General features: G+C 42.4%; 5 protein-coding genes and 1 long non-coding RNA gene across 6 annotated transcripts; all 6 read right to left on the bottom strand.

Moving 5' to 3' along the window:
* Positions 1–18,837: 18,837 nt before the first annotated feature.
* LOC126024109 (leucine-rich repeat-containing protein 37A3-like) lies at positions 18,838–56,156 on the bottom strand. The gene is made up of 12 exons (XM_049784563.1): positions 55,954–56,156; positions 51,871–51,942; positions 48,322–48,393; positions 43,094–43,165; positions 41,886–41,966; positions 31,373–31,444; positions 30,354–30,428; positions 27,135–27,253; positions 22,105–22,376; positions 20,623–21,849; positions 19,059–19,160; positions 18,838–18,906 (listed from the first exon to the last, which is right to left on the bottom strand). The coding sequence occupies exons 1-12, from the start codon at positions 56,154–56,156 to the stop codon at positions 18,838–18,840; spliced, it is 2,436 nt and encodes an 811-aa protein (XP_049640520.1).
* A 172-nt stretch (positions 56,157–56,328) lies between these two features.
* LOC126024108 (leucine-rich repeat-containing protein 37A2-like) lies at positions 56,329–59,664 on the bottom strand. The gene has a single exon (XM_049784562.1). It carries the CDS (start codon positions 59,662–59,664, stop codon positions 56,329–56,331), a length of 3,336 nt encoding a protein of 1,111 aa, XP_049640519.1.
* A 6,522-nt stretch (positions 59,665–66,186) lies between these two features.
* On the bottom strand, positions 66,187–73,305 carry LOC126024107 (lysozyme C-like). The gene is made up of 7 exons (XM_049784561.1): positions 73,297–73,305; positions 71,401–71,452; positions 70,349–70,471; positions 69,640–69,709; positions 68,039–68,244; positions 67,762–67,840; positions 66,187–66,256 (listed from the first exon to the last, which is right to left on the bottom strand). Exons 1-7 carry the CDS (start codon positions 73,303–73,305, stop codon positions 66,187–66,189), a joined length of 609 nt encoding a protein of 202 aa, XP_049640518.1.
* A 13,773-nt stretch (positions 73,306–87,078) lies between these two features.
* ZNF892 (zinc finger protein 892) lies at positions 87,079–88,272 on the bottom strand. The gene has a single exon (XM_049785091.1). The coding sequence runs from the start codon at positions 88,232–88,234 to the stop codon at positions 87,272–87,274; it is 963 nt and encodes a 320-aa protein (XP_049641048.1). The 5' UTR covers positions 88,235–88,272; the 3' UTR covers positions 87,079–87,271.
* A 50-nt stretch (positions 88,273–88,322) lies between these two features.
* On the bottom strand, positions 88,323–97,742 carry LOC126024704 (uncharacterized). The gene is made up of 2 exons (XR_007500886.1): positions 97,557–97,742; positions 88,323–88,491 (listed from the first exon to the last, which is right to left on the bottom strand). It is a non-coding gene; the product is annotated as an uncharacterized LOC126024704 (long non-coding RNA).
* A 5,186-nt stretch (positions 97,743–102,928) lies between these two features.
* Positions 102,929–109,673, bottom strand: ZNF2 (zinc finger protein 2). The gene is made up of 4 exons (XM_049785065.1): positions 109,622–109,673; positions 107,931–108,057; positions 104,524–104,634; positions 102,929–104,032 (listed from the first exon to the last, which is right to left on the bottom strand). Exons 1-4 carry the CDS (start codon positions 109,652–109,654, stop codon positions 103,032–103,034), a joined length of 1,272 nt encoding a protein of 423 aa, XP_049641022.1. The 5' UTR covers positions 109,655–109,673; the 3' UTR covers positions 102,929–103,031.
* Positions 109,674–140,463: the final 30,790 nt, after the last annotated feature.

The raw sequence follows: 140,463 nt of genomic DNA, 5'->3' as shown, positions 1-140,463 counted from the left end.
TTGAGACCCCTGCCCTACACTGATGGCTGGAGTCAGGCAGGGGAAGTCACTGCCCAAGGTACCAGGGCTGAGTCATGTCCCCACTGCCAGCGCCCAGAATGCCACCAGTCCAGCTGGGGGGGCAGCACTTCCCTTTCCCAGTTGGAAGCTAGGACTGAGGAGAGTGAGGAAGGAGGCAAGTGGGGTGGGGAGGGCTGGAGGCCCACGCAGAAGAGTGAGGTACACATTAAGCTCAGTCTCAGTGGGCAGGAAAGACTCATGGAGCATAAGGCTAGAAAGGGAGGGAGGAACAGGGTGGTCTAAAGGGCTCCTGGAGATAACAGAGGTAAACAGGACCTAGTGGCCACCTCCAAGTCAGGATGTGCAGAGGGAAGGCAGGTCTGCAGAATGCCAGGAAATCCCACCACGTCCTGTAGTAGGGGTGGTGTAGATGTGTAGATGGGGTGGGGTGGGGAATACCAGCTCCCACTCTGGTCACAGAGCATCAAGATAAGGGGGAGAGCCTCTCTGGTACCCAGACTGGAGACCTAATTCTTCAGCCACACCTGGAGAGCCTCCTTGCCAGCCCTGCCCTTGAACCCTGAAGTTGCCCTCAGGCAGCCACAGATGAGGTGCCAAAAGGCTCAGACCTCACTATTCCAATGACAGCCTGGGCCCCATGAGGGCTCATTGATTCACTAAGAATAAAAGAGTATTTCCTGGAGAGAGGAAGCGGGTTATCAGTTGGCACAGACTCATGGCTGGAAAAGCAAAGCAATCTCTTCTGAGAGGTCAGAGCAACATCGCTACAAAGTGTCAGGAGGGGCTGGAGAAATAGGACAGTGGGTAGGGTGTTGGTCTTGCAAGTGCTGGACCTGAGTTCAAACCCTGACATTTCTTTTATTTATTTATTTTTGGGGGGTGGGCCACACCCAGCGGTGCTCAGGGGTTACTCCTGGCTATCTGCTCAGAAATAGCTCCTGGCAGGCACGGGGGACCATATGGGACACCGGGATTCGAACCAACCACCTTAGGTCCTGGATCGGCTGCTTGCAAGGCAAACACCGCTGTGCTATCTCTCTGGGCCCTCTTTTTTTTTTTTTTAAGTTTTTTTTTTTTTTGGGAGGGGGGGGCCACACCCGGTGATGCACCCGGGTTACTTCTGGCTATGTGCTCAGAAATAAATAGCTCCTGGCTTAGGGATCATATGGGATGCCGACCGGGGGATCGAACAGCGGTTTGTCCTGGGTCAGCCGCGTGCAAGGCAAATGCCCTACCACTGTTCTATCACTCTGGCCCCCAATCCCTGACATTTCATATGATCCTCAAAACAGTGCTAGGAATACTTTCTGAATGCAGAGCTAGGAGCAGTCCCTGAGCATTCCTGGGTGTGACTTAAAAAACTCATAAATATATAAAAGTGCCAAAGTGTCAGGAACGTTAGGGAACATAATCACAGAGTAATCGGTAAAACAGTACCACAGCAATCCCCCAGACAGGTCTGAGACTTTGGGTTAGAGCAGGATCAAGAGGAGACAAATAACCATCACCACAAAGTGTCAGGAAGTTCAGAGTGATAGTATAGTCAGCAGATACTTGCCTTGCATGTAGCCCATCCAGATTTGATCCCTGGCACCCAATAGGGTCTCCTGAGCCTCGATAGGAGCACAGAGCCAGGTTAAGACCTGAGTGCCACTACTAGGAGTGGCCCCCAAAAGCAACAAACAAACAAACAAACAAACAAAAGAAGAACCAAATAAGCAAGTTGTAGCTTTTAGGAAACTGGCTGAAGAAAAAAAAGAGAAACCATGGGTAAGATCTCCACATGTCAATGGGAAAGTTTAGCAGAAAAACACCCCACATATCCTTTCAGAAACCCAAGTCATGCTGTTGACCTCTCCCCTGGGTACTGAATCACCCCTGTACAGTGCTCCATGTTGCACTGAATTTGTTCTCAAAACTCAATGTTCACAACAACTCAGAGAAAGAACAATGGTCACCCACTTTCACAAAGGAGAAAACTGAGGTTCAGCAGAAATGGGCTTAGAGAAGACACAGCCCTCTGGTCTCCTCATCCCAAGTTCTAAGGTGTTTTTCCCTAGCACCCTGTCATAGGTCTTTCACTCAAAGCATTTCCAGCAGCTAATTACTTAGACCAGTGGTGGGCAACCTTTTTTTTTTTCAACTGAGCCAAATCTCGCCAAAAGCACGATTTAAATTTATTTTGAGAGCCACACAGGGCGTGCACACTGACAGAGGCTAGGAGCAGAGTCCTGACTCCTGGAGTGGCTGCCCGGCATAAAGAAGAGCTGCATTAAAAAGTGGAAAGAAAAAAAAAGTGGAAAGAGCCAATGGCTAGTGAGCCACGGCTTGCCGACCACTGACTTAGACCCTCTGGAGTCATGCAGAAACTATTGGGTTAAGAAAGACCTAAATTCGGGGCCGGAGAGATAGCACAGGGGTGTTTGCCTTGCAAGCAGCCGATCCAGGACCTAAGGTGGTTGGTTCGAATCCCGATGTCCCATATGGTCCCCCGTGCCTGCCAGGAGCTATTTCTGAGCAGATAGCCAGGAGTAACCCCTGAGCACCGCCGGGTGTGCCCCCCTCCCCCCAAAAAAGAAAGACCTAAATTCACTAAGAAACGACACTGCTGAACAACCAATAGTTCCTGCTCTCTTGGCATGGGGCCTTTCCACATTCCCATACACAGCTTTAGAAAGGAGCTGTCCTGGGTTTTGTGTTGCTTTGTTTTTTGTTTTTTGTTTTTTTCTTTACATTCTACTGCCTCGCCTTCTCTACACAATTCCAATTTCACTTGTCCAATTTCTGTTTGCACTTCTCTCAGAGATCCAAGAAGAACAAAAAGAGAAGAATGACTTAGAAGAGACTTACACTGAAAGAAGAAAAGCATGAGCTGGCTTTCTGCTTTCAAAACACTTTATCTGGGCATAAACAGCAACCTGTGCTCCTCAGAGACTTCTCATCCATCCCAGCCGGCTGGCTCTCTGGGGCCTGAACCCGGCCTTGTGCCTGGCAGTGAGGAACAGCCTGACGTCTCAGCCATGCAGCTGGGGAGCCACCTGATGAATCATGTTCTTCAGCTGGGAAATCGTGACAATGTGTTCTGTTGGAAAAAGCATGACAAGGTTATCTTCTGATTCAAAAGGGCAGCTGACTTTGCAGCCACACATGTTAAATGAGTAAATAGCACCTCCTTGCACCTGTGCCCAGCTGGATTTCTGGACAGAGACTTTCAAGGGGCAGAACTGGTAGTGTATGTGTAGTGAAATGGGCTTTTGAAGCAACTGACTACCAAGTGGAGGGAGAGAAACTTCCACCATATGATTCTCATACCAAGAACAGGGGTGGGAGGTGAGGACAGGGAAGCAGGGGGACATCAGATAAACACATTGTTTTCTTCCTCTTTCCTTCCATCCAGTCAAGAATCAGCCCCTTTCCCCTCACATTCTTCTCTCATGTTCTTTAGGACTCTGAATGAAAACAGGCACTTCATCCACAACTGTATTTCCAGGGCCCAGAACGTGTGTGTGGATGGAACACCCTGGAACCCAGAAAGTGTTTGCTGAATTAAATGATGAAAAAAAAGAAGCGATGCAATAATAAGGCCATAGCTCACAGAACAGAAGTTCGATCCACGGCATAGCATAAAACACATAAACAGAGACATGGGGCAGGCATCTCTGTGTCACAGAAGAAGGGAGTAAACACAATTCAACAGAAAAGCCTATGTATCTATCCTTCCACTAAACTCGGCTGCCAGCAGGTGAAAACCATTCCGCTTTCTGGCACCTTATGGAGGGAGATTCTGGAGGCAGGCAGACATTCTGTTTCCAAAGGAATGAGACTCTAAGTGACATGCAAACACTGGGTCCTCTTTGGGGTCCTTTTTAATTGCTGTCAAATCACCAACTCTGCTACCCAGTCAAGAGAATTTGGAGAGCATGTATGCCCACTAAGCGTGGGGCCTGGACCTCAGGAATATCTCTGAATCAGCTACTCTGAGGTCACAGTTCCTTGGGCTCAGGGTCAAAAGAGTCAGAACTCAATGATCTAGCACATGTGAAAAGAGGAAATGAGGGGCCGGAGAGGTAGCACAGCAATAGGGCATTTGCCTTGCATGCAGCTGATCCCAGACAGACGGTGGTTCGAATCCCGGCATCCCATATGGTCCCAAGCCTGCCAGGAGCGATTTCTGAGTGCAGAGTTTGGAGTAACCCCTGAGTGCCACCCCCCAAAGATGAAATTAATTCAACAGCTTCAATGCCAAGCCTGATCTTAATATCCCCTGATCCTCCTTCTCCTAACAACATGGGCCAAGACTAACCTGATTTACGTGTGGTGCTGGGGCTGATTTGCAAAGAGCTCCAACTGAGGGGCCGGAGAGATAGCATGGAGGTAAGGCGTTTGCCTTTCATGCAGGAGGTCATCGGTTCGAATCCCGGTGTCCCATATGGTCCCCCCCACCCCACCCCACCCCCGTGCCTGCCAGGAGCATTTTCTGAGCCTGGAGCCAGGAATAACCCCTGAGCACTGCCGGGTATGACCCAAAACACACACACACACACACACACACACACACACACACACAAGCAAGCTCCAACTGGGGGAAGCATGGGGTGAGAAGCCTCAACAGCCAGTGTCCTGTGGCCACACTGTGGCACTCCCTGCTTCCCCAGGCCACCATGGCAGCCAGAGGGAAGCACTGGTTCCCACAGCTGCAGCCTGAGTGAAGAGATGAAGGGCCAGCATTCACCTTCCAGGGACTTGGCCAATTCTCACCATGCAGGCGTTGGGCCAGCACATGGAATTCAATAACACAGACAGACAAGACAGGCAATCCCCATGACAGGCCCAGGGGAGCACATTAAGAACCTTTTTTTGTTGGGAAGGGGCACACCCGGCATCGCTCAGGGGTTACTCCTGACTCTCTGCTCAAAAATCGCTCCTGGCAAGCATAGGCGACCATTTGAGATGCCAGAATTCAAACCACCGTTGATCCTGGGTCGGCTGCTTGCAAGGCAAACGTCCTACCGCTGTGCTATCTCTCTGGCCCCCACACTGAAAACTTTTGACCGACCAAATGGAGGGATTCCCCACTTTCCCATTACCTGATCACTAGCTAGGAGTCCTTTTCAGGCCAGCACAGCGCTTCCCCTGACAGCCAGGTTGTGAGCAAGCGCCTATATTTGGCCTTGTGGGGGGCAGCGAGAGAGAGTTGGCAGAGGGACACGTTGCATGTTCTAAACGGGGACTGGGTCAAGGGGCAAACGGGTGGAAATCTAAGCCCCCAGTGTGCCAGGTAGGAATTGGGAGCAGAGGTGCTCCAAGGCCGGAGGGAGGCCTTGTTGGGTTGGTTAGGAAATGAGGGGCAGCAGGGTCTGGAAACGGAGTGTGCAGGGACATGGGAACCCAGGGAAGGAAGCTCATGCTGGCTTTGGCTGCAAGCAGTTGGAAACTGGGATGGGGTCTTGCAAGGAAGGGGCTGGCCTGGGGGGTGCAATGCAGGGGGCCAGGGGGGGTGATTGAGAACTGAACCCGAGAGGCGGAAACCAGCTCCGGGGGCCCCAAGAGTGCGAGGGGCACTGGGATCGCCACCGGGGGTGCGGGAGGGGTCTCTCGGGATCCAAGGCGAGGCGCGCGGAGGTAGAGGTTGGAAGACGCGCGAGGCACCGACCAGCAGTGACAGCGGGGCTGAGCTGGGCGGCGTGACCAGGACTTTGAGGGTCGCTCCGGGCTGCAACAGCTCCTCTCCCGGGTTCGGACCGGCCGCGACTGCGACCTCTCTGCTCCTGACAACAGGAAGTTTCACCCGCCGCGCCGCGCTGACGTCATCGCGTCGCTCTCGTCGGGTCACGCCCCCGGATTAGCAGCCAATCACAGCGCTCAGAGGGAGATTCGGGGCGGGGCCGACGCGCCGGCCTTCACGTCAACAAGTTTCCAGACCAGAGACTGCAAGGCAAGACCAGCTAGCAGCTTCTTAGGGCAGCGTCAGTCTAGGGCAGTGCTTCTCAAATAGTGGGCGCGTTTGACCTTGGCAAACACTGTCATAACAAGCTAAGCCCCGTGTTTATGTCTCTCTATGTCTCTGGAGCTGAGAGTTGCTGCGTCCTGCTTCCAACCCCGCTTCGAAAAGCCATGCATTGCAAAACGTGCTCATTGGAGCCATTCATCCAGACATCACCTCTGATTAAAAAACCAGCTCAAATTATTTGATATATTTTTGTTTAGCAGGTTAAAGTTGTTTTTTTTTTTAAATAAAGATACTATTTACAGTCGCGCGGGGACGCGAAAAATGTTTCCTTCTTCCTAGGGGGACATGACAGAAAATAATTGAGAAGCCCTGGACTGTGCCTTGGCTTCAGTGAACGAAGCTGGCCCATTTCTAAGGTGGGTTTCCTAACGCCACCCCTCTTTGCCTCCCTTCGGCGTGAAGGGACAGAGCTCAAACCCAAATTGGACCTTCTTGCCCAGGGTCTGTCTGGGGAAACTTTTTTCTCTCTCACTATTTCTTTTTTTTTTTTTTTTTTTGGTTTTTGGGTCACACCCGTTTGACGCTCAGGGGTTACTCCTGGCTATGCGCTCAGAAATCGCCCCTGGCTTGGGGGGACCATATGGGACGCCCGGGGATCGAACCGCTGTCCGTCCTACGCTAGCGCTTGCAAGGCAGACACCTTACCTCTAGCGCCACCTTTCCGGCCCCTCTCTCACTATTTCTTATACCTCCAGAAGTTCTGTAGACCACCATTTTCTTTTTTGGCATTTCCATCCCCAAGGGTCAAAAATCATTCAGAAAATAACATTTGCACCCTCTAGTCACTGCAGCACTCTTTACAATAGCAAAAAGATGGAACCGATCCAAATGTCCAAGAATAGATGACGAGATAAAGAAACTTGATTTTTTTAAATTTTGGATCCACTCTCAGAGGGTTTTGAGCTCAGAAACTTACTCCTGGCAGCAAATGATTGCAGCAAATCCAACTGGAGTCTTGCATGCAAAGCAAAAGTCCTACCCACTCTGCTATCACTCTGGCCCCAATAAACTATTTTTAAAGGCCCAAATACACAATGGACTATTATTTGGCTGTAAGAATTGATGGCATAATGAAATTTGCTTTTATTTATGGAGAGTATGATGCTAAATGAAGTTAAGGAGAGAGACAGATATGGAGTGATCTCCCTCATATGTGGGATGTAAAGAAACATAGTAAGGAAATAATGTCGAAAGGCAACAGAATCTGAGAACTGATCTTCATTGGGAGTTTACCAGGGTGAAGAAATAAAGGAAGACACTGGAGGATGCAGTGTTGGAAAGTTTTGTTTTGTTTTGTTCTTCTGTTTTTTTAGTGTTGGAAAGTTTTATGCATGAAATTCTACAATTAACAGTATTGTAAGTCCTAGCTCCTAAATTAAACTTTGAAAGGGAAGAAAGGAAGGAGAAAGTGTGAGGGTGAAAGATTTATGCTGACTGGTAAACAGTTGTGTTAGGCAAAGCTAGGATTAGAGTTATATTAAGCTAGGGTAGATGAGAATGAAAGTTTGATAAGGGTGAATTAGGTTTAGTGTAATTGGTAAGATTAATCCAAGGCTGGCTATGGCACGTGACTCAAATAATAATAAAACTTTAGATTCTCTGTCTGGATTGGGAGATTAGGGATGAAATATTTAATGCTTATTGGAAATTGGGATGAAAGATTTAATGCTTGTTGAAAATCTAAACCCCCTGTGTGCCAGGTTAGAATTGGGATTTGTCAGGGGCCGGGTAGGTGGCGCTGGAGCTAAGGTGTCTGCCTTGCAAGCGCTAGCCAAGGAAGGACCGCGGTTCGATCCCCCGGCGTCCCATATGGTCCCCCCAAGCCAGGGGCGATTTCTGAGCACATAGCCAGGAGTAACCCCTGAGCGTCAAACGGGTGTGGCCCAAAAAAAAAAAAAAAAAAAAGAATTGGGATTTGTCTTGTGTAAATTCCTTTTTCAGAACCATGGGCACCATTGTTAACCTCTGGTACAGTGAAGGAAATGGTAGAAGTGGACTGAGAGATAGTTCAGTTAAGGTATTTGTTTTGCAAGTAGCCAGCTTGGTTAAGTTTCATTTTGTACCCTAAGTCCCTTCTGAAGTGATCCCTTTGCATAGAACCAGAAGTTAGTACTGAGTAGTCTGGTGTGCCGAACAAACAGAATGCAGGTTTGAGCAGGGGGCCTATATTTAGCCAGGGTATAAAGGATGGTTCAGTGGTAGAACACTTTAATTGCATATGTGAGGCCCTGTGTTTGTTCACTGGCACCACCAAAAGAAAAAAATTTACAAGTTTGGGACCCAGAGATGTTTTGGGGTAAGTGTCTGCTTTACGAGCAGGAGGCCTTCATTCAATCCCTGGCACAGGAGAGTGAGATCCCACGTAAAAAAAAAAAAGTGGAAGTGGAGAGGAATAAAGACTTGAAAAGTCCAACTTGGAGGTCTAACTTGGAGGTCCAAGGTCATACAGAAAATATATGGTAGGAACTGGATTCTTAGCCAGCCCTTTCTGTTCTAATTGAAGAGTCAATAAAGTTCAGTGACTGAGCAACTGGGTTTTGAAGCAAGAGAAGGCACAGGACTAAATCAGCTCTCTTCATACCATTAACAGCTTTCTGAAAAAAGTATGAAGCCCATGGGGGAGAGCTCAAAGGGATGAGAACATGCTTTGCTGTAGGAGGCCTGGTTCCCAATCCCTGGCACTTTATGGACCCCTAAGCACCACCAGTGACCCCCAAGCAGAGCTGAGTAGCCCTTGAGTAGCAATGAGTGAACCCCCACAAACCAACCAATTGGTTGTTTGGGGACTATAACAATTGTGGCTGTAAACATTGCTTCCCACAGAATCTAATAATGTGAACTGAGCACCTCTCTCCCTCACATCCCCTTGGTGGCTTCATCTTTTCTCCTTCACCCCCCACTCAATAGCCTTAGCAGGTATTCCTATTCTCGAGTGCTCCAGGGCAGCTGTAAGTGGGCCAGTCCCTGTGAGTTTCTCTAGGCTACTGTGCAGTGGATTCGAGTTACATCCTGGACCTGTCACACAATGGTCATCCCCCAACTTCCTGCTCACTGCTTCCTTAGTGTCACTTCCCAGCTCCCTTCTCTTCTTACCTTTTAGTCTGCAGCGTGACTTCAGTGATCTGTATAACCTGGGGTGACTCCTGAGCAAAAGCCAGGAATAGACTCCAACCACTACCAGGTGTGCCCCTCTCCCCAAAGAACATGGCATAGAAACCTCCCAGTTCCCTTCTCTGAAAACAATAACCCACCCCAGGGTCTCATGTCTGGCAATATTCCCAGGCATGTCTCACAGAAATCTCATGTCTTTTTTTTTTTTTGCCAACAGTAATGTGTGGCTACTCATCTGTTGCAAGGTGACTAGTGAGCCCAGGGTGTGATTTGGCAGTTTTTTGAGCTACCATCTCCACTTGCAACAACTCATTCTCCTATTTCCCATTTTTTTGAAAGATCTGCTTGAGTCTGAGATCTGCTTGAGTTTGAAACTGAATCACCCCTTTAACGGACTGGGGAAAACAAATGGTCCTCCTAAAACCTATATACCCTGCGTGCCACAGGCCTGCACTCCCATGGGGATGGACCATGCAGCTTTCTAGATGATGCATGTTAGCTCCCTTAAGGTTCCTACTCAAGAACAAAGACTACTGGGAAAGGCAGATTCTCAAGTAGAACATCTAGGCCCAATGGGCTTGTGCCAGGGTAAGAGGGGCCAACAAGATGCTGGCATTGGTGGGAAGCAATAGGGCTCTGGTGGCCAATTTCACTGTTCCTAAGCTCGTCTTCAACTCCATGCAGATCCCTCCATGTGCCGTTTTAACAACTTTCCTCTTAGACTATCTCTAATCATGAGTGTCATTTTCATTTCAGATGATAAATCAGTGGCAGATATTAGACAGCTGTTTGTAAGTGAACTCGACCGAAAACCTTTCTTTAGGAAGTGACTAAATGAGCAGTGGATATAGTATTTGAAGCTACAAGGCCTTGGTAGAGAGTCCAAATCCAAATGGCATTGCTCCTTTGTAGCTTATGGGTCAAATATACAGTATTGTCTGTTGACCTTTAGGTCAGTCTCATTCTAAAGGAATCTTCTGGGGAGAAGAAACTGTCCATCTGATAAAGAAATAATCTTTTGTGTCATCCATGAGGGGTACTAACCTCCAGAGAGGAGGAGACATGATTCTATGGGGAATAGGTAGGAGGGTTTTGGGACACACATGGTGGTGCTCAGTTATTCTCATTTCTGTGCTCAGAGATTACTCCAGGCAGGCTTGGGAGGCCTATGATGTTCAGAGGATTAAATAGGGGTAAGGCCACATGCAGGGCAAGTGGTCCCCTCTTCACTATCTCTCCAACTCAGTTCTGAATCTCCTGCCTTCTCAGGGTCAGAACCTGAAAGAGTCTGTGGCTAATCTTCCTTTTCTTCCCAAGAGTGGAACTTACCAGGCAGCTTCCAAGCCAAGACTTATTCATGTCCCTGAAGAAAGAACTTTGGTCTTGCTCCCCCCAAAGCAAGACCTGTACCTGCATTCCTGATGGGGCTCAAGCTGGGGAAGGGGACACTTTTTCATCTCTTGGCTTTAGGCAAGGCCACAAGTGTGGCATTGACCTCTGGTATGAGATAGATGCGAGTCTGCCACCTCTGTCCCTTGACTGGAGAGAGACCCACTGTGTTTCTGCCTCTCTCTGAAATTTCTCTTGGGTCACCTCCTCTTCAACCTGGGCCCATGAGGATATGAGACACACATAAGTAAGGAATAATTCAGGTTCACTAGCTATCAGAAGCCAAACCAATGGGGGTAGAATAGTCACCCAGTTTGGGGATGTTATTACATAGCTTATTGAATAAGAGCCAAATCCATGTGCCCTCACATTTTTGGTTATAAACTCAGTTGCTGAAAGACCCAGAAGCACTAGAGTTAAATAAGATGACTTGGGGCTGGGGTGATAGTACAGCCCATGCTCCTTGCACCTCATTCCTCAGAGGCTCTGTGCTGTTACCCCAAGGTTCACATCACTTTTTATCTCTTATTAAAGAGTCAGCACTGATTTGTGTTCATTTAGGTAGGTGAATGGATCTTGCTCATTTATCATTTTTTTTTTTTTTTTTGGTTTTTGGGTCACACCTGGCACTGCTCAGGGGTCACTCCTGGCTCTACGCTCAGAAATTGCCCCTGGCAGGAATGGGAGACCAAATGGAATGCCAGGATTCGAACCAATGACCTTCTGCATGAAAGGCAAACGCTATCTTTCTGGCCCTTAATTAATCATTTCTTTTCCTTGCTTCCACTATATAATTCCCTTGCTTCTATTTAGAACTTTTTTCTCAATGTCTACTGGCTTACAAATGTTCAAGGTGTGATCATCTTTGGATGATGTATGAAGGTTATTAGATACTCTACTACAAGAGTGGAGGTATGTGCTGCTCTGCAAATTACACTTCCTTTGCTGCTGGATCTAACTACAACCCTGGGACTATCTCAGTGGGGAAGGAAGAGGAGGGTACGGTGCAGGGTTGAGCCAGATGGGACCAGGGGAGCCTTGGACAATGGAGAAAGGCTTCGTCAATGTTTTCTGAAGTACATGTCTGAGGAAAGACACTTGGACAATTATTAATCACATATTTTGGGGGTTTGGGGGCTAGTTCTCACACCTGGTAATAATCAGGAGATATTCTTTGTATTTAGGAGTGACTCTTGGTTTGGCTCGGGGACAATATGTGATGTTGGGGATCAGTAGGCGTCAGTAGTCTGCAAGGTATATGCACAACGTTAATTATTTTGTTTAGTTAAAACAAAAAAGGTAAACTTTCTGCTGTTTTCTTTTTTTTTTTTTTTTTTTTTTTCGGTTTTTGGGTCACACCCGGCAGTGCTCAGGGGTTACTCCTGGCTGTCTGCTCAGAAATAACTCCTGGCAGGCACGGGGGACCACATGAGGCACCGGAATTCGAACCAACCACCTTTGGTCCTGGATCGGTTGCTTGCAATGCAAATTCCACTGTGCTATCTCTCCGGGCCCTCTGCTGTTTTCTAAGGAAAGAAAACCTCATACTGAGCTAGGGCACACATTTGTGAGCAAGTTTGAGAGCTTGGGAAAAAGATAAGCCCTAGCATCAATGATGGAGGTGGCTCTAATGCAGATGTTCTGGCAATTTCAAGATCCCAACAGAGTGCCCAGAATTAGGGGCAAGAGTTCAGTATGTTGTGATGCACTATGGCACTTGGTGAGCCCCTGGAGAGAGCACCAGGTTGGTTGATTGTGAGTCGGTTTAGTAACCAATACCCCTCGAGGCTGATAGTTTTTCTGGCTCCCCAGGACTAAATGTACTGAGGAAATGGGGGAGAAGATCCCATCCATTCTTGGCTTCGAGAAGGAGTTCAGCCCAGTCCTGCTTTTCCTGCTGTTGGCCCTTTAAGAATGTTGACCTCAGCCAGAATGATAGCACAGCAGTAAAGTGTTTGCCTTGCATGCTGCCAACCTGGGACAGATCCGGGTTTGATCCCCAACATCCCATATGACACTCCAAGCCTGCCAGGGGCAATTTCTGAGTGCACAGCCAGGAGTAACCCCTGAGTGCCACTGAATATGGCCCAAAGAATGTTGACCTCTTTTTAGGTTGTTTTTTGTTTTTGTTTTTTAATTTGTGGGCCACACCCAGTGGTGCTCAGGAACCATATGATGCAAGGCAAATGCCCTCACCGCTGTGTTATTGCTCCAGACCCCTCTTTTTTTATTTTGGTGGGGGGGGGGCACACCCAGTGACACTCAGGGGTTACTCCTGGCTATGTGCCCAAAAATAGCTCCTGGCTTGGGGGACCATATGGGATGCCAGGGGATCGAACTGCAGTTTGTCCTAGGCTAGCACCAGCAAGGGCAGACACCTTACCACTCCACACCACAAATCTGACCCTAGGCCCCTTTTTTTAGTTTTAAATCCCCACCCCATTGTTAGAATTATTCATGTAACACATTTACATATTAAAAATTAGCTCTTTATAGGAATTGCTGAGAAGCTTTTCAGAAAATACAAAGTTTAGGTGGTGGTAAGCACTGTTGCTTCACTCAGTGGCCGATTTAGTTTTCTTGGGCCCAGCGGGCACTGGTCTTGCCTTGGGCACTGGTGATGCCTTTGGCTTTGGTGATGCCTTCGGCGTTGGTGATGCCTTCCCCTTTGGTGTTGGTGATGCCTTTGGTGTTGGTGCTGCCTTCGGTGCTGGTGCTGCCTTCGGCGTTTGTGCTGCCTGGGACGAAGGTGATGACTGCGGTGTTGGTGCTGTCTGGGCCGAAGGTGATGACTGGGCTGAAGGTGATGACTGGGCCGAAGGTGCTGATTGGGCTGAAGGTGCTGATTGGGCCGAAGATACTGCCTGGGCTGAAGGTGCTGCCTGGGGCATTGGTGGTGCCGGGGGCACTGATGCTGCCTGGGGCTCACGTACTGTTTCCTTTTTCTGTTTTGCCTTCTTTCCTTGGGCCCCTTTCTCAGGAGCTCCCTTGGTCCCCTTTGTTGTCCCACTTTCACTGAGTGTCCTAGAACAAGAACAACAAAGCCATGGCTTTCACTCTTGAAAGGGACAGTTTCACAGTTCACCATCTCCTGACTTCAGCAGAGAATTAGACAGACTGTCCCCATCATTTACCCTGTGCTCTTGCGGTAAATTTCATCCTCATCAGAAGAATCTTTGTCGTGGAGCTTCTGTGCCATGTTTTTCTTGTGTGTGGCATTAAGAGGCGTGTACATATCCCTTAGCCACAGGGGCCTTCGCCAGAAAAGGCCCTCCTAGAAAATGGGAAGGGAGCTCATGACTCTGTACCCCCTGCCAGCTCTCTCCTGCCTCTGGGTACCATCCTTCTTCCCATAATTACCTGACTCTCGCTTTCAGGTGAACTTTTCCTATGCAGCAGGAATCCAAAGAAGGACCTTGAAGGAAAACACAGACATTCATCTTTCTTGATTTACCCCACTTCCCATGATGGAGGTCTCCGGTCTTACTAGGACAACTAAATAGGTACCTTGGTTCATAGCTATGATGAGTAAAACTACCAAAGAACTGAGATCTTAAGATCCCATGCATGCTTTTAGGGAATCATCAAGACCATCCAAAGTGACCCCAAAATCTCCTGGGAAACCTTTAACATGTAGCTTGGCTTGGAGAACAAGCAGAATATTGAGCTCTACTCGTCTTCCAGGCCCTTGACAACTGCCCTTGTGCAATGAACGAACTGCACATAGAGCTAAAGTATAAAGTATGAGCTAAAGACTGTCCAGAAGTCTTTCCATAGGTACTATCTGGACTTAGTCCCTCAGGCATCCTTTGCTGGGGGCTGGAGGTGGTGGTGGGGAGGGGAGGTAATTCTATCTTTCTAGCTACTTTATCCCAGATGCTGAATTGGAGTAAATGTCTGTGTGCAATTAGTCAAGTTGCTAGCCTTTACCCTACAATAACCACCCATGAACATTAGCATCAAGACCAGGAGCAACACCAAGGCGTGAGGAGAGACCATCCCCATGCACCTGCTTTACATCCCCGTAACCTGATTTACAGACAGTAAGTGTGCACAGATCATGAGTGCCAAGTGGAGGTAAGAAATGCAGTTCTCAGCTTATGCACTTAGGTAATCAATCAATGGAGAGGTGCCCGGAGGTAGGGACTGGACTATCCTCTTTCCCACTCTCCAGCAGATGTGTCTCTGGGCAAGGTATCTTCCATTTTTTTCTCCATTCCTTGTTATAAAAGGAAGAGACTGAGGCTTCGGATGTAGCTCAGTGGTACTTGCCTTGTAAGTGTGAGGCCCTGACTTCAATTCCCAGCACCATTCTGACCACCAAGGCTGGAGTAGCCCTTGAGTTACTGGAAAGATAGTTCAAAGGGCCAGAGCATATGCCTTGCAGGCATGAGGCTCCACTTCTGATCCTCTGCACCAGATGTCCTCCCTAAGCATGTCTGGGCTGGCTTAGGGAACTGCCACCCCACATGGTGGGCTGAGCAGTGCTACATTTCTGGGCCCTGGGACTCTAACATTGAACTGTAAGGCCTATATCACAGGGCTAAAGTCATGGGTAGATGTCCACTGTAATGGAAAGACTGATAGACTAATATTTACCACGATCTTCCATCTTTACCGTCCTCTGGTCTATGAGTATAAATCTGTTAAAAAATATCATAGTGTATTATGATCACGAGTATCATCATAGTGACCAATTTCTCTACAACCTTATTAATTTCATTTTCCCATATCCACCCAATGAGAGAACTTTTAGAGAATAGGAATTCTCTCCTGTTCAGTTAGTTCTTTGATTGTACCATAGCACATAATTTAGAATCTTGCATATTTTGAAATACAACGTAGTGACTGTCTTCGTGAACATTAATAATTTCAAATAAAAAACTATGAGGTAGAAAAATAAAAGTATCTAAGAGAACCTAAAAAGCAACATTGGTTTATGTCAAGAATACAAGTCTGGAGACTTGAGTGACTTTACAACAGAGAGCGTAATTTCCTTGTATGCAGCCCACTTGGGTTCAATACCCGGCACCCCACATGGTCCCTCAAACCCCACTAAAAGTGATACCTGAGTACAGAATCAGGAGTCAGCCCTGTGCACTGCTGTGCAAATAAAATAAAATATAAAGTAACAGGGGTCCTCAAACTTTTTAAACAGGGGGCCAGTTCACTGTCCTTCAGACTGCTGGAGGGCCAGATTATACAAAAATTATGAACAAATTTCTATGCACACTGCATATATCTTATTTAGAAGTGAAGAAACAAAATGGAAATAAATACAATATGTGGCCCATGGGCCGTAGTTTGAGGACCATTGATATGATATCTTAGTCACTGCCACTGTTCACTTCTATTGAGTCCTAATCAATGTAATGAGAAAAGTCAAGTCTTACAAGAGATAAAACATGGTTATACTTGGGATGACCCCCCTCCCCCCAAAACAAAAAGCAATAAATGTTCTTTATATTAAATGCTAATTCCTGGGGTTAGAAAGATAGTACAGGGGCCAGTGAGGTGGCGCTAGAGGTAAGGTGTCTGCCTTGCAAGCGCTAGCCAAGGAAGGACCGCGGTTCAATCCCCCGGCCTCCCATATGGTCCCCCCAAGCCAGGGGTGATATCTGAGCACTTAGCCAGGAGTGACCCCTGAGCATCAAACGGGTGTGGCCCCAAAAACAAAACAAAAAGGAAAAAAAGAAAGATAGTACAGTGGGTAAGGCTCTTGCCTGGCATGTGGTTCAATCTTTGGCATCCATATGGTTCTGTGATCCACCTGTAGTGATCCTTGAACATAAAGCCAGGGATAAATTGTTGTTGTTGTTTTGGGGGGGAGGGTCACACCTGGCTGCGCTCAGGGGTTACTCCTGGCTCTACACTCAGAATCACTCCTGACAGTCTCGGGGGACCAAATGGGGTGCCAGGATTCGAACCACCGTCCTTCTGCATGCAAGGCAAATGCCTTACCTCCAAGCTATCTCTCCAGCACTAGACAAGGGTGGCCCCCAAAACATAAATAAATAAATAGATAAATAAATAAATATATCAACTCTTTAGCTGACTTTGAATGAATTTCAATGCCTCCCCACCTTTTTTTTTGGTTTTGGGGCCACACCCAGTAATACTCAGGTGTTACTCCTATGTGCTCATAAATCGCTCCCGAGTTGGAGAACCATATGGAACAACGGGGGATCGAACTGCAGTTCATCAGCATACAAGGCAAATGCCCTACCTCTGTGCCACCACTCTGGCCCCTGAATTTCAATGCTTTGAACATTTCTGACATTTTTTTCTCCAAAAAGGATAAAATGAGGGGCTGGAGAGATAACATGGAGGTAGGGCATTTGCCATGCATGCAGAAGGACGGTGGTTTAAATCCCGGCATCCCATATGGTCCCTGAGCCTGTCTGGAGTGATTTCTGAGCTAGAACCAGGAGTAACCCCTGAGCACCGCCAGGTGTGAGCCAAAAACCAAAAAAAAAAAAAAAAAAAGGATAAAATGAAATAGTGGGATATGGAGTTGACTTCCATCTTCAAAAGAGGGATGAGGCCATGCATGAGACATGGGTTCAGTACCAGGCACTCTAAAACAACTAAAAAGGATGATAATAATCCTTAGAGGATTGTGAGGATAAAATCAGACAACACATAAAATCTTTGCCCTGTGCTTGGCATCAGTCAGTGCTGTGTTTGTGTTTGCTAGTGGTATCATAGATAGTTGCTCAAATCTAGCAAAGGCTTAGGCCTGTGAAAGGTTCACAAAATTCCCCTCTCTCTCTTTTTCTCTCTCTTTCCCTCTCTCCTTCTCTCCACTACTGCTTCTAATTTATTCTAATTATGTGTTGGTTGTTGTTTTTCCTGCCAGGGATTGAACCCAGGGCCTCACACATGAAAGACAAATGCAATATCACTAAACTATATACCTAACCCCAGAAATCACTTTTTGGTATTGTCTTTTGATCTGGTGGTTAGTGTTTGGGGAATGACTCTTGGAGTGGTGCTCTGGGACTATGAAGTAAGTGCTATAGCTAGAACCTGGCGCTCTTGCAAGCATAGTGAGTTGAGTGTTCAGTCTTTTTTGTTTTTTTGGGTTTTTTTTTTGAGGTCACACCCGGTGGTGCTCAGGGGTTATTCCTGGATCTGCACTCAGAAGTCGCTCCTGGTAGGCACAGGGGACCAAATGGGATGCTGGGATTCAAACCACCATCTGCTGCATGCAAGGCAAATGCCCTACCACTGTGCTATCTCCTCCATTAGTTTCAATCTTTTAATCATCTCTCTGGGCAATGATATGCAAATGATATCTTTCTGAAATCACTTTTTTAGAGTTAGTGCTGCTGCCTGCTGGGAAAAGGAACAGGTATCTAATTGAATAGAAGACAAATCGAGCAAGCTTAAGCTCCTTGAGCAGACTACTATTTTACAGATGTTTTAGCACAACCAATGCGGGCATTTAGTGTAGTGCTAGTATGTTTGATTTGGGACCACACCCAGCAGTACAAGGAACTACTCTTGGCTTGCTACTGAGAAGTAGCTCTAGGTAATTCTGGGGGAGCAGGAAGGACTGAGGACTTAATTCCTGCCTCCTTCACACAGAGCTTGGTACTATTCCTTGGGGTTTGCTTCCCAATCCCATCTGGAGTATTGCATCTACTGAGACAGTGTCTAAAAGACTAGAAAAGAGAGTATCAGGGAAGTGCATTGGATCAACAATATAACATCTTTATCTTTAGAGGTTCCATGGGGTGGAAATTACATATATTTGATTATTCTAGTCAATGAGGAAAACAATCAGTAGCAGAATGGCAATGAGTGTTGAATATATCAAATCACATTCAAAATACTTTTGAATTATGAAAAAAATGTCTATTATTGGGACCAGTCAGAGTGAGCACTCAAGGTAAGAGTACATGCTTTACGTACAAGAGGGCAGCTCTGCCACAGCAGGGTCCCCTGAGAACCACCAGAAGCGACAATCTCTCTCCTCCAGCACGAGTTGGGAGTAGCCCCTGAACATCACAATGTGTGGGCCCAAACACATAACACACAAGTCTGATGCTATTTCAACTTCAAACCTCTTTTTGTTGTTGTTTTTGTTTGTTTTAATGGGTCATATCCAGTGATGCTCAGGGCTTACTCCTGTGCTATGCTCAAGAATCACTCCTGGCAGGGTCCCAGGAACCATGTGGGATGCCAGGGAATTGAACTTGGGTCGTCATGAGCAAGGCAAGTACCCTACACGCTGTACTAGTGCTCCAACCCCATGGTCTGGTCTTCTTAATCTTAACTTCTCAAAAAAGTCTAAAGGCTTGTTATTTGGGTTCCAATTCCACAGAGATCTCCTGAGAGTGGGGTGTTTGTGACAGTTCTTCAGATAATCTCTGAATATGAAAAGCACACATATCTTAGTATTCACAGTGAAAAGGAAAATCAAGTGTCAGTAGAAGGAAGAGGGCTTTCATTTCTATTTGTAGCCCGTGATTATAGTATAAAGACAGATTATATCCTGGAAATCTAAATGAATTGGTCTTACCTCAATGAGACAGAAAATGATAATCAATATCATGACTACTACAGCTACAGATATTGCCAAGATTAATTTGTTATAGCCATATCCTGGAACTTCTTTTGTGAACTAAAAAAAAAAAAAAAGAAATTACTTTTAAGACAAAAAGATAAACGTTGGGGCTGGGCGGTGGCGCTGGAGGTAAGGTGCCTGCCTTGCCTGCGCTAGCCTAGGACGGACCGCGGTTCGATCCCCCGGCGTCCCATATGGTCCCCCAAGAAGCCAGGAGCAACTTCTGAGCGCATAGCCAGGAGTAACCCCTGAGCATCAAATGGGTGTGGCCCAAAAACCAAAAAAAAAAAAGAAAAAAAAAAAAAAGATAAACGTTGACAATTTTTTTTTTTTGGTTTTTGTGCCACACCCATTTGATGCTCAGGGGTTACTCCTGGCTATGCGTTCAGAAGTCACTCCTGGCTTGGGGGACCATATGAGATGCCAGGGGATCGAAACACAGTCCGCCCTAGGCTAGCGCTCGCAAGGCAGACACCTTACCTCTAGCGCCACCGCGCCGGCCCCGACGTTGACTATTTTTAAGCCTAAAGAGTGGCTAACTGTTCTTACAGAAGTCTAAAACCCCATTCTCTCAAGTGAGTGGTATACAGGGTTTTGTTCTATATAGTTTAGGTGTATATAGCCATACCCATTGGTGCTCAGGAGCTACTCCTAGCTCAGTGCTTGGAGCTCTCCTGTTGAACAATCTCCATGGTCCCTATATGTTCTAAAGAACACAACTAGGTAAAGGTTGCCTTGCACAGGTCTGATCCAGGTTCAACTCCTGGCATCTCATATGGTCCCCTAAGCCTGCCAAGAGTTATTTCTGAGTGCAAATCCAGGAGTTCCCTGAGTGCTGCTGGGTGTGGCTCAAAAGAAAAAAAAAAAAGAACGGGCCCGGAGAGATAGCACAGCGGCGTTTGCCTTGCAAGCAGCTGATCCAGGACCAAAGGTGGTTGGTTTGAATCCCGGTGTCCCATATGGTCTCCCGTGCCTGCCAGGAGTTATTTCTGAGCAGACAGCCAGGAGTAACCCCTGAACACCACCAGGTGTGGCCCAAAAACCAAAACCAAAAAAAAAAAAAAAAAAAAAAAAAAGAACACACTAAATGTTATAATCTTGTAGTTAACCTTTTCTTCTACAGTTAATTGACCTAGTATATGAGATCCTCTTCTTATCTGTCCTAAAATAGCAATACCCTGGGATAGTCAAGTTGGGTGGCCAAGGAGAGAGAGAGGGGGGGGAGAGAGAGAAAGATAGAGTTGTTAAGAGGGAGAAGAGGAGGAGGGAGGAGAAAGAGGAGAGAGGGGAGAGGGGAAAGAGAAAAGGGGAGAGAAAGAGGAGAGAGGAAAAGGGAAGAGAGATGAGAGGGAGAGAGAGAGAGAGAGAGAGAGAGAGAGAGAGAGAGAGAGAGAGAGAGAGAGAGAGAGAGAAGAGAGAGAGAGAGGGGACAAGAGCCTCTGGTCTTTCTGCTTGTGTCTCATGGCACAACCCAAAAGCCTTGAGTGAAGGCTGGTCAGTGGTGGGGAGGCGTCCTCACCTCGCTTAACTTGGTCTTTTTCTGCTCGCTCTGGGCCTCCGTACTCTCATTGATATAGTTCTCCGTCTTCCATTGGTCTGTATCCCATTCTGCCTTGGAGACCTTCACTTCTTGCTGCTCACTCAGAAGCTTCATCAGGAGACCGGTTCTGGAGATGAGCTTGGCACAGGCCAGCTGCACCTGGCTGTCAGAGCAGTCCATTTTCAGGGTTCGGATGACATGAGCAATCAGTCTCCTTACATCGTTGTTGGGGATGAGGGTCCGCAGCTGTTGGTTGAGCTGAATTTCAAGTTGATCACCGGGGTTTGGTTTTGGTGTAGTAGAGTCTGAGAAACTGGGGGTGATTTCCGTAATCACATTCTGGTACTCCCACAGCGTGTCACTGGATTGTTTGATGCTCAGCATGACATTCGTGGTTCTAGTGCCCTTCTCCTGACTAGTGCTGGAGTTACTGATGGTTTTGTGTGGCGAAGTAACATGCCCGGTATTAGCCCCACTTTGAGCATGACTGTTTTCTACACTCGTGTTATCCATTGACGATTCTGGAAGGTTAAACGAATCCAGGAGAGGAGTGTCCCGATCTCCCTCGGCCTGCAAAGCCTCTTGTAAAGGGGAATTTATGAGGCTCCTCACCTCGGAGAAGAGAGGCCTCTTGGCCTGCATCTGCGCTGGCTCTTTTCTTGATTTCAAATTCATTCTGGCTTTGGGCATTCTTTGGATCAGGCGAGAGTAGGGTTTATGGAAGCGAAAGTGTTTCCCAAAGTGTGATGAGGGATTGGGAAAATTCATGTTCTGAATTTGAGCATTTGCGTCATTTAAAATGGAGAGAGTGTAGCGTAACTTTTTGGACTTGTTTTTCACCACAGGTGGGGCTTTTGCAGAAATGGTGGCTGGAGCACTGCCCAGGGAGTATTGTTTCCGGAAATTGGGCACTGCTTCCCTGCGCTCTTGTACGAATGAAGGTTCCACATGGAAGGAGTTTTCCACTAACTTCCCGGGCCACCTTCCTACCAGATGGAGCTGTTTCAATTCTTTTGGGGCCGGCTGTCTGAGACTTCTTTTTGGGACAATGCTCTCCATAATTGGCTGGGCATTCTCTTTCCTCTGGCGGCTGTGAATACCCCCTCTTCTGAAGTAACTTTTCTGTATGTCCTTTAGGCCCTTGAGAATCTGATTCCCTCTCAATAGTTGCCTCTCTCCTGGGGGAGCCTTTGCTAAGCTTTTTCCCTGTGGATGGGCAATTTCTAATTTCTTTGGAAAGATCTGGCGTTTAAATTTGGACCCTAAAGTCTGTATAAGCATGGCAGTTTTTTCCTTTTTGATAGTGTTGATTGTTTCTTGAATTTTTGCATCTAACAAGTTTTCCAGAAAATGGAGTTTCCTCAACTTATTACTATATGTTGAATTTTTGGCTCCAGGTTGTAGCACTCCCTGAGTCTCTTTAGCTTGTGAATGGTCTAGAGAATTTGCTCCATTTTGCACATTTGAAAAAAGAAGTTTAATGAAGGGTAACAGTGTTGATTCGACATCTTCTAGATTCCCATCCAAGAAATAAGGCAATATGTAGTTTAGTGCGCTAATTACGTCGCTCTCATCACTGAAGTCCAGCTGATCATTCATGAAAACGGACAGACTATTTCTGTCTGTTGAGGCCTTCTCTGGTTCAATGGTAAGCTCAGTGCTGGTATTCTTCTTTCGAGCCTGTAAGACCTTCATGAATTCCCCTTCTGTGTTACTTATAGATGCTTCCTCATCTGTCAAAAAAAGAATAGCTTGCTTTTGATTATGAAAGGTAATTGGGGATAAATTTTACCAACAATAGACATAAATTCCAGTCAAGTAATTAGTAATCAGGGAGCAAGGGATACACCCAAATTTACACCAATGGTTGGCAACAACAAAAGGAAAAGAGAATATCATTGCTATTTACTCAGAATAGGGCATAGTACAGTGAATATACTTGGGAATATTCCACTGGGGGAGTAGAGGGCAGAGTGATAGCACAGTAAGTACTTGTCTTGCACTTGTATTCAATTCCTGTCACTCCATATGGACCCTGAGCCTCACAATGAGTGAACTTGGGACAAAGAGCCAGGAGTTAAGCCCTACCCCTGAGCACTGCTGAATGTGTCCCCAAACAAACGAAGAATAATAATCCGATTGTTCCACTGACTCCATTAGACAAATTGTCCAGTATTCAAGACAAATAATTGCTGCTGGGAATGGAGCAATAGCACAGCAGGTAGGGCATTTGCCTTACACACACATGGTCAACTCGGGGTTGGATCCCTGGCATTCTATATGGTCCCCCAACCTGTCAGGAGCAATTTCTGAGTGAACAGCCAGGAGTAACCCCTCAGCACCACCAGATGTGGCCCCAAAACCCAAACCAAACCAAACCAAAAATAAATATTCACTGCTCAGTAGACTTTCTACAGATCAACTATAGCTTCTTATGTTTACATACCTTTATCCTGCCCTGCCCATGTGCAAAGAGAGGGCTTTTCCTCTTCACCTCTTCAGTGTGCTGATAGTCTAGCTACCATGATTGATGACCAAGAAAATTCCATTGGCTACCTGATCCTCATCTAAACATGCCCTTTCCCAACTATACATTGATTCCTTTGTTTATTAGTCCCTTACTCTCATGTTAAGCCTGGGCAGAGATCTGACTATAGGCTACGAAATTTGCCAGAGTATATGGCAATGTGCAGTGTTCAGTAAACTTAAGAAATAATATTTGAGGTTGTAAAATCAGAGAAAACAACTTCCTAGATTTTGACTTTGCCTTCCTTTAGTTTCTTCTATCCCCAACTCTCTTTGGGGAACCATACAAAGTTTTGATCACATGAAGTTCATTGTGCAGCTGGGTTTCGTTTGCGGAATAGAGTGCTTTTGGTGATGGTGAAGCCTAGAGGGGGCAGTAAGGCAAGAGAGGAAGGAAGCAAGGGCTTGCAGAGAGCTCTAGCTAGACTGGGGAGTTTTGAAAGATACAGGTAACTAGGCACCCGGAACACTCCTAGTTTTGCTAGTCCTCATCTACAAAAGACATTATTATTATTATTATTATTATTATTATTATTATTATTTTTATTTTCAGCTCACACCTGGCAGCACTCAGGGGTTATTCCTGGCTTTTACTCAGAAACCACTCCTGGCAGGTTTGGGAACCATATGGGATGACAGGAATTGAAACTGGGTCTGTCCCGAGTTGGCTGCATGCAAGGCAAATGCCCTACCACTGTGCTATATCTCTGGCCCAAATTTTATTCTTAATTTATATGATTCATTTCGTTTTGTTATTCTTTTAAAAAATCTATTATAATTTAAGTAACATGGTTACCAATGTTAATGCTACTGGTTTTCATAGACTTCACCTGCACCACTGATGAAGTACCCAAGAACCACCACAACAACGGACCTTCTAGTTTAACTCATTCTTCACTCTCAATGCATCCCCAGATCTTATGTTAATCTTATGAATGGAGATTCATAAATTACTGTTATGCCCACCTCTGAGAGGGAATAAGAGAACTGTTCAAAGTTACTTTTAAGGGGCCAGAGTGATAGCACAGTGAGCAGGGAGTTTGCCTTTCAATCAGCCAACCCAGGTTCAATCCCCAGCATCCCATATGGTCCCCTGAGCCTAATAGAAGTGATTTCTGAGCACAGAGCCAGAAATAACTTCTGAGTACCACAGGGTCTGGCCCCAAAACAAAACAACAAAAAGGTTAATTTTTAAAAATCAGCAACACTATTTATATGTAAGAAGTAAAATGATCTGATCTGCCTAGATCACTGAAAGAAAATCATGTTTATAATATTCTGGCCTGAAAACATTTTTCTGTGGCTGTGTGTGTGTACATGTATGTATCTGTGTACATTCATGTGCCAGCCATACCCAGCAGAGCTCAAGAGGTACTCCCAACAGTGCTTGGGGAAACACATTTTGCAGGTGCTTAAACCTATTCATGTGCTCCAACCTATTCATCTATCTCCCTAGCCCCTGAAGTTAGTGTCAGTCCAGTTAGTGTCAATAAAATTCTATAAAAAATATTTGCAAGCACTTGAGTGCTTTGGAGATGGAAGAGTTAAGATTTACATGGTGCACTGCCAAGAAATGTTATAATATACTAAAATCTGGGAACTTGAGGGACAAAGTAATTGTACATGGGTTCTGTTTTATTTTTCTTAATGTTCTTTGGCTGAAAGTTCAAAATTAAGGTATCAGCAAGGGGATTTCTTCTGAGAATTCTGTTTATGGGTGATTGTCCTTCCACTGTAACTGTACCTTGTGCTCTTTCTTTGCATCTTTGCTCTCATAATTAAACACACACACACACACACACACACACACACACACACACACACACACACACACAAAATGAGCCATATTCCACTTTGCCCAATACTAAGCTCCTCTCTGGCTGGGGAGTTTCTTTTTCTTTTACTTTCCAATAAATGTCTCTACTTTCTAAAAAAAAAAAAAGAAAGAAAGAAAAAAAGATTTACATGGAGTGCAAGGAGTAAGGTGTCTGCCTTGCCTGAGCTAGCCTAGGATGAATAGCAGTTTAATCCCCCGGTATCCCATTTGGTCCCCCAAGCCAGGAGCTATTTTGAGCGCGTAGCCAGAGTAACTCCTGAGTGTCACCTGGTGTGGCCCAGAAACCATAAAAAAAAAAAAAAAAAAAAAAGATTTATAACATGCTCAGAGTTTGGTGCAATCTCAGAACGAAAGAGCCCTGCTTAGAGAACCAGACAATCTCAGAGTCTAAACTAAACTTTCATAAACTAACATGACTTAGACTTTCCTATAAAATCACAAAAACAAACAACCAAACATAAAGGTACTTGAGATCTATTGCAAAGAATCTTTTTTTTTTTTTTTTTTTTTTTTTTTGGTTTTTGGGTCACACCCAGCAACGCTCAGGGGTTACTTCTGGCTCCATGCTCAGAAATCACACCTGGCAGGCTCAGGGGACCATATGGGATGCTGGGATTCGAACCAATGATCTTCTGCATGAAAGGCAAATGTTGCCTTAACTCCATGCTATCTCTCCGGCCCCCAAAGAAAATTTATTGGAAAGGGACCTTGAGATCTATTGCATAGAAACTTAGTTTACAAACTGTATTTGATGATTAGGTTCTCATTTGGGAGCCCAGCCACTTTCCCAGAATGTCATATACATTTGTGACCAAAAATGCTAGCTCACTTCCTACCTTCTATTCCTTTCTCTATCCCCCTCTTTTTTTTTTAATTGGTTTTGTTTGTTCTTGGGTCATACCTGGCAGTGCCAGGTTTACTTCTGACTCTGTACTAACTCAGGGGTTAGTCCTGGAGGTGCTTGAAGGACCAAATGGGATGCCAGGACTCACAATTGCCCTACCCACATTATCTTGTTCCTTTTGACTATGCAGATCATACATATGTTATTAAAGCACCTTATTTTCCAGTGTATAAGATGACTCCCTACTTTTCCTGTTAAAATAGAGTTTGGGCTATATTTACTGTATAAGACTACCACTCTTATAACACACACCAAATGGAAATTTAAAAATATAAGATCTGGGCCTGGAGAGATAGCACAGCGGCGTTTGCCTTGCAAGCAGCCGATCCAGGACCAAAGGTGGTTGGTTCGAATCCCAGTGTCCCATATGGTCCCCCATGCTTGCCAGGAGCTATTTCTGAGCAGACAGCCAGGAGTAACCCCTGAGCAACGCTGGGTGTGTGTCCCCCCCAAAAAAAAGATCTGATTTCAATATAGAGTGTCAACAATCATTTTACATTTGTCATTTGTAGTGAGTGACTGTGATTTTTTAATTATGATTGAGGGCAGGGAGAGGGGAATCCTCCAAGAGAAGCTGGCTGGGGTGCAGTGATTAATAGGACAGCTAGAAGAAGACAAGCACCTCCTCTGTGTCCCATAAAAGCTGAACAGAGGACTGAGCACCGGAAAGACACATACCAGCGATGACACCCAGAGGCTGGAGGGCATGAAGCGCTCAGTAACTCAGCTCCTCTGTGTGCCCTGAAAGATGAATCAGTACAAGCAGAGGACTGAGTGATGACACCTGGCAGCTAGATGAGATGCAGCAGGAAGAGGGGGGGAATCACTCACCTCTGAAGTTGGAGTAAGTTTCAGCGTGCCGTATACTGGCATATAAGGCAACCCCGACTTTTAAATAGTTTTTCATGGGTTAAAAAGTCACCTTATACGCCGGAAAATATGGTAATAATGTGACTGAGAATCTGACTTTTACCAAGGGAAATAGTTCTCAGAAATATAGAGAGTTCAATAAAATAAAATTTTAGAAAAATGAAACCCAACTATGAAGGACTTTGCAAATCACATTGGTTTCAATAAAATAAAAATTAAAAAAGAAATACACAGAGTTGAACTCTGCATAAAAATATAATGCAATGATATAATTAGTTTACAAATGGACTGTCAATAATCAACATAAAAATTGAACATAAAACACAAAAATTTTAGCAGGCAATTCACACTCACCACAGTGTGTGGTATTGGTCAGACATGCATTGTCACAGTGTAGCTTGACTGTCTTACAGACAACTTCAATATTATTTTTAAACTGGCAGAGGCAACAGGCTAGATGGTTAGGTAGGATCCTGTAAATGAAAACATGAAAAATTAAATTCAAAGGAAAGGGGTTACTGTGTATAGGTAGAAGAGGCAGCCAATGGAGGCAAGAGCGATAGAACAGCAGGTAGGATGTTTGCCTTGCATGTAGCCAACCCGGGTTTAATTCCTGGCATCCATGTGGTCTCCTGAACACTGTCAAGAATAATTCCTGAGTACAGAGCCAGGAGTAACTTCAGAGCACTCCAATGTGGCCTTCCCCCACCAAAAAATGTTCTTGAGGAACATGGTTGTGGAACTGCTGGGCTCTTTGGTGCTGGGAATCTAAATAGGTTCCAATGCAAGCAAGGCATATATACCTTAACCTCTGTACCATCACTTCAGCCCCCACCCAAAATTTTGTTTTGTTTCTGGGCCACATCCAGTGTGTAGGACTTTTTCTGGGTTCTGCATTCAAGGATCACTTGGTAGGGATTGGAAGACCATATGAGGGCCAGGGTCAGTTGCATGCAGGGCAAGCACCCTACTCACTATACTATCTCTTCAGCTCCAGAAGATGATGAAAATATAAGTTACAATCTGAGAAAATCTGAAATATTTTATAAAGTAAAAAATCACTTAGAGTATTCTTTGTAGAAAGGGAGTTCGGGCAATAGCCAGAGGTGCTGTATACTAATTCCTGGCTCAATGATCAGAGGTCACTCCAAGTAGAGCTGAAAGGATCTTGCAGTATGGGGGTTTGAACCTGAGGCTTCCATATGCAAATTATGCACTTAGTCCTTTGGGTTATCTCCCTGGACTCTCAAAAGCATTTTTAAAACTCAGTAAATATAAAAACTCATAAAAATACATCATTAATATATCTAATTAGGATTAGATTTAAGGAGACAGGAAAGATAGTACAGCAAGTAGATCACTTTTACATAGTCAACCCAGGTTTGATCCCTGAGCCCACAGCCAGGAGTAAACCCTGAGAACCATCAGGTATGGCCCAAAAACAAACCAAGTAAAAAGAATTGGATTTGAATATATTGAAAAAATATTGCATACATGAGTAGACATTAAACAATATCATATAAAAATGCAATAAAATACCACAATGAGTTTAGCCCTATACAACCACAAGAAAGGCTAAACATTTTTTTTTTAAAAACTTGAAATACAGTGACCAGATTAAGAGGTAAGGTAATCACAACTCTCATACACCACTAATGTATGTACTGGTACAACAGTTTGAGAAAATAGCTGAGCAACTTCTCAAAAACTAAGTCTACACAGCATATGCTGAAGCAATCACATCTTTATGTGTTTCCTCACAGATTGGCATTTGAATACTTCATTCATATTCTGACTGTTTTTATGCTATGGGAGGGCAGAACTCAGCAACTATGCTATGAAGGAGTGTGGGAGATCAAATTCAGGTGTCAGAAATGCAGGGCACAATAGACTATCACCGAGACACACCCTGGGGCTTTAAAGTATTTTTTGAGATTTCTTTTGAGCATGTAAATGTCTGTTAGGGTGGGCTAGGAAAGACAGTCTAGCAAGTAGAGCATTTATCTTGCAGGTGATCAACTGAGGCTCAATTTCCAGCACTAAATTTGGGTCCCTAAATCCTGCCACAGATTCAAGAGTAAATCCTGAGTTCAGCTGGATGCAGCCAAAAAAATGCCTCCAAAATATAAAACAAGACCAAAATTTATACATTAAAAACACACACATACACAGAGATCAACCTAGAAACAATTCAAAGTTTATTAACTGATGATGACCGAATAACCTGATAGAGCTGTACAACTAGAATAATTACTGAGCCGTGAAAAGGAATGGACAACATGGGTGAAGTACGAAAGGATCATACTAAGTGAAATAAAAACAAGCACAAAAGGGCACAGAAAATGTTATTTCATTTATAAATCATTCTGGAAAAGGCAAAATTAAAAGAATAACAATCAGATTGGTAGTACTAAAGACCTGACTGTGGAAGGAGGGGAATGAATGTAAAGAGATAAGATCAGTGATATGGGTTCAGTAGAACATACTTTTCCTGAGTCCCCAGGTTCCTTCCCTAGCAACACCAAAATAAATAAATAAAAGGAACCCACTAAACTGTAATCTTAAAATAACAAATCTTATTACATTAAAATTGGAACTAGACTTATCATGGTCAGTCAGAAAGGGACAGAGAATGATTTTTCTGGTATGTGAGACTTAAAAATTATGCAGCAAGGTAGGAAGGTAGCAACAATCCAAAAGTTCTAAAGGCAATATATTGGAAGAAGATCCATACAACTGAGTTGGGTTGGGGAGAAGTGTTGGGGTCCTTAAGAGAGAGAAAGATACACTGTAAAGGGATGTGGTATTGGAATTCGTGCATGAGAAACCATTACCAACAACACTGTAAACTATGGAATCTCAGTTTTAATATTTTTTTTGACAATTTTAATATTTTTAAAATAAAATTATACTTTAATAGACCTAGCCTAAAAATAAACAAGTTGGGCTGGAGCAATAGCACAACAGGTAGGGCATTTGTCTTGTATGCGGTCTACCCAAGTTCCATCCCCAACATCCCATATGGCCCCTAGAGCCTGTCTCACTGGGTGAGGCCCCAAAACAAAAAAACAAAGGAGAAAGAAAAAAAAAAAAAGAGAGAGGCTGGAGCAGTGGTGTAAGCCGTAGGGTGTCTGCCTTGCACTGCTAACCTAGAACTGACTGCAGTTCAATCCCCTGGTGTCCCATATGGCCCCCTAGGCCAGGAGCAATTTCTGAGGGAATAGCCAGCTTAACACCTGAGCATCATTGGGTGTGGCCCAAACCCCCCCCCCCAAAAAAAAAAAGAAAGAAAGAAAGAAAGAAAGAAACGAAACAAGCATTAAAAAAAACTAAGAAAGGGCCCGGAGAGATTGCACAGCGGCATTTGCCTTGCAAGCAGCCGATCCAGGACCAAAGGTGGTTGGTTCGAATCCTGGTGTCCCATATGGTCCCCTGTGTCTGCCAGGAGCTATTTCTGAGCAGACAGCCAGGAGTAACCCCTGAGCACTGCCAGGTGTGGCCCAAAAACCAAAAAAAAAAAAAAAAAAAAAAAAACCCAAGAAAATAATCAAAATGTAAGAAAAATCAACTTACAGTTTTTCCAAGTCAAGAGTCATCATAAGGATGTTTTCAACTGGTCCAAGAGGTGTTTGTGTTTTCCCCAAGTCTCTGAGGAAGGAAGCACAAGTTTGTATGCTGTGAATACAAATATGAATATTCTAGTGTTAAAGAGATGAGATTGATGATATGAGAACTTTGATCCTGGATTCACTGCAAAACTAGATCAACTGTTTGCCATAGATAGTAATTCTAGAAAGTTCTTATTTTTAAATTTTTTTACGTAATTAAATTAATGACTGGTAGATTTAACAGCCTTTTTTTTGGGGGGGGGTACCATTATCTGACTTCTCATTTTCATCTTCCTAACTTGACAACTCTTTTTCATGTGAGGTGGGGTGGGCTTGGATTTTGGGGTCATATCTGACAGTATTGGAGATACTCTGGGCACTGCATTTGTGGGCCATTACCAGTAGAACTCAGATGAACTTAAGTTGCCAGAGACTGAATCCATGCTTCCAGCATGCAACACTTAAGATCCAACCTACTGAACTATATATCTGGGCCTTTTTATTAGTCCCCAGCATTCCAGATGGTCCCCTAAAGCCTGCCAACAAATATCCCTGAGCACAGCAGGGTGTGGTCCAAAATAAAACAAATAATGTGTACATTATTATACCTTATTTTATGAAATAAATCTACACGTATCTGTATGTTCCTTATCTAAATGTGTTCTTCAACTTTGCTGGTTTTGGTTGACTGTTGCCCATTTATATTCTTTTTTTGTTTGTTTTGTTTCTGGGACACACCCAGCAGTGCTCAGGGGTTACTCCTACTTCTGCACTCAGAAATCTCTCCTGACAGGCTAAGGGGACCATCTAGGATGGAACCCGGGTCAGCCGTGTGCAAAGCAAATGCCCAACCTGCTGTGCTCTCGCTCTGACCCCTACATTTTTCCTTAATCTTTTCCTTTGCCAATAACTCTCATTTCAATAATCCCAGTTAAAGTTAAAACTCTGAACTTTAAATTTGTGTGCAAAACACTTAATACTTACAGATATTTCAATGCTGGCAATTTAAAAAGATACGAATCTTCAATAGTTGTCAGAGGATTACGACTGAGAATTCTAAAACAAAAACAAAAACAATAAAATTTAAATGATCTGCATTGTCAATAACTAGCATGAAAATTTATATTTTCTGGTATGGAACTTGAAGGTTAAAATCCATTATTTTCTGTGATTATCTATAATCACCCTGAGTATCCATAAAGCACTCTTCTTTTGGAAAACATCCAAATCTCTGGATGATAAAGTGAAGAAAAAAGTAAAAAAAATAGAAAATCAAGTGTATAATAAAGAAAAAAAGTGCCAAAGAACTTTCTAGATTGAAAACCCCAGAATAGGGACTGGAGACAGTTCAGCAGTTAGGTTTGCTTACCTTACACACAGCTGACTTGGACATGATCCCAGCATTCATATGATCCCCCAAGCCTGCCAGGAGTAACCTCCTGAGCATCACCAGGTGTGGCCCCTGACCCCAACCCCTAAAAAAAGAAAACCGGGGGCCGGAGCGATAGCATGGAGGTAAGATGTTTGCCTTTCATGCAGAAGGACGGTGGTTCGAATCCTGGCATTCCATATGGTCCCCTGTGCCTGCCAGAGGTAATTTCTGAGCACTGCCAGGTGTGCCCCAAAAACCAAAAAAAAAAAAAAAGAAAGGAAGGAAGGAAGGAAGGAAGGAAGGAAGAAGGAAGGAAGAAAGAAAGAAAGAAAGAAAGAAAGAAAGAGAGAGAGAGAGAGAGAGAAAGAAAGAAAGAAAGAAAGAAAGAAAGAAAGAAAGAAAGAAAGAAAGAAAGAAGAAAGAAAGAAAGAAAGAAAGAAAGAAAGAAAGAAAGAAAGAAAGAAAGAAAGAAAGAAAGAAAGAAAGAAAGAAAGAAAGAAAGAAAGAAAGAAAGAAAGAAAAAGAGAAAACCACAGGAATGACTCTCTGGAGAAAACAATGTTTCTTTTTGGGGTCTTTGCTTTTTGTTTTATTTTTTTATTTTGTCCACATTAGGCGGAGCACCTACTGGTGCTCAGGGTTTTCTCTTGACTGCTCTCTGAAATCATTCTTGGCAGTGCTTAGGGGATCATATGGGATACCAAGGATTAAACATGGGTCAGCCATAAGCAAGGCAAATACCCTACCTGCTGTGCTATTGCTCCAGTCCCAGGAAATATTATTTCCAATGCCTCCAATATTTTAAGTGTTTCTTTTATACTGAGAAATTTAGTGTCATGGTTTAACATATCCAAAGCTAAAAGTAGGGTCAATCCCTTGACTTGGGAACCAGAGGGATAAATCTAGGAGGAGTTGAGCACCCGCTTCATAGACATCTCTATGCCAAGCTTTTGCCACACTGCATGATCCCTGGTTCCCTTGCTAGTCTCTTGACTGTCAGCTTCTCTTCTGTTTTGTTGTTGTTGTTGTGTTTGTTGTTGTTTGGTCACACCTGCCAATGTTCAGAGGTTATTCCTGACTCTGCACTCACGGATCACTCCTGATGGTAGTTGGTAGAAGATAAGAGATGCTGGGGATTGAACCCATGTCAGCCACGTGCAAGATAAATGCTTTCCCCACTGTACCATTGCTCTGACCCATCAATTCTTGAATGACAGGGTCATTTGACTGCTACTGGCCTGATAATATCAGGTCTTTAATAGACACTTCAGAAATGTTTGTTTTAAAAAATACCATTCTGTATGTATTGGTAAAAATAAATCAGGTTCATTTTTGACACAAGGTTTTGTTTCAAAATGCTCGAATGGGTTTTTTCTCAAGTCTTTAAAACAAGTAAACAAATACATAGGAAAAAAAAAAAAGAACCAGAAATACAAAAATATACTTTGAGTAGGTTAACTGTACTCAAGAATCATTTGCATACTCCATTAACATTATATTAGCATCTTTATTAAGAATCATTAGCAAAGAAAAAAAGAGTCATTAGCATATTCTTGCAGATTCCCCCCTTCCCGGTTTGGGGCCACACCCTTCAGCACTCAGAGATTATTCCTGGCTCTGTGCTCAGAAATTGCTCCTGGCAGGCATGGGAGACCATATGGGATGCCAGGGATCAAACCCAGGTCCTCCTCAGTCGACCTCGTGCAAGGCAAATGCCCTATCACTGTGTTATCACTCCAGTCCCCAGAATATATAAAGACATTTATACAATAACAATACCTAATACCTATTGCCATAGCATCTATGATCAGCAGTTCACTTTTAATTCACAATTTTATCTGTTTGGTATATATTGTTAATCTGTTTTACAAATGAGGAAACAGAGGCACAGAGTATTTATACAACTTGTTTCAAGTCATAAAGCCAGTAAAAAGCACAGCTGGGATTTGAATTCAGTTCTGACTTGAAAGCCTGTGTTTAGCCTGTATGAAGCATAGAGATTAAAGGGTTGCTACTTTAACCTTCATTTTTTTGAGGGCCCTAAATATAGAAATATAGTTTCAAACTTCATCATCTTAGAGTTTGATCCCTGATACCCAATATGGTCCCCAAAGTCCTACCAGGAATAATTCCTGAGCAGAGCCAGGAATAAGCCCTGAGCACTGCTAGATGTGGCCCAGCAACAAAAACTCACTAACAAACTTCCTGTCTTATGTTGGAGAGAATATAACAATTTCATTCTGGGACTGAAGAGATGGCTTATCTGGCTGAGTACAGGGACTACAAGCTTCAGGAGGTCCATCCCCAGAACTGCATGATGCCCCTAACCACCAGTGGAGGCAACTCCCAAAGACATGCCAACCATGACCAGGTATGGTGAAACACACACACACACACACACACACACACACACACACACACACACACACCACACTTTCTCTTTTTATTCCCCCTTTTAAATCATCTATCATGAGTAAATATCTATTTATAGTCATTGAGATTTAGAGATTTAAAACCAGGTTATAAGTGAATGTAAGTGAATCTTATATTCCTCCCTCCTCAAAAGCAGCAACAATAAAACCTGGAGATTTAATTTTTTTTGGATATTTTTTGGTTTTGGGGTTACCCCGGCAGTGCTCAGGGTTACTCCCAGCTCTACGCTCAGAAATCACTTCGAGCAGGCTTGGGAGGTAGGGATGCCCTACCTCTGTGCTGTCTCTCCAGTCCAAGATTTAGTTTTTTTAAAACTCTGGAAATTTAACTAGAGGTGTTTATACCAAAACTCACAAACATTCATCTGAGGAAAACAGACAAATTCCTGTAAGAATAGTGAGACATGTGCTGCTTAGACTTTTTATACTCCATCGTAATAGTAGCTTGAAAAGTAGCTCATTTCTGTAGTAGTATCACAGGGAACGGAGTGGAACTGGTATCTTCACAGCCTCATTCTCAAATAATGGTCAGAATTATACCTGTCTGGTGATTCTTAGTGAGTTATCACTTGAAAGATTTTGTCTTTGGACTGGTGTGATAGTACAGGGGATAAGGAACCTGCCTTGTATGCAGCCAACCCAGGTTTGATCCCTGGCACCATAAATGGATACTTGAACACTGCCAGGAGTGAGCCCAGAGCAGAGAGGCAGGAGTAAGCCTTGAGCACCTCCTAATGGAGGAACTGTACATAGTTCTCCTCACGGGCATTTTTGAAAAGGGTCACAAGTATTTCAACAAATAGCTCTTGCATGATGTAACAGATAAAAGCTAGTGCATAAAAGTTAGCTTGTCCAAAATGCTAAAAAGGCAAAGCTGAATAATAAAAGATCCATAGGTACTTTAAAATGCTCTAGCAAATTCCTGGGAAACTGGATCATGAGACAAATTCTTTGTAACTCTAGAAAAAAGACTTACAAGCATTAATAAATGAATTTGACAAGGTTGTACTATATAAGAATATGCAAAATGCTATATATTAGCTAATGAGTAATTAAATGAAAATTTCAAAGTTTTATATATAGGATCGAAGCAATAGTACAACAGGTAGGTCCCTGCATGCAGCCAACCAAAATTTGATCCCTGGCATTCATGTGTTTCTTGAGCCTGTCACATGTGATCCCTGAGCTTAGATCCAAGAGTAAGCCCTGAGAACTGCTGAGTGTGGTACCAAAATTAAAAAAAAAAAAAGCATTTCCTATATGGGGACTGGAGTGATATATTGTACAGTGGGTAAGATGTTTGTACCTGATCTATGTTAAATAGTTATTCCCTTCCCCTCCATCATCTTCCCTCAAACTCTCCAGAAATGACCCCTGAACAGAGCCAGGAATAACCCCTGAAAACTGCCAATTGTGGTCCCAAAACAAAACAAAACCACCCCAAAAATGATTTAATCTCTAATGGCATTAAACAGTATAAAGGAGGGGCCAGAAGCAATAGCACGGTAGGTAGGGCTTTTGCCTTGCACATGGTCAACCAGGGTTCAATCTCCAGCATTCCATATAGGTTCCCTGAGTCTGCCAGGAGTGATTTCTGAGCGCAGAGTCAGGAGCAATCTCTTAGTGCCACTGGGTGTGGCCAAAAATAAACCAAAGAATAAAGGGGTTAGAGAATGGTGCAAGGGTCAAGATGCTTGTCTTGTATCCACTGACACAGATTTGAATCTCTGGCATGCATCTGGTTCCCATCAAGGGTCACTTGAGCACCGAGAGCCAGGAATAACCTTGAGTAACACTGGGTATGGCCCTAAAACCAAACCCAAAATTTAAAAATACCTGGGATAAATAGAAAGACATGTCTTGAGCAGAACAATATTGTCAATAGTATTCGCCAAATTGAACTATGTTTTTGTTTTATTTATTTATTTATTTATTTATTTATTTATTTATTTATTTATTTATTTATTTTTTGGTTTTTGGGCCACACCCGGTGATGCTCAGGGTTTACTCCTGGCTATGCGCTCCGAAGTCGCTCCTGGCTTGGGGGACCTTATGGGACGCCGGGGGATCGAACCGCGGTCCACCCAAGGCTAGCGCAGGCAAGGCAGGCACCTTACCTTTAGCGCCACCGCCCGGCCCCTGAACTATGTTTTTAGTGTGATCTAAATCAAGGTCCCAGCTTGCTTTTGCCTTCTTCCATATGTGGAGTAGAGGGCACACGTGGCAGTGTGCAGGACTGATTCCTAGCTTTGTGCTAAAGGATCACTCCTAGAGTTGTTAGGGGACCAAATATGGTACTGAGGATCGAGCCAGAGTATCCTTGTGCAAGGCAAGTGTCCTACCTGCTGCACTTTCTTTCCAGACCCCCAGTTCATGTCTTTCCAGGAAATGGCAAGCTACAGTCTCTGGCACTACACAGGGCATTCTCTTTTGGGGAGAGGAGGTACATACCCAACAATTCCCAGGGGTCACTCCTGGCTCTGCACTCAGGAATTATTCCTGGCCATGTTGGGGATCCATATGAGATGCTGGGGATCGAATATGGGTTGACCGTGTGCAAGGCAAATGTTCTCCTCTTCTGTACTATTGCTCTGATCCCTCATAAAGCATTTTAATTCTAAAATTCATACTACAATTCAAAGGGCCCCTAAGTAGTCAATTGCAATAAAGAACAAACTTAGTGTTATGCTGGCATAAGCACAAACAGAAATCAATGGAAAGAACTGACAGTCCAAAAATAAACTGACATTAAATATCCTACTGATGACAATACTACGTGGAAAAAAATCTTTTTATTGTGGTTGTTACATTACTACAATGTTACAATGCCTGGCTCAGTGCTCAGGGATCACTCTTGGAAGGGCTCAGGGGACCCTATGGTATAGGGATCAAATCTGGGTTAACTGCATGTGCAAGGCAAGTACCCAATCCACTCTACTATCTCTTTGGTCCAAACATTTAAAATTTTACTCCAGGGCCAGAGTGGTAGCACAGCTGTAGGACGTTTGTCTTGCATGCAACTGACCCAGGATGGATGTGGCGGGCTCGATCCCTTGCATCCCGGATGGTCCCCCGAGCCAGGAGCAATTTCTGAGCACAGAGCAGGAGTAACCCCTGAGCACTGCTGGGTGTGCCCCCCGCCCCCCCACCAAAAAAAACTAACCAAAGAACAAACCAAAAAAAAATTTACTCCAAAGGACACTTTGAAGAAACTAGACACACACAGAATGTGTGACAGTACTTGTAGATCACATACCTAGAAAGCAATAAGAATATTAAAAGAAGTATATACTTTACTCTTCAAGCCTGTGTTCTCCAATGAACATGCTTGCTGGTCTGAACATGCTTGTTGGTCTGTTTCTTTGCCTATTTCCACTCTGGAGAAGCCTGTGCTCCCTCCTGAATAAACACTTCTCTCCCTCCTTTTTCTCCTCTCATATCTTTCTAAATAGGTTCGAATAAAACCTATCTTGCTTCACCATTTTTTGTTTTTTGTTTATTTCGGGCCACACCCATTTGATGCTCAGGGGTTACTCCTGGCTAAGCGCTCAGAAATTGCCCCTGGCTTGGGGAGGAGGCATATGGGACGCCGGGGGATCCAACGCAGTCCTTCCTTGGCTAGCGCTTGCAAGGCAGATACCTCACCTCTAGCACCACCTCACCGGTCCCATTGCTTCACCATTTTGAATAAAAGTATTTAGAACAGAAAGAACATATTTTAAAATGGGCAAAGGATTTAGAGAAACATTTTGCTTGCTTTTGGGTCAGAGCCAATGACGTAGGGCTTATTCCTAGTTCTGCACTCAGGGACTCAGGGCTTACTCGAGGATCTGCACTCAGACAGGAGTCATTCCTGTAGAATTTGGGGGAACATATGATGTGCTGGGGTTTGAATCTGGGTCAGCAAAGCATGTGCCTTCTCTCTATACTATCCCTCGGGCCCCCTGAAGAAAAATTTCTCCAGAGGACTTTGTTTTGAGTTTTTGGGCCACAACCAGCGATGCTCAGGAGTTACTCCTGGCTCTGTGCTTAGAAATCACTTCCGGAAGGCTTATGGGACCATATAGGATGCCAATGATCAAACCTGAGTGGGCCTTGTGCAAGGCAAACACCCTATTCACTGTGCTATCACTCTGGCCCCTCCAGAGAACTTTTAAATAATTACACTAAGCACATGAAAGTATATTAGAAATACAAATCAAAGTCACACTGAGATACGATTTTATACTCAGCAAGATGGCTAAAATTATATAAGCAATAATAAATGCTGACATAATAATAAGTGATGGAGAAATTGGAATTCTTATTAACTTCAGATGCATATATAAAAAGGTGCAACACATACAATTTGGTAGTTACTCAAAAAAGTTAAACATAGTTACCAAATGAGTGAACGTTTTTTACACATGGGTTAAAAAAAATATATATATAGATATATATACACATATACAAAAACAAGTATTAATAGTCAAAAAGTGGAAGGGATGCCTGAGTGCATGCTTTGCATGCCAATTCTCTCTCCAAATCGATTACTTCTGCATTTTATAAATAAGACCTATGCTGATTTCTAGCTCAATGCCTTTTTTTTTTTTTATTCACAGGCTTATCTTTATGCTTCGCAGAGTAAAATGTGAACTGTTGGCTGTGGGTCAGATAAGCACTTGTCTTGAGGTATGAAGTCTCGAAATTCCCCAGCCCAGTAAATAAAGAAGCAAGTTTTTTTGTTTGTTTGTTTTATCAGCCTAGAAGACCATGATTGAGTCGGGGAATTAGTGGCAGAGATCATGTCTGGTATTTGTGAGGCTCTGAGGGTCCCCTAGTATGGCCTAAGCACCACCAAAAGTAGTTCCTTAAATATCTTTGGACAAGCTGATCTAAAAACAAACAAAAATGGAGTTCAAAAGAACAAAGGACTGGGGTATATGACTTGCTTTCATATACCCAGGTTCAATACCTGGCACTATATGGTCCCCCTCAAGCACTGCCAGGAGCACCCCAAGAAAAATACAGGGCTTAATCCAAAAACAACAGAAAAGACTGTGATATCCTCCCTGGCCCCATTTTTGTTATTGGGCCACACCCAGCTGTGCTCACAGCTTACTCCTGGCTGTATATTCATGGTTCTTAAGGGACTGTGCAAGGTGCTAAAAACTGAACATGGGTCAGTGATGTGTAAGAACTTTTCTCATTCCTCTCCAGGAAATATTACATGGCCTTTTAGAAACATCTTATTGGGGCTCAGGTGATAGCATAGTGGGTAGGGTAAGGTATGTGTACCTTGCATAGTGGTTCACCCAGGTTTGATCATCAGCATCCAAGATGGTCCCACAGAATTACCTCTGATCATCACCAGTTATGGCCCAACACCCCCCACCCCAATACCTTACACCTATATATAGGGATGGGGAAAAGTTCAGAGGATTAAAAGCACCCTCACTACAAGCATTTGGCTTTGAATTCAATCACCCATGTCACCACATTTACTGAGCATGATTTCTGGCAGTTCTGTGGCCTGTCTTACAACTCTGTTGTCATTGGTAACCAGTTTTCAGCTACATTGCAATCAGAGAGAGGAATGTGAAGACCAGAGCAAAAGAGCAAGTACTACAACTAAAATATGTGGAAACACCAATGGGCATCAAACTCCAGAAGAGAAAAACAGACATTCCAAATGACATAAACACACATTATTCACTGAAGCACTTAGTACAAAAGTTAAGACATGGAGTCAACTAGGTATTCAAGGCTCCGGGTTGACAAAGACCCTGCTGTACTCTGTGTACCAGCCTTAGTATAGTTCTGGCTCCCAGAAGAAACGCCACTCTTGACTTAACTTTTATGAACTCTGATTCCATCCTCCACTCCCCCCTACCCCTCTGTTGCCTATGAAACTAGATTGATATTCAGGTTCTTATGACTTTGGTATAATAAAGATGGGGTGTTAAATTCACTGAGGTTACTATTGGTGGAGGAACCTAATGAACATGCTCCTTACTAAATTGACAAAAAGAAAAATGGTTTCTCAGGGTCCTTTTCCCACAATATCAGGCTTTCAGGAGAATCTTCAGCTTGAGTCTAAAATTTCCCTTAAGCCTATGAACATACTGTGATCTGCTTGTGTCAGATCAAGTCACACAGAAATCATGGAGAAATATTTTCAGCTAACGGTGATTAAAAAAAAAAACAACCACACTTCTTACAGAAGACAAAAATCAGAAAAGAAAACATATGGAATTATATACACTACAGCAATGCATTTTTGAGAAATACTTTTCACACTACGATTTTTGTTTGGGGGCCATACCTGGCAGTGCTCAGGGGTTACTCTGTTTCTGGCTCTGTGCTCAGAAATAACTCCTGGCAGGATCGGGACACTATACAAGGTGCAGAGGATTGAACCTAGATTGGCCACATGCATGACAAATGCCTACCTACTGTGCTATTTTTATTTTTTTTGGTGTTTTGGGCCACACCCGTTTGATGCTCAGGGGTTACTCCTGGCTAAGCACTCAGAAATCGCCCCTGTCTTGGGGGAACCATGTGGGACGCTGGGGGATCGAACCATGGTCCTTCCTTGGCTAGCGCTTGCAAGGCAGATACCTTACCTCTAGCACCGCCTCACCGCCCCCCCCCCCACTGTGCTATTGCTCCAGCCCTCACACTATAATTTAACATAAACATTTTGGGTTCAGAGAGACAACACGAGTGGTAGAGCACATGCCTATCACATATAAGGCCCAGACTTATCTTTGGCATCATATTTCACCCTACCCTAGAACTCCTGGTGTGGCCACCTCCTACAGGTGCATACGCAGACACACACACACACACACACACACACACACACACACACACACACACACACACACACACCTTTTCCCCCTATAGTTAAAAGATTTGTAGTGTGCACAGTGAATTCACTGTAGAAGTAATACTCTATTCAAAATAATGTTTTAGGTTATTAGGGAAAGAAGTGTCCTAACACACGTTTTTTTCAGATCCTCTGCTTGACCATGTAAAACAACTACTATTTGGGGCACACTCATAACTTTTGTTCCCCCTCAACTCCCAGTAAAAACTGTTAAACTTAGTTCTTTCCGGGCCCGGAGAGATAGCACAGCGGCATTTGCCTTGCAAGTAGCCGATCCAGGACCAAAGGTGGTTGGTTCGAATCCCGGTGTCCCATATGGTCCCCTGTGCCTGCCAGGAGCTATTTCTGAGCAGACAGCCAGGAGTAACCCCTGAGCACCGCCGGGTGTGGCCCAAAAACCAAAAAAAAAAAAACAAAAACAAAAACAAAAAAAAAACCATAAAACAAAAAACAAACTTAGTTCTTTCCAGTTCTTTGTTGTCATCTGTTTAAGCAGTAAGGAAAACTTTTAAGATGTGCAGGAATCAAACAAGGGAACCAAAAAGGCTCATTCATTGAGCATTCGTGGGAATCCCATGACAATACTAACATGAGCACCTTTCGTTGGTGCTCATAATAACCAATAATAGGGAAAGCAAAGCTGGCCATTATTGTGCAAATGTCTTAGCTTCTCTGTACCATAGTCTCTCCTTTAAAAATAAAAAAGGGGAAAGAATCTCAAGACATACTTCTCACATTTCACAAGAAGCTTATACCAGTTAATGAATAACTGATGTTTTGTGCATAGTTTTATCACATCTATTTATCTGCTTCTTTACTTACAACTTGTGTAAAAACTGCATCCCATGCCAGGCCTGAAATGTTCCAAAACTCAGTTCTGTGAGTAAATTGCAACCAAGATTTCTACGAAAAAGATAGAAGAAAAAAATTAGATTATTTTAGAACATTTTTTCTTTGGTCTTGCTTCTAATTTCAGAGTTTATACTCTATCATGTTGCACCAGGGATCCAATCAAGGTGGTGTGAATGTAAGCCAGCATCTTAACCCCTGTATTTTCTCTAACCTGAGTTTGCTTCTAATTTATATGTGATGAAACATAACTACAACACTTCATACACTAAAGAAACTTCACTGTGGAAGGCCTTTGCTTAAGATTTATACTTTGATGTGTATAATGTTGTGGGGGCATAAAATAAAAACTAAGAAATGCTTAATACTTAAGTTAGTTCTCTAAAAGAGGGGTTAATGAATTCAGAACTATTTTCATGTTTGGACTAGATAATTATTGGGGGCTAACCAATGCATCACAAATATTAAGTAGCCTATCTGGAAGTCTCTACTCAACTAGATGTCAGTGGTAGATCTAGTAGTATTCTGATCCTTTAAAAAATCTCAAGACATTGTCAAATGTTATGTGGGTACAAAATCATCCTGGTTAAGGATCACTGTTCTAGATTGTTCACATTGTTCTAATGAGTAATTCTTTTTTTTAAAAGCAGTCTATTAAATTATTAATTGATTTGGGTTTGGGGTCACACCCGGCAATGCTCAGGGGTTACTCCTGGCTCTGTGCTAAGAAATCACTCCTGGCAGGCTTGGGGGATCAATGGGATTCCAGGAATTGAACAGGGTCTGTCCCAGGTTGGTCGCATGCAAGGCAAATGTCTTACTGCAGTGCTATCTCTCCAACGCCCTCTAATGAGTAATTCTCATAACTAATCTTTACTAGAGGCAAAGGATCTGCCATATAATGTAGTAGCTACTTAATAACTTAATATTTCAAATGTATAAGAGGCTTACAATTAAGTTTTGTAAAAGTTACACATATAATAATTTTTTGGGGGGTCATGCCCGGCAGTGCTCAGGGGTTACTCCCGGCTCTGCACTCAAAAACTGCTCCTGGCAGGTCTGGGGGACCATATGGGATGCTGGGAATCGAACCACCGTCCACCCTGAATTGGCTGCTTGTAAGGCAAATGCCGTACAATAGTGCTATCTCTCCAGCCCAATAAAATATATCTTTAACTTACATAAACTGCACAAATGGTATTGATTCAAATGTACGTCTCTCAATAGACTGTATTTTATTGCAGGATAAGTCTCTAGGAAAAGTAAAAGAAAAATTTTGTTTCAATTTACTATCAAATATCTAATTAGTAGAAATAACTAAAAGAAATCAAAATAATACTGAATAAGTAGAACCTCAAACCCTGCTTTCATTTCTCCAACTATAAAATTTTCATAAATAAAATAATCAATTACATTATTCTAATATTGGAGATAACCTTTCCTCAAAACAAAGGATTAGATGATTTTTATGTTCTCTAGATTGGGCTCAAGTTTTTAGCTCCATATATAATTATTATTTAATTATATTTAATAAAATTATTTCTCTTGTTTATATACCTTCCTGTTTTCCTAGGCTAACATTAGAAGAAATCAAAGACACAAATGAAGTTACTCTTCTAACTTTGAACTAATTCAAATTAAACTTTTCTATCAGAATAGAAATTAATTTTTTATTCTACAGTTTCTTAATATTTCATGAATTTCACTGCTTCAGTTTGTACAGTGGTGGAACTTAAGAATACTAGATTTACCCTTGAAAAACACCCCCCAACTCTCGACTAGAGTTGACTTTTTCGTGTCTGTTGATTCCAGTTAAGTCTCTCACATAGCAGCAATGGGTAGAATTATCTCCCAATTGGTCTTTCCATCTCCCCATCTCCCTATCTCCCTTTCATTCTTCCATCTTGCCACACTCAGCAGTAGCACTCAGGACTTTTACTCCTGGCTTTACAGGGATCACTCCTGGAGGGGACCAGGGGATCCTATATGGTGCTGGGGATTAAACCTGGGTTGCCAATGTGCCAGATAAGCACCTGACCCATTGTACTATCACTTCTGACCACCTTTCCCTTTTGAGCCCACAATGCAGCCATCAGATTAACATTCCAAAGTAGTTCTCGAATACCAGTCTCACTTGAGAATGTATTCAAGATGTGTATTATCAGTTCTATTCAAAATCAACTGAAGCAGTGACTGGTGTGGAACAAACCCTCTAGGCCTGTCATTGCAGGTTTGAGTGTCCTAGAGCAAAGCTGATGTACAAGGTAGTTTGGTAAGCTATTCCTCGCTTGCTCTTCAAAGCCTATAAGATCTGGGTCTGATTTTCTGTTTTCTATTGGTACTCTAGAAGTATTTAGGTATTTTTCCTGTCTATTACCTTTCTCCTTTTGTAACAAGATCATTCTCAGGATGTCTGCCTGATGATACCCAATAATTCAACAATTCTTACACTGAAAAAATTTCAAATTTTGTGTTTATTTTAGAGCCACACAAGGTAGTGCTCAGGAATCTCTCATGGCTCTGTGCTCAGAAATTGCTCCTAAAAGGTTCAGAGGACCATATGGGATGCTGGGGATAGAACCTGGTTGACTATATTCAAGGCAAATGCACTATCCACTGCTATAGCTCCAGCCCCTACAATTCTTTTTTATTTTTTTAAATAATTATTTAAGCAGCATGGTTACAAACATAAAGCATGGTTTCAATCATAAAAAGTATACCTCCCTTCACCAATGCAATCTTCCTGTCACCAATGCCCCCCCCCCCATCTCCCTACAAAGAAATTCTTAACACTGGAACTGTTCTCTTGATAACCTAAATATTCTCTTAATAATATTGCTATATAATTCATTTGTTTTGTTCAAGTATTTCGTCTTTGTGTTAATTTAATTCTAAATAATTCTGGAATATGCTGGTAGGCATGTGGTGTTAGAATGTTGTTGCCCCATAAGTCGCGATGACTAAAATAAAAATGTTTTCTTTTCTTTTTTTTTAGAAACATCATGATTTCTTTTGTTTGTATTATGAAAACATAATAGTAGGAAGCATATAGACCTGTTTTTAAGAAAAAATTGTTCGTAGTGATATCTAGGAACGACATGCCAAAATTATGTACGAGGAAATACAGCCAGAGAGATAGCATGGAGGTAAGGCGTTTGCCCTTCATGCAGAAGGTCAGTGGTTCAAATCCCGGAATCCCATATGGTCCCCGAGCCTGCCAGAAGTGATTTCTGAGCGTGGAGCCAGGAGTAACCCCTGAGCGCTGCCGGGTGTGACCCTTGGTTCAAGTACGTAAGGATCTCATCCTGCAGTTTTAGTGCTGGCGAGGTTGCAGCACACATCACATACTGAAAGGGGGTGCTTGATTTCTCCATCCAATGGAAGACTGGAATCTTCCTGCTTGAAAATGGGGAATGCTTAGACAGCACCACTTCCTTCAGGGAAGCTGGCTGTTTCCATGGGTGTGGACACACCTGGACCATGCCTGCTGTGTGGTTTGATAGGCATGGCGCTGACAGCTCAGGTGTGGGAACAGGCATCTCAGCCGGGTGAGGGAAACTGCTAGAAATAAGCTGCCTTCCTGAGATAAAAATTTTTCTTTGGGGCCGGAGAGATAGCATGGGGTAAAGCCTCCATTCTGCCTCTCCTGCAGAATGTCCGTGGTTCAAATCCTGACATCCCATATGGTTCCCCGAAACTGCCAGGAGTGATTTCTGAGCATAGAGACAGGAGTAACCCCTGAGCACTGCTGTGTGTGACCAAAAACCAAAAGAAATTATTTTTTCTCTTGAGGGGGTCATACCCTGCAGTGTTCAAGGGTTACTCTGTGCTCAGGAACTATTCTTGGCTGACTTGGGGACCATATGTGATGGTGACGGAGATGTGTGTGTGTGTGTGTGTGTGTGTGTGTGTGTGTGTGTGTGATAAAAATGTTTTCTAATTGTCGGGCTAACAGTATTCAAAGTAATGTAAGTCTTTAGTTTTCTTGTTCTGTAATAATTTGGGTTTAATTTTTTTTTTTTTGATTTTTGGGCCACACCCGGCAGTGCTCAGGGGTCACTCCTGGCTCTCTGCTCAGAAATAGCTCCTGGCAGGCACAGGGGACCATATGGGACACCGGGATTCGAACCAACCACCTTTGGTCCTGGATTGGCTGCTTGCAAGGCAAACACCGCTGTGCTATCTCTCCGGGCCCAGGTTTAATGTTTATTCCTCTCATTTTATTAAACCAACCTTAAAAAATCCTCTCTAAAGATCAAACATTTTAAAATAACAATATCTTAGATTTTGCAGCTACATACAGTCTCTGAAACATATTTTTATATTTTTCCTTTAAAAACATACACATAATTCTATCTTGCTCTTTGAGTCCTTCTTATCCCTTGAACATATATATCGCTTCCTTGTTTGTTCTTTGCTTGCCCTATTTCCACTGTGGAGAAGCCCATGTTCACTCTTTAACACCATCTCCCCTTTTCTTCTCTTAAAACTTTTTTTTTGTTTGTTTTTGAGCCACACCTGGTGATACTCAGGGGTTACTCCTGACTATTCGTTCAGAAATCACTCCTGACTTGGGAAACCATATGGGACGCCTGGAGAACTAACCACAGTCCGTCTTAAGTTAGTACATGCTCCTCTTAAAAATTTTTTTTTATTTTTTTTTTTTTGGTTTTTGGGTCACACCTGGCAGCGCTCAGGGGTTACTTTTGGCTCTACACTCAGAAATCGTTCCTGGCAGGTTTGGAGGACCATATGGTGTGCCAGAATTCGAACCACGGGCCTTCTGCATGCAAGGCAAATGCCCTACCTTCATGCTATCTCTCCAGCCCTCTTAAAACTTTCTAAGCAATTTTCATTCCAGAAAAACTACCTTCCTTTACTATTTTGCCTGCTGGACCTCTTTCCTCAGAGGGAAAGACAGTGAACCATGACCACTCAGGCTGAGATAAGGAAGCTTTTCCATTCCTGCTGTTGTAGGCAGAAAAAGGTAGGGGTCCCTGGAAATTGTGCTTTTGGGGAATACTAAAACTTCAGAAGAGATTTTTATCCCTGAAGTAGCCCAAGAGCCTGAAAGACCACATTCCTTTGAAATACAAATCCTGAGCTCTTTGAGGAAGAGAAACTGAGGCACCACCCCATGCCGAAATCCAAAGCCCCACCCAGACAAGGGTAGACCTCTCAGGAAATGAGAAGCTGCAGAAGAATCTATGAGGTTATGAAGAGACCCACCACAGCAAAGGCTTTCCTGGGACAATGCCCAAATTAACTTTTAGGAATGCAAAACTCCAGGAGAAAACACCCACTGGGGTAACTGTACAAAAGCTCCTCCTGAAAGGCATTCAGGGCTTCTCTCCAAGCCTGTGTCCTCCCATCAATGCAGGCTCACTTCCTGTGTCTGTTCCTTTATTTCTTCTCTGGAGAAGCTTGTGTTCACTCTCGAACAGACACCTTTCTTTCTCTCCCCACATATCTTTAAATTTCAATAAATGTATTGAATTTAGTGCTCTGGGGGTTCTCCAGTGCATCTCTGGGGTCAGGTAACAGGGAGCCCAGAACTGTGTTCTACTGGGGATCCAACCTGAGCCTTCTGCATGCAAAGCATCAAACTCACCATTTGAGCAATCTCCCCAGTTCACCGAAAAAATTCCTAAGCTGGGGGCCGGCGAGGTGGCGCTAGAGGTAAGGTGTCTGCCTTGCAAGCTCTAGCCAAGGAAGGACCGTGGTTTGATCCCCTGGCGTCCCATATGGTCCCTCCAAGCCAAGGACAATTTCTGAGTGCTTAGCCAGTAACCCCTGAGCATCAAACGGGTGTGACCCGAAAAAAACAAACAAACAAAAAAAATTCCCAAGCTAATGGGCTATATAAAATTGGACCGTGGTGGGCTGGATTTGATCCCCAGGACATAAAGAAACTCTCTATGAACATAAAGGAAATCATATATTAGCACTTACATTAGGTTCATATGGATGTCTCAGAGATATCATTACTTTTTCTCTATTAGTAACATTTGAAATTTTTTGTTGTGAGTCAGATCACTTTTATTGATTAAAACTTGCTTAGAAAGATGGGGAGGTGCTATGGTATTAGGTATGAGAAAGAACAAAATCAAGAGAATACACACTTCTCCAGAATGAAAAAAAAGAAAAAACAAGCAAAGAGACATAGAAATTAGCAAGCAAAGTATACAAGATCAAGGGGAAACATGGGCTTAAAGAGCAGGCTTGCTTTCATAATCTTGAAAATGTAAAGGAAGCTTTTAGTGTGAGAGATGTCATTAAAGGTATTTAATGTTACAATCAAAAAACTATAGAATTGTGTTGCCAGGAAGAAATTCTAAAGATAATCTAACTTGCATCCCTTATTTGATAAACAATATAGCAAAAAATCATAAATAATTAACTAACTTACAAATACTGAAGTGATAGCAGGCCTTCAAATGTATCCTTATGTAATTCAGTCAAAGAATTGCCACTGAGAATTCTGAAAAATTAAAAAGTTATTTTTGGATCAAAATGCAAAATAACTATGACTATTTGTTACATAGGACTAATTCCTACCCTGGGGGGCATCCTAAATAATAGTGCTACCTAAATACCCTAATTCTTGTTTACATTTGGGAGAATCATGTCTGCTTAAACTCAAATCTTGATTATATCCAAAATTATGTCCGTAATGTACATGAACACAGCTATCTTCTCTTCATACCAAGTTACACATTTAAAGCTTATTCTCTAAGTCATAAAGTCTGTTAGATTTGAATTTTGGGTGACACCAGAACCATGGGGGCTGCCATTCCCTCCTCCTCTCTTCCCAAACATCACTCTGCAAGTCCATAAAGAATGGAATTAAGACCGTAAGGGAAGCCTTAACTATTAGCCACATTAAATTTTTCCTGAAAAATAAAGTGTGCACAAAATGCATGTGACATAAATATTCAAGAATAATTGAGGACAGAGCAATAACACAGAGGTAGGGTACTTGCTTTGCATAAGGCTGACCCAGGTTTAATCCCTCCTGGCATCCCACATGGTTCCCCCACCTTTGCCAAGAGTGATCTTTGAGCATAGAAACAGGAATAGGCCTTGAGCAGTTATGGGTATAGGCCATAGGCCCCCAACCAAAAAAAAAAAAAAAAAAAAAAAGAGAGAGAGAGAATGATACCTCCCCTTTGCCACTTGACAAGAAACACTGTCATAATGCCAGAGGCCCAAGTATGCCCAATAATCACAGCCCTTCTCAGATACCACAGTCAACTTCAGAGTCAATTTGCTTGTTTTTGGTTTGTTGTTTGGGTTTTTTCTTTTTCTTTTTTTCTTTTTTCTTTTTTTTTTTTTGGTTTTTGGGCCACACCTGGCGGTGCTCAGGGGTCACTCCTGGCTGTCTGCTCAGAAATAGCACCTGGCAGGCACGGGGGACCATATGGGACACCGGGATTCAAACCAGCCACCTTTGATCCTGGATCGGCTGCTTGCAAGGCAAACACCACTGTGCTATCTCTCCGGGCCCTGTTTGTGTTTTTTCATGATTTTGTTTTTGGGCCATACCCAGCACTACTCAGGGTTTAGGGATCACTCCTGGCAGAGCATGAGGGACCCTTTGGGATCATGGGAATGAATTCTGGATCAGTTATGTGCAAGGTATGGGTCTTAGATACAATACCTTATCTCCAGCATTCTCTGGCAACCCCTTTTATAAGTAAAATGTTGAGATGAAAAATCTCCCTTCCCATATAACAAAGCAACAGGTGTATATAATATGATTTATATTTTAAAAAGGTCACATTAAATTATGATATATAAGGAAAATAAAAAAAAATAAAACTTAAAAAAATTAATGACGTATAATCTTAAAATGTACACTGAGAAAAATAACAAGAGAGAATGGGGCATGATTCTCAGCTTTTCCTGGTAATATTTCCTGATTGATGCCCATGTCAAGTTAGAGTGTGTGAATATTGAGGTATCACAGTGTAGAACTAAAGACTTCATTGTGGGAGAAGGTTCTCCTCCTGAGGGTTTACATCTGGCTCTATGCTCAGAAGTCATATTTGATTATTCTTGGAGGGCCATATGAGATGCCAGAGACTAAACTGGGTTGATTGCATGCAAGTAAAACTGCATTAATCCCTATACCATTTCTCCTAGCCCAAGATTATACATGTTTATTTGTGGGTTTGTTTTGGGGGCACACCTGACAGTGCTCAAGACTGACTCCTAGTTCTGTGGTTAGAGATCACTCCTGGTGGTTCTCAGAAGGCCATATTGGTTCCACAAATTTAGATTAGGGTTGGCCATTTGCAAGACAAGCACTTTAACCCCTACACTATCTCTCTGGCCCCCAATATAATGTAGTTTTAATTAATGGGGTCCCTTTAATAACATTATTTATACAGCATAGTTAAATTTTTAAAACATTTTTCAGTTTATTTTTTTGGGGGGGTCACACCCGGCGGTGGCGCTCAGGAGGTACTCCTGGCTCTACGCTCAGAAATCGCTCCTGGCAGGCTTGGGGATCATATGGGATGTTGGGATTCAAACCACTGTCCTTCTGCATGCAAGGCAAACACCCTGCCTCCATGCTATCTCTCCGGCCCCAGCATAGTTAATTTTTTTAAGTAGAATTAATACATTTAGCCAAGAAATGAAGTTTAGATTAGATGTCAGTTATAGAAATAATACCTTCCCAAAAGAACCTTCACATAAGTAACTATATGAAATAAAATGCATTAAATCTTGACAACTCTACATATAATTTATGACAGATGGAAATTAAAAAATGAACTTTAGGAAATCAGTTACAACCAAATCTAAAATTCTTCAAGCCATGAGAATATCAAAACCAAGCATAAACTTACATTTTGGAGATATTCATATTTGACTTTCATTGAGGCAATTTCTAAATTTTACAATGTTTATTCTTTCCTTTTGGGGGGGTGATGCAAAGGGTTTACTCCTGGATCTGAGCTCAGAAATGGCTCCTGGCTTGGGGGACCATATGGTACACTGGGGGATCAAACAGAAGTTTGTTCTGGATTGGCCACATGCAAGGTAAACACCCTACCGCTGTGCCATTACTCCTGCCCTACATGTTTATTCTTTTTTTGTTTTTTGGGCCTCACCCGTTTGACGCTCAGGGGTTCCTCCTGGCTATGCGCTCAGAAATCGCCCCTGGCTTGGGGGGACGATATGGGACACTGGGGGATCGAACTTCGGTCTGTCCTACGCTAGCGCTTGCAAGGCAGACACCTGACCTCTAGCGCCACCTCACCGGCCCCACAATGTTTATTATTAATTTTATTATTATTATTATTATTTTTTTTTTGGGTCACACTCGGCAGTGCTCAGGGGTTACTCCTGGCTCCATGCTCAGAAATTGCTCCTGGCAGGTTCAGGGCACCATATGGGATGCCGAGATTCGAACCAATGACCTTCTGCATGAAAGGAAAATGCCTTACCTCCATGCTATCTCTCTGGTCCCTATTCTTAATTTTTATACTTTGGTCAATCCTCCTACCCCTGTAACTTACAGGGTTTTTTTTTAATTAAATATACCTATAAATAAAATTGGCTGTTCTAAAATGGTTTTTTTCTCTTTTTCAGTTTTTTCAAAGAAGTCATCAATATTTGTGATCATATGTATCTGCATTTATTTTATGATTTATTTGTAAATTATCTCATTGAGAGGTAATCAGATCACTGATCTACTACTTTGTTCTTGTACCTATGTCCCACCCCGAACAGTTTCTAGCACACTAAATATTTGCTATATGAATTTCAGAAAGTAAAATAAATATTTACATGTACTATTTATATTTAAAACTATTATAACCAAAAGAGGTTGCTTTGGAACATAAAGGGGAAATACCTTTTATCAGAGGTATTGAGCTTAAAAATGCATACCAAGGAGCTGCTTATGATCCAGTCATTTTTTATATTCATATTTGGAGACTATACTCACAGTTGCTCAGACCAACGGTATGACTTCCATATATTTTCATCAATATAAGAAATAGAGTTTCCATGGAAATTTCTGTGAAGAAAAAAAAGTTCACAGACTTGAATAGGTAGGAAAAGAAGGAATAGATACAAGCAAAAGAATTATGATAGCATTTGGGGAATATTCTATCCAGAAATTATCAGCTCTAATTCTACAGCTACTGGCTTTCCATTTTGTCCAACTAAAAACATAAAGTGGGACCACCAGTCAATGAAGCATCTCTTCAGAATCTGAACTTCCTAAACTCCTAGAGTAGATAAAATAATACCAGTTAATTTGCATTTATTTATTTATTTTGGTTTTTTGGTCCACACTCGTTTGATGCTCTGGGGTTACTCCTGGCTAAGCGCTCAGTAATTGCCCCTAGGGCCGGCGAGGTGGCACTAGAGGTAAGGTGTCTGCCTAGCAAGCACTAGCCAAGGAAGGACCGTGGTTCGATCCCCTGGCATCCCATATGGTTCCCCCCAAGCCAGGGGCAATTTCTGAGCGCTTAGCCAGGAGTAAACCCTGAGCATCAAACGAGTGTGGCCCGAAAAACAACAAAAAAAAATTGCCCGTGGCTTGGGAGGACCATATGGGACACCGGGGATCGAAACACAGTCCTTCCTTGGCTAGCGCTTGCAAGGCAGACACCTTACCTCTAGCGCCACCTCGCCGGCCCCAGTTAATTTGCATTTAAATAATTTTTCCAAGCTCACACCTATTGTAACTCCTGTTACAAATCAATTAAGAGTATACTTTTATAATTGTAATATGTAGGAAAATGACAAAATTAGCAGCCAATAAGTATTAAGAAATTATCCCAGGGAACACCAGAACTTTGGGTTTGTGCTCTCTGTTGAACTTTCTAGATAATAAAAATAGGGAAATTAGATATTAGAAAAGAGGAGGACTAGTGTGGAAAGAGATATTCATTGGAAAAAGAACAAATCGTTAAGTATTATCTTCAGTAGGAGTGGGAATGTAAAGGAAAAGAGACTAGAAGGAACAAAACACAAGAAGGCAATAACAGCAGTATCGCCAGTGATCATACAGGTAGTAGGGAGGGTAAGTGGGATTTTCACACCTTATTCTATTTACTGATCTATTGTAATAATGAGAATGTGCCCATGAATTGACAGCTATGTAGCTGCACGAAGTTTTTATTTGAAGGGAGGCACACTAAACATTGCTTAGGACTTACCCCTTGCTCTGCAGTCAGGGGTCACTCATGGCAGTGTTTGAAGGACCATATAGAATGTTCCGTACAAGGCAAGCACCCTGTCATTTAATAAGCACCCAGTTTCCATTTAATAAAGCACAATTTCTCTCTAATTACAACCTAAATTGAATTTGTGTTTTTTGTTTTCTTGTTTTTTTCTCCGGCCATATATATATATTGGTTATTGGGTCACACCCGGCAGTGCTCAGGAGTTACTCCTGGCTGTCTGCTCAGAAATAGCTCCTGGCAGGCACAGGGGACCATATGGGACACCGGGATTCGAACCAACCACCTTTGGTCCTGGATCGGCTGCTTGCAAGGCAAATGCCGCTGTGCTATCTCTCCGGGCCCCTAATTGAATTTGTGTTAGCTCTATGCAGTTTTCCTTGACTTCCACCCCAATGGATTCCATACATTTCTATGCTTTTATTTATTTATTTATTTATTTATTTATTTATTTATTTATTTATTTATTTATTTGAGGAGGGGTTGAGCCACACCAGGAGGCAGTCAGGGATTAGTCCTGGCTCTGTGCTCAGAAATCACTCCTGGCAGGCTGGCGGGGGGACGGGACGGGGACCATATGGAATGTTGGGGATTGAACTTGGGTTTGTTCCAAGTTGGCCATGTGCAAGGCAAATGCCCTACCGCTATACTGTCACTCTGGCCCTATTCTTTTTTGGGGTGGGCCACACCTCATGACACTCAGGGGTTACTCCTGGCTATGCACTCAGAAATCATTCCTTGGGCCAGAGAGATAGCAAAGCGGTAGGGCATTTGCCTAGCACACATCTGACTCAGGACAAACCTGGGTTTGATTCCTGGCATTCCATGTGGTCCCCAAGCCTGCCAGGAGTGACATCTGAGTGCAGAGCCGGAGTTATCCTAGAGCACCATCAGGTGTGCCTCCCTCCAAAAAAAAAGAAAAAAGAAAAGAAAAGAAAATCGCTTCTAGCTTGAGGGACTATATGGGACACTAGGGACAGAACCAGGGTCAGCCAGTGTGCAAGGCAAATGCAGTACTGCTGTGCTATCATTCAGGTCTCACTCTGTGGCCCCATTCTGTCTCTTTTAGTACTTGATTATATATCAATTTTTTTGGATGCATTATCCCTTCTCAGACGCATCATGTACTAGAAACAATGTCATAGTCATGTGGTCCCCACAATGCTAGTTGTGGAAAATGAGAGCTTTATATAGGAAGCCAGTGTGCAAAAATAAATTCTGACATGACATTAAGAATAATAAGAGGACCCGGAGAGATGGCACAGCGGTGTTTGCCTTGCAAGCAGCCGATCCAGGACCAAAGGTGGTTGGTTCGAATCCCGGGGTCCCATATGGTCCCCCGTGCCTGCCAGGAGCTATTTCTGAGCAGACAGCCAGGAGTAACCCCTGAGCATCGCCGTGTGTGGCCCAAAACCAAACAAACAAACAAACAAACAAAAGAAACAAATAGCATTCATGTATATGCTAGTTACTGATAATAGGTATTTATATAGATGTCATAGTATTACTAGTTTTATTGCAATTTGACCTGGAGAGGTCTTACAATCAACTCTTCTCCATCATCTTGGCCCCATTCCTATAAGGTATTAAAGTTGTTAGAGAGTATTAACTTTATAATATTAAAATGTACACATATTACAACAATCCTAAGATAATTTATCCTAAGATAATAACTTATCCTAAAATAATAATCCTAAAATAATTTATCATAATCCCTATTTAAAGTGAAGAGAACTGAGGGCCGACACGACCAAAACTGGGTTTGGTCACCGGCATTCCATATGGTCCCTTGAGCCTACCAGGAGTAATTATTGAGGGCAGAGCAAGGAGTAACCCAAGAACCTCCAGGTGTGGCCCCAAACCAAAACCAAAATTAATTAATTAAAAAAAAAAAAAGGAGCTGAGTTACAGATCTAAACAACTTGCCCAAGATTACAAGGCGAACAAATGATCAACTCGGTAGTCTGGTTCCAGAATTTATGTTCATGACCACATGGTTGTATCACCACTAATGAAAGATAAGTTGGGACTAGAGAGATAGCACAGTGATCGGGTGTTTGCCTTGCACATAGGATGGATGTGGTTCAAATCTCAGCATCCCATATGGCCCCCCAAGCCTGTCAGGAGCTACTTCTGAGCACAGAGCCAGGAGTAACCCTTGAGCACTGCCAGGTGTGACATAAAATAAAATAAAATAAATAAAAAATATAAATAAAATAAAATTTATAAAATAAAACAAAATATAACTTAAATAAAATTAAATTAAATAATAAAATTAAAAAATAAAATAAAGAAAACAAGATAAGCATATACTTAAAAAATGAGCTAAAGGGGAGAACACTGCTTAAAGAATTGGATGGATAAAGTGGTTAAAAATGGGTTGAGCGGGTCTGGAGAGATAGCACAGCGGCGGCGTTTGCCTTGCAAGCAGCCAATCCAGGACCAAGGTGGCTGGTTTGAATTCCAGTGTCCCATATGGTCCCCTGTGCCTGCCAGGAGCTATTTCTGAGCAGACAGCCAGGAGTAACCCCTGAGCAACACCGGGTGTGGCCCAAAAACCAAAAACCAAAAAAAAAAAAAAATGGGTTGAGGGTGGGGATGGGGAAAATGGGTTGAGGGTAAGATGAAACAGGTAAGGGAATAGGAGCAATTATCAGCAAAAGACCAGAGAAGAGGAAGCAATAGTTAAGAACGAGTATATCTTTTACTAACAACAGATAAAAGTAGAGAACCATTGAATGTGGGCAGGGGAGAAAAGGAAAGCACAGGAAGACCTTAAAGAAAAGGCCACTGTGTCATAGGCAGAATGTAGAGAACAGAGAGAAGGAAATTCTTACAGGATGGTGAAGGTGTTTCGGTTGTTGGGCTCTGGCAAGGGCACTCTGTGGAGCCTCCTCTTTGGACTGAAACCAGTACATGACAGTGTCTCCTCTGTGCAGGTACAGCGCTTCCATATTTTGATGTGCGTGGAGACATTCTGTTGCAGTTGCTCATGTGAAACAGTGTGTGATTTTTCTGAGTTATTTCTTACAGGATGCATAACTGAAGAGTGAACTGAAGAGGAATGAACTGTCCTAGATGACTCTGGTTGTGGAGTGACTTCCGAAGGTACAGATGTGTGGTTACCCCAATCAGTCTGCTGTTGCTCAACCTGTTCTTCGGGCGTTGCCTCAGAAGGGCTTGTCAGAGTGCTACTTGTCAGAACTGTTACCTCATCTTCTTTTGGGGGCTTTGAATACGGAGTTGAAGTCTCTGACAGTGGTTGGAGCTGTAACCTCCAGATCAGTCTGCCCTTGCTCAACCTGTTCTTCGGACGTTGCCTCAGGAGGGCTTGTCAGAGTGCTACTTGTCAGTACTGTTACTTCATCTTTTAGGGGCTTTGAAGCCTCAGCTGAAGTCTCTGACATGGTTGGAGTTGTGACCAAAGACTCCAAAGTCTCTGCATTGGGCCCTTCAGTTGCATTAACACCCTCATCTATAAGTGGAAATATGACTTCACTCAGGTTTGTATAAGGACTCAGAGGCTGCAGGGAAAGTGCCATGTCAACAGATTCAGTAGTGTTTGAGGCTGTAGTTTCCACCACCTCTTCAAGAGTTACACTTCTGGCATAATTTACAGAAGACTGGTCTTGATCACTAGCTTGAGTTGTGATCTCCTGCGTGGTAACCTTAATCTGCACCTCAGAGTGCTCTGTAGGCGTGGTCGTCTTCTTTGGGGTTAGAGATTGGTCCCCCTCAGTTGATTGTGCTATTGTAGTAGTGGCCTGGGCTGATGATGGATGCTGAGTTGGTGCTGGAACTGTTGAGTCTGTACACTCTGAAACTTGCATCACAATATCAGTAGTTAGCTCTGAAAGCTCTGTGAGGGTCTCTTGCATAGGTTCCAGGCCAGAAGTAACTGGACTGGTACTGCACAAATCTGAAAGCTGAGTTTGATTCTGTCCTGAAGGTATAGCCGTCCCCTCACTCTGGGCTGTAAATGACTTTGAAGTCTTCGTAGTTGCATTCTGCTGGCCTGAAGTTATTTCTGTATTCTCAGAGCAGTCTGGAAGTGAAGTTGGAACCGCCTGGGAAGTTAGACACAGTTCTGTCTTTTCAGAGGACTCTGGGAACTGAGCTGAGGTCTCCTGCATTGGAGATGATATCGTCTCATTAGGAATTCCAGATGTAGTTGGGACCTCCTGGGAGGCTGGAGATTGTGATTGGTTCTCCTGGGGAGCAGGAGATGCTTCTATCTTCTCAGGGTGCTCTATAGACTGAGTTGTGTTTTCTTCATTGGGTAAAGGAGACTCATTTGGATTTTCCTGAGAGGTTGAATACTGGGGTGCCTCCGTGTGAGCTGCAAATCTTATCTTTGCAATAATCTTTAGAGGTGGATTCAAGACCTGCTCAGCAACAGATTTTTTAAATTTAGAGGGTGCTGATGGGCCAGTTTGGGCCTCCTGTTGAACTGAGGAAGATTCCACCTCCGGAGGATCTGGAGTCTGAGGTATGGCCTCTTGTTGGCCCAGAGAAGATTCAACTTTTTCAGAGTTGACTGCTTGCTGAACGGAGTCTTCCTTGTTTATTGGAGGTTTAATCTTAGTAGTACCCTTCATCCCTATCTTGATTTTAGATGATACTGAAAGCTGAGCTTCACTCAAATCTAGAGATGAATCTGTCATTTCCTGATATTCTGGTGGATCTGAAGGTGGATCTGCTTGTTTATTTTGGGACACCCTTGTAGGCTTTGGATGCTTAAGTAGGCCCTCCTGATGTTTTTCAGGAGACTGAAGTTCTTTAGGTTCAGTTGGCACTCTCTGCTGGATTGCAGAAGGTATCACCATTGCTGGGGGGGATGAATACTGACCTGGAATGTCTTGCAGAGCCAAAAGTCCCATCTTCCAAGGGGAAACTATAGGCTGAGCTATGGTTTCTCGTCGGTGTAGATGTTTGACTTTGCTTGTAAACCCCAGAGATTGGTCTGAGGTCCCCTGCTGTGATAAAGGTCTAATCTCATGTGGATACTGAGCTAAGGACTTATGTTGTGATAAAAGTCTGACCTTGGGAATTTGAGGGTGCTTAGCTGGGGCCTCATTCTGGGGTAAAGGTTTTACTTTTGAAAGGGAGACTGAACGAGTTGTGGTTTGGTCTAGAATTGGAGAATGCCCTGCCTGTGCGCCAGGGTGTACAGTCACAGTAACAGCCACATTTATAGGTTTGACCATAATACTGGGGTGTGGATGTTGAGCATGATGGGGACCTGGTGAAACTGTTGTCTCCTGTTTCTTTGGAGTCTGGGTGGGTCTCTCCTTTTGGGCTGTATATTCTGTCACTACAGTAGATTCAGTGGTCTTTAGCTTAGGGGGTGTACTTTGCTGAGTTGAATTTTCTACCTTAGGATGTGCAGGAAGCTTAAGTATGGCTTCCTGCTGGGTTACAAAAGATGAAATTGTCTTAGTATGTTCAAATTTCACAGATTTATGATGAGGAGCTTGATGCTTCCTTGTAATTTGAGGTATCAACGGATGACTTTTTGATTTTTTATGTTTGAAATCAGAATTCCAAAATGTTGGGAACTGAGTTAGAAGATGAGGGCTTACTGGACCCTCTTGAGTGGTTAAGATGTAATTATCATGGTCATCTGTAAATTGGGTAGATTGATCCATGGACATAGGAAGTAATTCTGAATTTTCTGAACTTTGATCCTGGGCCTCCTGCAGAACTGATGAAGATTCTTCCAACTCAGAATGTTCAGTGGTTTCTTTGTGAGACTCATTCAGGTCTGATGGAAATGTAGTCATGCCAGGGAACCCAGGGAGTCCTGGTGTTTTATTTTGGGCCTCTGTCAGGATAGATGAAGATTCTGTTACATCAGAGATCTCTGGGGCTTCATTTTGGGCCTGCTGCTGGACTGATGATTCAGTCTCCTGGACTGAGGATTCAATTTCATCATTGGCCTCTGGAGTTGTGGTAACTACCACAGTCGTGGGCTTACTAGTGACATGGGGCAAGTTTGAGAGCTGAGCTTCATTTTTCAACTGAGCTGGGGTCTCTTGAGAGATGGAAGAAGACAATTGTGGAGGCTGAGCTGGGGCTATCTCCTGGATTGGAACAGGTTCAACCTCAATAGTTATCTCTGGAGATATGTAAACTGTTCCATCTTCAGGCTTAGCAATGACAGTGGGAATGTTTAAGTGCGGCACTTCATTCTGACTTGGAGATGGAACATTTTCTTGGGGATGCAGAAATGGTTGAGCAAGGGACTCCACAGATGAGTCTGGAGGTTGAGCCTGTGCCTCCTGCTGCATTGAAGAAAGTTCAGTCTCATTACTGATCTCTGCAGATAACGTAATTGTCACGTCCATAGGTTTACCTGTGACACTGGGCAAATTTAAAGGCTGAGCTTCATTCTTACTTGGAGGGGGACTATTTTCATGATGGCTTAATGATTGATCTACAACCTCCACATTTGGCTCTATAGGCTGTGTTGGTGCCTCCTCAGGTTTCTCTGGAGGTTGAACCTGAGCCTCCTGCTGAACTGGAGAAGTTTGAATCTCATCACTCATCTCAGTAGAGATGGTGACTGTCACTTCCACAGGCTTGGCAGTGGCAATGGGCATGTTGAAGTACGGAGCTTCATTCTGATTTGGAGACGAAACATTTCTTCAGGATGCAGTGATTGAGCAACTGACTCCTCAGATGGCTCAGGAGGCTGAGCCTGGGCCTCCTGCTGAACTGGAGATTCAACGTTACTAACATCTGGAACTATGGGAACTGTTGCATTCACAGGTGTAGCAGTGACATCGGGCAAGTTTAAGCCTGGAGGTTTATTGTGACTTGGAACATTTTCTTCAGACTGTATAAATGGTTGAGCAACGGGCTCCCCTGATGAGTCTAGAGGTTGACCCGGGACCTCCTGCTGCATCAGAGAAGAGTCAACATCGTTGCTCACTTCTGAAAACATGGTCATGGTCATCTCTGTAGATTTAGCAGTGATACTGGCAACAGTTAAAGGTGGCACTTCATTCTGATTTGGAGGTGGAACATTTTCTTCAGGATGTAGGAATGACTGAGCAACATCTTCCCCAGGTGGCTCAGAAGGCTGAGCGAGGGATTCCTGCTGGACTGAAGATTCATTGACCTCGGGGATCTCTGGAGCTTGAGCCACTGCCCCCTGCGGAATAGCAGATTCATCCTTCTTAGGGTTCTCTAATGGCTGAACATTGGCATCCTGCTGGGCTAAAGATTGCTCATTCTCAAGGCTTTCTGCAATCTGAGTTAGATTTAGTCTTCCCAGCTGACTAGAAGTTTCACTCTCATTGATGACCACGGTAGTCATAGTGATTTGCAGAGAGGCAGTTTTAGTGGTGGCAAGAGATAGATTTGAACGATGGGCTTCATTTTGGTCTGGAGACTGTACATTTTTATGTCGGTTCTGTACAGGTTGAGGTACAAAATCCTGAGAGGGCTCTGAATTATGAGTGACCAGCTCCTGAGGCATGGATGAAAAGTCCTTTCCCTCAGAAACCAGGGTAGGCTGAACTAGGGAGTCAGGCATGTCTGAAGCAGTATCAAACTCTTCAGGGATATTTGACAGTTCATCTGGGCTCTGATCTAAAGGTTTTGATTCCTCGGAAGACCCTGGGATTGCAGCTGGGGTCCGCTGTGTGTTTGCTGAAATTCCAGCGCTCAGACCCCCAAGGGGGAGTGGTCCTATCTCTTCAAAGGGTTCTGAATGCTGAGGCTGGAGTGAAAAAGATTCCATCTCAGGGGTGATCTGTGGCTGTTGCTCTGAATGTCCCACTACACCCATAGGCTCACTCCCCTCGGGATAAAAGATATCCATACCGGAATCTACGTAATCATCCTGCATCTGTTGTGGACGGTGAGGTCTCTTTGTAGAGTGTCTGGGTGTTCTGACAGCTTTAGCATCGCTTTGAAGGCCGACGAGATTTGCAGGCGGAAATAGGAACTTTCCTTGCTTTGAATTCGGCCCTTCCAGAGGCGGAGCGGGTATGTCAAGTAGCCGGGGCGGGGCCAACATCCGGGCTGGAGTGGAGATGGTCCGATAATGAACGCCCCCCGGCTCAGCCCGGGGTAAAAGCTCATGGGGTGAATCAGGTGGAAGATTAGAGGAGGAGCCAGAAGACCAGGGCCCTGTGGGGTTGTCGGTCCCTATGATTGGATACAGGGCCCAGCCCGGAGGCTGAGCTAACAGGATCAGGAGCCACAATGGTTGCCACCGGAGAAGGAGACGTAGGGCCCAAGGTGGCAGCCAGGACATGAAGTATGGAGGCTCCAGGGTGCTGCCACTCAGGCCAATAGGGCGCCGGTGTCCTGAGGGGAGCCCAGTCTTTATGGCAGCCCCCCACTGCGGGCATCCATTAGCACTTAGTAACCGCGCGCAGGCATCTACTAGCACTTGGTAACCGCGCATTAGCAACTGCGCACCTCTCCTGCCGCAGCACGTTTATTAGGGTCCGGCTAAGATCAACTTGGCCCTGCCGAATCCTTCCCCCAGAAACAACAGGACCTAAACTTTCTTTCTCCCTGCTAAAGCACCAAAGATCTCAATTCAGGCACACTTTTTCCCCATCATAGCAAAAACGGCTGTAACTGCAGACTAGGGTTCAGGGAGTGAAGAAATGGTGCGTCCTTGGGGAACCGGGGCCTGGCATCATGAGGTACTCAGCAGTACTAGTCCACTTGTTGCAGTCTTAATGCTTCTTCCTCATAACTGAAATCCGAGAGGCATTCTTCCTCCCCTTGGCCATCCTGCTTCCAAGAAACGTAGCTGACCTGCAAAATGAGCGACCACGAGTTAGGGTGGGAGTGGGTGTGGGGGAGGCACACATTGACGGCTGTTCAAAAAGCTGGCCATTCCCTTGAAACTCTTAGCATCTCTGATTGGTAACTCATCACACTCTTAGAGGCAAGCACTGAGTCACAGACCCAAAATTTTCTGGAGGAGGGCTTTGGAGACCTGAACGATGTATTCTGGGAGAACATCTTAAGTAGAGTAAACAGCCAGCCCTTGAAATGGGCATGGGAAAACTCCCTCTACACTCGCCTTTGGGCCAACATTTAAATTAGAAAAAGTAGCAAGTCACTTTCTAGAGGGTTGTCCTTTACATGTAGAGAAACTACGTAGGATTTTAAAGTCAGGTGAAGCCAATATTCTTGAAATATCATTAACTAGCACCCACTTGAATTCCTTCACAATCTTTTATTATAAAACTATTTTAGATATGGGGCCAGAGCAATACCTTAGGCATTTGTCCTGCATGTGGAAGACCCTACTCGATCCCAGGCTTCCCCTACAGATCCACGAGCTTACCTGCAGTGATAGTTCTAAGTACAGAGCCAGGTGCAACCCCTTGGCGCCACTAGCTGTGGCCCCCAAACAAACAAACAAACAAACAAAAACCTATTTACGTGTTGTTGTTGTTTTTTATCTCCCACACTTCTAAAATATAAATTCCATGAGAAGGGACTTCATCCTAGTGTCCAGTTGAGTAAAGATGTTAAATGGATTTGGTTCTAATGATTGGCCTCATTTAGGGATGAAGATATTAGGTGGTGATTTTTTTTTAACTCTTTGGCATTAGTACTAAATCCCTTCTCACATTTCATACATAGTAAGATGGAATTTTATCGATTTGTTCTGGGGCCATACCCCAAAACATGGCAGTGCTCAGGAGGTCATGAAATGGCAGGTATCAAACCCAGGCCTTCTGCATGCAAATTATGTAATCCAGCCCATTGGGCTATCTCTCATGCCTAAAAATTAGACTTGTTAAGATTCAAGTTTAGGTGTTTAAAGTTTTCTTAATTGGTTTTATTTAAACTGAATTTTCAAAAATGATTATTTTTACAGACTATAGAGTTCAAAAGATTGAGCACATGCTTTGCATACAAAAGGTCTAAATTTGATTCCAGCATAATCTGGTCTCCTGAGCACTACAAGAAGTGATTATAACACAGAACCATGGGTAGTTCCTGAGAACTGCCAAATTTAACCTGACATTTCCTCCCCCACAAATAAAAATTATTTTGCAAAGGAAAAATATATTTTCAAAATGCGGAATGCAACCACCTTTTCTTTCCCTGTTTTTCCCTTCCCTGCTTTGGAAACAAGTTTTGCAACTTTGAGATAAAAAAAATCTAGTTCTAACTTAGTTTTCAATGACATGAAACACATTTTGCTCCACTCCATCCCCCACCACATAAATAAACACTTTTAAGCATCCTATGTAGTGCATATTTTGTTTTGGAACTTATTTTAGCAAATTAATTCCTAATTTGGGGCATTATGCCACTGTTTCACAGAAAAGTTCTTCCACAAAATATTTTACATAAGATATATATGAGATGCTGAGCTCCGGAAATCATATCTTATTTGAAAGACACAACTTTTCAAAAGCTGTAACACAATCAAATAAAAAGCCTCAAATCTCTATAATTCGGTTTGAGGGGAGTTCAAAAAAATATTTCTCCTACAGAGCTCAGGTGGCCCGTAGAACTCTCCAAATTTCAAATAAGGGTTTAGAGCCAAAGGCTATGAATTCAGAAAATTTTTAGAAATTCCCTCAAATACAGTTTTAAAGTTTTCTAATTTTTTTCCCTGAAGATGATAGGATTGACTATACATGCCAAGGACTTCTAAAATCTGCTCCTTGTTTTGAATTTTGGCCATGTTGGGTATAGAATCTGAAATTTCTCTTCACATACTGGAATTAAATCACGTAGTTCTTCGGTTCTGGCATCGGTGACTGATTCTAGTGGTGGCTTTCAACATGGGAGGTCGTGGAGCCCCCAAGAAAGCTGTTCTTGGCTTCCCTGGATCTATTTGGTGGAGCAACGGCCTGAGAAGGCAAGCAGGATCCTTATTTACTCCTAAAATGTCAGGGCCAGATAAAACTTTGGGGCGCCACACTCAGTGATACATACTATGGGCTTACTTCTGGCTTAGTTGCAGGGATCAATCCTGGCAGGGCTCAGGGGATCATAAGAGGTGCAGGGGATCAATCTGTCTTAAAATGTGTCAGGACGGGGCCAGGAAGGTGGCGCTAGAGGTAAGGTGTCTGCCTTGCTAGTGTAGGAGGACAGCAGTTCGATCCCCCGGCGTCCCATATGGTCCCCCCAAGCCAGGGGCGATTTCTGAGCACATAGCCAGGAGTAACCCCTGAGCATCAAACGGGTGTGGCCCAAAAACCAAAAAAAAAAAAAAAAAAAAGTGTCAGGACAGCACCTTATCTGAGCTGTGAAATTTTCCCGAGTCCCTGAGAAAAGGATAATATTATCAGTGTTCTTGGGGCCAGAGAGATAGGACAGCGGTAGGGCGTTAGCCTGGCACGCATCAGATTCAGGACAGACGGTGGTTCGAATCCCGGCATCTCAGATGGTCCCCTGTGACTGCCAGGTGTGATTCCTGAGTACAGAGTCAGGAGTAACCCGAGTGCTGCCAGGTGTGGTTCAAAAAGCAAAAAAAAAAAAAAAAATCAGTGTTCTTTTTTTGAGACAAAAATTGATTCCATTATTCAAGTATTCAAGTATGTTGGTTCTATAACTTTGATGCTAAGAATTGTTTTATAAAGAGAGGTAGATAGAATTGTTTTTTGTTTTTTGTTTTTTTTTTTTGGCCACACCTGGCATATAGGACATTGATGCCCTGAACGTCCCAGGTTGGCTACGTGTAAGCCCTACTGCTATGCTATCTCTCCGGTCCCCAGATAGAATGTTTTCATTTATCCCCTTATGTGGGGCTTACATTTTTTTAAAAAAAAAGGGGGGGGGATCTTTTATTATGGTCTTATTTTTATAGTTGTTGAGGTTTTACTGGGCTGGAAATACAGAAATTTGAAAACAATTTATAATCATTTCTCATTTTGTAACTGGAGTGTTAAAATTCAGAAGTAGGAACATGAATGGTTCAAGGCACATCCAGTTTTATCAGGACTGGTGGCTGCTACGAGGACACATATCCATCTATCCTTTCTGAAAATTGTCCTTATATTATCCTTAAGCAAGTTCTACCCCATATCAGCACCTTCTAAGAAAGTTAGATTCTGGGCCCGGAGAGATAGCACAGCGGCGTTTGCCTTGCAAGCAGCAGATCCAGGACCAAAGGTGGTTGGTTCGAATCCCGGTGTCCCATATGGTCCCCTGTGCCTGCCAGGAGCTATTTCTGAGCAGACAGCCAGGAGTAACCCCTGAGCACCGCTGGGTGTGGCCCAAAAACCAAGAAAAAAAAAAAAAGCAATTAGGGGCCAGGAGTTAGCATGGTGGTAATGTGTTTGCCTTGCATGCAGAAAGTCAGTGCAATTTCTGAGCATAGAGCCTGAGGGTTGCCAGGCATGACCCAAAAAACAAACAAACAAAAAAAGCAATTGGCTTTGAAGCCTGATATATATATTATTTATATATATATATATATTTTTTTTTTTTTGGTTTTTCGGGCCACACCCATTTGATGCTCAGGGGTTACTCCTGGCTAAGCGCTCAGAAATTGCCCCTGGCTTGGGAGGACCATATGAGATGCCGGGGGATCGAACCTCGGTCCTTTCTTGGCTAGCTTGCAAGGCAGACACCTTACTTCTAGTGCCACCTCGCCGTCCCCGAAGCCTGATATTGTTTCAAGACAGTGATTATAGATTTCATTGTCCCTCATAGTATTCCTTTGAAAATATCCACACATGTCTCTGCTTGATCATGCATATGTCTTAGACAATAGGTATTATCTTCTTTCTAGTATCTCAAACTCCTGTTACATTAGGACTCAGATTAAATCAGAGAAATGTGAACACATTCTTCCCACAAGGAATGCTTTACTAATCCCCCAAAATATCAAAATATCGTGGTCCCCTTGGGTTTAAAAATAATAGTCATAAGGGGGGGCTGGACTTGCATGGGAACAAGGGGTAGCCCTAGGAGAGAACCCACTTAGTCCTGAGGCTCTGGTTCAGGTTGGCTTGTGAGGGGAAGGGAAGAAAAATGGTATGTAGTGAAGGCAAAAGGATGAAATAAATGAATTTCCATGTAAGAGAGAGTTCTGGAAAACCCCACAGAAGCCTGCTTCCCTCGGGGCTTCATTTCAGGCGACAGCCTGTTATCCAGTAGGAGAGTGGCCGGCCCTCACAGTGCAGCTTCCTCCTTGCCCTGTGGAGAGAAAACAGATTTCAGTTTCTACACACCTCTCACCCAATGCCCCATAACACCCCTTCAGCTAGTCCTGGGGTCCCCTTCATGGATGTCTACTCTGCTCTCCTGTGACCCTGACACTTCCTTTCAATATCTTTTATCTGTGTGGCCTTTTCTCTTCCCCTCACCTAGCTTGGTGTTTCTACGTTTTCAGTTTTCTCTCTTGTTGCCGGGGCTGATAAATGACTTGTTCGTTTAGTTGTTTTGTTTTTTGGCCACATCCATAGGTGCTCAGGGATTACTCCTGGCTCTGCACTAAGAAGGCTCAGGGGACCATATGAGATGCTAGGAATCGAATCTGGACCCGTCCTGGGTCAGCAGCATGCAAGGCAAATGCCCTATCACTGTACTATCACTCTGGCCCCTGGGCTGAAAAATGTAAAGGGTCAGAGTGGTAGTAATGTATAAGGCACTTGCTTTCAACTGGCCAATGTAGCTTAGATCCTTGATCCCACCAGAAGTGATCAGTGACGGACCGGAGAGATTGCACTTGTCTTGCATGCAGCCGAATTGGGATAGACCCGGGTTTGATTTCCGACATCCTATCTGGGCCCCAGAGCCTGCCAGGAGCAATTTCTGAGTGCAGAGCCAAGAGTAACCCCTGAGTGCCACTGGGTGCGGCCCCAAAAGAACAACAACAACAACAACAACAACAAAGAAGTGATCCTTGAGTAGAGCCAGGAGCACCACTGGGTGTGACCCAAACCAAAGCAAAATGTTGGCACTGCCCTCCCCCCTCCATTCTCTCTGGAAAAGGTCAGTCCTAAGCATTTTCTTATCTGTTCATCATGAAGCTCAGAGAAGTTCAGTAATCATCTCAACACCCATCATTGTTGAGCTGTTTGGGACTGTTAACCCCTCTAGTGAGCAAGGCATTTCTTTTTCTATTAAAAATGTTGCTGCCAGCTGTGAGGAGAGGGCATCAGGGCCAGACACATTTGTGTAATTGCTCCCATGCCTCTAATCCTGAAACCAAGAGATGAACCAGCAGACTTTGTGTCCCAGACCCTTGGCCTGGAATGGAGCCATTCATATGGCTGCATAAGACATTAGTGCCTGAACTTGAGGGGTCCATTCCCTGGGAGAAGAGAAAGCCAGTATGTAGGAGGCACTGTAGAGCCAGATTTACAGCAAACTTGGGGATATTTTCTAGATGTTTCCATTTGCTTCCTGAGATTCACCCCTAGTCCTTTATTTGGGTTCTCCGAGATATCTTATGTTGTCAAGAGTCATTCCCTCTGCTAGCTCAGCAAGTCAATTATTGAAGCAACCCAGGTTGGCTCCACAATATCTGAGAAAGAACCAGAAAATCCTAGGCCTTGAAAAACAGAGCTGATAGCCCTGACACTGGCTGACATCCTTCCAGACCCTAGAAAGCAGTTTTTGCCTACTGCCCCTTCCTCTGGTGCCACAGCCTTCATGTGGCTCTACCATCTTACTGAGTCTTAGAACATTCTCCTCACCAGTTCCTCATCCCTCCTCTTTTGGACAAAATCTTTTTGGCACAATTGATGGCTCCAATGAGATCAGTCGTGAGCAGGTCTGAAAGGGAGAAAAAGGCTCAGTGTGTGGACACAGAAGACAGTCAAAGTCAATGGAGACTCTCTCTCTCTCAACTGAGCAGAGGGGCCTGTTACCCGCCACCCATTCTGATCAGCTTCTCAGAGGAGAAGAGGGGAAGAGAAGTTCTTTGAGTAGAGCCTGGTCTTCGTCAACTGTTCCTCAGGGCCCTAGTCAAACCTTTGCAGTCAATATGGCAAATGTTTTCTGAGTGGCTGATGTGGCACCAGTGGTGGCTGTTGATCTGGAAGATGCCATAGTCATAGCTGCCATCTACATTTTCATTGACTTTTGATATGTTGAAGTCACTTTCCACAGAAGCCAGGCATATCTCTTTACATGGAGAAAGAGGGAGGTGAGAGAGGCCTTGAGAAGGGAGATTAGAGCTGAGGAGAAAGGGAAGTGAAGAATGGTCTCATCTCACTAGCTTTCACCCTTCAATTTGCCCACCCATCCATCTGTGCAACCACACACCCTTCTGTCCATCTGTTCCTTGGCATTTTCTCCCTCTATTTTGTTTTGTTTTGTTTTGGGGTCACACCCAACAGTGTTCAGTGGTTACTCCTAGCTCTGCGCTCAGAAATCACTTCTGACAGGCTCGGGGGACCATATGGGATGTCAGGAATCAAACCACCATCAGTCCTGGGTCAGCTGCATGCAAGGCAATGCCCTACCACTGTGCTTTCTTTCCAGTCCTCCTTGGCACTTTCTCAACTCAGTGGTCCCCTATCAGAACCTGAAATACAGCAGCCACCACAAAGCCAGAGAAAAGACTGATGTGCAAGTCCAGGGTGAAAAGGAGCCAATCAGCTCATTAACACAGCTACCCACCTTTATTAGTTGAAATGGGAAATTGCAAGACTTTTGGGAAGCGTTTGAACCAAAGCCTGTGGATGAACAAAGCTAACTAGGAGGTAGACGTATATATTTTGGCCCACTGAACACCCAACATGCATGTATGTAATTTGAATATATTAAATGAACATTGCTGGAAAATGAATCCAGATTCTCCACATCAAAATATAAAAACAATGTATGTCACAATATCTCAGTTTCCTCCTGGACCTGTCCCACACAGGTCTCGGAGCACAGACTCAAACATCTTCCATAGATCATCTTCCTTGAGATCTGTCACCCATTGTGGTCAAAACATTTCTGCTATTTAACACTAACTACAACAAACCATAAGGAAGCATCCTGAATACAGTGAATATTTCAGAAACTCTCTTGTTTGAGATGTCTAGAATGGAACCCAGGGTATCAGACCTGGAAGGCAAGTGCTCTACTACTAAAGCACACTCCAGCCCTTCTAAGGATCCTGTGGCCAGGTGTTTCAATCCTGCAGCATAAAATAGAAGCACGTAGGATAGATGTGAAGAATTAATAAACCAAGCCAGTCAGAGAGTTATTTGAGTCAGTGGCTTCTCCTCATGTGTCTCTGCTCTGTGCGTCAAAGTCAAACTGACTTTTCTTTATTCTCTCAGTACAAAAATCCACAAAGTGGAGGAGGGTGGAATGATCTAGGTGAGTTCTTATATATCAAAAGGATAGGTTGAAAGGAAAGAGGAAGATGAAGGAACTTTTGTCTTGGGTTAATAGCTGGGTGTCATCTTACAATTCATATCTGCTGGCAGAAAGGGAAAAAGCATCATGGCTTAGCTGGTCACATCAGCAGGAGTCAGTGATCAGGCTTGACAGCAGAGGTGATAGCTGGGCAGAGGGACAAAGGTCTCCCATTGGTCTCCCTGAGCATCATCAGGCCCTCTGGAGATGGCCCTGACCAGAGGAGGTGGTGTCCTAGCACCAAGCTGGAGCAGTCATCCACATCCAGGCCTGGAGCCTCCCAAGGACCTGAAAGAGCACAGAGAGACCCCCACACTAGAGTCAGCAGGAGAGGTACCCTGCCTGTCTTTGGGCCTTTTTTATGTCCCTGAAGAGATCTGTTTCCCTAGACTACCTCTTGCCAGGCTCAACTTCCAACAGCTGATGGGGCTGATAGTGTCAGCCATCCCTCCAGATCCTGAGATCATGGGAGAGGACATAGGAACTCTACTAGCACTTCAGAAACCAGAACTTCTGAGTCTGCATGGCACCCTCTGCAGGTGGGCTGCCAGAAGAAATAGGACACTTATTTTGGGGTATGGGGGGCTTGGTTTGGGTTTCAGACTTTGGCTCCATGCTCTGGGGTTACTTCCATTAATGTTCAAGGGACCATGTGGTCCTAGGAATCAAAATTAGGCCTCCTACCTTCAAGGCAAAGTGCTCCCATCCCTGAGTAATCTCCTCGACACTTCTAGACCTAAAGGGAAAGTTCCCTCTATCAAGGTCCCCCCAGAAGAAAGCTGTGCCTTCAACCCCATTCCACAAGAGATCAGCAGTAAAGTTGGTGTCCTTATGATGCTTTCTGTGCCTTTGCCTGAGAATCTCAGAATTCCAAGTGGTGCCACGTCCCTCCCCTGGGAGGACAGCCTGGGTCTGAGAGTCACACACCTGCATCATACATGCCAGAGAGCAGCAGATAGTGGTGAAGGAGAGGCCAGCCTGTGAAGGGGCAGGCAAAGGCTTTTATTCCCACAGGGATCCCTTGAGAGACACAGGCTTCTAACCTCGCATCTGAGAAACAAGAAGTGAATGTCTTTTTGGGCCCAGACACATTCCAACTGCCTGAGCAGCACCTGAGCTTCCTCTTGCCCTGCCACAGGGGATGACAGCAGCAGAACTGAAGCCCCTCGCAGCACATTCTAATGATTCTGGTTGTACCATACCCAGTGTGGGTACTTGGAGATAGGGTTCACACATGGGGAGACTTTCTGAGTCCTGTGGGGATTCTGTGAGCCATGGTCCTGAGAAACTGTGTACCCAGGTTGGACAGCAGTGTAACCTGCAGGGTCCCAGGTGCAAAAATGGAGCCGGTGGGCTGTCCTGTGGCCTGTGGGTGCTAGTAAGGCTGAATGGAACTGTCATGGGTAGGTTGAAATGCTGCTAGTTAAATAGATAAGGCAGTGGCCTCTGAGTGGGGCTGCCTCCATCTGGTCCTTTATTTTATTTGTTTATTTATTTAATTATTTAATTTTTGGTTTTTGGGTCACACCCGGCAGCACTCAGGGATTACTCCTGGCTCTACGCTCAGATATCACTCCTGGCAGGCTCAGGGAACCATATGGGATGTCGGGATTCAAACCACCGACCTTCTGCATGAAAGGCAAATGCCTTACCTCCAAGCTATCTCTCCTGGCCCCCATCTGGTCCTTTAAAGGCAGAGGGCAGCATGGACTATTTGGAACTCACGGTGACAGTGTGGCAGTGCCCCTCCTCATAGTGGATGAAGGGACCATGTTCACCTAGTACAGATGCCACCAGCAGGATGCAGGGGCCAGTGAGTGGGATGCCTTCTCATGCATCTCTCTCCCATATCCAGAGAAGGGCTGCTCCCTTGAACTCTGGGTGGGTGACACCCTGTGTACTGCTGTCTGCCAAGAAAGGAAAGAGCTTCAGTATCTGCCACTGATGAGCAAGTATGGGTGAAAGGGCAGTGATGGTACCCTTCGACGTGGGAGTGGCACTGGTGGGGAGAAGGGTGGTACTGGGGCTGTCCTGCAGTGAAGGAAAGAGTACACCTTGAGGGGAACTGTGTGGAGGGGACAGGGGAGATTTGCTTCCCAGAAGAGTCCCTAGAGGAGCAGTGCCCTCTCAGGATTGTGACTTGCCCTCTTAGGATGTTATCTGTGCCATCTCAGCAGTATCAGTGTCTTTTCAGAATGTTGACTGGTCCCTCTCAAGATGGTGGCCATGTCCTTCTAGGTGGGTTACCATGGCCTCTCAGAATAGCCATTGTGCCCTCTCAGAGGTGCTTGTTTCCTCAGGAGGGTGAGCTGTGCTTTACAATGGAAATCACAAGTCACAAATGAAGAGTATGGTAGAGCCCTATTTCTGGGTGCAGATCTAGAGTATGGTGACACCTCAAGTCAGTGGATACTGATGCTACTCACTCCATTCCAGAGGCCATGCACCAGCCATTTGGATTCTTTAGAATCACTATTTTATTTCTAAAAGAGCTCAACATGGCATACTGAAGAGCCCAGTTTGTGAGTTGATCGGCATGCTTGTGTAGAGTCCCTGAATAAGACATCTCCCAAAACTTTGGGGGCAAGAGCCAAGAATGGAATGGCTGCCAGGAGTGAAGTGCAAAGCAGCAGCAAAGAATGACCCAGAAGGTGAGCTGTTCAGTATTGCCACAGCTCTCATCAGATCAGAGGAGAGAAGCAATGTGAGCAAACCAGTGTGCAAGAGAGTGAGTGAATGTGCATGCCTGCACAGGGATGCAGTTCAGAGTGGAAGGTTCCTAGAACTAGGCAGTGTCTGTTGACAGTGTCGGTGGGAGTTGTTGTAAGTGGTTCAGCTTATGTGCCTGCCTAATATCCACCAAGGTTTGTTCTCTAACATGGAATCAGTGAGAGGCAGCTTGCACTGTTAACATTAAGTAGGTTAAGTCTGAATATAGAGTTAGCTCTCCACAGAGTTATTTTGGTGATGAGAGGAATATGGTATATAGGAGCTCAATTGAAATTTCTCATAATAGCAAGTTAAACCAGAATACAGCAGCATATGTACAGATTTTGAAGTATGGGAGTGGAATAGAGAAGACAGTCAAAGGAAGGAAGAGGAAAGAAAAGGTAGAGAAGGCTGTAGACTAGTTTGGATGAGACCCCTTTCTTATTTATTTATTTATTTATTTATTTATTTGGTTTTGGGGTCACACTTGGCAGGGCTCAGCAGCGCTCAGGCATTACTCCTGGCTCTACACTCAGAAATCGCTCCTGGCAGGCTTGGGGGACCATATGGGATTCCGGGATTAGAATCACCCTCTTTCTGCATGTAAGGCAAGTGCCATACTTCCATGCTATCTCTCCGGCCCCCATACTCTTTTATTTTTAATCACACGTATGTGTTTAACCCCTCAAATTTGGTGTTTGATTAGATAAATTTCTTGCATCTATTTTGGATCTGGATCATATCTGGCAGTGCTCAGCAGGTACTCTCAGGTCTGTGCTGGGGCTCCTGGCCGCATTTGAGGAACCATGCTGTTCTGAGGATCACACCCGAGGCTGCCTGCGCAAGCAAAGCATGTGCTCAGCTTTCTTAGCTCTCTCTTGCCCAAAAGTTAGTAAGACTGAGGGTCCAGCCTTATTGCAGTGCTTCCCTATGAGATTGACTCTCCAGGACAGTGACTGAACATTCCACTTACAGCCCATGAAATATAGTCTGGCTCAGGTAGAGAATAGGACAAACACTTTTTGTCAGCTGCCTGCTCTGTGTTGTATGACCCAGGAATGTGGTTTTAAATATCCAAATGACCCTTGGTAGAGAAAAGTTTCCTTGCTCCGGCTATAAGCAGTAGTAAAGGTGTTACTGTAATAGTACATCAGGAAGTCACTTACCTTGCACATGGCTAACCCGGGTTTTTGTTTGTTTTGTTTCTTTTTGTTTTGGTTTTTGGGTCACACCCAACAGCATTCATGGGTTTACACTCAGAAATCGCTCCTGGCAGGCTCGGGGATCATATGGGATGCCAGGATTCGAACCACCGTCCTTCTGCATGCAAGGCAAACACCCTACCTCCGTGCTATCTTTCTGGTCCCCTAACCCGGGTTTGATCTCTGGTATTATATGGTTCCCAGAGTTGGCCAGAGGAGTACAGAGCCAGAAGTAACCCCTGAGCACCACTGGATAGGGCCACCCAAACAAACAACAATGATAACAATAAAAAGCTGAAAAAGAGCCTTCTTCTTGGCTAACTCTCAACAAAGTATGTAGTCGAGCCCCAGGATTTACTTCCCTGCCCTGGGATCCAGTCTCACACAAGGAGGCAGCAGTGGCACTTCTGAACAGTTAAAGTCTGGGCCTTGGCAGAGCCAACAGTCCCCACAAGAACTAGCACACCAGCCCCACAAGCTCCAGACATTGCCCATCTTGCTAAAGAAATCCTCTTGGAGGGGCCAGAGCGATAGCACAGCAATAGGGAGTTTGCCTTGCACGTGGCTGCCCAGGACGGACCTAGGTTCTATCCCTGGTGTCTCATATGGTCCCCCAAGCCAGGAGCGATTTCTGAGTTCATAGCCAGGAGTATCCCCTGAGCGTCACCGGGTGTGGCCCCAAAACAAAACAAAGCAAAACAAAAAAGAAGTCCTTTTAGAGCAGGTGGTAAAATGGAAGAGTTCAGCAGTTTCTGTAGCCTATCCCATTCCTGATGAAATACAGCCATTAGAGGACTGGGCATCTTCACAGCTTGGTCAGACGCCCACAGTTCGCCCTATCTTTCCTTCATCTGTCACACCCTTCTCTGCCCAGACACAGCGGCGTTGTGTCCCTGCCTCTACTTTCAAACAGGCTATGTTCTGACCCAGGAGAACTCCCACGGCCCCAGCTCTTGCCCCACCAGGCTGATCCAGATTCTGAGGCCTATCCTTTCCCTGGGGGCCACACCGTCTTCTGAGAACGTAATTAGGTCTTCGCTTCTCTAGCGTAGATTCTCTAATGAGTCCATGTCACTGGATGGACTAACTTTGAACAGGCTTGGCAGGATGCGGCTCTCAACAGGTTTTCCATGTGCAGACTTCCTGTGGGGACAGAACCATCTGGAAGTTGTCTCCAGGCTTGGGTTCTCTGGTCTCACCTCAGGAAGCAACCAGAGTTTGAGACCAAAGCTCTCCTGAAGAAGTAGGTCTCAAGCATCTTTCTGAGCCCTTAGGGTGCCTTTCTATGAGAGGCCTGAGGAGTTCTCCTCGCCCCATCACCTCTCCCCACCCCTATCTCAAGGCTCTGGATCGTTCTATGGCAGCAACTTCTCAGCCTTTACTCAATGGGAGCCTGAGGGACAAGCCAGCGTGCTGGCTGTTACCCTGGGAGGGAGGACAGTGTGAGAGTGTGATATCCACAAGTTGCAGCTAACCCAGAAGCTAAGTATATATATGTATAGGTATATATATGAATATATATGTATATATGTATTTGTGTGCGTGTTTAAAGCTAACACTAAGGGCTGTAATACACTGAATTACATGCACTCATGCCTAAGGAAAATGCATCTTTCAAAAACAATTAGTTCAATAGAGAACAGGACAGTTAATATGAGGAGGCAGCAAATAAGATGTAGAGATCTCAAAAAAAATTGTGGGGCATTTTGCTAAAATCTAAATGATAATTCCATTTACAAACTTTCACGAATAACTCTCTTTCTCTTTTTCTCTCTCTTTTTCCCTCTCCTCCCTCTCAAGCACATTTTCTCTTATTTAGATATAATTTTTTGAAAAAAAATAAAGGTCATTTGCAGCTAAGGTGGCTAATTAAATAGTAATCAAGATGAGTAATAATATCTATTCAGAAAGTCACTTGTCTTGATGACAGAGGAGAGCAGTTCTTCACTAACTTCAAAGTATAGCTGTTTCCTGTGCTCAACCTTACTTGGCACAAACTCATCTGTTCAACACTGCCACTTGGTGAATCTGAAGGAAATTACAGAGTCATTCTTAAAAAGCCAATAATTCTTTAAAAATGCAAAACCACTGGTGAGTTCTTGGGCAAGAAGAATCCTGCAAAGAGCTCTCGTTTCTTCCTTTCACCCTGAATTTAGTGTTATTAATATACTCAGAACCCTAAGCTTTTGTCAATTAATATTTTCTATTTATTTCTCCTTAAACTTGAAGACATGAATCACACATATGCAAAATACACACTCTAGGAAAATTTTTATAGACTGTACATGAAAACTTGCACAGTTTGACAAACGGAAATACATTTGTGTAACTCAGACCCAATTCACTCAGAAAGTTCTTAGGTCCCGAGGCTATGCAGGTAGTCCTCCCTGGCTTTATTAAATCAACTTAACCTTTTCAAGGGTTTAACACAAGTGGAGTCATTTACTTTATTATAGTATTGGGACTTCATCCACTCAACAGGTTTTTGAAATCCATCCTCTTGTATCCATAGCTTTTCCCCCCTACACTTGAGTGGTGACCCTTTGTTTTATTGTTATATTCTGATGGGTATTTCTTTGGACTGATTCCAGTTAGAGCACCTAAGAATAGCATTGATAGGACCATTCTTGTCTAAGTGTTTTTATGAATATTATGTTCTTATTTCTCTTAGGCAAATGTTCAGGAGTCATTTATCTGGGTCAATGAGTAGTTACATGTTTATCTTTTTAAGACACTGCCAAGCCATTTTCCCCAAAGTGGCAGTAGCCTTTTCACTTTCCTTCAAGCAGTGTATGAGTTTCTTTATCTGGAGAACTGTGAGGAAGCCCAAATCTACGTGAGCAGTGAGTGTACAATCAGCACTCTGAGGGACAATTACTGTATTTTCTGGCTTACAAAATGACTTTTTACCCCATGAAAAACTTCTTAAAAGTCAGGGGTCATCTTATATGTTGGTATATGGCACGCTGAAACTTACTCCAGCTTCAGGGACAAGTGATCCATCCTCCTCTTATCACTGCATCCTAATCAGCGGCCAGGCGTCATCACTGTCCTCTGCTTGTCCTGATTCATCTTTCAGGACACACAGAGGAGCTGAGTTACCGAGCACTGCATCTCATCCAGTCACCCAGGTATGCAGCTTTCCAGTACTCAGTTCTCTGTTCAGCTTTTATGGGACACAGGAGGTGCTCTGTCTCCCTCTAGCTGTCCTATTAACCACTGCACCCCAGCTGCTCTTGGAGGAGCCCTTTTGCCCTGCTTTCAATGTAGATCACAATTAAAATATCACAGTCACTCACTACAAATGACAAATGTAAAATGATTGTTGACACTCCAAAGTCTAGCTTTATGAAACATATACTGTTAACCTTTGAGGGTTCTACTCTTTTTCTCTTATATTTTTTTAATTTCCATTTGGTGTGTGTTAAAAGAAAGGTAGTCTTATGTGGCGAATATAGCCCAAACCCTCTATTTTAACAGGAAAAGTAGGGGGTCATCATATATGCCCAGTTGTCTTATATACAGAAAAATATGGTATGTTGCCAAAAGAAAAAGTGGGTATTTTGGATTGAAACAAAACAAATATTCTCATAAAAATGTAAGCATTGCTTCCAGATGTCACACTCCTCTTCCAAGTTATTTCTCATAAAAGACAAACAAATGAGTTCTCTGAGAAGGACTCACTGCACCTATGCTGCAAGGAGGGAAGAGAGTGATAAGGGCGTCAGGTACCCCAAACACCCTCAAGAAACAGGGCGGGCTGTCGGAGGAGCCACTTCCCAGGTTTCAGCAGAACCAAATGTCAGTGATTATATTTCCAAACAGATTCATAACAAGTGATAAGAATCAAGAATATATATATATACTTCCTGTGCTGGAGAGATAGCACAGTGGTAGGGAGTTTGCCTTGCATGTAGCTAAACCAGGAAGGACCTTGGTTCGAATCCCATCTTCCCAAATGGTCCCTTGAGCCAGGAGCAATTTCTGACCACCAAGCCAGGAGTAACCCTTGAGTGCAGCCAGGTGTGCCCCCCAAAAGAAAAGAAAAAAGAACATATATGTTTTCACAAACAAACAAACAAACAAGAGACAGCTTTGTACCCAGGGCTGGCTAGATAGCGCAGCAAGTAAGGCCCTTACCTTGCACTTGGCCAGCCCAGGCCCATCCTGGGTACCACATTTGGTCCCCAGGACTCCTCTCTGGATGCAGAGCCAGGATAAGCTATGAGCACATCCAGGTATGGCCCAAAGTTCATTCCCAGCTGCACAGGACAGCCCTACACCTTCTGGGCTCTTCTAGTCTGCACTATTGGCCTACGAGTGGCCTTTGACACCTCACTCCAGTACCCTGGGTGTGGTTTCTATATGAATGCATAATTAAAAGGTTACTTTCCATGGGGCTGGAGTGACAGCACAGCGTGGAGGACATTTGTCTTGCACGAGGCCAACCAGGATTCCATCGTCAGCATCCCGTTTGTTTTTCCCAAGTGCTACCAAGTAACCCCTGTGTGCAGAGCCAGTAATAACCCCTGAGGACCACTGGATGTGCCTCCCCAAAACAAAACAAAAATCTACAAAAAGGTAGCCATCCAAATGCCCAGTTGGCACTTGGCAAAGCGATCAGTATTGTTGGTTATCAAAATACTAAAAACCTCCATGAGGGTTCTCCAAGTGAACCAGATGTTTAAAATCTAAAATAACTCAGTGTTGGCAAACCAGAGCCTCTGACTTTGTTGAGAAAGATGTTGGAAACTGAAAAAAAAATCATCTGGGAATTAAGTTGACATTATTTCCTAAAGTTAAACATATGTCTGCTTTATGACCTAGGAATTATACATTTATATGTATCAGCCAATGACTACCAAGGATATTCACATTGGTTATATTCATAATTGCTCCAAAATGACAGCAACTCAAATATGCATCAGCACAAGAATGGGTAAAATACATAGTATATTCAAACAGTGAATACTACACCATTATTTTTAAAAGACTAATTAATGATTTATGCAAAAGGGTTGGATCACACAAAATGTGGAGTGGAGTAAAAAAGACAGGTAAGAAAGAAGAGATGCTATATTTTATTTAAATGATGTATGAGAACAGGTAAAACTAATCTAGGATGACAGGTACCAAAACAGCAATTACCTGGGTGGGGGGATAAATGTGTGTCATGCTCAAAGAGGTGAGAGGTTGGGAAGAGGAGGAAGGAGGGAGGAGGGAATGAGGAGTCTGAAAGATCCATGTGCCAAGTGGGAATGTTCTGTCTTTTGACTTTAGCTAGTGGCTACACAAGTTTAAGCATATGTGAAAATTCATCAGATATATAATTAATATTAACACATGTTAGGAATGGTAAGTTTTAATGAAAATAAATTAAAATAATTAATTTGGGGGGAGAGAAATAGTACAGAGGGTAGGTCGTTTACCTTGCACAGGGCACACATGTGTTTGATCCCAGGCATCTCATATGGTCCCCCATGTCTACCAGGAGTGACTTTTGAGTGTAGAACCAAGAGAAGCCACACAGCCAGGTGTACCCCCCCCCCAAAAAAAATCCCCAAAACTTAAATTGTGAATTCATAAATAAAAACACCATTTTATAAGCTCTAGTGCAATAATTTATTCAGGTCAGGATCATTTCTGGAGTCCCTAAAACAGATGAGAGGTTGTTAGGAAACCAGATAGTCATCAATTGCTTATTAAATTGCATAGATTAATCATATAATAAAATGATATGGACAATATGTGAACAATGTATTCAAACTTAACATTAGAAATAATAGGATTAATTGGCACCTTTACTCTCTTGATATGATTGAAAATCAATTATATGGCATCTAGATAATTGCTAATTATAGATTTCTTGCCCAAGAAATGCTTAAAATAAATCTGACCATGACATATTAATCAGAAAACACAAACTATGAGCAAAGCTGCACAACCTCTATCCTGTGCTTCTCAAATATTAATGTCAAGAAAAGCAAAGAGGTTGAAAAGCTACTCTAGATTGAAAGAGACTAAAAGAGGTGGGACCAGAAAAATCACTATGTGGCATCATTGATTGGAAAGTGGGCAGAGGAGATGAAGGACATTCAGTAAAAACTGTGTGTAAAACTAAGCAGACTGTGCTAGATAAAACTGCTGTTCAGGAGTAGAATAATATCCTATTTATGACTAGGTTAGAGACTATAAAGGAACAAGACGATGCAAATTCTTCCTCCTCTTTTCTTTCATTCGCTGTTTGTTGTGAAAATGAAGGTCACACAGAGACACAGCTGCAGTTCACATATTTGGCTTAGTGCTTGCTGGGGACCATACATTGTCAGTTGTGGTGATCTGTAGTCACTGGTCTGTGCTTTTCAAATGCTTCACACATTCTAGTTGCAGCAGTTCTGGCTGTGGTACTGCATATTTTGCTATGGTGCTCACACATACCAGACTTCAGTGCCCGAGAGATCACACATGATTGAGGATCCAGGGGTCCCAGATATTAGTACAGCCAGCTCCAAACTAGAGTATGTGACAAGAACTGGGCTCCAACTCATGACTTCATGCTTGCAAGGCAGGTAGTTATTGACTAAGACATTCCTGGGTTCTTGAAGCACAATTTTGTAAAATAGAAGAAATAAAATTCCACAATGCTGGAAGTTTAGTTTTAAATAGATTAGCAAAAGAAAAAACAGACAAAGATAAAGCAAAAGCAAATGAGGGTTTGGAAAGAAATGAAAAACAAAACAAGCAAAGAGTTGGGTGGGCTGGGGAAATAGCTTAAACAGTAGAATAGATGCCTAGTTTGGTACTGGTCCCAGCACACCATGCCCTGACATCAAGCACAGTCAGCAGCAATGGTGCTGGCCAAAGGCCAAGAGCATTGTTGGGTGTGGTCCCTATAAAGACATAAAATAGAGGGAGCCAGCAATTACTGTGGCAGCAGTTTTCATTGTAAAATCAATTAGGTTAATAAAATACTACAGAAGGACAAAGGACACAGGAATCCCCTGTTTTGTATGTTGATTTTCACTTTGGGGTCTATGGCTTTGGCCAAAGGAGGGATGTGAGTTAGCCCTAGGATGCCATATAGGATGGAAAATCACAACTCTTCTCATAGAAAAGGAAATAGAGAATAAACCTAATTATTAATGACACTCACCTAATCACCATTCCTGTGATGTAACTTGGAGGTGAGTAATTTTTTTCCTGGTAAAGCATAATCACCTGCCTATGTAGGGGAAGGCATTAGAGGTAATGAATAAGTTCAGTTCTTTTCTGGAGAAACACCCCACAAACACCAGTCTTTCAGAATCCCTACATGTAAAGATGAGTAAAATTTAACCTATCACAGTTCATGATGAGGCCATAAGAAACAAAGCCAGATGAACATGTATTATATCACTCCCCCACTCCAAGTCTAAAAATATCTTTAAAGTGCAGAGAGAAAAGTAAGTCATCCTATATCTGTGTCCAACAAAATTGGGGCACATTTCTGAGAAAACTGATAAATACATTGTTTTGTATTGAGTGGTTCTAGAAAAATGGAATTTTACAGATAAGTTTTCTGAATTGGTTCTGGGGTTTTTGGAGTTAGTTATATTTAATATTAGACTTAAAGGTGTGAATGGCTGAGGTCAAAGAGATAGGACAGTGGGTCAATTGCACAATCTTGCACATAGCTTAACCCAGATTTAATCCCCAATATCGCATATGGCCCCCTCCAATTTGAACAGGATACCTGAATGCAGAGCCAGGCTTAAAATTGGAGTAAAGTTGAGTGTTATTCAAAATCAAACTATCAAACAAAATTGTGAATGACTTCATTTCTAATAGTAAAGAAAACATAGATAGCCCATGGCGATACAGATATGCAGGGTATCTTCATTGAATACTCTTAATATACCATTTCTTTTTGTTTGTTAGTTTTGGGTCACACCCTGAGGCACACAGGAGGGCTACTTTTGGCTCTGCCCTCAGAAGTTGCTCCTGGCAGGCTCTGAGGACTATATAAAAAGCTGGGATTCAAATCACCATCCATCCTGTGTTAGCTGCATGCCCAAATTGTTGTGCTATTTCTCCAGCCCCTGAAACTTTTTACAACTTTTTCTCCAACTTGTCCAAGTAGAATTATTGTTCCTCAAGAGTTTTTTTGTCTTCATTCACCTGTAAAAACATCTTTATTTGGGGGGCAGAGAAGGCGGGAGGCCACACTTCATCCCTGACAATTTCTAAGGAATAAGGGCACTCAGGGATCGCTCAGCGGTAAAGTACCTGCTTTGCAAGCATGAGGCCACAGCTTTGATCCATGTCACATGCCTGAGTGCAATCCAGGAGCACTATTTGTCATCCCTGTACAGAAACAAAGTGTTAGGTTTTTGAGGCCAGAATGGATAGCACAGCAGGTAGAATGCTTGCCTTGCATGCAGCCAACTCAGGTCCAATTCTTGGCATCCCACATGGTCCCCTGAGCTCATGAAAAGTGATCCTTAAACTCAGAGACGGGCATCATCCTGGAACACTGCTAGGTGTGGGCCCCCTAACAAAAACAAACCCAAATGTGTGGTCTCTTGTCACAACACAGCCACATATGCAAGTTCTGCAACTCAAGTGTGCAACCCCTGGTGAACATCAAGACTAAGTGAGCAGTACCACCAAGTATTTGACCAAAGCAAGCACATGTATAAATGATGTAAAAAATGTTTTGTTTTATTTGGGCCACACCCGGTGATGCTCAGAGGTTACTCCTGGCTATGCGCTTAGAAATAGTGCCTGGTTGGGGGACCATATGGGATGCCGGGGAATCGAACTGCAATCCATCCTAGGCTAGTGTGGGAAAGGCACTGCTCCAACCCCTAATTTTTTTTAAGTAACCCTTGGGGCACATTTTGATAGTACAGTGGGAAATTTTGGGACAAGTCATTCAGTTTGTTGTCTTATTATGGTCTCTCAAGAAATTAAGAAAACTTTTGAGATGTGTGAGCAGCACAACTAGAGGCACCATCCAGTGAGCACTGGCCGAGTGTGCTACACAATGTGATACGTGACTCCCACAAGTTCAAATGTTTGAGTACCCACAACCAAGTGTGTGGGTGCACCTCACCACAAAAGAAAATGGGGAAGAGAATTTGGTTGCAAGAAGTAGGAAGCTACTGTAACAAGTTCTAAAATATGTGAAAGAAATTTTGGTGTAAAGTAATGAGGAGGGGCTGAAAAGACTAGGCTGCATACTAGGGATGTTAAAGGCCATTATGGCAAGAAATGAGCACCATGTTGTTGCAAACGCAGAAAGACATTTCTTATTGTCAAGTGGCAAAGAATTGAATAAGTGAACTGTGTTCTAGTGTTTTGTGGAAAGTAGATCTCAGATGAATGTATGACATTGGATATACAGCAGAGATTTCTCAGTGAAACCGTGAAAGGACAATTTAGGTCCTACTTACTGCTTATAGTAAATGCAAAAGAAGTAAATTGAACATATAAATATAGAAAAAAAGTAAATATAACCTGCAAGATTTGGAAAATTGTAGCTACACTGAAAAATATGAGAAAGCTAGTTCTGAAAAGAATGAGGGTTCTTTGACTCTTTAAGAGTCTTCTATGCCAGGCCCAGAGAGATAGCACAGCGGCGTTTGCCTTGCAAGCAGCCGATCCAGGACCTAAGGTGGTTGGTTCGAATCCCGGTGTCCCATATGGTCCCCCGTGCCTGCCAGGAGCTATTTCTGAGTAGACAGCCAGGAGTAACCCCTGAGCATCGCCGAGTGTGGCCCAAAAAACAAAAAACAAACAAACAAAAAAACAAAAACAAAAAAAAAGTCTTCTATGCCATAGAAGTGAGGATAAATATCTGTGACAAAAAGTTCTTGGGTTTGACTCAGGGATTTAATCACCCATTTTAGCAGGATCCAGAAATAGAAATCAGATTATATCATTACAAACATTATCAGCTAGTATTAAAGGAACAGAAAAAAAAAACTAGGAAAAAAAAAAAAACGAATGAAGGCTGTTGGATTTCTAAGATCCTTACAGGACAATATAACTATTCAGGCAAAGACAGGTGCTATAGTTCAAGATAAGGGATGGAACTTCATAGTTCACTCAATCATCTGATTATCTCAATTTTATATTTTAATTTTGGGTCTTGGATCACACTTAACTTGCTCAGAAAGTACTGTGGACTTTATGCTCAGAGATCACTTCTAGCATGGCTTGAAGAACCACATGGGATAGTAGGGTCAGCTGCATGCAAGGCAAACACACTACTTGTTTTACTATGGCTTTGGCCCCTGCCTATTTTCTTAATTGTAGAGGTTGGGAATATCATCTCAATTTTAACATATCAGAGAACCTCCAACTGAAATGGAGAGGCTACACAGTGGAATCTTGGTGGCAGGCTAAGAAGTAATTATATTTGCCTCTTTGCTTTTGAATTTGCTTGAGACCCGTCACTTTCTTTAATTGAGCTTAGGCAAAAGGGTGAGAAGCAATGAGAATAGTCCTATCTTTTTTTGAATTCTACTTTTTTTTTGAAGATTATCTCATGCCAGTCCCATACTATTTTTCATTTTGGGGGCCACACCTAAGGGTGCTCAGGAGCTACATTCAGTATTGTCCTTGGGGGTAAACTTGTAGTGCAGTGATCAAAACCTGATCTACATGCCACCCATGAACTCAACCCACTGAACTAGATCCCTGGTGCCACAGTCCTATAGTTGAAGTATATTATCTGGTTTTACAAACTTACAGATGGATAGTAGCAATTGTTTTTAAGGATGACTAACACCCCGTTTCACTCATACTTGACTTTGGCAATAAAGATCTTGGGGTTTAAGACTAAAACTAGAATAAGTTTGTTTAGGATTATTCAGTTGGAATAACTGTTTTGCAGTTCTGGAAATCAAACCCAGAGTCATGCACATGCCAGGTGAGTACTCCACCAGAGTCACACTCCCAGAGGTCTGGAACATATTTACATGTAAGAACATGTAAGAGGCAGAACAATACAGAAAAAATTCCTTCCACCAAAATTTATGTTGAATGCTCTCAATGTACCTGCTCTTAAAGATTATGGTTAAGAACAAAGAACTCGACTCCCCCCTCTCCCCCCTTTGAACTCTTGCTCACTCTTTTATACTCCTCTCTTTCTGTCTCTTTTCCTCACTCTCTCTTTATTCTCTTTCTTTCTCTCCCTCAGCTCCCTATCCCTCCTTTTCCCTTTCTCTCCCTTGGGGAAAATAAAAAAGTACAAACTCATAAGAATTAAGGTTAAATTAGATGATGTGACTGGGGTGTCTGAGGAAACTGGTTACCCTGTGAAAGAAGGAAGAGAACACTCAAACTGCAAAATAGCAATTTTGTGAAAATCAGAAAGTCCTCTGCAGAGGCAAAGCTTCTCCTGCTTGGAATTTTTCACCCCCAGAACTGTGAGAAGTGTTTTTGTTGTTTAGTTGGTCTACAGTAGCTCATTAGTGGAGATTTAGCAGATTAAGATAAAAACATTGGTGCAAGAGTACAGGGTACAGTAAGGTATTTTCCTTGCACATGGCCCACCCAGGTTTGATCATAGTATGCATATGATCCCACAAGTCCACCATGTGTAATTCCCGAGTGTAGAGTCAGGAGTAACCCCTGAGCACCACAGAATATGGCCCCAACTCCAAAATCAAAATAACAGTGAATAAAATGTAGAGTTGTGAACCTGTGTTCTAATATTTGTGTCACCAGCGACCTGGCAGAATTGAAGGGGTTGGGGGAAAGAATGCACTCAAGAAAATGATGGCTGAAAATTCCCTAAATCTGCCAAAAGATACAAACTTTTTTTTTTGATTAATAACATCTTTTGTTGTTGTTGTTGTTGTTGTTGTTGGTTTTTTTGGGCCACACCAGGTGACTCTCAGGGATTACTCCTATCTATGCGTTGGATCGAGGGACCATATGGGACATCAGGGATCGAACCAAAGTCTGTCCTGGATCCGCCGTGTGCAAGATGAACGCCCTACCACTGTGCTATAGCTCTGATCCAGATTAACAGCATCTTTATTATTATTTTTTTTTTTTTTGGTTTTTGGGCCACACCCGGTAATGCTCAGGGGTTACTCCTGGCTATGCGCTCAGAAGTCGCTCCTGGCTTGGGGGACCATATGGGACGCCGGGGGAATCGAACCGCGGTCCGTCCGAGGCTAGCGCAGGCAAGGCAGGCACCTTACCTTTAGCGCCACCGCCCGGCCCCATTAACAGCATCTTTAAACAAAGATAAACAAATTCACTAAAACAAATTTGTGAAAACTAAAAAAAAAAAAACCAAAACCCTACTTAAAATGTATACAATAATAACCTTCAGTTTCACTCTAGTTCTCTCTCTCTCTCTCTCTCTCTCTCTCTCTTAGTTTTTTTTTAGTTTTTTGGGTTACACCTGGCTCCATGCTCAGAAATTGCTCCTAGCAAGCTTGGGGACCATATGGGATGCCAGGATTTGAACCAATGACCTGCATGAAAGGCAAATGCCTTACCTCCATGCTATCTCTCTGGCAATAACCTTCAGTTTCTATTAAAAAAAACCTCAAACTCAAATCTTCTAACAAAGTATAAACAGTGAAAACAAGTATTTCAAAGTCTTTATTATATATATTTTAAAAATTCATATACTGTATTCAGATCTACAACCAACTTTCACTCAAAAAATTTAAGGTACAAACTACATACAACTAATGTAACAACAAGCATATTCTTAGGTTACTCAGATAGTTTAAGACACTGAAATCATCAGAGGTCCCTTCTATATCCGCTTTGCAGACTGTACATTATAATACTTGGTATTAACAGGATTCTTTGCAGGTTATGTGATAAAATAAAGATGAAATGTGCAAAAACTACCAGGCCATTACTCATTAGCTTCAGGGGAAAGATGCCCCTATGGAAACTGTGAATGACCAAGTATATATTTTCCTTGCTCTAAGTAGATATCTTAATGAACTAGGTTTTTCTGGTGAAGGTGTCTAATGGGAGGTTGGGAGTCCTGGTGGTTCTTGGCCAACCACACAAACAGTGCAGTTTGGGGTTATTCAGGATTCCCCAGTCCTTGGGAGCCTTCAGAGCCACATATAACAGTGCTCAGGAGATTACAGGGATGTCACTGATGATGCCTGGAGGATTGTGGGGCCAGAGGTTGAATTATGGTCAGCCGCCTGCAAGTCATGTACCTTGCTATCTGCAAAGCATTTACCTTACCTCATGCAAGGCATATACTTACCTCCTATACTCTCTTGCTCCCTTCATCAACGTTTCTGGCACTTTTTCCTCCAGATTTTTCTCTATTCTTTCCATATACTTCCTTCAGTGCTCTTGTACTTAAGATTAACAGCAACTTCTTTTCTGCCCAAATACTCCATCGACATTTCTGGCAATTTTCCCTCCAGTCCTTTCTCCATTCTTTCCATATACTTCCTTCAATGTTCTTGTACTTAAGATTAACAACAACTTATTTTCTGTCCTAATAATTATTCTCAACAAACTCATCATGAATTTACAACATAATTTCTACCTCTGTAATTTCTCTAAAAGAACCACTTATCTCTCGAAATCTTTGTCCCTTCAGCTTTAGGATTCAACATTGTCCAGTCAAAATACACTCTTTTTCTCACCAAGAAACATCTATTTCTTTTTTTATTTTAATATATCCATTTTATTTATCTTTAAATATTTGTTTTATATATATATATATATATATACACCTTAAGATGCTGAACATATTTTTTTCTCTTTCCTCAGCAAAATTCACAATATCCTCCACTGGGACACTTTAAAAGTTTATAATCTTTTACTTACTAAGTAATCTACACTTCATCCCAACAATGATTCCCAATTAATAGATTTTGTAGTAGACCTAAAATTTCTTTGCAGCCCTCACACCATATGTAGTGAATGTCCATCCAACTTTCATCAGAAATAATTACATTGACTTAGTCCTTATACAGTATGAATTATTTTTTTGCTGACCAAAAGCTGAATGCTCACTAAAAGTCTTTCCATAGCCACTGCTTTTCCCTGAAGCATGAGTTTTCTGATGTTGAGAGAGAGAAGAACTTTGGCTGAAAGATTTTCCACACTCTTTACATTTGTAAGGTTTTTCTCCGGTATGAGTCTTTTGATGCTTTGTAAGAGATGAGCTCTGGCTGAAAGCCTTTCCGCAGTCCTTACATTTGTAAGGCTTCTCTCCGGTGTGTGTTCTCTGATGACGAATAAGGGCTGAACGGTCACTGAAAGCTTTGGCACAGTTGTTGCACTGATAGGGTTTCTCCCCAGTGTGAGTTCTCTGGTGCTGAGTCAGAGCTGAACAGTAGCCAAAGGCTTTCCCACATTCGTTACACTCATAAGGCCTCTCCCCAGTGTGAGTTCTCTGATGCTGAATTAGGCCTGAACGATCACTGAAGACTTTTCCACACTCATTACACTTATAGGGTTTTTCTCCAGTGTGAATGACCTGGTGCTGAGTAAGAAATGTGCTCTGGCTGAAGGCCTTCCCACACTCATTACACTCATAAGGTTTCTCACCAGTATGGATTCGCTGATGCTGAGTGAGGTAGGAACTCTGGTTGAAGGCCTTTCCACATTCATGACACTCATAGGGTTTTTCTCCAGTATGAATGATATGATGCCGAATAAGGGCAGAGCGGTGACTGAAGGCTCTCCCGCATTCATGACATACATAGGGCTTCTCTCCAGTGTGGATTCGCTGGTGCAGAGTGAGGTGTATATTCTGGCTAAAGCTCTTACCACAGTCATTGCATTCATAGGGTTTTTCTCCTGTGTGGATTCTCTGATGTAAGACAAAAGCTGAGTAGTAACTAAAGGTTTTCCCACACTCACTACATGTCCAAGGTTTCTTTCCTGCACACATTCTCTCATGCTTCATCAGATCTGTCTTTTTAAAGTTCTTTTTAAAATTATGTTTTCTCTTTCCTTGCTGTTGAACAAGTAATAACCTCTGGCTTCTTTTGATTTCTTGTATTAAATGTTTCTTGTGATTTTTCTCCTGACTCTCTAACAATTTATCACATTCACTGGAACTTTTCTTTGAAAATATTCCTATTAACACACCAGCAGATGATTCCTCTTTAGAAATATCCTGCTCTAAAGTAAGCTCTTTATTTTCTGGTCTGGTTGCCCAGTCTGAAAAAAAAAAAACACATATGCATCATTACTTAACTGAGAGACAAAAAGTTGCTGTGATAATAATGAAATACAAATCAAAGATGCTCATGAAGATTATATGACACTGAAACAACCTGTCCAAACCACGAGAAAAGAAAAATGACTGAGCAAAGAGGCATTAGTTAGATAGTAAGGCCCAGTAGATAGTTATATCCCTCTAGAGTGGATCAGGAAATAAAAAAGCACAATAGTGAGGAAGATTAAACAGATGTCATATAGGGAAATGAAAGATAAAACAAAGGCCCTAGAGGAGACAAGGCTAGAATCAGAAAAAGCTGAATACAGCTTAGGGAAATGGAAAAATTAAAACCCATATAAATACCTATGATTAGTGGATAATAGCAGAAACAGAACCAAAGGAAGCTATTCTCCCTGGGAATGCTGATACTTCACCAAAGTCTCACCATGGTATTGCTTGAGTGAGAGTCATTTGCTAACCTACCTTCCAGCAAAGTGCTACCATTCCTATTTGTTTCAATCGTTATAAGCAGAGTAACTTTCAGAACCTAATTCCTCCTACACAAAAATCTCTCCTGGTTCTACAGTCTAGAGATTATACGCAAGCTCTAAAAACACACATTCATAGTTTTCGAAACCTATGAATTAAAATATCACAAATCTCAGTAATTAAGATGCAATGATCATATTTATTGGCTCCAAAGATGAAAAATTAAAGAGCAGGACAAATGAACCAAGTTGAAAAAAAAAGTGTCATGCCAGAGGGGATAGTCAAAATCCCTATGTTTTCTGATTGTTTGATAATCTATTATGATACCTGCTACAAAATCCTGGCCTTTTCAGTAAGAATTCTAAGGGAAAATCTTTACAGCAAAAATGTTGAAATATGGGGCCGGCAAGGTGGCCCTAGAGGTAAGGTGTCTGCCTTGCAAGCGCTAGCCAAGGAAGGTTCAATCCCCCGGCATCCCATATGGGCCCCCCAAGCCAGGGGCAATTTCTGTGCGCTTAGCCAGGAGTAACCCCTGAGCATCTAATGGGTGTGGCCCGAAAAACCAAAAAAAAGTTGAAATATTTACAGTTGTAGCTGGTCTTCAATAGTCATTCCACTATGACTCTATATGAAATAAACTGATACAATACAATGTTCTCAACTACATACCATAATCAGGGAAGTGTCTGGAATTTAAGAAACAACTGTCCCAAATATTCATAGAGAGCATATAGCTAGTGGAGGATAATAAAAGGCTTGCTGCTTATGGTTTTAGATTTCAAATTAGAGAACAAAGAAGGTAAAACAGTTAGATATGTAGACTGATATAGGCTTGCTTTGGAAGCAGGTAGAGAAATAAAGAACTGGCAGAGTAAGCAACTTCCTGTGGGAAATACAAAAATATTGCCTTAATGAGAGATAAGATGTATCTGACAGTCTACTGCAGTAATTAAATTTTACAGAACTAAGAGGGCCACATGTATGCTACCTTTAAAAACAACTGTTATCAGAACTTAGAAGCTACTATTTACCTCCTTATTAGGGAATACTCTAAGCATTTCTTATGGCTCATGGAATCAAAGAAGCCCAGAGCTTGTAGGAACTGAGAAAGCCATGGGACCATATTAGCTAAATTCATAAGACAGGGAGTCAGACCCAGCAAGACCAGACTCCTATGCTTCTCAGTCACATCTCCATGAGGGTTCAGTTGCCTGCTCATCAATAAATTCTAGAAAATCCAAAAAGATCAATATTCACAAAGGCCTTCTTTCCAGTCCTTGGGGAAGAAGTCCAACTGACAGCTTAGGAGAAGAAAGACAGGAAGAACAGGAAGGACCAAGAAAATCATCCCAACAAAGATTAATAAAGGTGATTTGACTAATTTGTAAGCAGACTCACTCTGCCTCCATGCATCAAAATACATCTTACCTGAAAGGAAAAGAAAATCACCTTCAGTGAGAATCAGTAAATTACAAAGTTATAGAAATCCTTGCTATAATAAATTAGAGTAAAAGAAGAAATAAAGATGGTCAAAAGGCACATAAGCCAAAGCTCCAATTCATTCATTATCAGGTAGATGCAAATTAAAATAACAATGCAATGTCATATCACACCAAAGACTGGCATACAACAAGAAGAGCAAGAACAACCACTAGTGTTGGAGCATATGTGGGGAGAAATGGACTCTCATTCACTATGTGGGCTGGTCCACTCTTTTTGGAAAATAATATGTACATTCTTCAAAAAACTAGGAATTGAGCTTCCATTTGATCCAGAAATACTAGGGGTTAAAACACAATAAAGTAAAGGCCTTTGCACACCTATATTCATTGAAGCACTATTCACAATAGCCAGAATGTGGAAACAATCCAAGTGCTCAAGAACAGATGAGTGGATAAAGAAACTATGGTGCATCTACACAATGGAAAACTATACTGCTGTTAGGAAAATAAAGTCATAAAATTTGTTCATACATTAATAGACATAGAGAGTATCATGATGAGTGAGAGGGAGAGGGACAGACATAGAATGATTGTACTCATGTGTGGAACATTAAAAGAAAAACATAGTATGAGAATGACACCCAAAGACAACAGAAATGTTGGGTGAAAAATGCAGTTAAGACAAGAAGAAACCACTATGATAATAGTTGGAAATGATCACTCTGGACAAGAAATGGGAAATGTAAAGGAAGTGAAGTGATATGCATGATACCCCTCAATAACAGTATTAAAAACTACAGTACCTAAAAAGATATAAAGAGAGAGGGAGGAAGAAAGAGAGGAGAGAGAGTAGATAGAGGAGAGAAAGTGTCTGCCGCAGATAAAGACTGGGGAGGGGGTGAGGGTAGGATGAGGGTAACTGGGAAATTGGTGCTAGGAAATGAACACTGAGCAGGGATGGGTGTTGGAACATTGTATGACTGAAATTCAACTATCAACAACTTTTTAACTCTGTATCTCAAGGTAATTTAATTAAAAATATAAAACATGATAAATAAGAAAAAATAGAATTGAATTTTCTTTATTTATTTATCAGAAATAAAATATTTTCTCTCTCCTTTTTCTTTGAGAATAAACATCAGTTCAATATTTATAAAAACAAAGATGCCTCCTCTATGTGACAAGGATTATAAAAATTTTTGCAGAACAATATCCCAAGTCCAGATTACGATGCAATTTCCTAAAGTGTTCCTGTCATTGCTCCTGATAGCCCCATCAGACTGGCCCCCTCATTCACACTGTACCCACATCAATCACATCTCTAGTTGGCAGCTGCATTTTGCTGTTCTAAAGCTTGCCAGTACTTTAAATGCCACACACTGTTCCCTGTACCAAACTGTTCTCTCCTACCTCATATTTTCAGGAAATTCCCTTTCCTGCCTCTCTGGATCACAGCACCAAGTTCCTTCTCTCCCCTCTTCTCCCTGGAGTTTTCCATACACTTTTGGCGGCTCCAAAAGAATAAAGATCAGGCTGACACAGTTCTGTTCCCAGCACAGAGCAGACATTGGAAACCTGTGCAATATAGTTGAGGGAAGGAACACTAACAAGACTGTGCAGAAGAAACAAGCTAAACTGGGAGTATTTTGCTGTTATATAATCTGCCATGATATTATATAATTAAAGAAAGCAGCATTCTCATGGTTAAAAGTTTAAGGAAACATCATCCATATATTGTTGGTCCAAGTAAAGGTTAAAAGTTTGTAAGTCTTTTCTTTCCTTCTAACAGAACCACATAACTTGAACCTCTTGTTCTGCCTCACAAATTGAGGGAGATATAATGGAGGGTACCAAGAATAAACAGTCATATGAACATGGAGTAGAAATAAAAAATGATCAGACTTAAACACCAAATTCAAAGCCAACGACAACAGAATCGATACCCAATCTACAACAAGCTAGACACAGAGGGGACCACTTAAACTAGTAGCCCTGGTGGCAAAGGAAGGGGATATGGGATGCATGCTGGGAACAGGGATGGAGGGAGGACAACATTGGTGGTGGGGATGTACCTGATTCATTGTCACCATGTATCTAAAATATTACTGTGAAAGATTTGTAATCCACTGTGGTCAAAATAAAAATTATTTTAAAAATTTTAAAAAAAAGTTTGTAAAAGTCAGATCCTAGAATTTAAGATTAGCCATTTATGCTGAATGTGTAAATTCCTAACAGATCTCAGGATTTACAACAGTCTCTCGGATGACAGATGCAGGAAAGTGTGCCTGCCCCTGAGCTATGTAAAGGAACAATTTGCTCCCAAGTGATGTATGTTTGTAACTGTATTTTGTCTTCCTTTTTGATGTATATAAACTGTAGCTTACTCTTACTAGATTTATTTTGTTTTTGTTTTTGGGCCACACTCAGTGGTTCTTAGGGGTCACTCCTGGCTCTGCACTCGAAGTTACTGCTGACAGGCTCAAAAGACCATATAGGATGCGGGATCAAACCCGGGTTGACCTCATGAAAGGCAAAGCCCTACCTGCTGTACTCTGGCCCCTTCTTGCTAGATTTTTTTTTGTTTTTGTTTTTTTGGGGGCCACACCTGGAGGTGCTCAGGGGTTACTCCTGGCTGTCTGCTCAGAAATAGCTCCTGGCAGGCACGGGGGACCATATGGGACACCGGGATTCGAACCAACCACCTTTGGTCCTGGATCAGCTGCTTGCAAGGCAAGCGCCGCTGTGCTATCTCTCTGGGCCCTCTTGCTAGATTTTTTTTTGTTTTGTTTTGTTTTGTTTTTTTGTTTTTGGGCCACACCCGGCGGTGCTCAGTGGTTACTCCTGGCTGTCTGCTCAGAAATAGCTCCTGGCAGGCACGGGGAACCATATGGGACACTGGGATTCGAACCAACCACCTTTGGTTCTGGATCGGCTGCTTGCAAGGCAAACGCCGCTGTGCTCTTGCTAGATTTTAATCGACACTTTGGGATATAATTTCAGAGTAGGAATGCAAGCTAGGTTTTTAAATCATTTATCAAACGGGCTGGAGTACCACAATCCATTGTGATTCCTGGACCTTTTGCAATGAAATAAACTTATGTCCTACTCTCCTTCTTAATTTCAATGATCTCATTGAATGAACTCAGGTATAACTCTATAAAAAGTGTACAAGGAAACAGAGACAGGGAAAATATAAGCGGATCACATAGAAATCGCAGAAGATACATTTATCTGGTGTAACATTTTAAGGGAGGGGAAGGGCAGGTTGCAAATTGTAGGTGATTCTGTTTATAGCTGATAAAATAAAAGTCTATTCACCTTTAATTTAATCAAGACATATTAAAACTGATCCAGTCCCTGGCAGCTAACAAATGAACTAATGGTATCCCTTTTTGAGCCATTTTGGGGGGCATAGTGTGCCCCCTCCTATGTGAATATATGTGTGAACACAATGGCAACTTTATAATCATTATTCTAATATTTATTATTTAGTCAAAACAATTTACACAATTAAGTTAAAAGGACAACTCAGTTCAAAAATAGTTAAATAAGTAAATAACTCCCTAAATAATCAAATACTATTGTAATACTTGAAGTCAGAATCACTAGACTTTTATTTTCAGCTTTTGCTTTTTGCTTTTTGGGCCACATTGAATGGTGCTCAGGGCTTCTGTGTTCTGTGTTCTGTGTTCAGGGGCCATACAAGGTGCCAAGGACTGAAACCAGATCATCTGCATGCAAAGCAAGTACCCTAGCTACCAGTCCCAGGAATCAGTAGATTTTTTTTTTTAAGTTTATACGTCCTTAAAGCTTAGGAGTGACCAACATAAGCAATATAATTTCTAGTCTTTTTTCTTTATAAACAATGTTAATAAGACTAACTGGCAGTTCCATCCATACTACTTGTTCCCTTAGAAAATCCCAATGGAGGTGGGGGGGGGAGAGAAAAAAAGAAAACCTCAACAAAGGGGATAGAATGATAGCACATGGGGTATGGCAGTTGTCTTGCATGAGGCTGACCTGGATTTAGTATCCCATAGGTCCCCCGTGCCTGTCAGAAGTGATTTCTGAGCACAGAGCCAGGAGTAATCCCTGAGCACCACTGCCACGAAGAAAGAAGAAGAAGAAGAAGAAGAAGAAGAAGAAGAAGAAGAAGAAGAAGAAGAAGAAGAAGAAGAAGAAGAAGAAGAAGAAGAAGAAGAAGAAGAAGAAGAAGAAAAAGAAGGAGGAGGAGGAAGAAGAGGAGGAGGAAGAAGAGGAGGAGGAAGAGGGAAGAGAAGAGGAGGAGGAAGAAGAAAGGAGGAGGAGGAGGAAAAGGAGGAGGAGGAAGAAGAAAAACAACAACAACAACAGCAGCAGCAGCAGCAGGTAGGGTATTTGCCTTGTACACTGCTGACCCGGGTTTGGTGTCTGTCATCTCAAACAGTTCTCTGAACACTGCCAGGAGTAATTCCTGAGCACCAAGACAGCAGTAACCCCTGAGCAAACACATGCCTAGTTCTCCTGCTTGAATAGATAAGGCAAACACTGTTCAGGACTGTCTCTCCCCTCTTCCCTCCATAGGCAGAATCTATTAGGGTGTTTTCTCCCAGAGTGTTAGATGGGTCAAGAGCTCTAGATGCCGAGAAGTCAAGTCAGAAGCTGACAAGCAGTTCTAGTGCTAGTGCTAGACCAGGTGTAGGTCACACCCTGCCTTTACCCAAAACAAAGAACCTGGTAAAGGACCTGCCCTATCACAGACCATACAAAATTTCTTACTTCATCTTCTCACTCCAGACACTGCATAGCTGACCTTGCTGAGATCAGAAGACTTTAAAATACTTTATACAACACTTAGGACACTTTCTGAACTTTCACCACCTTTGAAATGAAACCCAGATAGAGATCCCTTTGACATTCCAGTTTCCTTCAACCCAGCTCACTCAACAGCGACACCTACACCTGAAGTCCATGGCCAAATCTCTCAGAATTTTTTTTTTTTTTTTTTTTTTGCCAAAGCTGTTCTCTCTTGGTCATCCCTATTCACTATTGTCTAACACTCATTCTCCTTTACTTTTTAAATGACAGCATTTTGGGGGTCGGGATAAAGGCAGAAGATTTACAAGCAGTGCTTGGGCATCTGGGGACACACCCTGGGATATGCAGCCAACTGGTCAGGTGGCTCACAGGTAAGGGAAGAGGATGTGGTGCTGCTCAGTGAACCCTGGTGCTTGGGGCTTCAGAGCTATCCACAGTGATATAGGTTGCCAGGAATCTAACCAAATGTTTATAATAAACATGCTAAGCATGTGCCCTAAGTTCTGTGTTAACTCTCCAGCCTTCAAACTGTAGCTCTCAACCCATGATTTCCCCTAACTACTCTATAGGGTAAAAACTTCTTCCATGGCCTTTTATGACTTGTTCATATCAATAATTTCTGCATTATAAAAGTGTAAATATTTTTGCTGACTGTTTTACTTATCCATGTCTTATCTCCTCAGTAAGATTCCCAAGGCAGTGGCAACTAACTTATCTTTATGACTCTAACTCTCACCATGAATTCATGACATTAACTCACAGCTGGTATGCGAGCATCTAGAACCAAGTAAGTAAAAACAGGGGCCGGGAAGGTGGCGCTAGAGGTAAGGTGTCTGCCTTGCAAGCGCTAGCATAGGACGGACCACGGTTCGATTCCTCCGCGTCCCATATGGTCCCCACAAGCCAGGGGCGATTTCTGAGCATATAGCCAGGAGTAACCCCTGAATGTCAAACGGGTGTGGCCCAAACAAACAAAAAAATGACCCCCAAGTAAGTAAAAACAGAATGTTGGAAGGGAAAGCTCTGCACAAATGTACTGTGAGGTCCTATAGTCACAGGTTCATTAGAATAAACCAAGGACATGCAAGCAGCTGACTCAGGACCTAAGGTGGTTGGTTCGAATCCCAACGTCCCATATGGTCCTCCGTGCCTGCCAGGAGCTATTTCTGAGTAGATAGCCAGGAGTAACCTCTGTGGCCCCAAAACAAAACATAAAAGAACAGCTCTTATTTTGGGGCGGGAGAGATAGTATGGAGGTAAGGCATTTGCCTTTCATGCAGAAGGATGGTGGTTCAAATCCCGGCTTCTTACATGGTCCCCTGTGCCTGCCAGGAGCGATTTTCTGAGCCAGGAGTAACCCCTGAGCGCTGCCGGGTGTGACCCCCTCCAAAAAGAATAAACCAAGGAGCCTATGAATCAGGGATGAGCAATTCCAAATGAGAAAAGAAGAAAAAAAAAACAGCAAAACATCTGAATATAGGGTCTGAATATAGGGCTCAGCAGAAAAAGTAGTGATGCAATTTTTTTTTTCAGGTTTCTTGCAAAGGGAAGGTTTGAATCTTCAGAAGGTGGGCCTAGAAGTGTGGACAGAAATCACTCATCTTATAGCAAATTCACAGAAACTAACATGGAAAGCTACTGGTCACAAGCAGAAACCACAGGACAATCTCACATTTCTGAATCACAACAGCCATGATCACCGCTGTCTTGGCTCTCTGCTCTCCCCCTTGACACTCAGAAACTCCAAGGGAGTCTGCACATCCAAATAAAAAACTTGTTTTTCTCTCTCTCTCATTTGTTGCTAGTCAAAACAGCATTCCAAGTGTGTGAAGGAAAGTGTGCTGCCTTAATGATTCGATTCATGAATCCCTTTCATGAGTTCCTTGCCATGATCACACACATGAAGACTAGTTCAATTCTCTCCTTAGAGTGGCATTGCATACAATCCTAGTTTTCTCAGATCTTAGCTGGGGGTGGGCTGGGGTGGGAATGGGAGGAGGTAGGACTCCAGGATTCTAAGCACTTGCAGAAACTTCTAGCTTCTTCATTTTCTCCATCTGCAAAATGGGTGTAGTAGAAAAAGTCACTAATATCTTAGGGGGACTGCGGAGAGGAAAAAGGGAAGACACAGTTTAAAACCCAATTGCAGCAGCAGTTGTTGATGGGGGGTGGGGGTGGGGACCAGGGAGGCATCCATCATCTTGAAGACCGTTGGGGCACTGAAAACAGCCGAACCCCAGGTAAGAGCAACTGGGGAAAAGGCAAGAGGAGACCTGTCGTTCTCTCCCGTGCCAGGCTCCTCTTAGGGGACCCGGCCACATCCCGGGAATGCTCACCTCTCTATGGGCGCAGGGGGCGCGCCTGAACCTGGGGTACTGCAGCATCCCGGACCGCTTCCGCGACGCGTTCCTGGGTTGCAGCCTGCGCCCCCCCCTACCCACTGCGCGTCCTCTCGTGGCCCTTTCGGACAGCTGACCCTGGGCTGGACCACCCGGGCCGGCGACAAAGGCATCTGCAGCCAAAGCGGCCTCGCTGAGCGAAGCTGAACTACAAGTCCCAGAATCCTCCGCGGTCGCATCATCAAACGCCGCTTTCCAGGGTGTTTCGACCAAACCCTATGCTCGTGGGCATGTATTATGTTGTCACTTTGGAACAAGTTTCATATTTAATAAGAGTTTAAGCGCTTGGGGGCTGGAGAGATAGCATGGAGGTAAGGCATTTGCCTTGCCTGCAGAAGGTCGGTGGTTCGAATTCCAGCATCCCATATGGTCCCCTGAGTCTGCCTGGAGCGATTTCTGAGCATAGAGCCAGGAGTAACCCCTGAGCGCTGCGGGTGTGACCCCCCCAAAACATAAACAAACAAGAAAAGCATCTAAGCGCTTGATACCCATCATTCTGATACAAACACTCTAGCATCTTGATTTTTTAATTCATCTCTTATCTCAAAAACACATTTAACTTTCCTAAAGCTTTGCACTGTCAATTCAAGCCTACAGAGAGGTGAAGCCTCATTTTTCTTTGGATACTTAAAATAGAGGGAGCTAGAGCACTTGGTACGTGATCCAGAATATCCAGAGGAAGTGTAAGAAATAGTAAACAAAGGTCTGTGCTGGGTTCTACCCTGGGTACCCTATATGCTCCACTGTGCATCATCAGGAGTGAGAGCTGAGTGCAGAGCCAGAAGTAAGCCCTGAACAAAGCTGTGACCAAAATCGAACAAAAATCACCTCAAAACTCATGATCCTGCAGTAAGGGCTGTAACAGGACTTTCTAAATTAACGATAGCATTCCAGCATTTAGAATTTCTTGATCTAAATTTTATGTTGTGGGACCGGAGCGATAGAACAGCGGTAAGGCATTTGCCTTGCAAGCAGCCAATACAGGACAGACACCACGGTTCGAATCCCTGCATCCCTGAGCTTGTCAGGAGCGACTTCTAAGTGACTTCGGGTGTGACCCAAAAACCAAAATAAATAAACTTTGTTACCTAACATCCCTGGGGTGCCAAGGATAAAAAATGGATCACTAATTTTAATACTGTTTTTTCCTAAGAAAAGCTGCACCTTCCATAAGTCCAGGGTAATAGTATGGCAGGTAAGGCACTTGCCTTGCACTCAGTCTCCAATGTCCCAGATGGTCTCCAGAGCCACCAGAAGTAATTTCTGAGCATTGAGCCATGAGCAACCTGAACACCTCCAGGTTTGGCCGAAAAACAAACAAAACTAAGTGAAATCCAGAGTGTGTTTAAGTAAAGCATATTAAAATATGCTCAAGGACGATTCCTGGTAATGCTGTGGGACCTCACAGGTGCCAGGTATCAAACATGGGCCAACCATTAGCTATGAGGCCAGCAACCACCAGGTATGCTCTGGAACTCCTGGGCTTAATCAGTTGCCTTGGCTTTGTTTCTTACCTGGCTTTGTTGTTGTTGTTGTTATTATTATTATTATTATTATTTTTGAAGCCACATCCAGTGTGCTTAGCGGTTACTCCTGGCTCTGCACTCAGAAATTACTCCTGAGGAGTCTTGGGGGACCATATGGGATGCTGGGGATCCAACATGACTCTGCTGCATGCAAAGCAAATAACTTGCTGTTCTATCGCTATGGCCCTCTACCAGGAATTCATGAGAGACTTGATTCTGACTATTGCAAAGCTAATGACCTCTGTTCATGTTTCCATCTCTTGTTCAATCAACTATGGCCAAGGACTGAGACTCAGAACAATTCTTGAAAAGGATGATGGCAAGGCTAAGTCTCCTGCTCTATCTTAACAGCAATATTCAAGAGGAGGATAAGCAGCAAGCAATCGCATAGTTCTGTCTCAAGCTCTGCCCACACTTAACATTTTCAAAGAAATATCTTTACTTATAGCCACATATTAATTAAAAAAAAAAACAATCTGTGACTGGCATCTGACCCAGAGTCCTTCTCCATGGAATTTTGCAAGTGAAATCAAGAAAAAAAAAGATGTCTCTCTTGGCCCCCCAGCACATTGCTGGGTATAGCTCTTTTATTATTATTATTGTTTATTTATTTTTAGGGCCACACCCATTGATGTTCAGGGGTTACTCCTGGCTAGGCACTCAGAAATCACTCCTGGCTTGGGGGATGACATGGAATGCTTGGGATGGAACCCAGGTCCATTCTGGGTCAGCTGCATGCAAGGCAAACACCCTACTGCTGTGCTATAGCTCTGACCCCAGTCCTTTTATTTTTTTTTAAATTTAGTATACTTTATGGGATTTTTAAAAATATATTAAATATGGTGTCAGGGATGAAGATCAGAGGTATGTTACTTGTTTGGATATATGGAGACTTGAGTCCAACTGCTTGCAATGTAAAAGAGAATGTTCCATGTGCTAATCTAAGGAAAGATATTTCCCAATGGACATACTGTATCAGAGACCTTAAATTTTGAGATTTTAGCTTCACCTCATGGCTACTAAGATTAAATCTTAAAATAAGAAATTGATCCATGGGCCAGAGTTAAAGCACATCTGGTAGGGTGTTTGCCTTATGTATACTACAACCCAGTTTTAATCTCCAGCTTCCCATATGGTCCTTTGAGCCTTCCAGGAGTGATTCCTGAGTGCAGAGCCAGGAGTAACCCATGAGCACCACTGGGTGTGGCCTCAAAACAACAAAAACAAATGTCAAAAGACTTGGTCATGTTTATAGGTTGTTTTTGTTTTGTTTGGTGGTGCTTGGGGGTTTCTCCAAACAGTGCTCAGGCCATATGGTGCTGGGAGTCAAACCTGGGCATCTTAAAGACAGAGTGATAACTTTTGCCTTGCATCTGGCCAACCCAAGAGGTTTGATCCCTGATACCCTGAGATCTACGAGAAGTGTTCTCTAGGTGTTTCTGAGGTAGCTCCCCCCCCAAAAAAATAAATAATAAAACTTAACCTAAAAGGAGACAATATGGGATGTCAGGGATCAAATCTGGTTTGGCTGAGTACAAGGCAAATATCCTACCTCCTGAACTATCACTTCGACCCCTAGTGACTGAATTTTTTTTGTTGTTTTTGTTTTTGGGCCACACCCTGTGACGCTCAGGGGTTACTCCTGGCTATGCGCTCAGAAGTTGCTCCTGGCTTCTTGGGGGACCATATGGGACGCCGGGGGATCGAACCGCGGTCCGTCCTAGGCTAGTGCAGGCAAGGCAGGCACCTTACCTCCAGTGCCACCGCCCAGCCCCTAGTGACTGAATTTTTAAAGATAGAGTTAATGAATCTTTGTACCCATGAGTCACTGTACTCAAAAATGAATTTGAATTTTAAAAGAATTGTCATATTCATTTAAATTTCACTTCATATTTTCATTCATTTAAATTTTAAATGAATTTGAATTTAAAGTTTACAGCGGCAGTCTCTTTAGTGTGCCAACCATCATACCTGACCATCTAATAAGGCAGCAAGTTAGAGTCAGAACTCTCACATACAGCCAACATTTTGCCAGTAGTCTTCTTGTGCTTGCCATAAATAGATAATTCACCCCAACAGTCTTCACTTTTGAGTATTTTTCCTTAAGTTGCTTCAAAATTCTGCACATGAAATCTTCTGTTTATGAATTGTTCAAAGGTGAATCAGGGCTTTGGGTAGATTGAAAAGGGATTTCCTTGGCAATTAACTTCGTGAGTCTGGCCTTCACTTTCAGGAGAAAAACATCATGTGCACTAGGATTCAAGCTGTTTCACTAAATTTGCATAGTCTTTCAAAATCAAGTTCCTTCTTCAGGATTCACCTTAAGCAGAGAAAATGCTGCTATCTGCCATCAAAATTCCTGGTATTTGACATTCAGTGAAATAAAAAGATTAGGCAGGACTCAGTAAATGAAAGTTTTAGGAAATAGGACCAAAGAGTTCAGCTATGTGGGATCACAAAAAGTGAGGTTTCATTAAATTGGGGACCATTTGGGGGTCTTGAGTAAGGTAATGATGAGCAGGGCCAATTCAAAAGATTGGATTGATAGTTCTATGCAAAACATATCCTGTGATAAACTGTTGGTATTAAACATTGAGGGTCTTGTTTGCTTTTCTAGCCCTTTGGTGCCAAGTTCTGGCTTATGAGATATGGACAAAAGTGATGGTCTTTAAAAAATTCCCCCACATCCTCTGGATATCTCTTTCATAATGATTTCAAAGGATATGTGTTCAGTGGTTAAGAATAGACTATGACGATTCACATAAGATTTTATATGAGAACTGAATCTTTATTTGAGGCTTACTACTTGCTACGGCACCAAAACTAAGTATATATCTTATTAATAAGGAATAAGGAAGACAAAGAGCTAGGAAGTGACTACAGTAGTAATGGGAACATGAGATGATAAAGGCAAAGGCAGATTGAAAGTTGAGAAAAATAATGTGACTCCAAAGAATGTAGGTTTAAGTAGAGTGAACTTTGTTAGTAAGTTATTCCTTATGATACTTATTGAGCACTTATTATTTGCAAGGCACCACGTGAGATATACATATGCTACATCTCCAAGTAATCAGTTTAGTTGAGCTTATATATGCACAAAAATCATAAAACATAACTTGTATCATAATGGCAAATAGAACAGCCTTTTAGGGCCGAAGTGATCGTACAGTGGGTAGGGAGCTTGCATCGCACACAGACAATCTGGGTTTGATGGCTGGTAACCCATATGGTCCCCTAAGCACTGCCAGGAATTATCACTGAGTGCAGAGCCAGGAATAAGTACAGTCATGTTTGGCCCCAAATATAAAAAACAAGAGAGAATAGAATTTTAAAGACTGATCTGTATTCAAGATCTAGCTTCACATTTTAATAGCTATGTCACCTTGGGAAAGTGATTCTTTGAAAAACTCTTAGCTAAGTACTTAACCAAAAATAACACTCAATAGTACTAGGAAAAAAAGTCATAGTGATAGAAGTAGTAGGAGATATCCAAAAAACTGAGGTACAAAAGATCAAACAAGGTCAGTGACCCCTGAGAGCTCTGAGAGGGAATAACAGCTATACAGACAGATTCCTGGACAGAGCAGTGATGCTTTAATTCTGTCTTTCCCCTCCTATTACAGCCTCTAGTTATTTAAAGTGCAGTGATACCTGGAATCTCAAACAAGAGGTAAGTCTGAAAATCACCTTATAACACAACAGAGCTGACCAAATGTCTGTAGAATGCTGACTCTTCGAAGTGACACGCTAATTTCCAGCAGCCCACATCAACTGGACACTCAACAGGCAGAACAGGTAGAATAATCATATGATGGATTTAAGACGGGAAAAAATATCCTAAGATTTTATGAAGGTAAAAAATCTTTGAGTAAAACTTTCATCCAACTCAGTCTATTCCCTGCTTGGCATAACGTCGTTGATGTTGAATAACAGATGATTTAGAACTGAAAACTTTCCCACATACACTGCACTCAAAGGGCTTCTCCCCTGTATGGACTCTCTGATGCCGTGTAAGCCTGCATCTCTGGCTGAAGGCTTTCCCACACTCACTGCACTCATATGGCTTATCTCCCGTATGAATCTTTTGATGTTGGGTAAGGTATGAACGGTCAAAGAAGGCTTTCCCACACTCATTGCACTGATAGCGAGGCTCCCCCACATGGGCTTTTTGATGTCTATTCAGCGACGACACACCGTAGAAGGCTTTCCCACACTCAGTGCATTCATGAGGTTTCCTGCCAGTATGGATGAGCTGATGTCGAGTGAGGATACTTTTCTGGCTAAAAGCTTTCCCACACTGATTACATTCGTAAGGACTTTCTCCAGTATGAATTCTCTGGTGTCGAGTGAGGGAGGACCGGTCAAAGAAGGCTTTCCCACACTCACTGCATTTAAAAGGCTTCTCTCCAGTATGGATTCGTTGATGCACAGTAAGGGAAGAGCGGTCAAAAAAGGCTTTCCTACACACATCACACTCAAAAGGGCTCTCTCCAGCATGTGATGCCAGATGCCTGCTGAGGCTACTCCTGTGACTGAAGGCTTTGCCACACTCCTGACAGTCATAGGGCTTCACCCCACTGTGGGTCCTCTGATGGCGGAGGAGGGAGGAGTGGTCACAGAAGCTTTTCCCACAATCGGGGCACTCCTGGTCTCTTTCTTTAGTGAGAGTTTTTTTGGAAGGGGTCAACCCTTGCTGCAGGCAGTCTTTCAGGGAAAGAGAATTCTTGCAAAGTGGCACTGCAGATATTTCCTTTTCTGTTTCCAATTCACTCTCTAGAGTAAGAACTCTGGAAGCTAGAAAACTGTTCTTTCCAAGGCTGATCTTCAATGTTCCTTCTGATTTTGCTGCTTCTAGAGTTCCTTGAATCTCAGGCTTAGTCTCCAAGTCTGGAATAGACAGGAAACAAAGTTTCTGTTCTGGGCAAGTAAATATTATGATAGGAAGAAGAGGTACTGGGATTAATCTGAAAAACTAATGGCGATATTTGCTCTCACAGGCATGCACTTAGGGAAAAGATCAAGACTTGGACATGAGGGGTTTAGGTAAGAGAACTAGTGGTGGGTATCTTAGAAAAAGGGGAGAATTCCCATTGGGAGTGTGGTCATGATAATAAGTGTATGCTAGGAAGAGGAGAAAGAGAGAAATAGGAAAATAAAAGTGTGAACTACTAATGTAACACATCTGAAAAAAGGAATATATGGTAAGGATGAATACTACTAGAGGGTATACAAAAGATCATGAAAGCTGGTGGATGATAGAGAATAAACACTAAAATAGAAGATTTGAATTTGAAAAAAAAATTGAAACCTAATTTACACCTCCCTTTTCAAATAAACACCTCAAAACAAACTGCACTTTCCCGTTCATATTCCTTTACCAAGAGAGGAATCATCTGAGCATTCTTCTTCCTCTGATCCAAGATCAACCATCCAAGGCTCATCATAGATTTTCAAATGAAAAATCACATCTGGTTGAGGAACTGAAAGCCCTGTTCAAGGAGAAAAACAGGTAACTCTATATTATGAAAATATTTAACCATTCTAAAACTTCTAACTATTCCTGGTTTTTGAGACTTTCAGGGAAAAAAAAGTAAAAGGCAGAAAGTGCATGCCAGGAATGCAGCATGTAGAGCAATACAAAAGGAAGTGGGAACTTCTGAATGGAGGTCAACACTGAGGTTCTAAAAAAAAATGTAGCAAGTCAGAAAACTGATCAAAGTCCATCTGAATTAATGTGTTTTTCCTTTGTTCCAAGAAAGGCTGGTACTGGTCAGAGCAACAGTAGAACAGATAAGGCATTTGTCTTTCACACTGCCAACCAAATCTCTATCCTCCGCACCATATCTGGCCCTACATACCACCTGCAGTGATCCTGTGCACAAAGCCAGATAAGCACTGAGCATCAGGGGTGTGAACCAAACCCCAGGCCCCCAACAGAAGATGATGGGGGTTGGAGTGGGCACTTGCCTTACTCGTAGCTGACCTAGGTTCAATTCCCAGCATCCTTTATGGTCCCTGAGCCCAAGTGATTCTTGAAAGCAAAGCAAGAAGAAAACCTGGAGAACAACCACTGTAGCCCATAAACCAAAAAGGAAAAGAAGGAAATGGACAGTCCTAGTTTAGCATTGAAATTTGACAGAAAAATTCTTTAGCTCAGAGAGAATGAAAAATTAACATTTTGAGGGAAATAAAAGTAAAGAAGGGCCAAATTTTGCTAATTTCTTCTTTATTATTATGCTTTTATTTAAAAACCATTTAAGAAAAATTAGAGGTAGGTATATGTAAAAGAGAACTTTTACTTGAAAAACACACTTTCACATTTTGTATTACTTTTTCTTTTATTTTCATTTTGATACTGACAGTTTATTAAAAACTGGTCTGATGCTTTAAGTTCATATAAACGATCTGAACTAGGAAACTAAGTAACTACTAGAGAGTCTTACTTGAAAATACTAAGACAATCACATCACAAATAAGTTCTTTTTATTTTGACATTCACAAATAGGTAATTTGAAAATCCATCATGACTCACTAAATATGTAATACCTATTACTTTGTCAATCTTTCTTTGGTTTGTTGCTTTTGGGTCACAATAGGCTGTGCTCAGGACCTGCTGCTGGCTCTGTGCTCAGGAATCACTCCTTGTGGGTTCATGGGACCAGATGAGACACTAGGGATTGAACCCAGGTTGGCTGTATAAAAGGACAATGCCCTAGTTGTTGTACTATCTGTCCGGCCTCACACTGTCCTGGTGTAGGAGATTATTTTAGACAACAAAGTCTAAATAAAAACAAACAAAAAACAGAGAATGAAATGATGTTGGCTTGGGGCCGGAGAGATAGCATGGAGGTAAGGCGTTTGCCTTGCGTGCAAAAGGTTGATGGTTTGAATCCCAGTATCCCATATGGTCCCCAAGCCTGCCAGGAACGAGTTCTGAGCCTGGAGCCAGGAGTGACCCCTGAGCACTGCTGGGTGTGATACACACACACACACACAAAGAAATAATGTTGGCTTGTAAACATAACTTCTTCACATAGCTAAAATTTTATTTCAATTAATATAATTCTATCTAGTGATTTTATGGGCTACATGATATCACACTACATGGAATAACTTAGTCATCAAATCCCTACTCACATTCTAATTGTACTGTTTTGCTATTAACAAACAATAAGTAAGATGAGCACTGTGTACTCCATAGGCTGTTGATTCCTATTATTTCCTTAAGATAGATTACTAGATATCAAGTAATCCATTTTGGGTTACACAAAACTCAGAGATTCCTCTCTTAGAAATAGTATGCCTTCATAGGATCTTTGACTTTGGAAAGAAAGGTGCTTTCTTACTGTACTTTAGGATCACTCATTGGTTATACACTAATTTTCAGCTGACAAAATCACTATGTCTATCATACTATTGTATCTTCCTGTCTTAGGAATTCCATTTTCCCCAATATTTCATCCCGGCAATGTCTTCAAAAGCTCAGCTCTCTCACTTAATACCCCTGAACATTTAAAATTTTTTTCTTTTATATCTTTTTTTTTTTTACTTTTGCTTGAGACTTTCACCAGTTACATTTTTTTTAAACCTGCTCATCTGCTCTGCATGAAATCTGCAAAATGGCTTATCTACTGCTACATACTGCTTCTTTTAAAGCTACTTCTGAATTGGTACACTTACTTGGCTTACAAGTCTCAAAGCTTGAGACTTGCTCATTACATACAAGATTTGGGTTTACTTTTCAAAAATATCCTCTTTATCATATATAATTGCAAAAAGTATTATAGAAAAAAACTTCCAAAGACTGCACTCAAAATATGTTCAAAATCAAACATATTTCAAGTGACCTACTCTGAGACTCAACCTTGTTTCCCACACTCATTCTGAAACAATTCTTGCCTAACCCTCTACTTCTCTGAGGGAAATTTTCCCTCAAGAAAGATGGTTCCTGTACTATTTTTTAGCAATTAGTCAAGAAAAAAGATATCAATAACATCCAGAAAGGAAAAGTAGTCAAGTTCTCATTATTTACAAATGATATACTATATTTAGAAAATCCTAAAGATTCTATAAAAAGCTTCTAGAAGCAATAGATTTGTAAAGTGGCAGGCTACAAAAATTAATATGTAAAAATATCCATGGTTTTCCTATATATAAATAATAAAAAGAAAAAAAATATTTAAAAAGCACTCCCATTCACAATTGTTCCTCAGAAAATCAAGTACCTTAGAATCAACAAGTATTTCAGAATTAACAAAAGAGATGAAAGAACTATACAAATATAACTACAAAAAACTGCTTCAAGTAAAAAAGAGAAAATGAGGAAATAAATGGAAACACACCCCCTGCTTATGAATTGGGAGCTGTTTTCCCAGAGCTAGCTTTTCATGCTGCAGGGCTAGAAAAGGAGGGGGTCCAGTTCTGCTTACAGTTCAGAGAATAAGCCTACCCTTATTGGGGTTTAGGATTAAGAAGCCCACTCTGTGGCTAGAGTAGTAGTACAATAGGAAAGGAACTTGCCTTGTCCATGCCCAACCTTAGTTCACTCCTCAATACCTCATCCAGTTCATTGAGCACTGCCAGGAGTGATTCCTGAGAGCACAGAGTCAGAAATAACCCCTGAGAATTGGTGGGTGTGACCCCCAAACAAACAAACAAATAATCATTGCCTTATCCTTTTACAGCTTGTATCTTAGTAGTTTGGAACTCAGAAGAAAGAAGGGCATCAATTGATTAGCCCCACACCCCCACATAATCCCAATGCAGAACCAAATTCCCTCCTTACCTAATGAAACAAAGCTCTTATAATTCTCCAGCGTCACTTCCTTGTACAAGTCCCTCTGAAGGGGAAGCAGATGCTGCCATTCTTCATCTGTGAAAATCACAGCCACATCCTCAAATGTCACTGTTTCCTAGAAACAGAATCATAGCAGTCCTCTTATTCATAAACTTCTATGTGAATCAAACAAAATCTATATACATATGACAATCCTAAATGACATGGAGGAAGAGAAAGAAATGGTTCTGAAATGTAGAGCTTTGAAATATTGGGAAAGAAGACCATAATTTCCTGAAACATGGTAATCTGGCCATAATTCTACACTACTACACACACTACCACATGATGGCTAAACTTCTGAATATCCAGGGTTCTTCTTTTACTACTTACAGAAAAGTGGCAAAAAATGAATAGAGAACTCCCATGTAATCTACACTTGACTTACCCAAATTCTAGTATTTGCCACATTTGCTTTATCTATCTCTTCCTAGAGATTTATTTTCCTAGATGTGATAATAACTTGCAAAGATGATATACTTGTATTTCCAATTAATTCAGTACGCATTTTACTAAAACAAGGCATTACTTTTAGTATCACAACATAATTCTAAAAATCAAGAAAACAGGAACATTGCATAAATCCTCTTTGTTGTTTTTTGTTTGTTTTTGTTTGTTTTGGTTTTTGAGCCACACCCAGCAGTGCTCAGGGGTTACTCCTGGCTGTCTGCTCAGAAATAGCTCCTGGCAGGCACGGGGGACCATATGGGACACCGGGATTCGAACCAACCACCTTTGGTCCAGGATCGGCTGCTTGCAAGGCAAACGCCGCTGTGCTATCTCTCCAGGCCCATCTCTTTGTTGTTTTTTAACAAGTCCTTAATGATGATGCTGATCAGATCTTTTTAAGATCCCTCTTATTTCACTCTGAATCCCCGTAATTCCATAAACTGTATCTTTTCTCTGATTCTAAAACACCCAATGAGTCTTCAGTGTCTTTGGAAAAGCTCTAAGTCAGAGCAAGAAATTTAAGAATTTGTGCTTGAGCAAGAATGTGGCTACATTATCTATCCATGCAAACCTCCTTCAGAACTCTTACAATCTCCCTGAAGTTCCCTGACGTATGTAGCACACTCCGTAACCCAAAACTCTCTGAAATATTAGGCTTCTTCTCCATCCATTTGTGGATAAAATAAAATATAGACTAGACTATAGATTAAAATAAAATATAGACTAGAACTAGACTGTGACCTCCCAAACTTCCAGTCAGACTTACTGTTTTTCAGGCAAAAATCACTCCAAGCAAAAATCACAGGTGCTTGGCAATAGAAGTGTGAGTATGAGGATATGTCCAAGGAAAGCAATCACAGACCACAAGTTAAATGCCAGATCATTTTCCTCAGGGTCCTTCAGCCGCAGGATTGGGTTTGATTAAAGAAGTGCTACAATAAAGTTGATGACTTTCTGGAGATTGATTGAGTATTTTAGAAGTGCAATGTCCTGGGGCCGGTGAGGTGGCGCTAGAGGTAAGGTGTCTGCCTTGCAAGCGCTAGCCAAGGTAGGACCGCGGTTCAATCCCTCGGTGTCCCATATGATCCCCCCAAGCCAGAGGCAATTTCTAAGCACTTAGCCAGGAGTAACCCCTGAGCATCAAACAGGTGTGCCCCCCCCCCAAAAAAAAAGTGCAATGTCCACCTTACCTGATGTCCGGCAGTCAGAGAGATGGCAGCCATCCCCTCCTGTGTTCTTGTGGAGAAGATCAAGCAGGCAGAGTCTAATGAGAAAAGGTATGTGAAACACAAGTCTTATTTTGTCATTTTCTAACCCAGAAAGCAAGAAACATCCATATGCCAGAGAGTTATTTACTTACCTTTATTCTCAAGTTCTTTACAAAAAACAATTACACTTCATTCAGAATCTGAGCAAAAGGCCATGGATATTGCTATTTATGCCACAGAATGTTTGTTGCTTGTTTTACCATGATCCTAGAAGTGAGGTTCTATTTCTGAGAGTCGAGAACACATTATGGCATATACTATACTTATAAATTCATATTTAATATTGACCTAGATGATGACTAGACATGTCAGAAATTATGTAAATTATAATATGGATTATATGTGTTAAGTAAACCTCAGTTTAAAAAATACTCCTCATCCCCTCCAAAAAAAAAAAAAAGGTTCATACTAAAAGAACATCTCTTGGCAGCCAGGATTTCTTCTAATTCGTGAGTCATAATTAGTGTGCAGGCAGGCAAAGTACAGATTGACCAGTTAACTAAGATGTGGCCTAATTCAGAAAGATAATTTAAAAAGATGGAATGTGGGGCCCGCGAGGTGGTGCTACAGGTAAGGTGTCTGCCTTGCAAGCGCTAGCCAAGGAAAGACTGCGGTTCGATCCCCCAGCGTCCCATGTGGTCCCCACAAGCCAGGGGCAATTTCTGAGCGCTTAGCCAGGAGTAACCCCTGAGCATCAAACAGGTGTGGCTGGAAAAACCAAAAAAAAAAAAAAAAAAAAAAGAAGATGGAATGTATACTTTGAATGTGAGAGGTCTGAATTCCATCCCTAGCACCCTGAATATTACCAGGAGAGACCTAAGAGTAGCCCCTTAGAACCAGTAGGTGTGGCTATCCTACCCTCAAAAAAATTAGTTAGTAAAACTGGACAGTCGCAGGGAGGAACAGCTTAGTCACACTGTGGTAAAGAAAAGACCAAAGAATTTCTAGCCCTGAAGCCATTTTGCATATAGATCATTATTCTCATATTTCCATGAAATGAACAATTTAGTCTTTGTGTGAGACCTTATCACTAAGACCCTTCAATTAGATATATTCCCTTTTTCTTAAGATAAAAAATAACTAAAGTACCATTATATCAAGCACGTCTGAGGTCCCTAAATGGTCCTGGGAAAGAAGGAAAGGTATGTTTGTGACTGACTGACTACTCTCTTGCAATCAAAAATTAACAGAATCTTATTATTAGTTCATCTATTCAACCAGCATTATTCAGCACCAAGCATGACAACTGTATGGCATTATCTTTCTTCCTTAAAACATACAGGTTAGCCTGAACCAAATAATTAACCACAATAATATTTCACTCTAAGATGGCTGAATGCTATAGAGACAAACATAGCAAACTCTCAGAACAAATTAAACTCAAATATCTTGGAATCAACTTGACTAAAAATGTGAAGGACCTATACAAAGAAAATTATAAAATTCTGCTCCAGGAAATAAGAGAGGACACGTGGAAATAAAAACATAGACCCTGCTCATGGATTGGCAGGATTAACATCATCAAAATGGCAATACTCCCCAAGGCATAGTAGATTTAATGCGACCCCTCTAAAGATACCCATGACATTCTTGAAAGAAGTTGATCAGGCATTTTTGAAATTCATTTGGAACAATAGACACCCTAGAATAGCTAAAGCAATCATTGGGAAAAAGAATATGGGAGGAATTACTTTCCCCAACTTTAAACTTTACTACAAAGCAATAGTTATCAAAACAGCATGGTATTGGAATAAAGACAAGCCCTCAGATCAGTGAATAGGCTTAAATACTCAGAGAATGTTCCCCAGACATACAATCACCTAATTTTTTATAAAGGAGCAAGAAATCCTAAATGGAGCAAAGAAAGCCTCTTCAACAAGTGGTGTTGGCACAACTGGCTAGCCACTTGCAAAAGATTGAACTTAGACCCCCAGCTAACATCATAAACAAAGGTAAAATCCAAATAGTGTTGGTGGGATGTGGAGAGAAAGGAACTTTTATCCACTGCTGGTGGGAATGCCATCTAATTCAACCTTTATGGAAAGCAATATGGAGATTCCTCCAAAAACTGGAAATCGAGCTCCCATATGACCCAGCTATAATACTCCTAGGAATATACCCTAGGAACACAAAAATACAATACAAAAATACCTTCCTTACACCTATATTCATTGCAGCACTATTTACCATAGCAAGACTCTGGAAACAACCAAGATGCCCTTCAACAGACGAATGGCTAAAGAAACTGTGGTACATATACACAATGGAATATTATGCATCTGTCAGGAGAGATGAAGTCATGAAATTTTTCTATACATGGATGTACATGGAATCTATTATGCTGAGTGAATTAAGTCAGAGAGAGAGAGAGAGAGAGAGAGAGAGAGAGAGAGAGAGAGAGAGAAACGCAGAATGGTCTCACTCATCTATGGGTTTTAAGAAAAATGAAAGACATTCTTGCAATAATAATTTTCAGACACAAAAGAGAAAAGAGCTGGAAGTTACAGCTCACCTCAAGAAGCTCACCACAAAGAGTGATGAGTTTAGTTAGAGAAATAACTACATTTTGAACTATCCTAATAATGAGAATGTATGAGGGAAATAGAAAGCCTGTCTAGAGTACAGGCGGGGTTTGGGTGGGGAGGAGGGAGATTTGGGACATTGGTGATGGGAATGTTGCACTGGTGATGGGTGGTGTTCTTTACATGACTGAAACCCAAACACAATCATATATATAATCAAGGTGTTTAAATAAAATATATTTAAAAAAAAAAGAAGTTTACATAACCAGAAAGAAAAAGGAATGTGGCCTGGAAAGACACTACAAGGGATACGGTGCTTGTCTTGCACATGGCCAATCCAGGTTTGATCCCAGGTACTACATACAATCAGGAGAAAACCCAAATGAGTGAATCATGAAGATATGGTACATATATATAATGGAACACTACATAGCTATAAGGAATGATGCCATCATGCAATTTACAGCAACATGGGTGGAACTAGAAGATATGCTAAATGAAGTAAGAAAAAGGATAAATACAGAATATAACTTGTATGTGGTATTTATGTAATTTATATTTAAAATAACTGCACAAAGCAACACAATGATCTAATTGCTAGTTGTCCTGAATACTATTAGTCACAGAAAAGGAAAAGAAAAGCAACTGAGTGGAAGAAGAGAAACATAAAAGCTCATATTCTCTTCTGTACTTTAAAAGAGACCTTCAGCTGGGCAAACGCCTTGCCTCCATGCTATCTCTCCGGCCCCTTCTTTTCTCTCTTTATGTGCTTTGCCATGTTGCTTATCTCAAGACCATGGCGTTTTTTGGTTGTTTGTTTGTTTGTTTTGTTTTGTTTTTGTGGTGCTTAGCGTTATTGTTGGAATCCTTAATAGATATTTGACACTTTTTTTTTGTAGTGGTGGAGTGTTTCACCTTCTTTTTCTCCTTCGTCTCTCAAACCGATGACGAGAGCCTCTAGAAGAATTCCGCTTATTTTTGGCGTATTAGACTTTTACCCCAGTTTATTACTTTTCTCCTCTTCAAACAAAACCACATAACTTGAACTACCTAGTCCTGCCTCCCAATTAGAGGGGGAAATAAGGGAGGCATCAGGACCAAACAGGTGCAAGACTACTAAGTAATAGGATAGGTACAGAGGGGACCACATACTCTAGCAGCCCTGGGGGTGAGGGAAGAGGATATGGGAGATAGGACAAAAACGGAGGAGTATGGAGGACAAACCGGTGATGGGAATCCCCCCTGATTTTATGTAAATATGTACCTAAAATATTATTGTCAACAATATGTAAGCCACTATGATCAAAATAAAAATTATGTTAATATAAAAAATATAAACACTTCTGTAAGTCTCTAAAAATAACTTGTATATGGTATTTTGTGATAAAATAATATTTACTTTACTGTAAAGAAATGATGTTACATCAAGAGAATTATAATAAAATTAGCAATTAAAGATAATCTCCACATTATAATTATTAAAGTGATAATAAAAATATATATACATGTTATTGCTAACAAAAAAAAGAGACCTTCAGCAACAGACTTAGATTGAGCAGTTGTCCTATCAACAGCTCTTTATAGATGTCTATAATAATGTTCTGATGCTTTTTTTGGGGGGTGGTTGGGTCACACTCAGTGGCGCTCAGGATCAAAAATAAGTGTATAAATACATAAATATTCCTCTTGGGCTGGATAGTACAGAGATTAAGGGGGGTATGTCTTGTTTGATGCTGTGACTATAAACCTGAGAGTGCATTTCTCAGTACCACATAAGCACTACCAGGAATAGTCCGTGAATAAAACCAGGTATATTCCTGCCCCCACTAAAATGATTACCTTAGGCAAACACGAGTTTAACTAAAACAAAAACTCTCATGTAAAAAGAGAAAAGTGATTTTTTAAAAATATCTCACTGAAAATTTGTGTTTTTAACAATAGCAAAGAATGTCACCCTTAGTAATAGAGATTGAGTTCGGTCTTTTTTGTGTGTTTTTAGGCCACATCCGATGGAACTCAGGGATTACTCAGGACAAGTCCCTTACCTGCTGTACTATCTCTCTTGTACAGAGAAACTGGAATTTGGATCTTGCTAGAAGGGAAACAGTTTCTACAAACAAACAAACAATATATATATATATATATATTACCAAAGACAAGCCAAGATTGAAGCATGCCTTATTTAAGACAATATTTTTTTCTTGTTAAAAGATTTTTTTCATTTGCAGAGTCTCAAAAATATTACTACTGAACCCTAGGAATGTGCCAAAATTCATGAGAATGCAGGCTCTTACCGCCTTAAATCAAATGCCAGCTCATCCTCTGACAGCCTGAGTAACCTGTGACTCTCTCTGTTGCAGTTTCTGTTTGTTCAAGTGTAAATTTAAAATAATGAAAGTACCAATATATTCAATTATTGTGATGCTTACATATATAACACAAGTAAACCAACTAGGGTAATGTGCTAAGTGAGCAGGAGTATTCGAGAAAGCACATTTCTATTTACTTCAGAAGATGGTAGAAATAATGAAAATGATCATATTGCGGTCACAAGTTCAGGGTCATTTTGTGCAGGCGTAGTATTTGTTTATGTTTTCAAATGTGTCTGAGCTTCTTGAACAAATCTGATGATCTACATAAAAGTGTTGAAACTGTTCAATGTTTTAATACTTAACGACATTTTTTGAATTTTCTTTGATTAGATTATGAACTTAAAGAACTGAGTCTTACAAAACCTTTATCAAAGGTATGGGCACAAAAGCACTGGTGAGATTAAACGTTCAGTTGACATTCCCAGAATACTCATCAGCCCTGGGTTCCCTGCCAGGTCAGCTCATTCCCCAAAAGGTTCAGATCCACCAGAAGCTACTTCTGAGTGTTCAGAGATAGTCAAGACTCTTTGAAAGCACCAAATGACAGAAGTCCCAGCCAACAAAGGGCATTTTCTCTTCTTATTCCTGGATTTCAGATTGCTGAGGAAGATGCTCTTCAGGCCTATTATGCAGCTTTTAAATGGAACTTTCCTTAGAAAACTTGGATAGTTCCCATCTTAATTACACATCTCTTCCAAAGCTCCCTAGTTACCCATTCAGTCTCAACAGAACATTACTTGACACTGAACTGAAGTTTTCAGAGAATCAAGAGAGGCAGAATTATGTGGTGGAAGATACTCCATGTGGACTGAATGGAACCAGAGATGTTGCCCAAAGTCCACCCCTCACCCTGGACTGGACTTAAATGTGAAGGTTTTAGCAAGATAGTAAAGCTCTCAGCTGACCCCCTACTTGTTTGATTATCAACTTCACAGACTTTTATAGCTAGTAGATAAAGTACAGTAAGTGCTTACAGTCTATTCATTGAATTGAAACATTCCTTCTCTTAGCATCACACAATCCAAGAAGCACATCCTAGAGCCACTGACCCAGTTGGCTTAATACAGCTGGAAGGAGTCTCTGGGTCTCATGAGCACTGCTTGGGAGATTTTCCCACGTACCGACTCACACCAAGAGAGAAAGTTCCTTTCCTATTTCTTACCTATTCATCCACATATTTCTACCAATTGACCAATATTTCCAAGTAGCTGTTATGTGTTGTGAGGTCAACAAAACAGAAATGTTTCTGTTCTAGGGCCATGACATTACTGCTCCTTACTGGTGTCCTGTTTTCCCTTCCACTACTGCTACCTCTCAGAATCTGCTCCCAGTCTTCCTCTGTCCAGCACTTTCCATCTCCCCAATCATTTCTTCCTGTATCTTCAACAGATAAAACCCTCTCTATGTCACTCAATTAACTCCCTGACCTCCCTCTAGCAAAAACTGTTCTTAGATTTCCCTCTAAGAATGAGTATTATATACCTACTATTCTACATCACCACCTTCTGCTCTTGTCAACCCTTGAGACACAAAACTGCAAGTTTGAAAATGAGCCAAGGCCTTCCTGATGTCTCCAACAGTATTTTTCTCCTTCTATTATTATCTCAGGCACTACACACCAAAACTCTTTTTTTTGGGGGGTGGGGGAGTGAGGGACCCAGAAGTACCCCAGGCTTATTCCTGGTTCTGTACTTAGGAATCACTCCTGGCAGGCACAGGGGACCATATGGAATGCCGGGTATCAAACCCAGATCAGCTGCATGCAAGGTAAATGCCCTACCCACTGTACTATCGCTCTGCTCACCTCCCCTAAAAACACTTACCTTTCCTTTCTTCCTCCTAAATCTGTTCATGGTTAGGCCTGTTGTCATATTCTTTTGCAATGTTACTAATACCTTCCCTCCCGCTGACATCCAAACCTAGGCTCACAACTTGCTTCAAGAACACCCCAACACACCATCTTCCTAATGGGCTCTCCACCCGGTGCTCTGATGCTCTTTCTAGTCCTGTATGTCCCATCTAGAACTGTCCCCAAATAATTGTATTCTTGTCAATCCTGAATCAGACACAATCTACTGTCTAGGTCCTGTCCTGTCTCTCACAGCCAGGGGTACTCCCCACCCCACCCCCAAGCCTCCTCAATACTCCAATAAAAAAATCACACCCCCCTTTCCAATTTGCCAATGCCTTTTACGACTTAGTGTTCACTGCTTTCTTTTCACACCACATCCTACCTCCTTCTGGAAGGCCTCCCTGACCACTCGTGGGGAAGTCCAGGCAGGGAAGCAAGACAATCTAGGGCTTTGGGGGAGGCTGGGAAGGGACCAGATGGGCAAGCACCCCAGACTGGGTTGCAGTGGTTCTTGCCCCCTAAGCGCCCATAACGGGAAGCAAGGAGAGTTGGTGGAGTGCAAGGAAGTTGGGGCTTGACAGCTAGTGAGTTCACAGCGGCAGACGCACAACCACAACCCTCACCTCCGGCAGGCAGAGAGTGCTCGGACCCAGGACGACCGGCGCCTCTCCGAGCAGGGCTGGAAAGCAAGACGCCTGCGCAGGGGTTCTGACGTCCGTGCTCCCAATCAAGGCCAGGCCTCTCTCAGACTACATTTCCCCGAAGCCACAGCGGCCGGTGTGTGCGCGGTGACGTCATAAAATCGCGCCGGCGCTCAGTTCAGAGTCTAGGTGTCATGGTGCTGGACCACCGGACAGAGGGCGCGTAGGAGGATGGGGTTTAGCTGGGCGAAGGGATCATCGTGGCAGCGGGGGCTGCTGATGGTCTCCCTGGAAGACCTGGCAGTGGCACCGTACAATGCCACGGTCCTAAGGACCTGGTTTCTTCTGCTGGGGAAGGCCGCAAACTTAATGTGTAGAGTTAATGCCAACACAAACATCATGTGTTTCTACTTGCATGGGCTGGGTTGATTCTGATGTATGGAGGAGTCAGGCTAGTTCTGTCAAATTCTGTCAAATTCCTCCGAGAGGAATTTGCTGGGGTGAAGAGGGGAGAAGCGGGGCGATAAGTGCAGCAGGGTGCTTGCCTTACAGGCGCCTGGCTCGGCCTGGTTCAACCCCCAGCACCCCCATTGGGTTCCCCAAGCACTGCCCGGTTTGACCCAAAACCAAAATCTAAGTAATTTGCACTGGAAGAAAAATTCAGTATTTTTTTTTTAACTAGCCCAAGGGGTGCCTCGCGACAGTGAGTACACACCAGCCTGCCCTCCCGCTCCCTACCTGCTAGCAGGGCCAGTACTAGCGACGACCTTTGACTGACCGTCAGAATGACCTGAAACTCTAGACTTAGTGGTGCTTGCGACCCCATCTGCAGATCTTGAGATGATTCTACTTGGCATCTGAAGCAAAGCAACAATGACCTATAGCGCCGTATAGCGGCAGATCACCGGTAACAGCGTCCATAGCCCAAAGGGGAGACAAACACATCTGACTACATTCTACTACGGAAACTTTCACCTAAACCTAAATGCCTGTCATAAGCAAAGCTTTCTTTACAAATATAAAAATGACCCCCAAATGCTCCCAAACGATTTTACTGTGCAATGGAAACAAAAATCATTACAGTGCCAGGTAAGGTTGCATTCTTTCCCTTCGATGGAAGTTTCTCCTTGAGATAGGTGGGACTAGGGGTGGAGAAAAGTCACTAATGACCAAAGTCTGGCCTTTAGCCCCAACCTTCCACTCTTGCTAAGTGGTTGCCTCCGGAACTGTTGCAGATGGCTCTTACCTGGTGGTTCTAACTCCTAATTTTGTGCTTAAGGATCAGGATCCTGGCAGTGCTTGGAGGGAGATGTGTGGTTCTGGGCATTGAATCAGGGCTGGCGCACAAGGCCAGTGTCTCAACTCCTTTTACCATCTCTCTCCATCCTGCCCTTGTAGATGTGATCCCCCTTGATGTGATTTTCTTGGCTGCTGCTAGCTGGGACTTTGCTGCAGATCTCATCTCTTGAATTGACTCCCATCCTCCTCTCATCTCCAATTTCTCTCTCCTCTCATCTTTTTTTTCTGAAGAAAAGCAACATCCTCTTATATCTTGAAGTATTTTTCAAAGCTGTTTCCTTAAACAAAATATCATGACTCCTTAGTGACAAGTGTTTTAAGATGTACAAATCAGCTGTAAGGAATGATGCAATCATGCAATTTGTAGCAACATGATTGGAATTGGAAGATAATATGTCAAATGATGTAAGCTAGAAGAAGGATAGAGTGATATCTCTTATATGTGGTATTTAGAATAACTGCACGAAGTAAATGCAGTGGTCTAAATGGAAGTTGTCGGGCCCGGAGAGATAGCACAGCGGTGTTTGCCTTGCAAGCAGCCGATCTAGGACCTAAGGTGGTTGGTTTGAATCCCGGTGTCCCATATGGTCCCCACGTGCCTGCCAGGAGCTATTTCTGAGCATACAGCCAGGAGTAACCCCTGAGTACTGCCGGGTGTGGCCCAAAAACCAAAATAAATAAATAAATAAATAAATAAATAAATAAATGAAAGTTGTCTCAAACAACTTTGGCCCCAGAGTATAGCGAGAAGAAGGAAAGAAACTGAGTGAAAGAGGAGAAACACAAATATGAAAGAATGGGGACCAGGGGCCAAGTGGGTCTCCTGACATTCCGGGATGGAACATATTGGGACAGAAGTTACTTGTGTGAGCCTTGTTGCTGGGATTGGAAAAGTTATAATAGAGACTGGTTAGATCAAGGAGGCCCCTAATGAGGAGGAGGAAAAGTTTTGAGAAGAGCAGTTGTAAGAAATGGAATAAAATAAATAGAAATTGCTTTTTCGGGGCCGGAGAGATAGCATGGAGGTAAAGCGTTTGCCTTTCATGCAGGAGGTCATCGGTTCGAATCCTGGTGTCCCATATGGTCCCCCGTGCCTGCCAGGAGCAATTTCTGAGCCTGGTGTGACCCAAAAACAAAGAAATTGCTTTTTCTTGATCTGGAGGCTAGCTCTAGTTGGCATGGGGTTTGGGGAGACCCCATGTCGAAGGCCTTCTCCCTAGCTTGGGGGTGCTGGGAGCCTTGATAGGCCCCCAGCCATCCCCTCTTCTGACACGGCCTCAGGCCTTCCCTGGGTGCCAGCCCAGGCGGCCAGAAATGGTTGGTCCTAACTTGCGGTGTGCTGAGATTTGTTCTGTTGCACGAAGGTAGTCACTGGCAATTTCTTACCAGTCGACATTTTCAAAACGGGGGGCTAGTGCCCCCTCGTGCACAGTATATATTAAAATATTCCCTATCCTCTAAGTTATGGTTTGTGTATGCAGAATGTCCATTTGGTATTCTGCCCTTTTGCACACCTCTACAAGGCTCATTTTTACTCCTTAACTCCCTCATCCCCAACCATCGGTACCCCACATTTACTCTTTTTAACTTCAGTGCTACACAGTCCTAATCAGACCAAGGTGGTGTATTGGATTTAACAATCCCTAACTATTTCAAAAGACATAAAATGAACACATATATCTTTTTGAATATTTTCTGTGTATTTTCTTTCACAGCTATAACTCTTACTAAATATTCTCTTTTACAGTGACGATTTTACCCACTTTTTATCTTTTCTTCTCTTTGTGAGCTGTCCAATAAGGAATTTTGGTGAGAGTCCTTCAGCTTAATGCTTATGATTGAACCATGTCATGGGGATTGTTGGACTTGTTCTTCTGGCCCCCATATGCGTCGATAATGCCACGTGGTATTGTTCCTTTTTTGCATAGGCACATAAAAAGGAAAATACTTTGGTTCCTCCCTCTGGTTGGGAGACAATAACCACCAATCCAGGAAAAGTATTAATAAATTTTTATTACTTAAAGGCAGAAAAAAAAAGGAAAATACTATACATACAAGTAAGTTCTTATCTAATAGAGATTGGAACACACAAACTTCAGGGGTAGGGGTTCCTTGTATTTAGGCCAAGGCTTTTCCTTTCCATGCCCCTCATATTTGGTGGGCCTATGCAAACAATTATTGCCACTCTAACACCGTTTTTACTGTGCTTCTTTGACTCTAATCCTTAAAAAAACACTTAAACTTTTGAGGTTAACTTAAACTAATCTGTATGTGCATGGAAATGTAGAAAAATACTATGCCTTCAATGTTTAAGGAGCTACATAAGTTTTATGGCTTTAGATTGCTTTCTGTGCTGCTAAGAAATATTATAATGTCAGACGCCATTTTCAGGGAGGGACTACAGAGCATGAAAACCGGCTAAGCTTTGCAAAAGCCGGCTCCCTGTGTGTGACACCAGGCGGGGAAAATCCGCGAAAGTACACTGGCCCAGTGGGGCCCAACTGTGAAAAACTGTGAGTGTGACCTGTCTATGTCTGTCTACTGTCCGCTTGCATGAAACTCTTGCGAGTGGGGCAAAAAGAGGCTCCAGAAACCTCGCTCGCCCAGATGCCATTTTCAGGGAGGGACTACAGAGCATGAAAACCGGCTAAGCTTTGCAAAAGCCAGCTCCCTGTGTGTGACACCAGGTGGGGAAAATCCGCGAAAGTACACTGGCCCAGTGGGGCCCAACTGTGAAAAACTGTGAGTGTGACCTGTCTATGTCTGTCTACTGTCCTCTTGTGTGAAACTCTTGCGAGTGGGGCAAAAAGAGGCTCCAGCAGAGCACGGCCGCTCCGCTTCACTACGCGGCCGTGCACTCTTTCTAAGGAAAGAACACCATTGCAACAATAAGGAAAAATCACACTAAGAACGGCGCTATATCACAGAAGCAAACATTTCTCTCCGGACTGTCTTCTCTGTTGCATGCTCGGGCCTAAGATTTGACCCAGTGTGAGGCTTCATCCACGGAGGACTCCCCTCCCTTAGAGGCAAGTCAGCCCATCCAGAAAGGGAGGAGCCAGAGGAGCGTGCTTGACAATGAATACCATCACAACACGTAGAAAAACCCACAATACAAGTGTGACAATGGGGAAACAACGCAGGCCAGCATCAGACATAGAGAATGAAGATGACAATTCTGAGGACCAGATAATGACCAACCAACTAATCACCTCTCAGATAAGGACTTTAGACTAGCAATATGGAAGATGCTCAACGGACTCCAAGAAACCATGGATCGAGTTAAACAGAACACTAATAAGAACCAAGAAAATATGAAGACAGAAATCACAAAACTCCAAACTGAAATAACATGTCAACTAACAGGACTGAAAAAGTCAGTAAACGAAGTGAATGACAAAATGGATAAGCTTTGGGACAGGGTATCAGAAGCTGAGAATAGAATTGGTGCTGTGGAAGATGAGATACATAACAATTCCATACAGCAGGAGAGATTGGACAAAAAACTTAAAGCAAATGAGCAGACAATGGAAAAATTAGTCAAAGAATGGGAACAGATGAAAATAGAAGTCTATGATAAGATCAACAGAAACAACAAGAATCATTGAAGTCCCAGAGACCCAGGAAGAAAATTTCCAGGAAGAATCAACGGTCAAGAACATCATTAAAGAGAAATTTCCAGAGCTAAAGAATATATGTGATCAAATCCTGCATGCCCGAAGAGTACCAACCAAAAGAGACCCCAAAAAAACCACCCCAAGACACATCCTAGTCACAATGACAAATCCCACAGATAGAGACAGAATTCTGAAAACAGCAAGATCAAAAGGGGAAATCACGTTCAAGCAAGCTTCCCTGAGATTTACAGCAGACCTGTCACCAGAAACACTCAATGCCAGAAAGCAGTGGTGGGATATTGTGACAAGACTGAATGAAATGAATGCTTCACCCAGAATACTATACCCAGCAAAACTCACTTTCCGGTTTGATGGAAGAATACATGGCTTCACAGACAAAAAACAGCTCAGAAACTTCACAGACACAAAACCAGTCTTAAGAGAAAAACTGAAAGACCTAATCTAAGACAAGACTACCCAAAAGACACACCAAATTTTGAAATAAAGATGGCGTTAAATCCCAGGACAATTCTATCTCTCAACGTCAATGGACTAAATGCACCAGTTAAGAGACACAGAGTGGCTAAATGGATCAAAAAACTCAATCCAACCTTCTGCTGCCTACAAGAAACGCACCTGAATAGTCAGAACAAACATAGACTCAAAATAAAAGGCTGGAGAAAAGTTATCCAAGCAAACAACACCCATAAAAAAGCTGGAGTGGCCATACTAATATCAGATAATGCAAACTTTATACTCAGGAAGGTTGTAAGGGACAAAGATGGACATTTTATATTAATCAAGGGGTACGTAGAGCAGGAAGAATTCACTCTCCTAAACATATATGCACCGAATGAGGGGCCAGTAAAATATTTAATACAACTGTTGACAAATCTGAAAAATAATATCAACAACAACACAATAATTGTGGGGGACCTTAACACGGCTTTGTCAACACTGGATAGGTCAACCAGACTGAAACCCAACAAGAATATACTAGACCTGAGGAGAGAAATGGAAGAAAGAGGCCTAGTGGATATATATAGGACACTCCATCCCCAGAAACCTGGATACACATTCTTCTCCAATGTACATGGGACATTCTCCAGGATAGACTACATGCTGGCACATAAAACATACCTCCATAAGATCAAGAGGATAGAAATTTTGCAGACTACCTTCGCTGACCACAAGGCTCTGAAATTATTTGTGAACTCCAAAGGGACTCAGAAGAAACACTTTAACACCTGGAAGTTAAACAGCCTCATGCTCAATAACCAGTGGGTCCGAGATGAAATCAAGGAGGAAATCAAAAGGTTCCTGGAAACAAATGACAATAAAGACACAAACTATCAGAACTTATGGGACACAGCAAAAGCAGTACTGAGAGGAAAATTTATAGCTTTGCAAGCACACATCAGGAAGGAAGAAGGAGCTTACCTGAGTAGCTTAATGACACAGCTAATAGAACTATAAAATGCTCAACAAAAGGACCCAAGAATAGGAAGACAGAAGGAAATAACAAAGCTGAGAGCAGAAATCAACGAAGTGGAAACTCAAAAAACAATCCGAAAGATCAACGAAAGCAGAAGTTGTTTCTTTAAAAAAATAAACAAGATTGATAGACCACTGGCAAACATAACAAAGAAAGAGAGAGAGAGAAACTTGATAACTCGTATCAGGAATGAAAAAGGAGAGATCACTACTGATATGACAGAGATTCAAACGGTAATCAGAAACTACTTTGAAAAACTCTACGCCACTAAAAATGAGAACCTGGAAGAAATGGATAAATTCTTGGACTCTTATAATCTTTCACGGTTGAAGGAAGAGGATGTAGCATATCTAAACACCCCCATCACCATTGATGAAATTAAAACAGTAATCAAATGTCTGCCGAAAACCAAAAGCCCAGGTCCAGATGGATTCACTAATGAATTCTATCAAACTTTCCAAGAGGAACTACTGCCAATCTTGGCAAGACTCTTTCATGAAATTGAACAAACAGAAACACTTCCAAATAGCTTTTATGAAGCCAACATCACCTTGATACCTAAACCAGACAGGGATGCTACCAAAAAAGAAAATTACAGACCAATATCACTGATGAATGCAGATGCAAAGATCCTCAACAAAATCCTGGCAAATAGGATTCAATGCCTCGTTAAAAAGATCATCTACTACGATCAAGTAGGTTTCATCCCAGGAATGCAAGGCTGGTTTAACATCCGTAAATCTGTCAACATAATACACAACATCAATAACAAGAAAAATAAAAACCACATGATCATATCAATAGATGCAGAGAAAGCATTTGATAAGGTCCAACACCCATTCTTGATCAAAACTCTCAGCAAGATGGGAATGGAGGGAACCTTTCTCAATATAGTGAAGGCCATCTACCACAAGCCAGTGGCAAATATTATCCTCAATGGAGAAAAACTGAAAGCCTTCCCTCTAAATTCTGGCACAAGACAAGGCTGTCCTCTCTCACCACTCCTATTCAACATAGCACTGGAAGTACTTGCTATAGCGATTAGGCAAGAAAAGGATATCAAGGGAATCCAGATAGGAAAGGAAGAAGTCAAGCTCTCACTGTTTGCAGATGACATGATACTCTACTTAGAAAACCCTAAAGACTCTATCAAAAAGCTTCTAGAAACAATAGACTCATATAGCAAGGTGGCAGGCTACAAAATTAACACACAAAAATCAATGGCCTTTCTATACACCAATAGTAATAAGGATGAAATGGACATTAAGAAAACAACCCCATTCACAATAGTGCCACAAAAACTCAAATATCTTGGACTCAACTTGACTAAATATGTGATGGACCTATACAAAGAAAACTATAAAACTCTGCTCCAAGATATAAGAGAGGACACACAGAAATGGAAACGCATACCCTGCTCATGGATTGGCAGGATTAACATCATCAAAATGTCAATACTCCCCAAGGCATTATACAGATTTAATGCCATCCCTCTAAAGATACCCATGACATTCCTCAGAGAAGTGGATCAGACACTTTTGAAATTCATTTGGAACAATAAACACCCTCGAATAGCTAAAGCAATCATTGGGAAAAAGAATATGGGAGGAATTACTTTCCCCAACTTTAAACTGTACTACAAAGCAACAGTCATAAAAACAGCATGGTATTGGAATAAGGATAGGTCCTCAGATCAGTGGAATAGGCTTGAATACTTAGAAAATGTTCCACAGACATACAAACACCTAATTTTTGATAAAGGAACAGGAAATCCTAAATGGAGCAGGGAAAGCCTCTTCAACAAGTGGTGTTGGCACAATTGGATAGCCACTTGCAAAAAATTGAACTTAGACCCCCAGCTAACATCATGTACGAAGGTAAAATCCAAATGGATTAAAGACCTTGATATCAGCCCCCAAACCATAAGATATATAGAACAGCTCATAGGCAAAACACTCCAGGACATTACAGGCATCTTCAAGGAGGAAACTGCACTCTCCAAGTAAGTGAAAGCAGAGATTAACAGATGGGAATATATTAAGCTGAGAAGCTTCTGCACCTCAAAGGGAATAGTGCCCAGGATACAAGAGCCACCCACTGAGTGGGAGAAACTATTCACCCAATACCCATCAGATAAGGGGCTAATCTCCAAAATATACAAGGCACTGACAGAACTTTACAAGAAAAAAACATCTAACCCCATCAAAAAATGGGGAGAAGAAATGAACAGACACTTTGACAAAGAAGAAATACACATGGCCAAAAGACACATGAAAAAATGTTCCACATCACTAATCATCAGGGAGATGCAAATCAAAACAACGATGAGATACCACCTCACACCCCAGAGAATGGCACACATCACAAAGAATGAAAATAAACAGTGTTGGCGGGGATGTGGAGAGAAAGGAACTCTTATCCACTGCTGGTGGGAATGCCGTCTAGTTCAACCTTTATGGAAAGCGATATGGAGATTCCTCCAAAAACTGGAAATCGAGCTCCCATACGATCCAGCTATACCACTCCTAGGAATATACTCTAGGAACACAAAAATACAATACAAAAATCCCTTCCTTACACCTATATTCATTGCAGCACTATTTACCATAGCAAGACTCTGGAAACAACCAAGATGCCCTTCAACAGACGAATGGCTAAAGAAACTGTGGTACATATACACAATGGAATATTATGCAGCTGTCAGGAGAGATGAAGTCATGAAATTTTCCTATACATGGATGTACACGGAATCTATTATGCTGAGTGAAATAAGTCAGAGAGAGAGAGAGAAAAAACGCAGAATGGTCTCACTCATCTATGGGTTTTAAGAAAAATGAAAGACACCCTTGTAATAATAATTTTCAGACACAAAAGAGAAAAGAGCTGGAAGTTCCAGCTCACCTCAGGAAGCTCACCACAAAGAGTGATGAGTTTAGTTAGGGAAATAACTACATTTTGAACTGTCCTATTAATGAGAATGTATGAGGAAAATGGAGAGCCTGTCTAGAGTACAGGCGGGGGTCGGGTGGGGCGAAGGGAGACTTGGGACATTGGTGATGGGAATGCTGCACTGGTGATGGGTGGTGTTCTTTACATGACTGAAACCCAAACACAATCATGTATGTAATTAAGGTGTTTAAATAAATTAAAAAATAGAAATATTATAATGTATTACAATCTAGGTACTTGAGGGACAAAGTAATTGTACATGGTTTCTATTTTAATGTTCTTTGGCTGAATGTTCAAAGTTAAGATATCAGCAAGGGGACTTCTTCTGAGAATTCTGTTTATGGGTGATTGTCCTTCCACTGTAACTTTACCTTGTCCTCTTTCTTTGCATCTTTTTTCTCATAAATAAAATAAAAAATTAATAAAAAATAAAAATAAATGAACAGAAATTTAGGGCTTTTTTGTTGTTCTTAATGTTTCTCTATGATCTCTTAATTTATCTATTTACCATACAGATGAATATATATATATATATATATATATATATATATATATATATATATATATATATATATATATATATATATATATATATATATATATATATATATAGTTTTGGTTTTTGGGTCATACCCGGCAATGCTCAGGGGTTATTCCTATCTCTATGCTCAGAAATTGCTCCTGGCAGACTCAGGGGACCATATGAGATGCTGGGATTTGAACCACCATCCTTCTGCATGCAAGGCAAACACCCTGCCTCCATGCTATCTCTCCGGCCCCACAGATGAATATTTTAAAAATAGGTTCTGTTGATGCACTTTGTGTTTTTATTTATAGAACACATTTTTTAATACATTTTATTTTGACCAAAGTGGATTACATATCTTTCACAGTAATATTTTAGATACATATTGGCATTGAGTCAGGGGAATTCCTACCACCAAAGTTGTCCTCCCTCTACCCCCGTTCCCAGCATGCATCCCATATCCCCCTCCAAATATGCCAAATCCTCCTTTCTTTTCTCTGTTTGTTTGTTTTTGGGTAACACCTGGCAGTACTCAGGGATTACTCCTGGCTCTACGCTCAGAAATGGCTCCTGGCAGGGTTGGGGGACCATATGGGATGCCTGGCTTTGAACCACCGTCCTTCTGCGTCTAAGGCAAACGCCTTACCACTGTGCTATCTTTCCGGCCCCCTTTCTTTTAATTCTGACTTTTAGTATTGTTGGATTATAATTCTGGTAGTGAATGATTTTATTGATTTTCATGACGAGGTCTATTCTCCAGACAGAATTTTTGTCCATTCTGTCCTCAAACTGGACTTGCTCAGAATGAAACATGTGTAGACACTGTGGCAGCTTCCTTACTCCTCTAACTCTCTCAGTCATTCTCCATCTGCAGAGTAGTAGCTGAGGCTGATAACCAGCCTTTGAGCTGTTCCTGTCTCTGCGCAAACATTGTGGCTCCTTAAATAACAGCTCGTGTATGCAGGGGCTTGTTGGAGTTTAAGTTTAGTATTCTCAGAGATGGGTGGAAAGAGACAGAACAGTGAGGACACTAAATATTACTCCTGTAGAATACCAAAACTTTTTTTTTTTTTTTTGAAAAATGTACATTGTTAGAAACTACAAAAATCGAGGCGAGTCAATCAGTGAAGTTTTGGAATTTGCTTTATTCGGGCAAGTCTGGGTTCAAGCACAAAAAGCTGTCTCAAACCCCAAGCTCAGGGGAGAGCAGGTTTTTATACTTTTCAGATATTTCCATTACATCTTATGTCAATTACACAAATCCACAAAAGGTGATATTTCAAACATTTTACAGGTCTACATAAATTTTACTTCACACCAGACAGTCCCCTTCCCTGGCACCGCTTATCTCAGCTTACATTTTGGTGGTCTGTTTGTTTCTCCTTGTTCTTAACCCACCAGGATGGGGGTCTTTGGGAGAAGTCTGGCTCATCAGGGTCTCAAAGCTATTTTATAGCCTTGAGCCAGCAAACAATTACAGAGATAAAAGCAACATTAATCTTTACCTGACTATTTCCTATATTTCACAAGCACATACAGCTGTCTCTTATCTTTTTGAGCCAGTCTGTAGCTCACCAACATCAGTGAATTGTTTTACTACCTAGCTTCTGGGGTCACAGGGGCAGAAGGGCCTGGGAACCTGGGAACTGCAGGACAGTGAATTCAGAAATCAGAAGCTAAATCTAACATGGCTAAATCTAATAAAACTATGAACTACTAAATAAACATTAACATACATGATGCCATATTATTTTTTGGTCTGTTCCCTGCAGTAATGAGGCCCTGCTGACATTGCAGCTCATGGTGTTGGGACCTGAATTCTGAATAAGAAGGAACAACATTTTGTAAAAGCCACATGGCAGGCTAGTTCTGAGGTTCTGAGCAGGGAGAAACACCATTTTGTAAGGACTATATGGTGTGAGATACGTGCTGGGGGCTTCAGAAACCTTTTTCCATAGACCCTGCCTTAATCTACCTGGCCATACCAGGTAGCCTATAAGGGAAGGTCAAGGGAGCAATAGGAAAGTAACCCTAGACAAGAGCCAATTATTTTAAAGATCATCAGAAAGCTGGAACCTCCCTATATCCCTATCCTATATAATCCCATTCACAACCTTGGGCAGGGTTCATTCATCCCTCGTGGGAGAGAACTCTGACCAGTCAGTTAGGAGCTGTTGGCAGGAGGAATAAAGTTTAAACTTTTACTCCAACTTGTGTGATCTTGTCCTTAACAGTTGATCTCTATAATCACATAGCAGAAAATGGCACCATTCCTGAGGCCTCTCAGAGGCACAGCAGAAAGGCTCTAAGAAGCAATACTGTTGGCTTTGCAAAGGCAAAAACTGCAAGCCGCCCTCAGGAACCTAACTGCTATTAATATATTATGCCTTTGGTGCGGTGGGAGCATGAAAATTGCCTCATTCCATTATCAAATGGGAAAAAGTATCTCTTTCTTGTTTCATCTCTAAGGGCTCATTCTCACAGTACAGACTATGGGTCTCTTCTGGGAGAGAACTGGCTCCCTACCCGTTACTAGGTAAGTTTCCAAATACCTGAGATAAATTTGATGTTTTCATTCCCTCAAAGAACTCAGAATAGGCCACAAAGCCCTAAGCTTAAATAGCTATCAAGCATTTCCTCTGTGGTCAGCATATAATCTCTCAAGCACCTAATGTAATTGAGAAGATAAATGTGGATTTTTCCACTTCATTTGCAAACTTTCAGAAACAATTTGCAGAATTAAAAAATGTTTAAACATACATGTTCTTTGCCCTTATTAATTAAGAAGAACCATGGAGGCTTGGTAGTTTGTCCTTTATAATACCATGTATAAGTGGGATAAGTCCTATTAAATCATAAATTTGAGGTAGAGTAACATGAATTTTAAGAGTATAGATATGCATGATATCAAAGGAGAAACTAGACAACCTTTGAAAATCAACGCAGGAAATGTATGTTCCAGGCAACACTTCATCTTTGCTTTTTCTCCCCTTCCTCATTTAAAACAGCTTGAGAGTCACTGTGAGTGGAGCTAGAGATAAGTGGCTGCGGATCAGGAGGACATTTCCAGCACACTGCAGCACCAGTCAGCCTGGAGTCTCCATTCTGCTTTTATTCTGTCTAGGCCATGAATGTCCATATTCAATCCAATTGAGCCACATTCAGGCTGTCATCAAGGCACAGGGCTTGAAAGACGCCCCAACTAACATACAGGAGTATCTACAAATGGAGCTGGTACCCCAAGAAATGCGGTGCCAGTTCACGATTCAACTGAGCTACTGGGACGCTCTTGTGCCAGTCACTGGTGAGTCTGCTCCTCCAGCCAGCCTGGGGTCTCTACTCTGGTTTTTCTCTGTCTAGGCCATGAATGTCCATATTCAATCCAAATGAGCCACATTCGGGCTGTCATCAAGGCACAGGTATTGAAGGATACCCCAAATAACATACAGGAGTATCTAGAAATGGAGCTGGTGCCCCAAGAAATGTGGTGCCAGTTCACGCTTCAACTGAGATACCAGGACACTCTTGTGCCACTAAATGGTGAGTCACTGCTCCTCCATATGAGGGTAGTGGTGTTTTGAGTTTCTAAGCAAAAGGTTTTGTTTCTGTAATTGGTCCAAATGCAAAAACCCAAACTTGTGGTCCGATGATGTTTTGAGTTAATATGAAAGAAAGGTAGCTTGGAGGGGGGGGCATGTCTCCTGCCTGTCTGTCTTCTTTCCGCACTTTCTTTGCCCTTCAACTGTACGCCAAGTGCAGAGTCAGAGGTTCCAGACAAAGGTTCAGGGAGTGTTCATTGCCTTCTTTGTGCTGCAGGATTTTGCACCATGTCCCAAGGTCCCATTATTGAAAGGAGGTTGTTGAGGAGGGCCTCAGAGACTCAGTCCCTACCTGCATTCTAGTTGAGATGATTTCCACAAAAAATTCTCCTTGGTTCACTAATTGAACCTGCATTCCCTAGGAACAGAGTCATTTCTTAACTACCCCATAATTTAATACTCTGAAATTATAAGTGATAGTAAACGAAGATGAACCCATACATGAGTTTTAAGCCTTTAGTCTGTAAGTGAGCTTTATCCATTGGATTACTTGGATACAAAGTAAGTGTGATTGTATGGAACTGGTGCTGAATTTTTATCCTTCTTTTCAGTTTGAGCCAACTAAGGAACCTAGTAGCAACAGTCTCATAATCTGCTAGACACTCTGTTTTTCAGGTCACTCCTCTGTACAGGAATCACATCCAGCAGGGCTCAGAGAACAATCTATGTGCCAAGGATTGAACCTCGGCTTTCTGTGTATAAGGCATCCTACCCACTGTACTATGTCTCAGACCCTAAACATTTGGGGGGGAGTTAGGGGTCACACATGTCAGTGCTCAGGGATAACTACTAACTCTACACTCAGGAATCAACCTGGAATGCTTGGTAGACCTTAGGAGATGCCAGGCAAATTCTGAGTTGGCTGCTAGCAATGCAGGTAGCACTACCTCTGAAACTCTCAACAGCACCCCCTGTGCAAACATTTTTAAGTGCTAGTGCTTTCCAGGAAAACATTAGGGAGGTCTTAGAAGCTTTTCTAAGACTATCCAGATTTACTTTGCTTTTTGACCATATCAACTGGCATGTTTTCTTAAAGCAGTTGTCTAACAACTGCTTCAATATGTACGTTACCACAAATAATACTTCTTTACCCATTTAAAGGAAGTAACCAAGTCTGAGAAGACTGTTTCCTGTCCAGTTGTAAGAGACTAAATTTTATTGAGGATCTGGCAGCAAGACAGTTATAACTTTGATCTAAATAACTTTTCTATTGACTAGGCAGACTGATTAACTCTGATTTGCAAAGGAAGCTGGTTACTGCATTTTATTTTCAGTTAATGCTAAACAGGGAGGCTTTCTAGTCACAAGTATTTTAATGTAACTCCTTTTCCTTTAATATTAAGACACTTCTTCAGCAAAAAATGTCGCTGGGCTGCAAAAGGAATCTGAAAGTGAGATGGGATCTTCCTGGGAATGGTGTAAAGTAGCTCGTGGGACTAACCTAAACCATACCCCAGTACTAGGTTCACATCCACCACTGCTTAAAACTCGGCGGATCAACTGGAAGTGACTGAACTGAACTTGGTCATGTGTGGGACATTGTTTTCTCCCACACTGTTGCACTGACCTTGCAGCCTCCTTTTCTACCTCTGAAAGTGCAGAGTCCAAACTCCACAGTCTATTGATCTCTCAAAACAGGACAGGGGCATGATGGGAACATCCACAACAAAGGATTTCCATAAGCATTTTTCTCTTCAAATGGTCCATTCCATGGAACGGAAAGTGTAAATGACGTTAAGTGAATTTAGCCTTTCTGTTCATCTTACTTTTGCTCTAGAAGCTGCATCAAAACATCAAAAGAGAATACCTAATAATTGGAATTTTTGGCGGTCTGAAAGAAAAGTTGACCGTCAATCTACTGCCTCATCTGTGGGAAGGCTGTTTGGAGTCTCTGTTAACTCCATATTTAAAAATAACTACCTGCCAGCACCAATAGAGGTGAGTCTAGTTTTGGCCTGTACCATTAATCAGAGGAGAGATTTGGGAAAGCAGTGATCCGGGAGGGAAACCTATTCCCAAGAAAAAAAATGATAGATACCCATGGGATTCTTATCCAGATTTCATCATAACACATTGAGCCTTTCAGAATTCTAGAAGGATTTCCATAAACATTTTTCTCTTCAAATGGCCCATTCCATGGAATGGAAAGAGTAAATGACGTTAAGTGAATTTAGCCTTTCTGTTAATCTTACTTTTGCTCTAGACGCTGCATCAAAAAATCAAAAGAAAATACCTATTAATTGGAATTTTTGGCGGTCTGAAAGAAAAGTTGACCGTCAATCTACTGCCTCATCCTTTGGAACGCTGTTTGGAGTCTGTCTTAACTCCATATTTAAAAACAACTACCTGCCAGCACCAATAGAGGTGAGTCTAGTTTTGGCCTGTACCATTAACCAGAAGGAGAGGTTTGGGAAAGCAGTGATCCGGGAGGGAAACATATTCCCAAGTAAAAAAATGATAGATACCCATGGGATTCTTATCCAGATTTCATCATAACACATTGAGCCTTTCAGAATTCTAGAAAGGTTGATACTATCTAGTTTACAGGTTTAAAGAAAATATAAAAATCAAATATTTAAAATATATCAATATGAGATTCGAACCAATCACCTTAGGTTCTGGATTGGCTGCTTGAAAGGCAAAGGCCGCAGAGGTTTTGAGCCTTTGGCCCTTTCAAGAAGGAAGTAGGGGGCTGGAGAGATAGCACAGTGGTAGGGTGTTTGCCTTGCAATCAGCCGATCCAGCATGAAGGGTGGTTCAAAAACCCGGCATCCCATATGGTTCCCTGTGCCTGCTGGAGGCGATTTCTGAGTACAGAGTCAGGAGTAACCCCTGAGCACCACTGAGTGTCCCCCCCCCAAAGTAGATAGATAGCTGGAGTGAAATATGAAAAGTGAACAAGGCAATTGGAGGAGTTTGCCGTGAATATTTTGTGCATGGGGTTAGGGAGAGAATGGGGAACTCTGCGTTGGAGAGTAATGGGATAAGACTGAGGCAAGAGAGAGGTGAACAGAAATTTGGCTTTCAAATGACTGTGGATTTGCTGAACACAAGAGGATCTCCCTAAACAAGTATCTGAAGTCAAATGCCTTGGTGGGATGTATTAACTATAATGACAGACATGAATGAATAGAAGGATGGAGGCCAGAGAACAAATTGGTGTTCGCCTTCCAGGCAGTCCCCCTGGGGCCATCCTTTTATGGAGCACCATTCTGCTTTCGTCCCCACAGGACATGTTTGTTCTACTGTATGAGAGGGGCCCCCTAACAGAAGGCATTTTCCAGATATCTGCCAGTCCAAAACAATGTAGAAAGTTAACAGAGCAATTAAATTCAGGTGCTGACATAAGATTTGATTGCAAGTCAGCAGTCCTGGTGGCTTCATTTCTTAAGGTCGAAAAGGTTCTCCCTAAAAATAATAATAATAATAATAAGGTTCTTCCTTAATAATTTACTTTGGGCTTTCCTCATATTACATTTTTTTTTTAATTTTTTGGCCCCACCCGCCATTGCTCAGGGGTTACTCCTGGTTGTCTGCTCAGAAATAGCCCCTGGCAGGCACAGGGGACCATATGGGATGCCGGGATTTGAACCAACCACCTTAAGTCCTGGATCAGCTGCTTGCAAGGCAAACATGCTGTGCTATCTCACTGGCCCCATCACATTACATACTTATCAACAATTACAAACCTAAATAGTTCTTTCAAAAAGACTAATAGGGACCAGAACAGTATCACTGTGGGCAGGGCACTTGCCTAGCACACAGCTTACCACGATTCTATCCCAAGCACCCATCTAGTCCTCTGAGCCTTGCTGGATGTAACCTCCGAGCAAGGTCCTATTTAGCCCCACACCCCACACATTAAGAGAACCATGAGCCAAAGAGAGAATACAGCAAGTAAGACTTCTGCCTTACATGCAGCCCAAAAACTTTTAACAAAAACATGCACAGCAAATAGCCTGACTCTAATAACTTTGTCTCTAACTACCAAACTTCCTAATATAGGCAAAGTTTCCTAAAGTAAGCTCACTAAATTTAGAAACAAACGGTTAACACTTACCTAACCAAAAACTGCTTTAGGGAGGTCCTGAAAATTCCATTCTCCTTCACATTGTCTGCTCCTGCCCAGGGCAGCCTTCCCATGAAGGAGAAACAAGAGGGGCCAGTGATTGTCAGTGGGGTTCCTGCATGCACAGTATCCGTTCCAGCCTCCTAGAAATAGGAAGAACTATAGAATCTGGGCCAAATCTCCCAAAAGCCTCCCACGGTTGGCTTTTTTAGTCCTCTTCACCCTTTGCCTGAGGATACTGGAGTTTCACCTATAGTGGAGCTCGAAATGAAAAATGCAGAGTCAGAGCCATCTTTTAGAAGTACTTAGACTTTTGGGTTTAAATGTAGAAGTAGTTTCTGCAGGTTCTTCCTTCCCAGCACTGTTGGAATGTCTCAGAGCCAGGGTAGAGGAAGTTCCTGGAACATACATGTCCGATCCAGGTACACATGAAAAGAAGGTGAAGAGATGTGCCCTGCACCCCAGCTGAGTGCAATTTATGAACATGCCAATAGCTTTCTGACAACTCTGTGGTAGATTTTGCAGTGAAGCATCTCAAAAAAAATTAGAGTATGTGGCTAGAACAAGCATCTGTTTTTGTTTCGAACAGGGTTTATGATTAATTTTTCTTTTCTTTTTTCTTTTTTTTTTCCTTTTTGGGTCCCACCCAGCAGTGCTCAGGAGTTCCTCCTGGTTCTATGCTCAGAAATCGCTCCTGGCAGGCTCAGGGGACCATATGGGATGCTGGGATTTGAATCACCCTCCTTCTGCATGCAAGGCAAACTCACTACCTTCATGCTATCTCTCTGGCCCCTATTATTATTATTATTATTATTATTTTTTTTTTTTTTATTTTTGGGTCATACCCGGCAGTGCTCAGGGGTAATGCCTGGTTCCACACTCACAAATCGCTCCTGGCAGGCTCGGGGGAACATATGGGATGCCAGGATTCGAACCAATGACCCTCTGCATGAAAGGTAAACACTCTATCTCCATGCTATCTCTCCGGCCCCAGATTATTTTTTTCTTAGTAATTTCTTTATTTAAGTTGTGTGGTTACAAAAGGGTTGTAGTCTGATTTTAAACTCCAAATATAACACAGGTATATATGTTGTGCTTAGCCAACTAGAACAGCTTAGAAAGGAAATTTTTTCTGTATTTAAATATTCTATTTTTTTCTCCCATCTCTTAAGAATTTAAACACATGTTTCTTGAAAAATGATTTTACTAGTGTTCCATTTCCATATTTTTATAGTATTTTAAATGCTTACAATTTTATACTAAATTCTATGGTTACACGTAATAATAACCTAGAAGAGTTAAATGTCAAGTTACTTGTGGACAATAAGATGAAAATCAGACAAAGTGTGTGTAAAGACTGAAAAACTGGGTTTTTCTGCAATCAGAAAAAATTGGTAACCAGAAAAATATCATTCCAAACTTTTAAGCTTTCTTTTAACTTCATTTAAATAAAACCAGTATGACTCTCTCAAGCTATAATGGAAAAAAGTTGTTTGTCAGACTAGATCCATGGGCCAGAGAGATAGCACAGCAGTAGGGCATTTGCCTTACATGCCACTGATCCTGGAGGGACCTGGTTATATTTCAGCACCCATATTGTAGCCAGCCAGAATACTGAAAGAAGCAAGATCAAAAAGAGAAATTACATTCAACAATTGTGTAAATTATGGTACCCAAATAAAAAAAAGGGTCTGTCTTCACACAGATTATATATTAAATCAGAAAGACATTTGACAAATATCAAATGCAGGCCCATTTTAAATAAAGGTGAATAGGTTGATAAAGACTTCATTTCGGGCCCGGAGAGATAGCACACCAACATTTGCCTTGCAAGCAGCCAATCTAGGACCAAAGGTGGCTGGTTCGAATCCCGGTGTTCCATATGGTCCCCCGTGCCTGCCAGGAGCTATTTCTAAGCAGACAGCCAGAAGTAACCCCTGAGCACCGCCGGGTGTGCCCCCCCCCAAAAAAAAAGACTTCATTTCACAGAAAGGGATTCATAGCTTGAAGGAAATCATAGGACTCCTTTGAACATATCAACTCCTGAGATGAAATGTCATTTAAAATTTAATGAAGAAGGGGCTGGCAAGATAGCATGTAGGTAAGGCGTTTGGCCTTCCATGCAGGAGTAAAGTGGTTCAAATCCCGGCATCCCATCTGGTCCCCCGTGCCTGCCAGGGGCGATTTCTGAGTATAGAGCCAGGAGTAACTCCTGAGCATTGCCGGGTGTGACCCCCCAAAAAAAGTTAATAAAGAAATAGAATAGGCGGGGCCTATTCTAAGGTGTCTGCCTGGCAAGTGCTAGCCAAGGAAGGACCGCGGTTCGATCCCCTGGCATCCTATATGGTGCCCCCCAAGCCAGGGGCAATTTCTGAGCTCTTAGCCAGTAGTACCCTGAGCATCAAATGGGTGTGCCCCCCAAAAAAAACAAGAAATAGAATAGGCATTTCATTTTTACATATTATGAAAGCTTACAAAGTAAATGTCTATTCAAATAGGACTAGGCCTCAATCAATAGCATGCCATCTGAAAAGATATTTAGCTAATCCACTTCAAATTTTACAAATTTACCAATAAACTTAATTATGCTCAAAGGATATAATTGATGTTAATTTTATCATCTAAATTTACCATTTATACTTTTGTCAGGTAGGTTTTCCTCTTTAGACATGAAATTCACAAAAATTTGCCTTTTGATCATGTATAAGTATCAGATCTTAAGATAAAGTAGAAGGAATAGTTGATGTAAAATCAATCTGTATGACTGTTAAATGACTTTTCTTTGGCATTTCATTTATTACTGTACTTCTCTTCTATTTCCTTAATAGTTCTTTATTTTTTGGAGGGGACCACAAACTTTGACCTATCATACGCTAGTGTCTCTTTCTAAGTAAGCTGGTCTGTTTTGGCTTTGGGCCATGCTAGGTGCTGCTCGGGGAAATCTCCCATCTCGCAAGGACTTGGGGTGCTTGGAGACAATGTGGTTTAAGAGTGTGAACCCATACTCTCTCTGGCCACTCCATAAATAAATGTTAACAAAATGTGGGACCTCCCATGTCTGTATACTCCATGTTATGAGATTCACGTCTGAATTAATTTAAAAGTGACTGGTTACAGATATCACTTGTAATGGAAGGTTTTACTAGTTACATGAAGAATATGTAGCCTTCTTAAACAATTTAGAATGGAAGTCCTATTTTCTGATATTGAGTAAAGAGTTCAGTTGCTGATGGGAAAAAAGAATCCCACATAAAATATCCTAGCAAGTAACAAACATCTCATAGAAAACTTTTACTTACATTGGCCAGTTCTCTACAAATGGATGGTTTGGTTTTATTCGCCATTTTCATTTTCTGTTAAAGGGGAGAAATCAAAACAAAGGTTTGTAAAGCAAGGAAATGCCAATCCTCTCTCCAGCTTAGCAAGTTTGGGGTTGAGTATCCTGCCCTTTCAATTTTATAATCTCATTATGGAGATTAAACAGTAAGAGCTAAAAGAGTGTCAGTGTGGAAAACTGTGGTGTTTGTTTACAGTCAGAAAATGAGGACAGTATTTGAACCAAGCATAATCATAACATGTCAACAGCTAGCAGCTAGGAGACTGATCCCACGATAGACTCTGTGCTGGAGGAGGTAGGACAAGTTACTTTGGAGTATGACATTCTGCAGCACGGGCAGGAGACGCTCCAATCCACACTTCAAGGAAGGATAGAATCTGATGATCTAGTCAAAGCTGCCAATAGGGCACAACCCAATACGAATGAATGTCAGCAATAGTGTCATTTCCCTTCATCTCTCCCCCCCCCAATGGCTCTAGATTCCCTCCCACCCTCCCATGCCCATCTACACAAGGACTACTTTTTAAAGCTTCATCCTAGTTTGGTTCCCATGCTAGTAAAACTGGTGTCGGCTCACCACAATACCATGTGCCTCAAGTTCCTGACACTCGCCTTTATGTTGTGTTCCCTCCTGCCTGTTTTTTCTTAGGCCTCGCCTTCCTTTCTCTCCTTTCCTGGTCATTCATTTCAAAATTTTTTGTTTGTTTGTTTTTTTGGGTCACACCCGGCAGTGCTCAGGAGTTACTTCTGGCTCTAAGCTCAGAAATCGCTCCTGGCAGGCGGGGGGTGGGAACCATACGGGATGTCAGGATTTGAACCAAAGACCTTCTGTATGAAAGGCAAATGCCTTACCTCCTAGTCTCTCCGGCCCTCATTTCAGAAATCTTGGGCCAAATGTTTGCCCACCTCGATTCCGTGCATTTCCGTGCCATGCTATTCTAAATACCCCAATAAGTGAGAACAACTGGTGCTAGCTTGTGGGACACAGTGGCTCAATCCCTCCCGATGGCCAGGGAGCCAGCTGCTGGTGGGCCTGGAGGAACAGAGTGAAGCCATGGCCATGAGTGAGGCAGAGGACATGCCAAACACACATGTGTTTCCTCCTCTGTGCCAACCCTTCTCATGACTTCAATTTAGGATATGCAGATTCCAGAATCTTTAATACAGAAACATGATACCAACAACAGAGACTGTGTGAAAAGTGTGTTGGCACTACGGACAATGTCTTGGATCAGACGATAACTTGCCTGAAGCCTAGAGTTGGTCTTATGCCAGGAAACTTCAGGGGTAGGATCTCTTTGTATTTAGGCCAAGGTTATTCCTTTCCATGCCTCTCATATTTTGGTGCGCCTATGCAAACAACAATTGCCACTCTAACACCGTTAGAGGCAACTACTGACAAACCTGGAGAAACACATGAAGGAAAATGTGATAATAGTAGGGGACCTCAGTACTCCACTATCACCACTGGACAGATCCACGAAATAGAAAAATAGCAAAGAAATAAGAGCTGTAAATGAAAAATTAGAAGATTTAGGGCTAATAGACTTATATAGAACCCTCCATCCCCAGAAAGCAGAATACACATTCTTCTCAAACCCACATGGAACCTTCTCCAGAATAGACCATGTCTTAGGATACAAAGCCAACCTATATAAGAACACAAAGGTAAAGATCATTAGAAGTACCCTTTCAGATCACTATGCAACAGAGGTCAAAATTGATGTCAAGAAGAAGCAATGGAGAAAAACTAATACCTGGAGATTAAACAACATGCTGCTCAACAACAGCTGCATCAAAGAACAACTCAAGGAAGAAATAAAAAGATTCCTTGAGACAAATGACAATGAAGAGACAACATGTCAAAATTTATGGGACACAGCAAAAGCAGTAATTAGGGGGAAACTCATAGCAATACAGACCTATGTCAAGAAACAGGAAAATAACAAAACCAATAGTTTAAAAGATCACCTCAAAGAATTGGAACAACATCAACAGAGAAATCCAACCAGAACCAGAAGGCAAGAAATAATAAAAACCTAAGCAGAAATAAACAACATAGAAACTAAGAAAACAATACAAAAATCAATGAGACCAGGAGCTGGTTTTTTGAAAAAATAAACAAGATATACAAACCATTGCCGAAACTCACCAAAAAAAAGAGGAAAAAACACCCAAATCAGTAGGATCACAAATGAAAGGGGAGAGATTACAACAGAACCCCAAGAAATACAACATATCATGAGATCATATTATGAACAACTATACTCAACTAGGCTAGAGAACCCAGTAGAAAACGACAGATTCTTGGAAAAACACCCTCTTCCAAGACTGGAAAAGGAAGATCTAGAAAGCCTAAACAGACCAATCACCTCAGAGGAAATCGAAGATGTAATTAAAAAACTCCCTAAGAACAAAAGCCCAGGCCCAGATAGATTTACAGGTGAATTCTATCAAACATTTCAAGAAGACTTACTACCACTTTT

This window comes from Suncus etruscus, chromosome 12, assembly GCF_024139225.1.
Source record: "Suncus etruscus isolate mSunEtr1 chromosome 12, mSunEtr1.pri.cur, whole genome shotgun sequence".
Taxonomy (NCBI): domain Eukaryota; kingdom Metazoa; phylum Chordata; class Mammalia; order Eulipotyphla; family Soricidae; genus Suncus; species Suncus etruscus.
The sequence above is the reverse complement of the archived record's forward strand: the minus strand, read 5'-3'. Positions and strand labels throughout refer to the sequence as shown.

Excerpts from the sequence above, each read along its gene's own strand:
- LOC126024109 (XM_049784563.1), bottom strand. The coding sequence starts at position 56,156 with ATGCATCCTGTAAGAAATAACTCAGAAAAATCACACACTGTTTCACAT. Across the intron at positions 43,166-48,321 it reads CTGCTATCACTTCAGTATTT|AGACTTATCCTGCAATAAAA; the intron begins GTAAGTTAGTTA and ends TACTTTTCCTAG. Across the intron at positions 19,161-20,622 it reads AAAAGACCAAGTTAAGCGAG|TTCACAAAAGAAGTTCCAGG; the intron begins GTGAGGACGCCT and ends TTTTTTTTTTAG.
- LOC126024108 (XM_049784562.1), bottom strand. The coding sequence starts at position 59,664 with ATGAGTGATGAGATTCAAACTTCTCCAGTTCAGCAGGAGGCTCAGGTT.
- LOC126024107 (XM_049784561.1), bottom strand. Across the intron at positions 69,710-70,348 it reads CTCTGGCATGTATGATGCAG|GTCCTTGGGAGGCTCCAGGC; the intron begins GTGTGTGACTCT and ends GTGCTCTTTCAG. Across the intron at positions 66,257-67,761 it reads AGAGGAGGGATGAGGAACTG|GGCAAGGAGGAAGCTGCACT; the intron begins GTGAGGAGAATG and ends TTCTCTCCACAG.
- ZNF892 (XM_049785091.1), bottom strand. The coding sequence starts at position 88,234 with ATGAAGCATGAGAGAATGTGTGCAGGAAAGAAACCTTGGACATGTAGT.
- ZNF2 (XM_049785065.1), bottom strand. The coding sequence starts at position 109,654 with ATGGCTGCCATCTCTCTGACTGCCGGACATCAG. Across the intron at positions 108,058-109,621 it reads CTCTGACTGCCGGACATCAG|GAAACAGTGACATTTGAGGA; the intron begins GTAAGGTGGACA and ends TTCTGTTTCTAG. Across the intron at positions 104,635-107,930 it reads TAAGAGCTTTGTTTCATTAG|GGCTTTCAGTTCCTCAACCA; the intron begins GTAAGGAGGGAA and ends CTCCTTGAACAG.